This window comes from Urocampus carinirostris, chromosome 15 (assembly GCF_059441175.1).
Source record: "Urocampus carinirostris isolate Australia breed hairy pipefish chromosome 15, RoL_Ucar_1.0, whole genome shotgun sequence".
NCBI lineage: Eukaryota > Metazoa > Chordata > Actinopteri > Syngnathiformes > Syngnathidae > Urocampus > Urocampus carinirostris.
The window spans coordinates 7,649,346-7,774,755 of record NC_142363.1 but is presented as its reverse complement, the minus strand read 5'-3'; the positions used below and the strand labels follow the sequence as shown (position 1 = coordinate 7,774,755).

General features: G+C 39.6%; 4 protein-coding genes across 7 annotated transcripts in view; 2 read left to right on the top strand and 2 right to left on the bottom strand.

The window, feature by feature from the left end:
* Window positions 1-16,539: 16,539 nt before the first annotated feature.
* Window positions 16,540-50,493, top strand: LOC148351438 (calpain-9-like). The gene is given in 21 exon segments (XM_088354948.1): window positions 16,540-16,770; window positions 18,140-18,209; window positions 18,290-18,408; window positions 21,130-21,263; window positions 21,357-21,548; window positions 22,146-22,194; window positions 22,305-22,390; window positions 23,512-23,589; window positions 23,737-23,897; window positions 24,901-25,076; window positions 27,322-27,524; window positions 27,638-27,677; window positions 32,837-32,894; window positions 32,954-33,015; window positions 35,071-35,139; window positions 37,453-37,531; window positions 38,895-39,011; window positions 40,399-40,451; window positions 40,534-40,550; window positions 49,031-49,099; window positions 49,185-50,493. Coding segments are annotated over 21 exon segments (2,835 nt in total). The 3' UTR covers window positions 49,957-50,493.
* Window positions 50,494-57,781: 7,288 nt separating this feature from the next.
* LOC148351437 (calpain-1 catalytic subunit-like) lies at window positions 57,782-81,340 on the top strand. Of its 2 annotated transcripts, XM_088355148.1 has the most exons (21): window positions 57,782-58,030; window positions 58,503-58,572; window positions 58,651-58,769; window positions 59,984-60,117; window positions 60,203-60,377; window positions 61,247-61,321; window positions 61,409-61,494; window positions 63,699-63,773; window positions 63,840-63,994; window positions 65,305-65,474; window positions 66,364-66,375; window positions 66,451-66,659; window positions 71,585-71,621; window positions 71,699-71,752; window positions 76,230-76,287; window positions 76,616-76,677; window positions 76,840-76,908; window positions 79,297-79,375; window positions 79,476-79,592; window positions 80,788-80,840; window positions 80,904-81,340. In XM_088355148.1, the coding sequence occupies exons 1-21, from the start codon at window positions 57,794-57,796 to the stop codon at window positions 80,928-80,930; spliced, it is 2,073 nt and encodes a 690-aa protein (XP_088211274.1). In that variant the 5' UTR covers window positions 57,782-57,793; the 3' UTR covers window positions 80,931-81,340. The 2 variants fall into 2 exon arrangements, with proteins under 2 accessions (XP_088211274.1, XP_088211273.1); XM_088355147.1 differs by having other exon boundaries at window positions 66,364-66,659.
* Window positions 81,341-82,697: 1,357 nt separating this feature from the next.
* On the bottom strand, window positions 82,698-98,147 carry tpo (thyroid peroxidase). Its single transcript, XM_088355146.1, has 11 exons — window positions 98,004-98,147; window positions 96,142-96,226; window positions 95,885-96,045; window positions 95,674-95,803; window positions 95,468-95,597; window positions 91,874-92,062; window positions 89,500-89,985; window positions 89,163-89,421; window positions 87,445-87,615; window positions 84,406-84,643; window positions 82,698-84,323 (listed from the first exon to the last, which is right to left on the bottom strand). Exons 1-11 carry the CDS (start codon window positions 98,089-98,091, stop codon window positions 84,110-84,112), a joined length of 2,151 nt encoding a protein of 716 aa, XP_088211272.1. The 5' UTR covers window positions 98,092-98,147; the 3' UTR covers window positions 82,698-84,109.
* Window positions 98,148-103,775: 5,628 nt separating this feature from the next.
* The window catches only part of sntg2 (syntrophin, gamma 2), a 59,390-nt gene continuing 37,755 nt past the window's right edge, over window positions 103,776-125,410 (bottom strand). Inside the window, exons 11-17 of one of the 3 annotated variants that reach the window (XM_088354458.1) lie at window positions 120,603-120,641; window positions 119,149-119,265; window positions 117,012-117,083; window positions 114,206-114,415; window positions 106,700-106,792; window positions 105,503-105,613; window positions 103,776-104,154 (exon numbers count right to left, since the gene is read on the bottom strand). In XM_088354458.1, the coding sequence (XP_088210584.1) occupies window positions 104,047-104,154; window positions 105,503-105,613; window positions 106,700-106,792; window positions 114,206-114,415; window positions 117,012-117,083; window positions 119,149-119,265; window positions 120,603-120,641 (750 nt within the window). In that variant the 3' untranslated portion in view covers window positions 103,776-104,046. The remainder of the gene's footprint in view (window positions 104,155-105,502; window positions 105,614-106,699; window positions 106,793-114,205; window positions 114,416-117,011; window positions 117,084-119,148; window positions 119,266-120,602; window positions 120,642-125,410) is intronic. The other 2 variants (XM_088354459.1, XM_088354460.1) reach the window with 2 other exon arrangements.

Below are 125,410 nucleotides of genomic sequence, written 5' to 3'. Positions count from 1 at the left end.
TATTATATTTCTGCAGTCCAAATTAATTACACTGTATGATCTCGTGGAGTTTTCCACTTCACAGCTGCTATTTAAAGTGAACAAAGAGGTACTGCCAGAAAGCATACAAAAATTATGTATGCGAAAATAAGGAAGCTATAAATTGAGGGAATGTAATAAGTTCAAGATTCACCCAGTGAGAACCACCAGGAAAAGTATGTGTGTGTCTGTATGTGGATTCAAACTTTGGAACAAATTACAGGAGGAACTCAAACATTGTCCAAATATTCACCTGTTCAAATCCAGACACAAAGAATCAATATTGTTAAAGTACAGAGAAGAAGAAAATTAGGTCTGAATGATAGTTAAGGTTAGAACTATTATAGAGCAAATGGGTGGTTTTCGCCATAAATCAACCTTGTTATCATTTCTACTAATAATTGTCAAAGACCAGAAAGGGACACAGGAGCCAAAAGCGCTGGTTTTCTCAGTTTTTATTGATAAAGAGGGAGAGTTAGGCTTGCTTCCACTATCCGATAGTTGATGGACAAAAGGAGCAGGAGATGCAGAAGTGGCACTTCCGTGTTGAGCGAGGAGGGTTGAAGACAGGCAGGAATTAAGTCGTTAGCCGGGACTGGATATCAAAGGTGGTGTCGAGTTCGTAAGCGAGGTCGGTAGCAGGAGGCAGGCAGGTAACGGGGCGAAACAGGTCAGGTAACAGGCAGGCAGAACGGGGCGTAGTCAGGTCCGAAAACACGTTGGCAACAAAGATCAGGCAGAAAAAGCAGGGCAGGAACGGAGTCGGATGAAAAGGCTTACTCAGCTGAAGGCAACAGTTCGCATAACGATCTGACGGCTTCCAAGAGAGAGCTGCGCTCAATTGGCAATCATGGCAATAGTATTATAATTATTGTGATCATAACAGTTTTTAACTGTTAATAGATAGGTAAAACTATTGTGATGATTATTATTTTTATAGCTTATGTGACTATTACTGTTAATTGTATTCCTAATAGTAGTATTATTGGTATCCAAATAATGTCAGAGAGCAGCCTTATACAGTCAATAGCAGACATGGGGACTTGAGACTTAGTGACTTGGACTCGAGTCGACTCGAGTCGCTGTTTTTATGACTTGTGACTTGACTTGGACTTGGCAATCTAAGACTCGGGACTTGACTTGACTTGAGCCACGATGACTTGAATGACTTGCGTGTTCATATATATATATATATATTTCATTATTTAAATAATGTTGACAATTACAGTACGGGATGCGGGCTGAGAAACGCTCTCATGTCACGCCCACTCTGCCCATGCGCCACACACCTCCACGGCAACCACCTGAAGTCAGCATGTCTGCTCCGAGGGTAGTAACTTTTGGCTTCAAAAACTTCTGTGAAGAAGGTAAACGGCGAACAGCGCAGTGCAAATTTTGCAACGGGAAAATTTCGGACAGCCAGACCACCACCTCAAATTTCATCCGACATTTGAAGAGCCATTCTGCCCAGTAAGTGTTTGTCAGTGTTAATATCTGTTTGTCAATGTGTTAATATCTGGTGAGTTGGATGTTGGCTAATGTCTGTGAATATTGTCATTCACCCAGGTCATTTTATCCATACAGTTTAGTTGTAGGCAACTGGACTTCTAATTTGAGCTTGAGGAACTTCCATGAGGAACATCTACAGCTCAATCTCTAAAAAGTCCAGTTGCTTACTCTTTGGTTGTTAGCTAAGAGTGAGCGGCAGGGCGATTTAGCCGCTGCACAGGGGGGTTTCAGTTTATCATTGTGACATTCTTATGCAGAGACGAGAGGTTATCGTAACCTGCGTCAATGATGCTTCATTCATTTACTTTTATAAACATTGCAGTATGTTTGAGTAAAACGAATGCATTTGTGCTCATAGTGCCTCGTCTATCCTACAACGGGTAACGCAAAAGACAAGCCAGGCATATTGAGCTAGGAGCTACGGATAAACGGGCTGTCTAATTGAGAAAATAGGGTAGGCTAAGCGGTGAAGTTGAGAAGGACACGTGCACTGTACATGATCAAAAATCAGGGATGTGATTTGACCAAAGTGAAATTATCTGAAAATTAGGCGGGGGTCTGGGGGCCGCGGGCACCCAGCTAGGTCCAGGGCAGTGCCCTGGTGGGGGGAGAAGTGGGGCGAAGCCCCCCGGAGGTCATGGGTTTTCCGTGTTTTTAAGTACTTTCAATGCACTCAGATGACAAAGAAATAGACAAAACAACAGCATACATTTTCAATGTATTTTGAACTATCCCATATAAAATTACAGTTTAAGTCAACTCAAAATCAGTCACATTAAAAAACATTGGACTGCCTTTGCTATTAAAAACTATCACTGAGAATATCATCATATCTAACTCATGTGATTACTAAGTTAACACATAAATCATGTTGAAGAGTTCAAATTTCATGAACAAATAATTGTATCATGACCAAATGAAAAGTAACTCATATTAGAACATACCATAAATGTCTTTGTTATAGAAGAAGATGTTATCTATAAATGAAAGTACTGTAGTGGGTTGTACATAATTCACCCACGGAACCATTGTTTAGTTAGCGAGTTCCTAGGGGGACTCTTAATTCGGCCGGTTCTAGCCACTCTCGTGTTTGTTTTGTTATCGCCAGTTTAAATGTCATTAAAGCAGCTTTCGTTGGCACCTTTGTTTGACACTCCGCTTACGACTCCCGTCTCTGCTCGCTACATTGGATCACGTCGGGGTCACCAACATTTGTAGATAATTCCTTCTCTAACCAGTCCGATCGAAACTTGTTTTTTTACGATCTTAGCAATTTCTTTAACTCGCGGAGCATCTTTGCGTTCGATCTCGGACATCTTTCTTTAAACACTCGGCAAAAACGTGTGAGAAATGAACAATGGCATACTCCTACGCCTTTATAAGGAGCGCGTTTATTGGTCAACACGGAGACTTCAACCAATCGCAAGTACGTTTCATTTCAGTTACGGAAACACTAAAATGGAACGCTGTCGAGACGAAATCGTTTTTTTTACCATTTAAAAGAATCGGAAATTTTAAAATTTTATTTTTGGAGCGAAAGCGGAATTCCGCGAATTAGCGGAAAAATCACATCCCTGAAAAATGTGTCTTTGCCTTAATGTTATAGTCTCAATCTGCATATAATTTGGAAGTGTTGGCAAAAGGGCACCTTCCACGATTGGGGAGAGTGTGGGGTTGGCGGCAGCTGCAGGGGGATCCGCTCTTTTTCACAGGCATGCTGATCGTACATAGTCAAGTCAAAGTCAGTTTTATTTGCCAGTTCCTTCAAATGTACTTGACATAAAACGGAATCGAAATTACGTTCCACACTGTCCTATGCGTAGACATTGACAACAATAAAGTGCAATAAAAGTGCAACAATAAAGCCTGGCTATCGCGACTATTAATAAACTGTGATAAACGTGTGATAAACTCATCACACGAGTTTAGTCTGGCCAACCATCCGAGAGGCTGCGTTGATCAAATGCCTCTGTGTACTACTGGACTATGCTACAACCAATCAGACTACAACGTCATCACGCTAAAACCGCCTCAATCGTGCAGGCTAGATCAAAAGTTATGCCAGTAGTCTCCAAATCAAATAGTGACAATAATGTTAATCCAATCTTATAATTAAGACCACTAAGTCGACAATTATGGAAGTTTTTTTTGTAGTTTTTTTTTAGTAACTTTTTAGTATAAAAATAAATATTAGCTCATTATTTTCTTTAAAAATTTTGATTTCATGGTTGGAAATGTTAAATAAATTGTTTTATTTATTAACTATCACATGGTTAAGATATACCAGCTTTATGAGCATAAAAAAGTAAAAAAATGTGGTAAAAGCTTCAGTTACAGTTGATTTGATATTAAGTAATATCATCCAGAAGATAGATAAAAAAAATACAGAAAGTTTCAAACAACTGTTTTTTTAACCATATGTCATGATTTCATGTCTGCCCAACCATACAGGACATCTCATTCTTGTTTTTGCATCTGCTTCACAGATATGCAGAGTATGAAAGGACAAGAAACGCCTGCACTGATACTACACAGCCTGCAATATCACAGTTCATCCAGTCTCGTCCTCTGGAAGCATATTCAGCAAATCATCCCAAACAGAAGTCCATAACCAATGCTATTGTTACAGATCTTGTGATTGGATGTAGCATGCCCCTTTCAATGACGGAAAATAAACATTTCAGGCACTTCATGTCTGTGGTCGACTCCAAATACCAGCCTATCTGCCGCAGAACAATAACTTCAACAATAGAATCACTTGTTGCAGACATGCAAGAAAAGATCAAAGTGATTCTTGCTGGTGTAGACCATGTGTCGGTTACCATAGACATTTGGTCAGATAGGAGGATGCGCGGCTTTTTGGGAGTCACTGGCCATGTCTTAACAACCTCAGAAGGAGTCATGCTGAAGTCATACCTGCTGGCATGCAGCAGATTCAAGGGATCTCACACAGGAGAGCGCATTGCTGAAGCCTTTGATTCCCTGTGTGAGGATTATGGCATTCGGAAAAAACTCGACTTCATAATCTGTGATAATGCTGCGAATATGAAGCGAGCATTTTCAGTCTGTTTTCCGAAGGATCAAGATGACGAAGTAACCGATGATGACAATCTGGATGATGAAGAATTGTGGGAAGACCTCTCCAGAGGTGACTGGGAGACTGTGGACCGCACAATCAACAGAGGAAGCCCTAAACGTCAGCAATGCTTTGCGCATACTCTGCAGTTAGCTGTTGGTGATGGTCTCAAGGATGCACGGATCATGAACAGTTCCTTTGCAAAATGCTCCAAGCTTAGCTCTCTCTTGCATACATCCAGCACCTTTAAAGATGCGTTTGAGGAGAAGTTTGATCAGCGAGGGATACCCGCTGCTGTAAACACACGGTGGAATTCAACTTTCCGACAAGTCAAGGCAGTGCTCTCATTCAGTCACCAGGACTTGTGCAGTGTTGTTCAGAACACGGGACACAGTGAGCTGGTCTTCTCAATTAGGGAGTGGAACTTGATGAAGGAACTTTGTGATGTGCTACAGCCATTTGCAGAGGCCACTGATCTTACTCAGGGAGAGAAGATTGTGACGATTAGCTCTGTCCTCCCCTGTGTATTGTCTCTTAACCACCACTTGGAAAGACTCAAGCCGCAAGTGCGCTTCCTGGGAAGCATGATCCATAGCCTGCAATTCTCTTTGAAGAAACGGTTCCGGGGAATCTTCGTTAATGTGAAGATGTTGTCAGCTGCATCAGGGGAAGAGCTGCCATTTGCAGACCCAGTCTACATCAGGTCAGCTGTCCTGGACCCGGCTTTCTCCATGATGTGGCTTCAGCATGATGTGCTTGTCACCGATGATGTCAAGAATAACATTGTTGACATGGTAAAAGGTCAGTGGATTTTTTTTTTTTAACGTGATGTACACTTAGGCGTGTCACCATTATCAAATTATGGAAATGTAATTCAAAACAGTTATATGAGTATTATAATCCATTTTAGAGATGATTTTGCAAGCGTATCAAACTGTGGATGTTCAATTTTGAATAATGCTCATGAGATCTTACGCTTGCCCTTTTTTTTCTTTGTTTTAATTAGATCTGATTCTACGTGAGGTGCAACCTCACACAACATCCCAGAGTCCTGAATTCCTAGAGGAGGAAAGCGAAAGCCAGCAAGAAGACAGCACTGGCCTATTCTCAGGCTACAAAAAACGCCGCAAGCAGGACCCAACCACCAACCCAGAGACACAACTAAATAACTATTTTTCTCTTTGTTGTGGGCAGCCTTGTCTGTCCTTCTGGGACGCAAACAGGGCTGTCCTCCCTGCCCTTTTTCCTGTTGCAATGAAAGCTTTGTCAGTGCCAGCCTCAAGTTCCCCAGTGGAAAGAGTCTTCAGCCATGGTGGAATCATTATGAGACCCCATCGAGCTCGGCTTGCAGATAAGACCCTGTCTAATCTTCTATTTTGCAAATGCAATACCTTGTAAAAAGGGAATGACTGATGGATATACAGTGACTGAGTGAGTGAGTTAATTTGTGTCATTGTGAGTGAGTGAGTGAGTGAGTGAGTGAGTGAGTGAGTGAGTGAGTGAGTGAGTGAGTGAGTGAGTGAGTGAGAGTGTGTGAGTGTGTGTGAGTGTGTGAGTGAGAGAGAGAGGAGAAATGTAACAAAGTTTAATAATAATAAGCTATTTGTTTTAGCTGTTATTTGTTTCCTCATAAAAAGGGATTGACTTATGGATATACTGTTTGAGTGAGTGACAGAAAGCGTGTGAGAGAGAAATCTGCAAAGAAAAGAGCAAGAGAAATGTGACAGTTTAATCCTCTGTAAGTTAGTATTTGTTTTAGCTGTTATTGTTACTTTGTAAAAGTAAAAAAAAAGTAAAAGTTTGGGTTTCGATCTACAGATCACTTTTTCTGTCAATAAATACCAAATACTGACGATATCACTGTTTGTTTGAGTCTATGATGTATTTTACTGAACATGAGTATTTAGGATACAAATATTTTATTACAGGTTAGGCACATTAGCCAAGGATGATTACTTGATTTCTTATATATTGCCTTTCACTTTATTAAGATCAGATTCTGAAGCTAAAATTACAACAGTACGCCAAAGGTGACTTGACTTGGACTTGACTTGACCTATTACAGGACTTGACTTGACTTGACTTGACACAGCCTGTGACTTGACTTGACTTGACTTGCCCAAGAAAAAAATACTTGGGACTTACTTGAGACTTGCACATGTGTGACTTGGTCCCATGTCTGGTCAATAGATGGGTCAAGCTAATAATTAAGCTTGCTGTTATTATAAAGAGACTGTTGTTTTTGTTGTTGTTACTGTTATTATTGTCTTGGACTATATGGCTATTCATATTGTCATTGTTATTAGTTTGCTGTCACCATTAAATTATACAAAGTCATTACAATCTAGATATATATTTATAAACAAACTAATGAGGTGAATCTATATGTTGGTGATGATGGTGAAAACTTAACAAAAACAAAATAAATATAATCACATAGAGATAACTTTTAATAAGAACACAAAACAAACATTCCTGCACATTACTTAGTTAGGGCAGACAAGTGGGAGTGTCTGATGCTGGAGGTATCTGCCTCAAACGTCCCAACCTTGTCTTTTTAATGCAAAGATTAAGACACTCAAGAATGGTGGCCCTGTTGCCTGGGGGCAGAGCCCCTAGCAGCAGGTCCAAAGACACTTTAGACTACATGAATTACCCCTGCTCCCACCCACCACCCCTTCCACCTTTCTCTCTCTCATCCCCCCTGCTGAACTGCACCGGGTTGCGCACGATAAAGACTTATCATTGAAATATTACCTGTTTGCAAATGAGGAAACTATGTCAGAACACGTGCAATTATTTAAAGTGACTGAATTGTATTGTGTTTTTGCCACTGCGTGAGGATTGGTGTGATTCTACCTCCCACCTGTGATAGCAAAGGACATTATGTGATTGCGCACTGCCCAGAGCTTCTCTGCGCACAAGAAAATCTATCCAGCGCATAAAAACTAGGGCTCAAAATTGCAAAGTTCGCCAGGATTACAGTGCATGTGGTTAAAAAAACGCTGGTTATGTCAAGACCCAGATGCGTAACATTACTCACAAGTTTATTGAAAACTAGAGGAAAGTCAGCGCCGGTGATCCGGTGCTCGCTGGACGCGGGAAGCAAGCCGCTCACGGGATCGTAGCGTGTTCTGAATGCGGAAGTGGATCTTCCGGAGCGGGAGATCGTGTAGTGGTTAAACAGAAAAACAGGTCATACGGGACGTGGTCGGGGTCAAAAACATGTCGTAGCAGGACACAAATGGGAAATAAGGAACGGGCAAGTGGAAAACGGGTGACAAAACGGGGCCAACAGGAGTCAGAGTCAAAAAATGCTTGCCTTGTGTAAACAGAGGTTCGCTGAGGGACTGACAACAGGCGAGTGAAAGGATTGAGCTTAAGTAGGACGGGGAACCAATCAGGTAACCAGCAGCAGCTGGCGCCAAACGAGTGGGCACAGGTGAGTGTAATGAGTAATCACGACAGGTTCATTCTGCGGTGTGTTTTAAACGTGAAATTTTAAAGTCAATGTCAGCATGAAATTGAGTAAACAAAAGTTAAAAAAGTAAATTATTTGCAATTATATTATGTTGATCCTTTTGGCAACACTACCTTCTTTAAAAAATAGATTAAATACTGTATTGTACTCTATTGTGCAACCAACTGAATACATTCAAATCATTTTAGTATCATGTATATATATATATATATATATATATATATACTGGACTGTCTCAGAAAATTAGAATATTGTGATAAAGTTCTTTATTTTCTGTAACGCAATTAAAAAAACAAAAATGTCATACATTCTGGATTCATTACACATCAACTGAACTATTTCAAGGCTTTTATTATTTGAACATTGCTGATTTTGGCTTACAGCTGTAAAAACCTCAAAAATCCTATCTCAAAATATTAGAATACTTCCTCAGACCAAGTAAAAAAATAATTTTATAACAGCAAAACTAAATCAAACATTTGAAAATGTCCATTGATGCACTCAGTACTTGGTTGGGAATCCTTTTGCACGGATTACTGCATCAATCCGGCGTGGCATGGAGGCAATCAGCCTGTGGCATTGCTGAGGTGTTATTGATGCCCAGGATGCTTCGATAGCTGCCTTCAGCTCATTTGCATTTGTAGGTCTGGTGTCTTTCATCTTCTTCTTAACTATACCCCACAAATTCTCAATGGGGTTCAGGTCAGGGGAATTAGCAGGCCAATCAAGGACAGTGATGCCATGGTCAGTGCACCAGTTACTGGTGGTTTTGGCACTGTGGGCAGGTGCCAGATCATGCTGGAAAATGAAATCCTCATCTCCATAGAGCTTTTCAGCAGATGGAAGCATGTAGTGCTCTAAAATCTCTTGGTACACAGTTGCATTTACTCTGGACTTGATGAAACACAGTGGACCAACACCAGCAGCTGACATGGCTCCCCAAACCATTGCTGACTGTGGGAACTTCACACTGGATTTCAAGCAACTTGGATTTTGCTCCTCTCCAGCCTTTCTCCAGACTCTGGCGCCTTGACTTCCAAATGAAATGCAAAACTTGCTTTTGTCTGAAAAGAGCACTTTGGACCACTCTGCAACTGTCCAGTGCTTCTTCTCCATAGCCCAAGTCAGACGCTTCGTCCGTTGTCTTGAGTTCAGAAGTGGCTTGACCATGGGAATACGGCTATTGTAGCCCATTTCCCGGACACATCTGTGAACTGTGGCTTTTGATACCTGGACTCCAGCTTCAGCCCACTGTCTTTGAAGCTCCCCCAAATTCTGGAAGCGGCTCTTCTTCACAATTTTGTTAAGGCTGCGGTCATCTCTCTTGGTTGTGCAGCGTTTCCGGCCACATTCTTCCCTTCCAACAGACTTTTTGAGGATATGCTTTGAAACTGCACTTTGTGTGTGAACAGCCTGCTCTTTGAGGAATTTCTTTTTGTGTCTTACCCTCCTGATGGAGGGTATCAATGATGGTCCTCTGGACAGCAGTCAGATCAGCAGTCTTCCCCATACTTGTGATTTAGTTTACTGAACCAAGCTGAGTGTTTTTAAGGCTCAGGAAACCCTCGCAGGGTGTTTCAAGTTAATTAGATGATTCAGGTGATTAGTTGAATAGCCTACTTGTATACTTTTTCATGATATTCTAATATTTTGAGATAGGATTTTTGAGTTTTCTTAAGCTGTAGGCCAAATTCAGCAATATTAAAATAATAAAAGGCTTGAAATAGTTCAGTTGATGTGTAATGAATCCAGAATGTATGACATTTTTGTTTTTTTAATTGCATTACAGAAAATAAAGAACTTTATCACAATATTCTAATTTTCTGAGACAGTTCAGTATATATATATATATATATATATATATATATATATATATATATATATATATATATATACATACCAGAGCCATATCCCCCTAGTGGGAGGTGGCTAGAGTCATTTCTGAATCTTTCTGGGAGATTGATACAGAGGAGGGGCTTCCCAGCCCCCCTCGCTCATCCCAACTGATGTCTTGGGAGTAATTAGGTAACCAAACCCCCCAATTCCAGCCCCTAATGCCGAGCACCAAGCAGGGAGGCAATGAGTACCAATGTTGTAAGTCTTGGGTATGACTCAGTTGAGGCTCGAACCAGCAACCTCCCAGTCTCGGAGCGGGCGCCCTACCCCCGAGGCCACCGCGCTGGTAAAAAAAAAGGGGAAAAAAATAAATAAATAAAAAAGCAGCACGGCGGCACAATGGTTAGCGCGCGTGCGGCACAGTTCTAAGGTCATGATATCGAAACTACTGTGTGGAGTTTTCATGTTCTCCCCGTGCTTGCGTGGGTTTCCTCCGGGCACTTCGGTTTCCTCCCACATTCCAAAAACATGCATGTTAGGTTCATTGGCTGGTCCAAATTGTCCGTAGGTGTGAATGAGTGAGCGAATTGTCTGTCCCTTTGTGCCCTGCAACTGGCTGGCAAACAGTTCAGGGTGTCCCCTGCCCACTGCCCCAGCATCCCCGCGACCCTACTGAAAAAAAGTATGTATTTCTCCTAAAGGCTAGACAAGTTTAAAAGATTAAACTTCCCTCCTTGATTTAATAAGTCAATGATTTTTTTCAAATAATTCATTGACTACCAGAATCCGCTACACAAATAAATGAACACATCGCATTTATGTCCTATTTTTCGGTATTACATGATTTATCTAGCGGCACGGCAGCTGAGTGGTTGGCGTGTCGGCGGCACATTTATGAGGTCATGGGATTGAATCTTCCTGTGTGGAGTTTGCATGTTCTCCCCGTGCTTGCACTCCGGTTTCCTCCCACATTCCAAAAACATGATTGTCAGGTTGATTGGCCAGTCCAAATTGTCCCTAGGTGTGAATGAGCGAGTGAGTTGTATCTGTGCCCTGCGACTGGCTGGCAACCAGTTCAGGGTGTCCCCTGACCACTGCCCGAAGATAGCTGGGATGGGCTCCAGCACCCCCCGACCCTACTGAGGACAAGCGGTGCAGATAATGGATGGATTTATCCATCTGTTCATTCATTTACATGGCATATATTTGTCAGTATTTATTTACTGTTTATACATTTCTTTCTACTTATGGCAGGATTGGTCCTTAATCGTACATCGCATTGAAAACTGTGTGTAAACTGTAACGCAAATAAAAGTGGAAATGAAAAAAAAGAAATCTGATACTGTCGTTTCTTTCATGAAAAAGCTGTTAAGAACATGTTAGAACACTGTGTCTTGTAAAAGGTATGATATGGACCTTTTATCTATTTTTGAAGCCGTTTTATTACGATGCTGCCATAAATGTAATTGCTTTCTTTAGTTTATCATTGCTGACCTTATTTAGTTAAGTTGCACAGAAAATAGATGGATGCATGACAGTACAACAAAACCATAACCTCCAGATTTTACTACGACAGAATACACACGTGTGTAGTAGCAATACTTAATTATTTCAAACGCAATTTAGTTTTGAATCCATATAGATCAGAAGTGGGCAATAAACGGCCCGCGGGCCACATGCTGCTAGGCAAGCTTTTTAATCCGGCCCTCCAAGTCAAACTGGTCAAAATATCATGACATTAGTAAAATTACTAGTAATACAAACATTATCCCATTGTCCCTTTGTGCGTCTATAGCAAAACTAGTGAAATGCAGCAAATATACTCTAAAATGACTATAAAACTAAATATCAAATTGAATGCTTAAAAACGGAGCCCTCATATATTATTTTGCTTTAAGTCTGAAAAAAAAATACTACTACAGAATATCACACCAGAAATACTGCAAAAACACAACTACGGTGATATTACTAAAAATCGTAAAAATACAACCCAAAAAACTACTATGGAAATACAACAAAACTTCAACAAAAGCGGGCTGGGTGTATCCATTAAACAGTAGAAAGGTACGGGCACCATTTCCTGTGGTGTGTCTTGGGCAAGTACAGCCTGGTGGCGCCCAACCCACTCCAGGCCAACAGATGTTTCCACCCGGTCTCAAACCGGGGTCCTTTTGAGCGTCAGGGAAATGTGCTAACCAATTCACGATGGAAATACTGCATAACAAATACTTCAAAGTACTACAAAGATACCACTAGAATGATACTATAATACAAAAACACTACTACAGAAATATTATGAACAAAATTCTACAAAAAAAACTACTTCCAAAATATTTCAACAGAAATGCTGCAAGTCAAGTCAAGTCAATTCATTTTTATTTGTATAGCCCTAAATCACTAAGCGTCTCAAAGGGCTTCACAGATTATTACACTATATTACACAGACTTTTTTACAGAAAATTATTATACATTCCCCTGCTCTGGAGCCGACGAAAAATACAAATACAGTAATACTACAAAAAAAATCCACTTTAAGAACACTTCAAAAACACTACAAAACTATAACGACAGTAGTACTACAGAAATACTACAAAAATACCGCTACAGTAATACAGTACTTTAATACAAAAACACTCCTATATAAATATTACTACAAAAATACTGCTACAGAAATATTTTGGTAGAAACACAGCAAAAATACAACTAAAGTAATACTCCAAATTGTCTTCTATATGAACACTACAAAGATAGGGCAAACATGAAACTGTCAAAAATCCCCTATGGAAATACTACAAATATACTACAGACATACTACAAAAATACCACTATGGAAATACCATAAAAATACTACTGCAGAAATACTACAAAAATACTATAACTATAAAACTACTGTAATACTACAGAAATAATATAAAACTGTAACAAAAATTCTACTGCAGAAATACGACATAAATAATAAAAAAAATTCCACGACAGTAATACTGTAATACAAAAACATTACTATAGAAATATTACCACGAAATACTACTACTACCGAAGTTTTTCGGAAGAAATACTGCAAAAATACATCTACAGTATTATTCCAAAATGTCTTCTATATGATAGAACACTGCAAAAATGAAACTACAAAAAAAATACAGAAATACTACAGATATACAAAAAAAATTCTAATTTGGAAATACTACAAAAATACTGCAGACATACTACAAAAATACTCCTATGGAAATACTATAAAAGTACTACTGCAGAAATACTACAAAAATACTATAAAAATAAAACTACAGTGATACAATTAAAAAATATAAAACTACAACAAAATTCCGGCAGCAGAAATACTGCAAAAATAATTTAAAAAATACAACTACAGTAGAACTACACAACTAAATATCAAATGAAGTGCTTAAAATAGGGACCTAATATATACTTTTGCTTTAAATGTTATCATTTCAAAACAAATTTAATGAGACCAATCTATTTCAAAAGAAATGTGTATATATATATATATATATATATATATATATATATATATATATATATATATATATATATATATATATATATATATATATATATATATATATATATATATTTGGCCACATGTCCCACACATGATATATATATGACTAAATAACATATTCAGCTAATTATAACCGCTTGGGTTATGAATTTATAGACTTTACAAGGTCACCCAATAAAAAGTAAACCTGTCTAGTACCACTGTTTGAAATGGGCGGTGTTTGAAGATAGTTGCAACACAGCAATGTTCCACTTTCAGTGTTTTATATTCTTGAGACGCAAAAACGCTCTCGCCGTCTTCTGACTGTTTTCACACGTGCGGAATCATTTTCTCTGTGTAGGAATTGTTGTTTATCGAACCGAGGTAAGGAAAATCCCGAGTTCCGTAGCAGACAGGCCAGTGCACTGGTTATTGTTCTGGTACTGTGATTTTTTTTTGTATAACAAGAGCCATTTTAAATGAACACAGGGCAAACTGAATTGAAAATAACTTTCATTTAAACCAGTGTTTCTCAACTGGGCGGTCAGGACCCAAAAGTGGGTCAATCCGTTTTCAGTGGGTCACGGGCGTATGCCTTGGCAGAATAATACAAAGAAGGAAATAACCGAAAGTCAATAACACTCTTTAACAGTAGATGGCAATTATTCCCTGCTCGATATCTTTTTCCTTTTCAGTCAATCGGCATCATTCCAATTTTGTTTAATGGGGACCACATCATATTCTGTTGTTATTTTGTTTGTTTTATTTCCCTTTTTGATCATAATATTGCGTCCCAAGAAAGTAAGTGATAAAATGTGAAAAGTGGCTATTTTAAAGCAGTTTTAGGGGCTAACTTAAAAGCTGATGTAAGCTTATGTGCGAGAATATACGGTACTTGAAGTCCTTTTGTCATTCTTTTTACAAACGTGAATATATTCTTCTATCTTTGCTTTAAAATCCTTTGATTGGATACATTTGAGAAGTGAAAAAGTTTTCTTGATTTGGGTCGCAGTCTACCAATATGGGTAAACGGTCGGCTCTGATTCAAGACCAGTTGAGAACCACTGATTTAAATAATCTGCCATGTTTTTTTTGGACTTTCATTTGAAAAGTAAGACGTTATACCTATTTTTGTTTTGATCCAAAATATTTTAATAGTTTGTGAGCACATTCATACCTACCTTCTGCTTTTAAACCCTTCCTCGAGTCAAGATTCAAGCTTTTACATTTTTAAAAGTGATTTATACATGTAGTTTATTTTTGTCAAAATGTTTATTTGGTGGCAGTAGCTCAGGGGGTAGTGTGGTTGTCTTGGGACCAAAAGATCTCAGGTTCAATTCCAGGCTTCTCAGAGTTAAATGTTGAAGTGTCCTTGGGCAAAACACTGAACTTCTAATGCCCCTATAAGCAGGTAAGAGCCTTGCATGGCGGAAATCGCTGTCTGTGTGTAAGTGTGTATGTGAATGGGTAAGTGTGAAGCGCTTAAGTGACTTGAAAAGCGCCATATATATGCACACCATTTACATTTAGCTCTTACTAGAAAGACTCTGTGCCGCATTGAAACGCGAAACCGTATATTCTATTCTATTCTATTCTATTTCCCCTTTTGGCAATGGCATTCACCTGTAGAGTGACCTAAACATGTTCGGAGCTGAGAGAGTAAAATGTTTTTTCTGGGAAAACTGCCTACCCTGCAAAACAAAAAATGCTGAGTCAGCTTTTAGGGGGCAATTTTACATCTGGGTTAACCGACCTGAAGGCCATTGTGAATTTCCCTGCGGGGATGAATAAAGTATCTATCTATCTATCTATCTATCTATCTATCTATCTATCTATCTATCTATCTATCTATCTATCTATCTATCTATCTATCTATCTATCTATCTATCTATCTATCTATCTATCTATCTATCTATCTATCTATCTATCTATCTATCTATCTATCTATCTATCTATCTATCTATCTATCTATCTATCTATCTATCTATCTATCTATCTATCTGTCTGTCTGTCTGTCTGTCTGTCTGTCTGTCTGTCTGTCTGTCTGTCTGTCTGTCTGTCTGTCTGTCTGTCTGTCTGTCTGTCTGTCTATCTATCTATCTATCTATCTATCTATCTATCTATCTATTAAAAGATGATATTCATATCTAATTTCCTTCCACTTTCCTTTGGTGGACAGGCACACAAACATTCCTTAATGGTGTTGATATTCAATGTCATTCTGGTCTGGGTGAGTGGATTTTTTTTCTGGGGGAAATGCTGAGTCAGCAAAACCAAAAGTGTTGAGTCAACTTTGTAATGGCAGTTTGGTTTAGTTTAGGGTGGATTTTGTAACCTAGGAGATTTAACAAAAAGAAAAGGTTCCAGGGATGGGTAATACATCAGTCCTCTCGATGTTAAGTATTGGCAGAAGATGATGGACCCATGTGGGGTAGGCACGAACTGCAGGCAGGGGTGCTCAAAAACAAGGAGGGTTTTCACAAGTGGGCACAAAGCAACTAAATTGTACAAACAACATATTAGAAATAAAAGATTATTTTTTTGGACAAAGTAAAAACTAGAATCACAGAAAATAGAAATGGAATAACGCAGGGAACAAAGAAACTGTAAACAAACAAACTAACCTGAAATGTAGGAGAATATTAAAGTAGTACTGAAAATACAGGAGGACAATGGCAGACAAAAAGGAAAATGTCAATGACCCAACCACGTGTGGAGATCAAAATGTCCTTTTAAAAGGGTTTAGGATAGTTGAACACAGGTGTGTAGTGCCCAGTTCAAACCTCGGTTGGGGCACTCTGGGTGAAGGAATTGTGTAAGATCCTAACACTCCAGTTCTTTTTGCAAGTTCAAAATGTGCTATTGTCTCCCCTACCTATTTTGAGTTTCTAATAAACTGTAAATTTTTCACACTGAAATGTGTGTGTAGATTCAGACAATTCCAAAATATTTCTGTTTCAATCGATCGATGGTTTAACCCTTTTATTGATGTATCAATAAATCCGTCTGACAGACCAACTTACGGATCTATCCATCAATCCATGCGTGTTTGACTGCACTGTTCTGTCCAAAATGTCCCATTTGAGAACATTGCTTGTCTTTCTCCAGATTCTCATCCTGACAATGCCTGCGCCAGGTGTTTGCCTCAACATAATGGAGGCTCGTCACAAACAGGGTTGTTATGGAGGTTCAGACCACGGTTTCTTGGGACAAAACTTCCAACAGCTAAAACAGTACTGCCTTGGCCAAAATGTAAGGTACATAGACGATAAATTCCCTCCTGACAGGAGCTCCATTGGCTCAGGTTTACTTCCTCCTTCTGACTTTGACCGAGTGGTTTGGCTTAGACCTGTGGTGAGTGACTTCAATGTATATTGAATCATATAATGTACCGCAAGGTAACCTTTGAACTAAATACTTGTGTTTAAGGACCAACATTTCTATATCCTAACAGTAGTTAACATCTTAGAAGCAGTTAAAATGTTTGAACAGGCCTGTTTGATGAGGTCCTAAATGGGGGGAAATAGCTCATAAAGGAGGCATGTAAAACTCAGTTTGGCTCGGGGGCTGGATCCAGACTTTATTTTCTTAAATTGGCCGGGTCAGTAATACACAATGTCAAAGTTAATAAGCTATTTTTTACCGGCTTTATCATTCAGCAATCTTGACTCTTGCACTGCAACTCACCCCTTGTTAAGTGTCAGGTTGGGAAGAGCAAAGTGGAATAAATTTTGGTGAAGTAGTTGTGTTTTAGACTCTAACCACCTCCCATCAGGGGGATATTGCTTCGGTAAATAGATAGGTGGATCATTCAGTCTACATTTTTGTCTTACCCTACAAATTATATTCACGAATGAAAATTGATATTTTCCAAGCAAATGTTTTCACCAACAATGACTGTCAATAGCAATGACTGTCTTAACAAATTGCTTATTTTAACTGTTGAATAAATGCAGGTTTACATCTGAACCAACTCACTACACTAAACAAACTCAAGTTGGCGGTATGAATACAAATATTCTTGCCTTAATTGTCATATTTGAAGTAAACGGAAGAGTTTTCGCAGTGAATGGGCAATAACATCAGACACAACTACTAGGCTGAGAAAATACTGTCTTTAACATGGAACCAGATACATCCTATTTTTAATGATTTGCTCAGACTCTCAGTTGTGCCATCAATCGTTCTTCCCCACTATCTTATTGTACTCCTGAAATTAACTTGCTGCTGCTGGCTTGTAAAGTTTTTGCCTTTACAAGCGCATCAATATCAAGTATAATACCCTGAGTAGAACTACATTTAACAACTGTTCTGTTTTATTATTGTTCATCACAGGAAACTAAATATTGTACAAGATTGTTTTCATTACAATGTTGTACAACGTGGCACTGTAAAAAAAGTGTCATGATGAACTTCTTTTGTAGTCTAGAGGTCAGGATTAAGCACTTCCCCGCCGCAAACCGGGATTTATTTCCATTGCACCCAATACTGAGCAAAAGTGGTCGGTGATATTTGTTGACTCATCAAATCATTGATCAATTATGTTGATTTGCTACTGTAAAACCTCAGTATAACACGCATAAAAGGTTTTTTCTTTAAATTTTTATAGGTTAAAAAATAAGGAACTGCATAAGCAAAAACAAAGGCTAATTATTTGTCTTTTTTGACACGTGGTCTGGCGTTAGCTGACCACTGCGCTAACGCATCTTTATGTGTGTTTCAGAAAATTTCCCATAATCCAAATTTCATAATAAGCGGAACGTCCAGATTTGATTTTGGCCAAGGAATTCTTGGTAGGGGAGTCCTCTTGTTCACCATATTTTTGAAGCATTCATTTTTCAATGAGTAACGTCTCCTCACTATTTTTCCACAGGAAACTGTTGGTTTCTTGCATCTATTGGATCCTTAACTTTCCAGAATGAAATCCTTGAGAAAGTCGTTCCTCTCGAGCAAACTTTTAATGACAACTACACTGGGATATTCCACTTCAAGGTGAAAAATTACCAAATGTTTCGATCTTGAGGAACTTCAACACAGAACAGCTGGCATAAAAGATCAGAAATTGATCAAATCAAATGTATTTGTAGAGCACTGTGAAGTACTTTGTAACCCAGTAAAAAGTGGACGAGGCCAGTAAACAGCAGCAAACAAACAGACTACAACAACAAATAAAGACTACACTGTTCAAAACCATTGGCAATGACTAGTCAATCGAATATTATGCAGCTGTCTGATAAGGTTGCTCACCTTGTCGGAGGCCGCTTTTTAGAGAAACTGTGGATGGAAATAACAATGTTTGCTACCGAGCGATAGTCTTCTTCCTGACATGTTCACATCCATCCATCCATTGTCTTCTGCTTATCTGGGGTAGGGAAGCCTTAAAGGGGAAGCCCAGACGTCCCTATCCCCAGCCACCTCCTCCAGCTCATCCGACGGGATCCCGAGGCGTTCCCAGGCCAGCCGAGACACAAAGTCTCTCCAGCATGTCTTTGGTCGCCCCCGGGGCCTCCTGCCGGTGGGACATGACCGGAACACCTCCCGAGGGAGGCGTCCAGGAGGCATCCTTATCAGATGCCCGAGCCACGTCTACTGGCTCATCTAAATGCGGAGGAGCAGTGGCTCAACACTGAGTCCCTCCCTGATGACTGAGCTTCTCACCTTATCTCTAAGGGAAAACCCAGACACTTGCGGAGGAAACTCATTTCGGCCACTTGTATCCGGGATCGTGTTCTTTCGGTCATAACCCAAAGTTCATGACCATAGGTGAGGGTAGGAACGTAGATCGACCGGTAGATCGAGAGCTTTGCATTTTGGCTTAGCTCCCTCTTCACCACGACGGACCGGTACAGGGTCCAAATGATGGCAGACGCTGCACCGACCCGTCTGTCGATCTCCTGTGAACAAGACCCCAAGATACCTAAACTCCTCCATTTGGGGCAAGATTTCATCCCCAACCTGGAAGGAGCATGCCACCCTTTTCTGGCTGAGTACTATGGTCTCAGACTTAGAGGTGCTGACCCTCATCCCGGCTGTTTCACATTCAGCTGCGAATCGCTCCAATGAGAGCTGAAGATCACGGCCTGAGGAAGCCAACAGCACAACGTCATCTGCAAAATGCTGGGGCCCCAAAACCGGGCTCCATCCCCACCAAGGCTGCGCCTAGAAATTCTGTCCATAAAAATTATGAACAGAATCGGTGACAAAGGGCAGCCCTGGCGGAGTCCAAGCCTCACCGGGAACGAATCCGACTTACTGCTGGCAACGCGCACCAGACTCTGGCACCGGGCATACAGGGACGGCAGAGCCCGGATAAGACTACCCCAGACTTCCGAAGCATCCCCCACAGGGCCTCCCGAGGAGCACAGTTGAATGCCTTCTCCAAGTCCACAAAACAAATGTACAGTAGACCGGATAGGCATATTTCCATGCACCCTCAAGGACCCTGCATAGGGTATGGAGCTGGTCCAGTGTTGCGCGGCCGGGACGAAAACTACACTGTTCCTCCTGAATCCGAGATTCGACCTCCTGGCGGACCCTCCTCATCAGTACCCCTGAATAGACCTTACCACGGAGGCTGAGAAGTATGATTCCCCGGTAGTTGGAACACACTCTCCGGTCCCCCTTCTTAAAGAGGGTAACCACCACCCCAATCTGCCAGTCCAGAGGCACTGTCTCCGATGTCCACGCAATGTTGCAGAGGCGTGTCAACCATGGAGGATGTTCACATATGTAAACAAATCCTCCAGTCTGGCTGATTTCATTCCACCCAATCTGTACCACTTTGTTGTAAATGGAGTATCCCCATACACCGGTGCTCATCTAAAAGCTTGTAAAAATGTAGATGCTTACCAGTTCATCGTAGCTGGTATGCGTTATTGTGCTTTGTTTTGCCGACAAATGCACAGCGTGAAATATTCCCTAAAATGACTTGGCATCTAAATTTTGGGGAACTGTGATAGAACAGTAAAGCACAGGGCATTTGCATCTTGTATAGAAATCCCTTTTGAGTATGTTTTTTATATTTTTTTTGGCAAAGTGACCTTTTCTCTTCTGAACGTTTGTCTCTCATTTTATCTGTTGATAATTTGAGAGTTCTTTTCAGCATAATAAGCATTATGGTAGAGCACATAACAGTTTCAATAGATGTGATTTTCGGAAGATTACTATTCTTAATCCCTGGTCAATCACAATCAAAGCAGCTCAATTACATAGTGAGAATTGGAAACAGAGGGCCACTAACGTAGCGAGTTAGAACTAAAGAAGTTATTATATTAAGTGTCTCTGATGTGACTTGTACCTACTTGACATTAAATTGCTCAAAAATACATGCAATGTACCTTGTAAAAAATGTTCGCTGAAAATCCTAGACTAGGGCTGCCAGGCTGTCAAGTGTTGTGCCTCTGTTTGACTGGGGATAAACATTGTCATCCTCTGTCTTTATCAAAAGGAATAAAAAATCCAAATCAGGCTTAGAAGCTTTCCCACCACATAGGGATTAATCACCTTTGTTCTCATTCTGCCAGAGAAGGCATCTTGGCGTCACATGCAAAAGGTCAATATGAAGATTAAATTTTTTGCGGCTCCAAACATGTGGTTTTGTTTTGGGTATTTTGGTCCAATATGGCTCTAACAACATTTCAAGTTGCATACCCCTGATTATCATCTTAGCTGAAGAGTTTGACCAATTTATAATTTTCTGTCTTCAAAATCTAGTTCTGGAGATTTGGAATCTGGGTAGATGTTGTCATCGATGACAAACTACCAACCATCGATGGCAGGCTAATCTTCGTTCATTCCAAAAACCAGGATGAGTTCTGGCCTGCGTTGTTAGAAAAAGCATACGCTAAGTAAAAGACAAATTAATTTTCCCCCTTTTAGAACTGCACTCATTCCATTACAGCAATCCATTACCTAGGCTGATATTTGTTGAACTCTGCTAGGATATGCGGTTCCTATACGGATATGCGAGCTGGAACTCCTTCAGAAGCTATGATGGATTTCACAGGCGGTGTACATATGTGTATCAAGCTGTCAGAAGCGTCAGCCAACTTGTGGGAGTTTATGAACAGAGCCGGAAGTTCCAAAACCCTCATGGTCTGCGGCACACCCCAAGGAGTAAGTGTAACCCTTCCGTATGCTGCTAGTCAGGTGAAAGAAAAGCTTCTAGATTAGTTCTAGGTTTGATGAGTGGTAAAATTATTAGCAGAAACACCAAAGTATAAATCAATTTTAACAAAAGCCAGCAATGTAATAGCAATGTAATGAATAATGGACAAGACATTAGAAAATATTTAACATTAAATTAAATTATTGTAAAAGAAAACCTAGGATTAAGGTGTTGAATAAAAACTTTTAAGTTTGATCGCTATTTTGACATGATCTGAAAAGACGTGACAAAACTACTCGGGTGAGAGCGGAAAACAGTAACACTAAAACCGGTGTAATGGTGGAAAAAAAATGATTAGTTACATTTTCCCGTTACCAGAAAAATAACGCTGTTACGTCACGGCATTTTTTATAACGCTGTTATTCTCAACACTGGTCAAGAGTAAATATAATCCAATTCCCACCGTGAACTTGATGTGGAGTTTTAAGATGAATCTGATCCCCGTTGAATAACTGATCTGTACATTTAATGTTAGATATGGAACTTGAGTTTTATTTTATTGCACAAAAAGTAACATCCATGTGATTTTTTTTTCTTAGGCGACAGACGATTATGTTTCCAGAAATGGACTGGTCCTTGGCCATGCCTACACTGTAACAGGTGCCCTGCAGGTGACCTTTTGTCTTATATGTGTCAAGTATTCTAAGTCCCTTTATTTGCTGCCAACAAGGGTAATAGCCGTCTAAATTGATTTTTATCAATGCCACTTTCTGCTTAATAGATATCTAGTTCTGGTAAAATTGTGAAGTTGGTGCGACTGTGGAATCCTTGGGGGAAAGTAGAATGGAATGGGGATTGGAGTGATCGGTAAGAAATGTTAGCTGTGTGGTAATTCACATAGAGTAAGAAGTACATTTTCCGGACTATAAGGCGCACCTAAAAACCTTACTTTAGTCAGAAACTTGAAAGGGCGCCTTATTACCCAGTGCATTATATACGTACCACAGAATAGAGTGAACGGGATTAGAAATATACACACAATTCTTACTGACAGTGCCATTGTTATTATCATATATATTGTTTTTATATAGTATGCTGATAATGTAGGGTGAGTCTGCCGCAAAATCTGCTGAGGTCTGCAAGGGACGTAAGAATGGGGTTAGGTCTACCTTCCAAACAGGACAACTACCTTAAACATAAAGCACAATTAACAATGGAATGGTTTAAAACTAACAATATAAAAGTGCTAGAATGGCCAAGCCAAATTTGAGACCTCAAACCTATAGAGCATTTGTGGAAAGATCTAAAATTCAGTGCACAAATCTTCACCATCAAACCTTAAGGAACTTGGGCTGTTTCATAAGGAAGAATGGGAAAATATTTCTGTTTCAAGATGTGCAAAACGTGTAGAGACACACCCAAAAAGACTTACTGTGTCCGCAGTAAAAGTATTAAGTAAAATGGGGCCAATATGTTTTCAACCCTTACATTTCATTGGTGTTTATCTTAACACAATATTTCATGTTAAATAATAATGGTTTCTTTTCACAATTGTGTATCGTATGTTGATGAATCTTAAGAAATATTTTATATATTCATCTAGTTATCTTATATTATCTAGTTTGAAGCTTAAAATATGGCAATATGTCATATTTCTTGGGGCGGGGGCAATACTTTTGCAAGGCACTGTACAATATTTAACGATTTTGGTTAGCCACAATTATCGACTGATAACTTTTTGCACTAATACTGTATATGCAGTAGGTGTATAAAGAGCCCAAAGGCAGTACACGAATACACACGGCTCAATAGTCATGACCCTTGTAGTCTGTTGCCCCTTTTATGTGAAAAATATATGACAAAAGACAATTTTTGGGGTTTTGCCTTATAATCTGGTGTGCCTTATTGTGCGGAAAATACAACCCTTTTGCTGTAGCGTATGAAAGCTCTGGACATGATGATCCACCAAATTGTCTCTTTGTCCTCAGCTCTTGTTTGTGGCAGACAGTGAGCGATACCGATCGCCAAAAGATGAAACTTTCAGTGCGTGACGATGGAGAATTTTGGTAAAATATTTCTAAGAACTCCACATAGAGTGCTATGCTTGCCATGTAGATGACTTTTCGTTGCATGATTAATTTTTGCGTTTTTGCATATTTCTAAGATCTACAATATGTTTAAAAAAGCAATTTGCTGTGTCCCCAAATGAACAGGATGACCATTGAAGATTTTTGTAAATTCTTTGAGGATCTGGATATCTGCTCGCCCTTTCCCAACTTTCTTGATGGCAACAATGTTGACCAGTGGAAGATATCGTCTTTTGGGGGTAGACGGGTTGCAGGAATCACTGCAGGAGGATGCATGAATAATAGAGGTGAAGCAGCGATGGTTCAAAACTAATGCACTACAGCAGGCATGTCAAGTATATGGCCCGCTGAATGATTTATTTCGACCAATTATGTCAACAAAAGAACCAAGTCTCTGGCTCATTTATGTCAAAAGTTATGATATGAAGGGCAGTAAAGTTGTAAAAGATATCTATTCATCTACCTCTGTGAAGAGGTGTTCACTATGTTGAATGATATAATAGTAAAATAAATAATAATAGTTTCAGCAGCCAGCAGTAGCAAGTAGACTGCACTAGTGCAAAGAGAGGGAGGGGGAAAAAGGTACAACATTTGTTTGCACAGATAATTAAAGAAATGGATTTATATGGTTTCATGTGAAAGAGAATGTCATACAGTATTTTCTCAGGTTCAATAGATAGATAGATAGATAGATAGATACTTTATTCATCCCCGAAATTCACACCATTAATACCCAAATACGCCCAGTCTGATAATTGTATCTAATATTATTGCATTTTCACTACAAAAATTCTTATTTTGTATTTCTTTTTAAATTATATTTTCACATTTTCATCCCACTTGGGTTTGTTTAGTGTGGTGAGTTGGTTCATATCTAAAACTACATTTACTCAGCAGTTTAAATGAAACATTGACATTTAATGCCAAACACAAAAACCTTCTTGATCTAATTATTTGTGAATGCTCAGAAAATATCAGTACTTATTTGGGGTAGGCTGCAGGTATAGGCTGGAAGATAAAGAACAGTACTGAAAACAAAGCTAAATATTTGGCGTAGACATTTGTTTACTGATCAAGCCATCTGAGAATATAAAGTTTAGGTACAACCCCCTAGCCAAACTCAGTTTGACATGAATGTACTACAGCCTTATGTACAATTTAATTTGGACCAGTAAAGTTACATTAGACAATATTTTAAGGCAAGATTTTAGAATCAAGATCACTTACCATCATTAACAGCAAAAATATACCAATGAACTCAAAACGTTAACATTGCTTTTTTCCCTTTAGATAGTTTCTGGACTAATCCACAATACCGGATCAAGGTCACAAATGAAGAATCTATGAAAACTGGAAAACAGAATATAGTGGTAACACTCATTCAAAGGGCTGACAAAAGACACAGGCGCTTGATCCAGAATCTTCACATTGGCTTCAATATATTCGAGGTATAACAAAATTGAATTGTTTTATTTCACATATCTTCTCTGAAGTTTGAAAGTATATGTTTAAGTGAAATGGCAAGAAAATGCAGACACACATAGCATACATGTACATTTTTGGGGGGAAAGAATGTGCTTTGGCAGTTCAGACAGTGAACTCTAAATCCCCTCAAAACAATACGACACAAATAAAAATATTTTATCAGATCAAGGTTTATTGCTTTAAAACAGGGGTGTCAACCGCGTAGTAGTAAACGCATGGTAGGAAACAGATTCTCACGGGGCCCGGAATAGTTCAGTAATGGCAAAAAAAGTGTGCCTTAGCTCGTCTTTTCAAAGGCTTAAAATTAAATAATGATTTAGGTTATGTTAAGATGTTATTATAAAACTGAAAAGTTGAATGAAGTTCAATGATTTTGATCATGTTTATGCGAGACGGATCAACTTTCAGGTTTCAAAAAATAAAGGTTGGAACAGCAAAAGAATATATCGATATCTATCCAAAATGCTAAAATTCTCTTTCTGTATTTTTGCTCTCAATGTCTGGTCGCTGAACTTTCCTCTAATCCTTGAGGAACGATAACAAGCAAATGCAATTTAGTCTGATACTGTGGCAACCACTGATGACAACACAAAAACACAACTCCCGCGTCTGTGTTGCAATCTGGCACCATACTGCACGGTATATTTATCTTACGTTTTTACATGACGCAGCCCTTATTCGTGTTTCTTTCAGCGCAGTAGAATGTATGTAATCATCTTTTTGTAATCCCTATCTTAAACGGTCACATCATCAGAAAACACATAATCTAAACAACTCAGAGCAGAGCTGAAAAATGAAGCAGCTGTAATCCATGTCAGGTGTGCTCACAGTGCCGTTGGTGTTTTGCAGAAAAAGCCATCAGCACCAAATTTCGCGGTTGGCGGTTTTCAAGACAAAATTGAGTTTCGTTCTTAAATTTGAGCATGCATTTTTTAAACAAGTGCACTCTGTAGTCCAGAATCCACGGTACTGACGCTTAGTTCTTGGCTTGCTTTTGAGTTAAAGTAAATAAATCATTTTCATACATTGTTCTAATAAATCTAAATTTTTGTTTTTGCTTTCCTCATCAACGGATTCTTCTTCTCCCACACAAGTTGAATGAAAAAGTAAGGATGGAATTCTTCTTGTATACAGTGGTACCTTTTCATATGAACTTAATATGTTCCAGAATCGTGCTAGTAACTCAAATTGTTCGTGTAAATTGCAAATGTTTGGAATATGAAAAAAATAATTTGTCTGTTATATCCCTCCCAAAAGTATCCAAGTGAAGCCTTAATAGTTATAATACACATCTTTCTGAGCATGAATTTTTTTTTAACTAAACTCTCGGGGCAGAACGGCAGCTAAGTGGCTAGCACGTCCGCTGTGGTCATGAGATCAAGTCCAGCTACCAACCTTCCTGTGCAGAGTTTGCATGTTTTTACGGTGCTTGCGTAGGTTTCCTCCAACATTCCAAAAACATGCATGTCAGGTTAAATGCCCAGTCCAAATTGTCCCTAGGTGTGAATGAGATGATGGATGGAACTAAACTCTTAACTTTACTTTCAAATATGATATATGCACAACATACAGCACGGAAGGAATGACTTCCTCTTGCCCGCATTCAAACTTAAAAGAAATCAATTACGATACAAATGAATAGCAGCGTGGTCAAAAAAAAAAGACAAAAATGCATATAAAAGCATATAAGGTAATGAATAAAAAATGTACAAAGTATAACTGTCACGGTTGTCATGACACGTTAGGCAGCCGGTCTGGCGTGGAAAGACGGGAAGCCAGAGACCCACGAGATCAATAACGAATCAAGATAACAAAAATAAACAGGAGAAACTTGACGGGAACAAAAACTGGAGAAACTAACAAACAGGACAAAAAGAGACGGAAACAAAACTGTAACCCGAAATTAAACAGGACAAAAATACACGAGAACAATACCGGACTTGAAATATCAATAGCAAAAGAGGACCGAGTCGGAACCCACGTCTTGTGGGGCAGAAGTTTGTTTGAAGGGCTGACCCAAACGCAAGAGAGCGCTGAGCTTAATATAGAAAGAAAGCCAAATTCTCAACAAGCCGCAGCTTGCACCACATGGGCGGGGCCAATTGGGCACCATGGCAACAATGACAGCTTGTGTTCGAAATTTGCTCGTTTAAAGAGGAACCACTGTATTTGCATTATTGTAAACATTCACAAATGTTGATCATGTTGATCTTTCTTCAGCACAAGTCACACAAGGGCAAATTTGCAGCCACGTTCTTCAGTAGTCATCTGCCTGTTGCCCAAACTAAAATGCACTTAAACGGACGTGAGGTCATGGAGTTCCTCTGGCTGAAACCTGGCCATTATCTCATCGTGCCTTCAACCTTCAATCCCAACGAAAACTCATCTTTCCTCTTGACCATCTACTCCAAAGCGGAGATCCTGGGCTAGTAGGTTTGCTTGTTATTCCACCGCTTCCTTTTGTATTCCACAAATAGCCAAAAATCTGGGACTCTTACAAAATAAATCAATGTTTAATGTAACTTTTCGTATACCTTCACAGTGAAACTTCTCAGGAGCATGGACGTGAACTTCATCAAAAGGTACATAGTAAAATAACCAGTGTCAATTTAACACATAAAGATTACATGTTATACTACACCCTTATTCCTTTCCACAGAGAGAAAAATGTGCACTGAAAGTAGAGTTAGATTGCTTTGCAAAAGTGTTGCCCCCTCCCTCAAGAACCTTTTGACATATGGCCATATTTTAGACTTAAAATGTATAGATAAAAAACTCAAAATATTTTCTAAAAATCAACAAGTGGCACTCAATTGTGAAAAGAAACCAAATGTATTCATCATTTCATATTGTGCTAATAAATAAATATTAAAAAGTAGGTATTGCAAATATATTGGCGCCCTTTAAATTAATACTTTTGCTGTGATCACAGCAACAAGTCTTTTTGGTTTTCTCACATCTTGAAACAGAAATATTTGCCCATTCTTTCTTACAAAACAGCGCAATGTCCTTAAGGTTTTTCAGATCTTTTCACAAATGCTTTAAGACAAGTGGTGTCTGAACTATGGCTTGGCCATACTATCTTATATGTTGTTAGTTTTAAACCATTCCATTGTAAATCTTTTTTAAAAATTTAGGGTAATTTTCCTGTTGGAAGGTCAACTTGCGCAAAATTTTCAGGTCTCTTGCAGACTTCCGATTTTGTGCCAGAATTGTCCTGTATTTGGCTCATCAATTTTCTCATCAACTTTTTTTGATCTCCCTGCTGAGGAAAACAACCCCAGAGTATGATACTGCCACTACCATCTTTGACAGTAAGGATGGAGTTTTCAGAGCGATGTACAGTGGTCCTCTTACTTGAAACGTAACGTTTTGCATTCAGCCTAAAAAGTTCAATTTTGGTCTCATCTGACAAGAAAACCTTGTTCCACATGTTATTTGTGTCTTCCATGTGGCTTCTTGCCAATGCCAAACTGGCTTTTTATTGTATTCTTTCAGAAAGGGCCTTTTCTTGCCTCCCTTCCATAAAGGGTAGATTTATACAGAGTACGGTTAGTAGTTGTCTTATGCACAGATTGTACCTCTTCAGCTGTGTATGCCTGCAGGTCATCCATCCGGATCATGGGCCTCTTGGTTTGTTCTCTGATTAGTTTGCTCCTTCTTTGGGCCAAAGGTTTAGAGGCTAATGGTTGAGCAGAAAGAAAAGGGCGCCAATATTTTTAGCACACTTACTTTTCAGTTTTTCCAGTGTAAAAAAAAATATCTAATGTTTAAATAATCTGCTGACATGATTCCATTTTACGATAGTGTCTCACATGTCTTCAGTGTTGGCGGGGGTATTTTTAAAAAAGTAATTTGTTAAGGTTACTCATTAATTCCTCCAAAAACTAACTGAGTTAGTAAATGAAAAACTCTACAGTAGATGCAGGATCGGGCCTAAAACAATCATCTCGACCTGACCCTAGTCGCGGGTATATAAACCTGAACCCGCCAAGACATGACTGACTAACTTGATTTGATAACCAAGTCCGAAATAAACTCGAAGCTTTGATTTGCCGCCAAAGTAAACAGGAAGATTTACTTCGGTCGAGTGTACTTGAGCGCCAAACTGTGCGTTTTGATTTGAATACTCAGCTTGGGGTTTACTCAGGGCAGAGTCCCTCAAATCAAGTGTATACTGCAAGTGCAGTGTCAAAATGAACAGTTCTGCACCAAATTGCACATTTCGGCGCGTGCAGTGAACGAAAGTGAAAGTGAAAGTTGAGTAAAATTGCACAAAACGGCACCAAAATGAAAATGATATTCTGCAGATTGCAAGCTGCAAATAGTGAAACACTTGTAAAACTTGTAAGCTAATGGGAAGAAGAAGGATCCGTTTTCCACCCCAACACCGAGGAGGAAAATGTATTCGAACTAAGTGATTTGGAGTTAAACTGATAATTTGTTAAGCATGTTCTTGATCCAAATAATTACTTGAGTAAAAGTAAGTGCAAAAAACGGCGATAAAGATGCCCGGCCGTCCCGAATTAATGATTGACATTTTAAGTTCGGACCAGGTTTGAGTAGGTTTTGGGCTGGGCCCATGATCTTACCTCTACTAATTAAATTCTCTAGTAAAATTAAATGGTTACCACGGAAAGTAACTATTTACATGACTTTACCAAAAGATGTAGGTCAAAGAATTTAAAATTGTCTTAGCAAATACCAAACACTGCGGTGTCGACTTTGACTTTACTTTGGGTTTACTTAAAGAAGTGGGAATTCCGAATTGTTTTTAAATAACCATTTTTTTCCAGCTCTGCTCACTCAAAAAAAGGTCAGAAACGACTTTTCAGGTTGTTTTTGTTGCTTTGTCCGTACATCACCAATTATTATGCAACATTATGCATAGGATGACACAAAACGGGGGCAAACAAAAGGAAAAAGAGAGATTAAAGAATACAGAAGAAAAAAAAAGAAAAACATGGGTTTTATCATGAACACATTCACACTGAAAAATACTGGAAAATGTTGACTTTTTTTATGCTCAACAAATGTAAAGTCAACAACACGGAATCTCCCCAAAAATGCATATCAATCATTATTCCCAACACTGTCTATGATTCTTAGAAAATATATTATGTATAAATAGTTTTTTACCTTTAAGTTTGAATTTTGAAGCCTGAAATGTGGCAATATGACAAAAAGTCCTTGTTTGCTATATACTGCATTGAGTATATTCAGTGGTTTTTAATAAAATTTTATATTTTATATATAAAGGGACATTGTATTTAAGTGAGTTCCTCTTGGTGGAAAAAAAACTGTATAAAAAGTTGTTGAAAAAAGGAATAAAGATTTTCATTCATTTTTCTCATTTCTTGTTTTTTTCTTTTATTATTATTATCATAATTATTATTAGTGGTTGTAGTAGCAGTAGTAGTAGTAGTAGTAATGGTAGTAGTACAAGTAGTAGGGGTCTTTAACATGGTGCTTGCTGCTACCAGGTAGCCCCCTAAGACCACCTAAGTAGCCCTTTACTGGTTCTGAAAATACATCACGGGTCATTGTTGTATTCTAGGAAATGTGATTTCTAAATGGCATGATGTTTAATGATTGACTGAGCCTATTTTAACTTCTAATAATTACAACCTGGTAATAACAAAGTGATGACATACTAGTAACATGTTATTCCAGAAATGTGTATAAAATTGGTAGCCTTTAGCGGTGATCAGTAACTAAAAGTAGCTCTCAACTTCAAAAAGGTTGGTGACCCATGATTTTTGGTCTCAATATCTCAGAACACAGCCAGGTTTTAGAGTAATACCAATGCCAATGCATTCTTAAAAATAATGAATTATTATTATGCAGGCTCAGGAGGTAGAGCGCTCGTCTTGGGATCAAGGGATCCCAGTTCGAATCCCGGCTTGTCCGTGTTACATGTCGAAGTGTCCTTGGGTAAGACACTGAACCTCTAATGCCCCAAATAAGCAGGTTAGCGCCTTACGTGGCAGCACGGCTGCTATTGGGAAATGTGAAGCATACTGTAAAGCGCTTTGGGAAGTCTTGACTTGAAAAGCGCTATATAAATGCAGATCATTTCATTTTCATTTCATTTTACGTTTCAAAATTTTGAAGGAACAGTGCGTATTATTTAGCGCCTCCAAGTTGTTCAAAAAAAAACTGCAGTTTCGTCACTTTGAGTCTATGTAGTTTGTGTTCTTCCCTGTGTTTTATAGCACTCAATTTTGGTTGAATTTGACAATAAGGTGACATATAGTGGTCAAATATTATAAGGTGTCCCTTTAAAACTACTTTGTCAGGTACTTAAGTTTTAAAAGAAATAATAACATTTTTTTGCTATACAATCTTTTTACAGGTCCCAAATGTCCCAAATACACATCTTGATGAACAGAAAAGAACATTTTTTCGACAGTACTCCAACATGGTAAAAAATTTACGTATATTAAGACTTACAGCAAAATGTTATCAAAATGGAACGGCGGGTCAAACTGGCTTTGCCTTTCAACATTTAGTTGATTGCCAAGTGCACCGATCAACTGCAATGCCTTTACCGCCAATACGTTAAAAACTTCACTCCCTCATTTAGTTAACATGTTGTTGTGACAATATACACAACAGAAAACTGGTTGAATCAAATATACAAAATAATAAAGGACAATTTACTGGACAAAATTCACAAAAAATATTTGACGAAATACTGCGTTCATACTGTATGTCACAAATGTGAGTACAATCCTAACATTTCAGCAGAAATTTCATCATTGTGTTTGGTAGAACAACACTCAAGAAACATTGCTTGGTCTGTGTAAAGCTATTACAGCAGTGTAAATCTATTTAAAGCCTCAAAAGACTCAGAATATGGCCGTCAATAACTAAACCCTTCGCAACAAAAGTGAGTCCTGAAGTGTATGGTCTGAGTACTTGCAGGCTGAGTCCCTACCTCTTTAATCTCTGCAGCAATGCTGACTTCTGCCCCTATCTTTCTTGGATAGCATTTGGACGCTGTGTGTGTGTCCTGATTTTTTTTTTCTAATACTGGAGGATCTTGGCCACTCTATGCTGACCTCCAGGGTGTTGGGAATCATTTTGTAGCCTTGGGCAGTCTTATTAAGTGCCATATTTCCTTTTTTAAGGTCCCTTGAGAGTTCCTTGCCATGGTGTGCCATATTAGGAGTTTCAATGACCAGTATGACAGAGTGAATTTCAAATTAAACACACCTGCCCCCTATTCATACCTGAGACCTAGTGAAAGGAACAAATCACATGGTATTTTGGAGGTAAAAGGGCAAGCAGTGCTTTGTTTGGATATATAGGGCCTTTGGGGCTACTCACTCTTGTTGCCAGGGGTTTGGTTATCGATGACTACATTTTGAGTTTTCTTAAGGGGTAAAAGCAATTACTCTGCTATATAGGACTTATACAAACTTATTTTCATTGTGTCAAAGCGATGTTTCTTCAGTATTGGTCTATTAAACACTGTAACGAAATCTCTGCAGAAATGTGAGGGGTGTGCTCACAATGACATACTGTATAAGAATTCATTGCATTTATGTAATATATTTAGGTCTTACATAATTTATTTTTGTGTTCAATTATTCATATGGCCTATATTTGTTGATGTAAATGTATTATTTGTACATACAGTAGGCTTGGTCCTCCATAGTTCATTTGCCCACTGATGAGAAAACAAGGAGTAGGTTTTGGCCCGTTTTTTTACATTTCTTTCCCATTGTCTTTATAGTATGAAGAGGTGGATGCTGAGGAGCTTCAGAAACTACTAAATGAGAAAATCCTCAAAGGTCTGTTTTTTTTTAAGTGATTTATACTTTTTTTCACAATTGTGTTGTTTTGAATCTAGAGGACTTGAAAACTGGGGGTTTCAGCATTGATGTTTGTCGAAGTATGGTCGCACTGATGGACGTATCCTTTTGGGACTTGTACTATGTGGGTTTTGCTTCTCACATGGGCTATGTAACTGATGCCTAGAAATTTTCTCTAACATTGCATTGCAAAACAATCAGAAGGCACATGCACAGACAAAAACTGCAGTGGTTGGTCACGTCACCTAGAAATCATCAGGACTAGCCGAGAACATTCTCCAGGACACAGTCTAAGGGGGTAGAAGGAGTGGAAAACAGAAAATTAACTAGACCGACAACGTCAAGGAATGGACTGGTGCCAACTTTGCAATAAACCAAACTCAGGTCAGGAACCGCTGGGAGTGGAGAGATGTTGCATCCTTGGTGGTGCCCTAACGTTCCAGGCAGTTAAAGGATCCGTGAACTCTGTTTATTGTTGAGGTTTTGTGAAGTCTAAACTGTAGTAGACACTTGAAAATAAGAAGGGAATATATTGATGGATTTTGAGGACTAGGAAAGGTGCTTTCCAATAAGAGAACTCCAGCCTGTCCCAAATCACTCCCCATTTTATTAAATCTTAAATCAAGGAACAAAAATAGAACAGCCCTAAGGGGTGTGGATATCGTAGGACAGCAACATGATTAGCCGATTGTGTCAATGATGCAATAGTCAAAACAATGAACAGTAGACAAAAAAAGTTAAAACAAGGAACTGACATCCTATACAATCTCATTTGCATTTGTCCAATATTAGAAATAAATCAAATATTTTCCCCCTTTTTAGTTAACAGAAAACAGAAAAGAAAACAATTTGTGGTATGGTAAACCACTGGTTGCAAAAACGTGCAATAAGAACCATACACAGGGTAGGATATCGGGATCATACCAATATTTTATTCATGCAGTCCAATTTATTGAAATTGGATGATTTAATAAAAATTTTCACTTCACAACTGTTATTTAAGGTCAACAAAAACATAGTGCCAGAAAACATACAAAGATTATTCACTCGGAAAGAGGGAAATTATAACTTGAGGGGCTGTGGTGAATTCAAAATCCCAAAGGTGAGAACCACCAGGAGAAGTATGTGTGTGTCTGTGTGTGGAGTCAGACTTTGGAATAATTTGCAAAATGAAATCAAACAATGTCCAAATATCCATGTGTTCAAATTTAAATACAAAAAAGCATTACTGGCGAAATACAGAGATGAAGAAAATGGGATATGACGGAGACTGGAAATACTGCACTTCAAACTATGGCTAACTTGTTGTTATTGTGCTATTATCACATCAGAACTGTTATAAGTATTGTGTTTATTTTTATTGATATTATCACTGGTGCCGCAGTGACATTATGCGCATTATGACGTTGAGGGATGGGTATTGCGAAGATTAGTGTATAAAATATGTGATTATTGTAACTATTATAATTATTGATATCTGACCTATGTAATAAGTATATCCATGAGATTTTGTTGTATTGGACACAAGAGGAGCTATCTATAAAATGTATTTAATAGGGAAGATAAAGGGGTAGGAAAAATAAGCATCTGCTTCTGACTACCCCTTTTCGAACGTGTTGTGTGACATCGTTGTTGACTCATTGTTTTTGTCCTGTTTTTATTTCTATGTTCGAAATAAAGTTTTCATTCATTCATTCATTCAAGTAAGATCAAACTCAGCTAGAGCAGCATGATGCGGAAAAAGTCAGCCCATTTCTTGTACTTGGCCGCCCACCCTTGCAGGGAGAGCAACTGAACCTCACCAATGTGCCAATGTGTGACCCAATGTTCTTAGGCAATTACTGTAAGTCTCCGATTTAATACCTTAGAGACCAAAACTAACAACCCACCTGTATGACTGGCCTTAAGGATCAAACAACTAAACTTATGCTTTTCATAAAACATTTGTAATTCCCTCTGTCTAGCAGGCCCAAAAGATCAGGTCGTCCCCAACACCAATGCATGTATTTTAAAACTGCTCATCGTCATGAAAGATTGCGAGGGTGTTAGAGCCCGTTCCAGGTGACTCCAGGCAGTGGTCCGGGGACATCCCATACTTGTTGAGGTCATTGTTCAGAATTACTCCTTTCATTCCTTAATATGAAAACATTTAAAGACATCAATCACAGGGACGATGAGCAGTGAAGAATTTCTTCGCCTTTGGAAGAAAATGATCAAGTACAAGGTAAATTGATTCGCTGGATACTGGAGCTTTGACCTGAACTATAAACCATCTTAAACTTGGAAAATGTTCCTGTAAGGTAAACATTTGAGTCTTGACTAGACTTGGCCTTTGTATGTAATAGGACTACGACAATGAGCTGACGTTCATCCATTCATTTTCTGCCCCCCTCATCCTTGCTATGGTCGCGGGGATGCTGGTGCCCATCCCATTTATCTTCCGGCAGTGGGCAGTGGGTTGCCAGAAAACTCGCTCATTCACCTATAGGGATAATTTGAATTGGGCAATTACCCTGACATTCAAGTTTTTATAATGTGGGAGGAAACTGGAGGCACGGGGAGAACATGCAATCTTTACACAGGGAGGCTGCAGTAGCTGGAATTGAACCCTGGACCTCCCTGCGGTGAGTCTGCGCTCTAACGACCCAGCCGCCGTTTTAGATGAATATGATTTCTAATAAGGATCACTCATGCGCAACAGTGTTTATGTCTCAAGCGGTAATATACTGAAATGACTGCATCAACAGCATGTACGCATACCAAAACGTCTAAAGTTTGGGAGCATTTCGAACTGGATAAAACGAATAAAAAGACTTCTTGCGAAGTTAGTAAAGCCGACCTTGCTTATCATTGCAGTACCTCGGTGAATTGTCCTAAAGTTAAAAGAAACAGTTTGACTCGCCTCGGTAAGATTTAAATAACATTCAAGCTATTACAGTTTTGATGACTTGCATTGAATATTTTATACGTGTATATTTCACTGTAAAAGACAACTTGAGGGTTATGCCAGTCTATGCTGACAAACATATTTGAGATTAAATCCTTGCAGTCTGAAGAGCAAACGTCAGTTGTTAAAATGTTAAAAAGGACATACGTCAGTTGGTAAAACCTGTTTAGATTCTTTAGGTACTTTTCTTGCAGACTTTGTAGTTCACCTCTTAAAGGACTTCACTAAATGCAGTATTTAAATAGTCGTTAGTTGCATCCCTATAAAGACTGAAACTTAAATTCGTCTTGTGGGTCAAATACCTAAATTCTAAAACATGTGATAGTTCAGGTATTTTGCATAATATCTATATATAGGTCATTGGTATACTCAAAAAATGTCCAAGATAATTTATGTTGAAGACAGTTTGCCATGTCTTTGACTTTCTCAGCTGTGACGTCATGTAAAGAACACTCCATAGCAAGCCAGTCATCATATTGGTTGAGATGTTAATTAGTTGACAAGGTTTTGAGTGTTTCAAGCCAAATTCTGGTAGTTCTTGTGGAGAATGTGGAGAGCTAACAAAGGCCAACCCAACCGGGACGAGGCAGGCTAGCCGGCTGCTTAAAAGGGCTAACCGGAGCCGATTGGCGGGAAACGGGAGGCTGGCCAACCAAAAGCATGCAGTAAGCAGCCGGAATAACGGGGAGCAAACAAAAAAAAAACTCGAACCCAGCCGTAAAAATACCAATATACCATATCACGGCGGGCTAGCCTGCTGCTAAATAGGGCTAACCGGGACCAATCGGCGGAAAAACAGGAGGCTGGCAGACCGAAAACATGCAGTAAGTAGCTAGGCTAGATGGTAACCTACCACAGCAAAAAACTCGAACCCAGCCGGAATAAAATACAATAAGCCCAGCAGACTAGCCAGCTAGCTGACTGCTTATGAGGCTAACCTGGACCAAAAAAAAAACTGGAAGCTAACGGGGAGCTATCTGGACAATAGTATATTAATTGCAAGACACACAGCAAAAAACTCAAAGGAACATGGACAGTCACCCACCTCATAGGAGGCGAAGGCAAAAAAGGATCGCACACTGCACTCGGCGGGGGGTAAACTTACCTCATGCAACTTTTGATGATCAGCACACGACACTCGGACAAAACAGTCAGAAGCCCCCCGTGACGCGGTAAGAAAAAAGGGTTGGTGTCACTCAGAAGAACTTGACATTTAAATACTTTGGTTGGTGGACTTGACTATGTCTTGTAATCCAATAGAGTAAACTTGGTTTTGACTTTAATCCTAAATACTTAGTCTTGACTTACTCTGTGGGTCAGAAACCATATCCTCGATTTGACATGCGAGCGTAGATACATGGACTTTGCTTACATTTGGGGGGCAAACAATTAAACTGACTTCCAATCCACAGACCTGGATTCAATCCTTTTGTATGGGTCCAAGACTTGAGACTTGGATGGTGCCCTAGAGACATGTGCCCATCAGATTTGAAAAAGAAAAAACTGCTTTTTACTTTTGAACATTATCTGACATACTTTGTATTAACAAGATTAATGTTTCTGGTCATGAGTGTTGGGTCTTTCTCCCAGGACCTCTTCTACCACACTGATGTTTCGCAAACTGGAAAACTATCTCTGAGTGAGCTGAGGAATGCAATCGCAGCTTCAGGTAGTCTACCAAATATTTTTATCTCAAGGCACGTTTTTTGAGCAATCAGCAATTCCTTGCAACAGACAAATATTCTGCTGGCATACACACTAAGGAACCCCAAAATGTGTTACTTAGAAATCCAGATTAAAAGCATATGTCCCGCATTTGGCGCCAAAGAAACAGATTTATTGTTAGGGTCTGATTCACATATTTCTACTAGAGGACGCCAACTGGGTTTGAAACTGGGTACACTGTGTCCAATCACGACACAGCTGTCCCCAATTATATTGATGACCTTTTTTCATTTTAATTTCCGCTTTTATTGCTATATCCGCTCTGTTTTTGTGTCCTCTCTCTGGTTTGGACATTTTTTTGGTAGTCTAGTGTCCACTTGTTTGTTTTTTACTTTGTTGCTTGCTTTTCCATTTTGGTCTTTATTTCTAGTTTAAATAATGTTAGATTGGTTTTATTTTTGTTTTTAACCCGTTATTTGTTTGTTACCCTGTTCCTTGCATCTCTGATTCAGGTTTGTAGTTTGTTTCTGGTTTGGATATTGTCAAGTTGGATTTTGTTTTGACAATTTGATTTTTTGTGATCTCTTGTTTGTTATGTTTTTTGTTCCATGTGTTTGCCAACGTCACTCATACAGTACATAACAAGAGCAAAACGGAAGGTTAACAGTAGTATAGTCAATATTTACAACGTACTAACGGTATATAAAACTTTTCACCCACAATCCTCAATTTGAACATTCTATTTGAAAGGCAGTGGCTGTACTGTAGGATTGGTGTGAATGTCAGGTCACTGAAGTTTCCTCTAATTCCCGGGGAATGATAATAAGAGAATGCAATTTGTTCTAGTACTGCAGCAACCACCAATGACAACACAAAAAGATTTCTGTGTTGTAATCTGCCACTATTCTCCACAGTACAGTTCCCGTGGCCAATTGAAAACTCTGACGTGAACAACTCAGAGCAAAACTAAAATCAATGCAGCGGAAAACGCAGTGGCGGGTAATGGATTTACAACTAAGCCTTTGGCTCCATTCCATAAGTTATGTGTTGTTGGCAAACAAACTAGCTCTTATGAGCCAGCTCTTGGAAGTGAAATTTATTTGTGAAAACTCCGGTGGGGGGACGTGATTTTCCCACCTAGCCCCCCGCTGGGCCCCATGCTGTTTATGTGCTGTAGTATTTCAGTCATCAAATAATTCTTTACAAACATGGTCTTGTTACATTACTGATATATTTACTTTTTTTACACTTCAGTCTTTCATACCTTTCTGTACCTTTTTTTTATCACACAGAGGATTTTTCAGTACTTTATAAGACGTTTCACAATTTTTTTTTCTTTACTTTTTCCATACATGTTTTGTGTTCAGGGTTGAAACTGGGCGATGACATGTTGAATCTGATGGCGCTGCGTTATGGTGCTTCCTCTGGACATATGACTCTGGAGAGCTTTCTCTGTCTGATACTTCGCCTGGAATGCATGAATAGTGCGTAAAGTGGACACACACATCAAGGGTGTTGCCACAGTCTCTTGGCGAAGAAGCCTGATGCAGTTGTTTCAGATTATGGTGAAAACAATTTTAACTGAAGGCAGCGGCCCTCACCGTCAACTTTCCTTTTTTTATTCACAGTAGCCATGTCGGAAATGGAGCGGTCTAAACTTTTCATAAAAACACAAGTGAAAGGTGGCCAAAGGGCTACTGCTATCATCTGACAATATGGCGAATATATATTTCTTGCTGTACAAAAATTATTTTATACTGCGGTTAACATTACTGGCAGCCCGTATATTACTACTTTTATAACAGAGGCCGCGGGGCGGAGGAAACTGAAGTGCCCGGGTTAAACCCACACAAGCAGTGGGAAAACATGCAAACTTCACAAAGGAAGGTTTTATCTCATTACCTCAGAACTGTGCCGTGGATGCGCTAACCATACCTAAGACTTATAACATTGGTACATTGGAAAATTTGAAACCTTAAAATTATGGAAAATAGGAAACCTTGAAGGCAGCACGGCGGCGCAGTATTTAGCACGTGCGCGGCACAGTTCTGAGGTCATTTTGTTATTACTGTTAGTGCTGACTTAGACAATTTCAAAATAAGTTAAGTACTCTACTACCTGATGAGCAGAAAAAAAATATGAGGCAAGTGCAGCAGCAGGCCAGGTAAGGAAGGACGTTTTAATACTTTCAGAACTTTTTCATTCTTGTCAATACATTTTTCACTTTGTTACTTATCAGCTTTTAGTACTTTAAGTACTTTTTCATACTTTTCAGCACTTTTAATAAATTTTCTATGGATTTCAGTACTTGTTGATACTCTTCAGTACTCTCCTTTACTTTTGATACTGCAGTACTTCTTAGTACTTTTTTATGCGTTTTTTTTTTTTTGCAGCACACTCGTCAATGAATGCCTCATGGCACACAAGTGTGCCCCGACACAGTGGATGAAAAACACTGGTGTTGTTATGGTCCTCTCTTCTGTTTGGCCAGCAGGATTCAACAGCAGGCCGAGTAGGGAGAATGGCTAAAAGTGTCCTTGTTAGTCACACAGGCAGGCATAATTTAAAGAGTAGGCGAGCGCGGTGGGGTAGAGAAAAGGGCTGGGCTTTTTAGATAATGAAGTGGCGCCTTGAAGAAATTGGTAGACCAGCAAAGTATCAATCCCAGGACATTAGAATCAATCCTATCCAAATACTTGCTTAATATCAATAATATAGATATTTGGATTGATCCCCCCAACCTTAATAGGTAGGGATATATCTCCTTCGTTGATGCCAAAACTACACCCTTCACAGACTCTCATACAAATGCTTTAATGCTAATTCATCCTTTTGAAATCCAGTTGACCTTTTCTCTGTATATTTACACAGAAATCTTCGAAAGATTGTCCGATGGAAACATAATGTCGCTGCAAAAGTCTGAGGTATAGCTCTACAAATGTTGAAAAGTCTGAACTTCATTCATCAAGTGGATTATTTATGGTGAATTTTCATTCTCTCTTGCAGTGGTTGTACATTTCTATGTACACTTAAGACATCGGTGTCAAGAATACGGCCTGCAGGCCGGATCAGCCCCGTCAACGGATTTTATCCAGCTTGAGAAAGCACAGGAGAAAATATGAGCTGCATCACTCAAAACAGTGACCTGCAGTTTTAACGAAGTCCACTAGATGTTGCCCAGGGGTTGAGACTCTTTTTGACCCAAAGAGCCATAAAAGCAAAAATAAAAAAATAAAAAGTTGAGAAAGCCACACCATATATTTTAAGGATTTCGTTATATTTTCCTTCAGCTCAGACTGCACTGAGCGAGAGAGCACGAGGTTGCTTTGCACTGTGTGTAGAAATCCGCCCACCTCTACGGATCTGCCAATCAGATTGCTGGCATTTAGGGTGGGTTTTTTTTTAGTGTTCTCCGTTTTTTATCATTAAGTTTCTCAACAATGCACATACATAGTTGAATGAACTTCCATTTAAAGGATTTAATAGCAACCTACTGCCAAAGCACGGTACGCTGGTACAACAACCTGATTGTAAACTATAGTTAGAAATGTCCCTATATATACTGGACTGAACCATGATTTACCCATACGATTTTTGAACGCTACAGAGAACTGGATAATGATGAATTGTTATCTTCGAGCCTTATGTACTCATTGAGACAGCCATATACGGCTCGCAAGCCATTTGTTCCTGACCCCTGATGTAGCCAAAGCCAGGCAACTATCCCAGAGCAAACCACCCACTTTAGCTGCATTTAGTGACTACCTTTCATCAACCAGAGAACATTTGAAAAAACACACTTCCCGTTAATGCAAATAGCAATTTATCCAAATCTATCTATCTATCTACCTTGGTCATATCCCACAAGTGAGGTGACCGACAGCAAGACAAATACATACAATAACAAAGAAAATCAAAGGAAAAAAATAGCAAAAAACACACACAAAAATTTTGGGACCGTGGCCAACCCAAATGCCCAAACACCCAAACCAGTCGGTCATGCTTTCGTCCCTCCCGATAAAACGGGACACAAGAAAGCGTCCATGTCACTCGGGTCAGGGTGACACAACACACTCTTTGTTCAACAGCAGGGCCCGACAGCTTTCACTGGTTTACCCCTGCCGCATCATACAGGTGCCCTGCCCATCCCTTAGAACGCGCCCAAACATCACACTATCCTTTTACAATACCTCTCCACTCATTCCTATCACCAACAATAGCTCTAGCTTTCACTAGATTTAGAGATCTTTCCTGGAGAAAATGTAGGTTCGATAATCTTTTAAGTCTTCTTTCGTGATTGAATAAGTACATCGGGAGCCAGCCATGAGGGGGAGCCTTTTATTTCGTCATCCCAAAAGAACTCAGAGAACTCCAGACATAACACTGCTCTTATAGCTTCAGTTTGAGCCCAACCCAAAAGGCGGCCCTAGTCCTCAGTAATCAACACGGAAGATGCTGTCGTAACCTTATTAGGACATGTTGTTCGCCTCAGTTTGCTCAGAGAGTCCTTGAAGAAGGGCCTTGCAGGTCTCAACTGTCTTGCCAAGGATCTTCCCGAAATTTCAATGTCAATCATTTCTAAATGTATGTAACTCTATACTACAAATGCAAGTCTGTTTGCCACAACATAATCCCCCCTTTGGGAGTTTATACTCCCACTTTGAATGGAAATTAAAATTGAAAAGGAATACAGAGTAGTGGCAAAGTATTACCAATCATAGATATCAATACACGGACAGAGTTTACGCGAATCGAAAATAAAATAAAATTCTGGCGGTCAGCCTGCTGTGATTATTCTAACTTTCATTGTTCATGTTTCATTTACAAAAACCCCCAACACTCCAAACATCTGACCCATGCACTAACCCCCCCTTCATTTATCTTTATCCGTACATACTGGATTATACACGTAGACCGTCGACGGTTGATCGGTACATGATAAAGGTAAATGAATAATTGAACTGATAAGTGATAACAAATTTTGGTAACAGTCGTCGATACATTTCAAGATGAGTGCATGACTGGATAGTGATACAGTGTACACATAGGCCTTTGGCTTGACCCCCGTGAACAATTTGAAGACCATGCACTGTTGTATTCGTCAACGGGTGTCGTGAAGTCAGATGTTGGAGTGAGTGTTCATCCCAGCAGGCATCACGCTCAGTTTCCATGCAGCCAAAAACCCGGAAGCGACGATGCATCCTGACCATCCTAGACAGCAGCATACTCCCCGGCAGTGTGACATACCAACAAGAGAATCACAATTAGAAAACAACATATTTGTAGCTTTTATTCCTAGCGCTTTTGTGTGTTGTGTGTCAACCGAAATTACTATTAGATATTTCATTTAGTCCAGATCATTGTATGTGTCCATTCCCTCAGATGCTCCATCATCTAGTGTAGGTTTTCCCGACTGTTGATGCCACCAGATAAAAATCATGACGTTCTCCTATTGTACTAAAGGCCTTGTTAGTGTAATAAATAAAACGTCGTTGGTTGTAATAAATTAATAAATGTAATTAATCCAGTCTGCGGTCTCATCCGGAGTTATCCAGATAAATATTGAATATTGAATATTAACACTTGCTTTTTAGCCCATCAGTCCAAATGGGAAATTGACATATAACCATCCCAATTAATTTTACCTTATTCTCATTTTATTTCTTTACCAAACCAACTAAATCTACTATTTTAGCTTCGCCTACTTAATGTGAAATTGACGTGCATTGATCTACAATGATTCATCTTACTCATTTGTATTCGACTCAATGAATTTTTCCTCCATATTCAATGAAAATAAAGAATTTACTCACGCTTTTCCACTACTTTCGTATAACAATGCTTTTCATTTCCAAATTACTCCATTCCAATTCACTCAATTGGATTTTTCCTCGTCTTCACATTCCTTAATTTTCCAATTTTTAACTGATAACCGAAATAGGTTAACTTTTTTTGTTAACATTCTATCCTTTCTTGGTGCTATTCTGGCATTAATTTAATCTAAAGCACCTAAGATAACCAAACATAATTTTTTGAAACTTTTCACTTCTAAATTCATCGTTTTCCAACTGAAAAAACATTTATTTTCCGGGAACTCCATAGGCTCTCGGACGTTACGTTGCACACCCTTAGCTTCAAAACGATTTCCAAAAAAAAAAAAAACGAACGTTTTCGATTCCTAACAAGACGTGCTATTGGTTCTATCTAAAACAATACATTTTAAACCGTCTTACTCTTTAAAAAACGTTTTTCTCGTCTCAATGAGCACTGTATTGTTCCCTTTTTCCTTTTCTCTCTTTTCTCTTTCTTCCTACCCTTCACGCTTTCTTTTCTCTCCTTCTGTCTTTCTATTTCTCTTTGGATTTCTTTCTTCCTCCCCCTTTCTTTTCCCCTTTTTCATGACTTTTTATCTCTTTTGTTTCTCACGCTCTCTCCCTCTCTCCTTTTCCTTCCCTCTTTCTCTTTTATTTCTCTCTCTTTTTCTTTCTCTTGAATCTACCAGTCAGGCCCCCGACAGAATGTTTGTTCTATCGTGTGGCCCCCGAGTTCAAATGACTTTGACACCCTTGCTCTAGGGGCATTTCTCTATTACCGTATTACTGTCGTAGTATTTCTACGGTACTTTCATTCAGCGATTTTAATTTTCACTGTGTGACGTTTTGAGTGTTGAGTGACTTAAAATTCGACTCCCTCCCGCCGTCACTTATGAGTGCTGACGCTCATTTTGTCTGTCATTTTGTCTCAAAATGAAAATGTTAAAAATCCCTACAACTGAAGATACTTACGTATTTACTTTTAGCACAGGCGCTGGGCAATGGAGTAAAAGTGCGCATGTCCTGTTTATAGTTCCTAACACTTACCCAATCAAAATGTTTGAGTTGCTTTGCTACAGCTCCTGAATAAAACGTTCGTTTTGGGTTAAGGTTTTTTTTTCCTGTGAGTTTCTATTAAAAAATGTCTCGATAGTGAACCTAAATTGTTTAATCAGCTTTCTTATAAATTATTTTTAGCAATTTACATCCAAAACAGGGACTGCTGGTGTGACCACGTGACTGTAAACTGGAGTTACTGGAGTTTTCCATAACATGAGCATCACCTAGAGGCAGTGGATATGACACAATAATTAGAAGAAAATAGTGCTTCTTTGGGCACTGTGACTCTCCTTATTTATCCTGTTACGCACTTTTATTTCAGTTGCACTCCACAATGCAGAGACTTCTTGGGGTCAATTTATACACACTGTCCCTTTATAATATTTCGAGTGCATGTTTCTTATGACACCATATTTTTAAAAATTATACTTTACACATTTTCGTCATATCTCACTTTTTTTTTTTTCCTTTTCCTGTAATATTTTAATTTTGGTATTTTAATTTTGGTACTTTCGAGCTTCCATACCTCAGGGCCAGTGAGCCCTTCATGAGGTAAAATGTACTTGTACTTTCCAAATCCTCAACCGTTTTGGCATGTTGTACAGTAGTGTCACACTTAACCGGGCTGCTGTCCCTATGATGCGTCATGGTCTGCAACTGCAGCGTCGCTTTTTGGATCTCCGGCTGCACTTTCGGATCCGCAATTTCCATTCGCCGCTGCGATTTCTCGAGCTCCTGTTGATCTTGCTTGGTCTCGTTGACGGTGGCAGCGTGAGCCGTGGTACCGCGGTTCAGATGGTACCATGTTGAGCTACCCTCGACCTGGACTGCGGCCAGCGTTGCCCTCACGACGGTGTACGGTCCCTCACGCCTCGGATGGTTCCACTTTCGTTGAAACCTTGTTGTAGACGAGATCCCCTGGGACGTCTTTTCAAATGGTTGTTCGACCCTGGACTCTTGTCTCTTAACCAGCCAGTAGATGACAGCCGTCAATTGTCTCATTCAGTCTCTCAGTTCAGTTTGTAGTTGCTCAAGTGGCGGCCCCTTATAGGGACCTCCCAGATGCGGCGCTGGTCTGCCTGTTAGCATTTCATGCGGTGTTAAATGCGTGATCCAATGAGTTTGCATGCGATCACTCATCAGCGCTAACTGTAGCGCATCCCCTCAGTTGAGCCTAGTACTCACAAAGATCTTGTTTATCTTTGATTTTAATTTCCATTTACTCTTTTCCACCATCCCTTGACTTTGTTGATAAACCCCACCGAACCGTTGTTTAATGTGTAGGCTTTGTAAGATGCCCTTCACGACCTTTTGAACGAATGCCGCACCGTTATCCAAGCTTATTTCTGACGGTATGCCAAATCGCGGAATAACTTCTCTAATCAAAAACCTAATTACTGCTTCCGCACCTAGATCTTTTGATGGCACTGCTCCTATTATTCCTATTACTCCTTCCTATTCCTCCTATTATTATTATTCTCTGCACAAATTTCATATGTTGGTTGAGCACTCCGTCTACCGTGGCCTGTAAATACGGAGACCTACACCCTTATTTCTCCAGCTATTTCACACCTCCCCCTTGCATAATATTTTCAAATTGTGCAATTGTATCTGATATAAAGTCAAAGGTATTCCCCTGTTCCCTATTCTCCTTAATAATCCTCCTGATGCTCCTGCATCTGGAGACACATCACCGATTTCCTGGAAAGCAGATTCAAAATACAATTTTAGCAGTATTTCTGTGTTAAAAATAAAATAATTCACAATCCAAACGTATCAATATTCCTCAGATTTGTAAACACTACGTCAATCAACAAGATTCTAGCGTGATTCAATGCAGACTCGCGTTGTTCGTTATCACCGCCCCGTCGACGGCCTTGGCCGTCTGGCTCAGTCCATTGTGACGTTCCACTCGTAATCCGCTGCAGGAATGTGCCATGAGCTTTATCAGTGCCACACTGACCTTGGTGCCCAGTTGTCTACCTCTTTCTCCTCGAAACTGGCTGCAATCAGTTCAGATTGCCCCCTGCTCACTGTTTGAGGACAGCCTGGATGTGCTCCAGTGTCCCCACGACCCTGCTGTAGACAAGCGGCGCAGACAACGGATGAGTGAACATCTTTGTTTGCTCTTTGCTTGTTTTTCTGTCCATCTTCAGCCCTTTTCAACAGTCCGTCTGACTTCTGAATCCTGTTAAATCGGTCATGTTTACAAACTCGGATGTTTAGTCTAGGTTAAATGACCATGAAGACATCACCTTAGCAATTAAATTCTTAAATTTTTCATGGTCTTCCTCAAGATCGAGTAATCTGCTCCTCATTGTCTTTTGAAAATGCTTGCCAAATTGTTTCCTCAATTTACCCAAACTATACTTATCACGTTTATCGGAACAAGATCTCACAAATCAAAAGGCCACACGCAAACGGAGCACTGGACGAATTAAGTAATCCCTCCACTTTTATTTATTTTCCATGACTCCCTTCGTAACGTAAACGACTCAAACATAACGTTACATAAAGTAAAGGAGAGAAAGACGGGGGAAAGCCGGGGGTGGGGTGGGGGTGATCGGAGCGGGAATACACACGGTTGAGCTCAACTCACACAGGGAAAGACGGAGAGTGGTGGGGGTAAGCGGGTTAGCGGTGGGGGCGAGAATAACCCACAAAAAAGACACTCTAACGCACATACAAGACCGTAAAATGTAAAAGAATACACCTGTCAGCGCAAGCCTGACTCATGTCACACACACATTCTTCGTATCGCTTGTTCTATGCGAATATATCTTAATAATACAACATCTGATTACTGCTCATTTTTCTAACGTCGGTATAACCTATCAGATTGTAGAAAATGGCGAGCTTCCATGCACCACACTTTTTCTTAAGTGCAAGGTTACATGTCCGACTCCCAATCATCAATCGACTAGGGAAACACATAAAACATGCCCCGTATTAACCATATATAGATCGTCCACTCTCGAACTGTCACTTCAGCAAATGACGACGTCTCATCACCGTCTTTACACAGATCTCAAGACAATTATAAATCTACAAATACCGACGGCGCTGCACCTTTTATCCAGGTAAATTAGCCTTTTTTCTTTTTCAAGCAGCCATGTCCCACAAAAAACAGGATTCTCTGAGCTCAGAATCCCGTCGGACAAAATTCTCAACTCAGTCTATGTATCTCATCCGTCCGAACTTGGGCCTGACTATAGACGGAAATCCACGTGCACGAATTTTCATATTTTAGCCCTCACGTCACAGGCCCCAATGCACTTTACTTACCCCGACAAGCAAATCGAAAATAAGGAAAGAAAAACCTTGTCCTTACCTCAACCGCTCGTCGGGGCAGCGCTCACGATAAGAAGTCGATTTGAGCCCCAAAAAAAAACACGTTAGGGCGCCATTTAATGTAGGAGAAAATGTAGGTTCGATAATCTTTTAAGTCTTCTTTCGTGATTGAATAAGTACATCGGGAGCCAGCCATGAGGGGGAGCCTTTTATTTCGTCATCCCAAAAGAACTCAGAGAACTCCAGACATAACACTGCTCTTATAGCTTCAGTTTGAGCCCAACCCAAAAGGCGGCCCTAGTCCTCAGTAATCAACACGGAAGATGCTGTCGTAACCTTATTAGGACATGTTGTTCGCCTCAGTTTGCTCAGAGAGTCCTTGAAGAAGGGCCTTGCAGGTCTCAACTGTCTTGCCAAGGATCTTCCTGAAATTTCAATGTCAATCATTTCTAAATGTATGTAACTCTATACTACAAATGCAAGTCTGTTTGCCACAACACAGTGCACTCATAACACCATCCATCAACGTCAATCCTGGCCTTCCTCTTGGTCTCCTTTCATTGACTTCTGCTCTGGAGATCCAACTTCAACATTTGCCCCTCATCCAAACCAACCGAGTACTCTCTTATCCACACGCTTCCTCAGTTCCATGACTACTCCAGTTCTGTCTCTCACAATTTCATTTCTAACTTCCAACTTCAGAGGCCACAACCTGGCAGCTGTTGAGGCTGAGGCTTCACTAGCTGAGGACCTTAATCAGTTCTTCGCTCGCTTTGAAGCTGGTAGGCCACAAACAGCCACATCACACCTACCAACAACCAGCAGCAACTCTCTCACATTTCAGGAGCACGAAGTTAGGCGTGCGCTGAATACCATAAACCCCAGGAAGGCAACTGGCCCGGATGGAGTACCAGGGAGGGTACTCAGGGACTGTTCCAATCCGCTGGCTGGGGTCTTCACCACCATCTTCAACCGGTCCCTGTCACAGGCGACCGTCCCACCTTGCCTCAAAACCTCCACCATCATTCCCATCCCCAAAAAGTCAGCAGTGGAAAGCCTCAACGACTACAGGCCTGTAGCTCTTACGCCTGTGGTCATGAAGTGCTTCGAGAGGTTAGTGTCCCGGCACATCAAAAACTCCCTGCCACTCACACTGGACCCCCACCAGTTTGCCTACAGGGCAAACCGCTCCACTGACGACGCCATAAACACAGCACTTCACACCGTGCTGAAACACCTGGACCACCGGGGGAGCTACGTCAGAATGCTCTTTCTGGACTTCAGCTCAGCCTTCAACACCATTATCCCGGAGATCCTGGTGGAGAAACTTGCACACCTAGGACTCTCTCCCTCCATCTGCCACTGGATAATGGACTTCCTCTCCAACCGCCCACAGTCGGTGAAACTCGGTACCCATGTCTCTCCCACCCTAACACTGAACACTGGCTCCCCCCAAGGTTGTGCACTGAGCCCCCTGCTTTTCACCCTCTACAGCTCCGACTGCTCACCGACCCACCCCACAAATACTATAATTAAGTTCGCTGACGATACCACCTTGATCGGCCTCATCTCTGAAGGGGACGAGGCGGCATACAGGGATGAGGTGGAGTCACTTTCAACGTGGTGTTCGGAAAACCACCTCATATTGAACACCACAAAAACAAAAGAACTGATTCTGGATTTCAGAAGGAATGGCAGGAATCCAGCACCACTCACCATAAAAGGAGACTGTGTAGAGAGAGTCCACTCTTTCAAATTTCTGGGTGTGCACATATCCGACGACCTCTCCTGGTCTGCAAACACCAGAGCGGTGGTAGGGAAGGCCCAGCAGCGACTGCACTTCCTGAGATTGCTCAGGAAAAATAACCTAAAACAGCAGCTGCAGGTGTCCTTCTACAAAGCCACAGTGGAGAGCATCCTAACATACTGCATCACGGTGTGGTATGCTGGGTGCACAGCAGCAGACAGGAAAAAGCTCCAGAGGATCATCAAAACAGCCCAGAGAATCGTCGGCTGCTCTCTGCCCAGTCTGGAGGACATTGCCTGCTCTCGCTACCTCAGCAGAGCAGAAAACATCATCATGGACTTTTCTCACCCCGGCCACCACCTCTTCGACCTGCTGCCTTCCGGCAAGCGCTACAGGTCACACAAAGCAAAAACAAACAGACTCAGAGACAGCTTCTTCCCCACAGCCATTACCACCCTAAACAGACACCGCACAAAAAAACTGAAAACTGTTGCAAAAAACTACCTCACACGAATGTAAAATGGTACTCACGTACATGCTGTCTGCACTATGTTTGTTCACTGCTCAAAACAGACACAGCACAAAAAACCTGAAAACTTGTGCCAACACTACCTCATACGAATATAATGGTACTAATGTCTATGTTCTTGCACATGTCGACTGCACTACGTTTACTGCTCACCTTGCACAATGTCTGACCATTTCCTTTTTTCTGCACTATGTTGTCTATGTTTGCACCAATGCATATGCTGACTATTTTTTGCACTATGATGACTTTGCACCAAATGCAATATTGCACAACCCTTACGATACCAACGGTATCACGACAACACTGTATGTAACATCCCACATGCCGACATTTCTTGTGTAAATACCATGTCAATGATAACTATAGCCTTATCCCCCTTGTTTTATAACCTTATCTTCTCTGTTCCTTTATCTTCTTGGCTCATACCTCACTGTGAATGTGTAAAACTGGAGTGTCATGCCCAATTTCGTTGTCACAATATGTTAACCCATTTTGTAACAATGACAATAAAGGTATATTCTATTCTATTCTATTCTAAATCTATGCAATCTTGTCACTCCTAAGGGCCCGGTCACACAGCCTTTCACGGGCGTATCGAGGCTGAATCACGGCCAGAAATTTCTGCCTGTGAAGCAGACGCTGTTGGACGCTTTGAGATCGCCATACAGACGAGATACAGCCGTGCTTTACACGCGGTCGGAAATTCACACGCGGTAGGCCGCGCCAAAAAGTTTTGCGCTGCTCAAAACTTTAGACCACGTGTAACCGCGGGCGGCACACGTGGTTCACACGAGGTAATGACGCGGTACAGACACGGAACGAAATTTTAGCGGGTAATCGTGGGTGGAGCACGGTCATAGCACGTTTGTTCTGCGCCTGTATCGCAGTGTTATCACGTGAATTAGCGTGTGTAACGTGTGTGACGGTCAAACGCCTTTCTCCGCGTATATACAGCGCGATTTGCCGAGCACACGTCAGTTGAGCTCGAGACGTCAAGGGGTGAACATGGATCCCCGTCACCGTAGTGACCTCGTCTTAATCCATTTTTATTTCTTGACATTTATTTTCATTTCATAACAAGATAATAAAATAAAAATGAAAAACTATTACAATAATAACATATTGGCTTCTTCAGTGCCATAGCTGAAATCTTGATCTTCACGGGACTGTGTCTTGAGCGGTTATGATTTTTACAGCCCGGTGTTGTGCCGAGAAATGTGACGAGATTTGCATCCCCTCGCTACTATAACCACTTTTACGTCGTTTTATCTCACTTTTATATCATTTTTCGAGAATGTGATGGCGAAGATATGACCAAAACCACTTCGACTTGCATTTGTTGGGAATGTATACAATTTAAACCATTCTGTCTTTGTATTTGTTGTGAATGTAATCGAACGGTAATGCACACCGTATATAAATCACTTTTGAGAACTGTTATGCACTCTACCATAAAGCTTATTATGCTGAAATAAGCTTTATGGTAGAGTGCATAACAGTTTTAATACAAGCGATTTGAATAGAAAAGGGCAAAATAAACATGTTGCCTGCTCAAAAGTGATTTTCTTTTTATGCCTTTTTACTAGTCTGGCCCCCATAAAAGTGTTTTTCTACCATGTGGCCCTGAGCTAAATGAGTTTGATTTTACTTCTTCTATAATTTACTTCTTCCATATATTTCAGTTCTCAATAATAATTCTAAGTACTACTTTTACGTACTTCTTTACACTCTGTAGTAATTCTTTTCATTTTTACATGGTTTCACTTTTTGATTTCCAATACTCTGTATTACCTTGTCATACTTTTTACTGCTTGTCGGTACTTTTTCCCTACATTTTGTTCTTTTCACACCTTTCAGTACTTTAAATATGTTTTAATACTTTCAGAACTTTTTCTTACTTTTCAGCCCATTTTTTTTTTTGTTTATCTTTCAGTTTTTTTCCTACCTTCTCCCAACTCTTTTAATTTATCCATGCTTTTCATTACTTTTTAGTACCTTCTTTTATTTTTCTGTAATTTTTAAATTTTTGTTTATTCTTTTCTCTACTTTTTATTTTTTTATTTTCTCTTTTCTACACTTTTTAATATTTATTCATATTTTTACTGAGAGTGTGCACCATGTGGCCACTCAGCAAAAATGAGTGCTACACCCATTCTCTATACTTTCAAACGTACTTTTACGCGTGAATTCTAGGTTTAGAAAACCTGGCACTCTATGTGTGCATCTGCGTGCGGGTGTGGTCGTTTTTTGTTTGTGTGGGTGTGTTTATGTGTGCGTACAAATTTTACTTATTGTGCAGATGACAATCATGTGGAATCACACTAATGCTATCAATTATAGGGGGGCAAGTCCAAGTAGCCTAAGGCTATTTGTAGCCTACCATTCACATTGATTTATCCCACAGTTTTTACTTAAAGGGACACTGTGTATTATTTAGTTCTTCAGAGTGTAAAAAAAACGACATTAAAAAACAACATTGATTTTAATAACAAGCAAAAATACTTGAACTATCATATAACGTGCATTTTTTTAAATGCTCAATCAAGAGATTTGTATTCATTTGACCTAACAATGGACTCACTTAGAGGGAGCTGGTATTATTGTCCGACATCTTGCTGTGAAGGGTAGACCCAATAACATTGTCAAATGCTGTGCACAAAATTGAGAAGAAAAGGTGCATTTTGGTCGTTATTTTTTTATTGTAGCATAACTTGGAGGTTGAAAAAGGACCTTATAGCAAGCCGCAGAGGGGAGCAGATTTTCATCTATAAAGGAGTGTGAAGAGCTAAAAGAAAAACAGTCTTTACTTTTTTAGTCTTTATTGTCATTATATGGTTGAACAATGAGATCCCAGTATCTCTATGCAAAGCAACATATAAAAAAAAAAGATTCCTAGGAAAATGAATAATACAATGTAAAGATTAATCAGTGTGATGCCTTTGCTACCACGGTTGTGACCAACCCTGTTCTTATACCAACAAAAATGCAAAGATGGATGTGTCTCATATTCAAAAGGGTGAAGCTCAAAATACAGAAAAAAATAAATTCCAAAATGCGCATCTTGGTCTGCAGAAAAATAGAATAGCAAAGTAAATGCGTCCAAGAACCACCTTAACTACCACTGGGTTTGCGGATAGTATAGCAATAGGGCTGCAACCATTAATCATCGTTGTTGGCAAAAATCGATAATAACCCTACTAACGAACGTAAGTTGAATCTGTTCGTAAGTTGCTTCAGTGCTATATTGTGTATGCATGTAGGTTTATATAAGTATGTTTAAGTCTTGTATAAGTAACCTGTATTGTTTTGTACTAAAGATAAACATTTAATAATTCATTTAATGCTCTATAAAGATAAATAAAGGTAAGTTTAACTTACCTTTGGAAGATGAGCTTCAAGAGTTAGGCGACTTCCTCCTCCGTGGTAGAAAGTGGCCAGAAAAAAGTGATCCAACCATTTTCTCAACCAGATCAAGCTTTCTTATTCCACTTTAATTTTAAAGGAAACGTCTTGCCTCTTCTTTACACTTTACACCAACCATATAGAATGTATATATTGAACAATAAAAACGTTAAAAGTACTAAGTGTGCTAAAGATACAGTACAGTATATGTAGTATGTTTACGCACGAACTAGTTAGAAGAAGTAAATATCTTTTTCGGGGTGGATGAGTGGTGAGCTCTCACAGCGCCACACACTGGTAGTGGCGGAAAGAAGCACTCCAGTATTGTCCTGTACTTGCAAAAAGGTGTGCACAATACAAAATCTAACTCACAACAATGTCCAGATATTTTTCGACATCCTGAAAAAAATATTCGTATCTACCTTTTTTCATAACTCGAATGTTCATAAGTAGGGGAGTGTTTATATTGTTGCCAGAAATTTTTTTCAAACAGTGTAACACATCTCTACATGGATTAAATCTTTGCTGAGAGTCGCTGAGAGTAAAGAATGACAGTGTCAACATCAAACATGTGTACCAAAACGTTTTGTGTTTGGGAGCATCAGCCCAGATACTGTGGATAAAAAGTCAACTTGCAAAGTGTGTAATTGTTCAGTGCCTGCAGTCCCTCCCCTTCTCCAAGAGATAGCGGCATTGCTCGATTTTTCCAGTCACTCTTTCCATTCCCTGGTCCTGGTGCTCCCATTTGTTATTAGCCATCCTCTTCTATAAATAAACCGCTCTCCCACTCTATGTTGCGGAACTGTCTTAGTACTCTGCTCAAGATATTCCCCTTGCCAAGACGAAAGCTTCCTATTCCAAGATTGTTTTTGCCAGGTAAGATATTCTTCGAATATAATAGGACTTTTAACCCTTAAGAGCACGTCCTCAAGTTTCTCTCCCAAGATTCCCCTCCTCGGCAGTCCTGGTTCTACTCTCCTTTCTCAATAGTGAGTCTAATTTTTTTATCGATCACATCCTTTTTTGTTTGTCTCTGCCTGCAATGTACTTGGGTCTCTCTGACATCATTGGCATTATGGTTTGCAAAGCGGGCCTCACGTATCATGGCAGTAACTCCATGACACACGAACATTTAAAAAGCACGTCGGACAGTTTAATGAAACAAATCTGACTCGCCTCAGTAAAATTGAAGTAATATTTAAGCCAATATGGTTTTGAGGACATGCAATGTACATTTCATAAGCGTATATTTTGCTATAAAAGAAAGCTTCAGATTTATGTCAGAGTGTGCCTGACAAACGTAATTTCAATTTGATACATTCTATCTGAAGAACAAAATTCAGTTGTTTAAACAATTGAAACAACCAATATAATTTGTTAAAACCGTTCTATTTTATTTTTTTGCATAACATTAAGTACTTTTGTTACAGACTTTGCAGATGACCACTAAACGTACAGTACGTCACAAAATGCATATCTTTGTTTTTTTTTTTCACTCTTCCAGGAGGAGAGGCAGACCAAAAAATAACGGAGCCGACAACATTAAGGAATGTACTGGTGCCAACGTTGCCACAACCCAAAAATAGGCCAGGAACTGTCAACAGTAGAGAAAGCTTTCCAGATCTGCAACAACCCAGGCGGTTAAGGGCTCCTTGAACTACTGCTAATGAGCCTTTTCTTGGTTTACAGTAGTGGTTCTCAAATAGTGGGGTGGGTCCCCCTTAGGGGAGAGGGCGCAAGGCTCTGTCGTTTGGGGCCTTTTTTTATTTTTCACTTTCCTATATTAAAGTGCAATTGCCCCTCCGGACACTAGGGCTGTGGCTTGGAGTGTTTTGTTTACATTTGGCCTCCACGCAGTACATTTAGCACAGAGTATAAGCATTGAGTGTGAATTGTAGACACAAAGTGTAGCAAGTTCTCAAGTGACCAAATGAAAAAAATATAGTTCACTTATACTGAGACGGGAGAAGAGAGACGGGGTAAAGAGACGAACAAAAGTGTCTTCCGATACCACTTCACTCTGACCTTGGAGGGAGACGAAGCAAAAACTTGTGTGTTTGCTTTGTTAACAGCGGAGAGCTTGAAGCCAAATAAATTAAAGACATTACAACCCAATCACGCTGATAAGTCGCAGTTTTTCTTCATGGACAAATGTGAAGTGTTACCATCAATTTTTTTTTCGTCCCCACAAATTTTATGTGCCCCCACCAAATAAAAACTGTCAGAGGTTTTAGTGTAGCTTTTTGTCTTTACTGACTGAGCACTGTGTGTAATTGGTGTCCTATGAAAGATCTACTTTTCATTGTACCCATTTGTTTGGTTTTAATCATCATTTGCCTCATAAGTATATCTGCTTCATGCTAAATGTAAGAAAAAAAAAGTATCCTCCTGTTCGAATCGTTTGAGTAATCGGTTTAAAGTCGCAGCCCTCATTGCATAACGAGACAGAACAATCAGTTTAACACATAATGCTTGTCTTGACAAGACTTTCTCTGTTTGGCCTGAATTGACCTCCCAAGTAATGGAAGTGAAAGTTGACTTGTTAAGGCATGCAATTTGATTTTTACTTCACAACAATTAATGTAGTTTTAAGTCATTCAACTTTACTATTCTGATCATGTGTGTTTGTTTACAAGAAGAACAAGTTGCGACATAGCCAACAAGTCAGGGCAGTTGGAATATTTCACCAGGCAACAACACGTAAAATCAAGGCAGATTGTTTTTCTGGTTTGTTTTCTTCTCCTTCATTTATTTTTTTTATAGTGACGTAAGAAGCGCTGCAGAGATCAAATCTGCTGTGCAGCCTCAGAGAAATACCGGTTTTCTATTACCGCCTTCCTCACTCACGCTTATCCACACGAGTACAACCTGTCTGCTCCTGGTGAGTTTACAATCTGGGATTTGATTTTCTAACATTATCTTAATCTCTGAAAATCGCTTAGAGATGAACGTGGACAGTTACTTTTATGATTTTTACATGCACGGTTCTATCACTGATACTACTACACATATATGCATTTACAACCAGAAGCAATTTGATGCATGTACTGAATGTATAGTAATCTTATTTTGGATTGGTAAAGAAGGAAATTGTTAATAAAATAACCAATTTTGTGGTTGTTAGTCAACAACAACTTCACTGTTTTACATCCAAAACGTCCATAGGTATACAGTACTTGCATACTTTGTCAAAACTCAATATCAGCATGTTTGCATTAGGAATTTACATGTGTTAAGCATATTTTATATCTGCACAAAACCGTAAGTGTAGGTCAATTATTTTGTAATTGCAGAACCAGCTCCATCACTTTATTAGAAAAGTGTATCCTGTAACAATATTAACACAGAAATGTTGCCTCCTAAAGGAGAAAAGCACACACAGACACACACACACACACACTGACATTCAGTTAAGTTCAGTCAGATATTGAAAAGGTGAAAAGGTAAAACTTCCCAAAATGCATGTGACATGGATAACATAAGAATATTGATTGACATAGGGCTTTACAGTTCTTTGTTGTGAAATGCATCAATAGAATCAGTCTATTTTTAAAAATGAACCATGAAACTTAAATTGTTACTTCCTTTATCAATTTTAACGAATTGGTATTTTTCCACTTAGCTGTCAGAATAAGTAAGTACAGAGATATTTGTCAAAAAATGTTTCTTTGGCCCTGATTCGAATAAAACATATGCCGCAAATACAAAAGCCTAGACTAGACTTTCAGCATTAGCTTCGATGGCAATAGAGAATAGCTTCTTGATGGCCTGAAGAACACGGATAATCTGTACGACAGAGTACATTGAAATGTTCTTGAGGAAAAAAAGAAGGGTGGATTTTGTGCACGAATAAAAAGGATTTGATAAAATTTGGCTATTTTCCTACATGATAGTGCAATTTAGCGCGTCCGTAGCACAGTTCTGAGGTCATGGGATCAAATCCATCTCCTAGCTTTCCTGTGCAGAGTTTGCATATTCTCCCCGTGCGTGCGTGGGTTTCCTCCTACATTCCAAAAGACATGCATGTCAGCTTAATGGCTGGTCCAAATTCTCCCCAGCTATGAATGAGCGGGTGAATGGTTGTCTCTCTGTGTGCCCTGCGACTGGATGGCAACCAGTTTAGGTTGTCCCCAGTTCACTGCCAAAAGACAGCTGAGATGTGCTCCAGCGACCCTACAAAGGATAAGCAGTGCAGATAATGGATGGATTTTTGGATGCATTTTAGATATTTTACAGCTATAGCTGTTGTAAATGTTTTATAGCCATAAATTTGTCAAGTGTTGGATTTATTCAGACGTAGTACTTTTAAGGCCTAGGTGTGAAATGCATGACCCGCAATTGCCATCAAGTGATAACGGCAAAGAAGAACAAATTGTACTAATCATGACATCTTTTCCTTCACACAGAAACTAAGTGACTCCAGAAATGCCGTCTCCTGGTGTGCACACGAGCATCTTGAATGCGCGTCATAACAGAGATGGTCACGGCACTGTTGAAAATCCAGACCTCATTTTCAACCAAAATTACCAAAATTTGAAAGAGTATTGCCTCAACCGGAATGTCCGCTATATCGATGAAATGTTCCCGCCAGACCGGAGGTCCATCGGAAGTGGCCTGATGACGCCGGCTGATTTGAAACATGTGCAATGGCTCAGACCTGTGGTAAGCTAATGACATTCTGCACAAACATTAATGGAGTAACTATTTCTCTTTTTTAACAAAGGTACAAAACCATATCATTGAACCAGTGCACATGCTTCCTTTACTTGGTAGTAGTGCTCGTGTAACTTTTTTTTCGGATACATTCTCCCAGATCTTCCAAAAAATCCATAAGAACCTGTTGCTCAGCGGCCGTAAAGGAAAATTGGCAGATCCTGAGTCTGGGATCGGTTATTGGGGGTCTATTTAAAAATGTTGTGAATACGCATTTAACCCAACTACCTGTTTCTGGCTTGATATATTCACCCATCTTCATCCTGGCTCTGCAAAAATGCAACTAAAACGCACAGGCCAGGATTTTTCAAGCTGCGCTTATTTAGTTAGTCGGAATTTCTTTATTGCTATTTCGTGTAATACACCCATGTGCCTGCCACTGATGCAACATGGTGTCGTTGACACCCCATTTTTGTTTCAGAAATTGGTTCCTAAGCCATCTTTTGTTGTTGACGGCATTTCAAGATTTGACTTTGGTCAAGGCAAAGTTGGTAAGTAAATCACTTCATTCTTTGCAGTACAAAAAACTATTATTACATATTTGTTTTGTAATCGCTTTTTTCTCTTAGGAAACTGCTGGTTTCTTGCTTCTCTTGGGGCTCTGACATTCCAGAAATCTATCTTTAAATTTGTCGTCCCTCTTGATCAAGACTTTGATCAGGACTACTGTGGACTGTTTCACTTTCGGGTAAGATGACTTTTCAGTTTGAGTACGCGCTTATTTGGTCATTTCAATAGTTTTAATTTATACTAATATACATTACTGTTAAAAAGTTTGGAATAACTTAGAAATGCTCCTATTTTTTAGGTAAAAGCACTGTTTTTTTTAATGAAAATAACATTAAACTAATCAGAAAAACTCTGTATTGAAATAGTAAATTGTGTTTGCTAATTACATGAAAAGGCTAACGGATTATTAGAAAACTCTTTTTTAATTATATTAGCTCAGTTGAAAAGAGTTTACCTGGTTATAAAGACTATAAAGCTGACCTTCCTTTGAGATTGTTGGGTATATGGAGCATCACATTTGCATGTCTGTCAACCTCGGGCAAATGCTGCCTTTATCAATGGCTGCAATTCCTGTTTTTAGCCGATAATAAACACAACGCTGGACCTATTTACTCAAGAGACCAAGAGAGCCTATGTAAAATACCACGACAATATAAGCATTGTACAATGACGTTGTCATCTACTACCAGTGACCGAGTAAAAGAAATAGACAAAATTTTGAAAAAATAAAATAAAATAAAATAAAAATCCTGTACAAAAGTTGTTGTACGACGTACATAATTTCAAATTTAAAAAAAGGTAAAAAACGGGGTAAGGTATAAGTTGACTTGCATGCATTTGTGACTGTGATTGAACTTTCAGAATGGCCAAGAAAAGAGAAGGTTCTTCTGAAACCCAATAGTCGATTCTTGTTCTACAAAATGAAGGTCATTCCATGCATAAAATTGCCAAGGAACTGAAGATTTCCTACAATCGTGTGTACTACTCCCTTCAAAAAACAACAGAAACAGGCTCTAACCAGAATACAAAGAAAGGTGGGACATCCCATTTCGGAACCAAGCAAGAGGAGAAGTGCAATTGAGTCAATGGTTAGAGATAGTTTGCCTAACAGGTCCTTAAACGGTATATTCATTAAATGTTACCAAGTGTCAACATCTAAAGGGAAGAGGTGACTCCCAAATGTTGGCCTTCAATAACATAATAACACCTTTATCACAATTATATTATCTTAGATAGAAAAATCAAATCCATATCAATCACTTGCAGTTTCTGAGCAGGACTTGGAAAAACATTACTGGAAATATGCCAAACTTAAATTAGAAAAGTCAATATATGCCACCTTAAACACAAAGTCACTAAATTTGTGACCAACTCTCTCCCAACAATTTTCAGTTCTGGAGATTTGGAAGATGGGTTGACGTTGTCATCGACGACAAGCTCCCTACTCTCTATGGCAGACTCCTTTTTGTGAGGTCCAAAGACCCAGCAGAATTCTGGCCCGCATTATTGGAGAAAGCCTATGCTAAGTATTAGCAGATTATTATTATACATCCTATTACCTATTGTTTAATTTTGTCGACTTAGCAAACAATTCTAACTCGCTTGTGTCAGAGTGTGCGGCTCTTACGCAGACATGAATTCCGGAACCCCCAACGAGGCGTTGGTGGACTTCACGGGTGGAGTTCATATCTGTATCGACCTGACAGAGCCGCCCAAATACCTGTGGGATCTTATGTGCAGGGCCGGACTATCCATGTCTCTAATGGGATGTGGAACTCCTCAAGGGGTGAGTCCAAAGCCATCGCACCCAACAATTCGTTGCACCGATATTTAGCAATATTCTTCTCTCCTTGTTTGTGTGGTACACAATTTAATAGCATCTTAATTCACGGCACAGGGTGAGAGACAGGAAGTCACTCTTTGCATAGCTCCACCTATCCGTACCGCTCACCCAATTAAATATCTTCAGGTCTTTGCTAGAGCTTCTGGGTATTTAAAAATAGTTATAAGGCTTTTCATCATAAACTGTCTCAATAATGAACATTTATTTTTTTTAATGAGCTTCCATTTAAAAAAAAATCTTAGCGATCGACTGCCAAAATGTGTTTTTTGGGGTTGTTGTTTTTTTTTTTTTTTGGGTGTGACCCTTTGGCTGTAAACTGTAGTCAGATATGTGCCGCAATATACTGGACAGTACCACTCCATACCTCAGCATAGATTTGGCTTTGCCTACATTACAAGAGATTTCATTCACACAAGAATCAAAAGTCATGGATTAAATTTGCATTGAATCAATTTTGTCTGATATAGCTTGCGAGCCATAGTTTTTTGACCCCTGCTATAGTCTATATGTGTGTCTTGAGCCTATATGACAGGAATATAATCCTTTCAGGCTTCTTCTTTGTATCCAAACGTTGCAAGATCCCACAAGTCAGTTCCATTCATGTTTTGACAAGCTTTTTCACTTAAAAGCAAAGATTAAGGTGAGATAAATTTGTAGTTACAAGGCCGCATAAAGACAAAGTATGTCACCCAAAAACCTGTCAAAGAAAAAAAGGGAGCCGAACAACATGCTGCTTTAGTGTTAGGTGTGCGTGAGTGTTATCTGATAAAAGCTTAATATAATTATAACAACACGCTTGCTGGGACTTGCAGGAGACGCCGGCCAACACAGTGTTGCCCAATGGTTTGGTCCAAGGCCACGCCTACACAGTCACTGGGGTCAAACAGGTAAGCTTTTGAGACCTGTGCTCACTTCTATTTGTTTAGAGTTTGGCAACTGAGGTACAATTGATCCCTTTTAATTTCACGGGAAAGCTGATGAGTCTCGGCCAAGCAGTGAAACTGGTGCGTTTGTTGAACCCCTGGGGCACCGGGGAGTGGAACGGAGACTGGAGTGATCGGTAGGTACTGACGCAGCAATCAATCGAGCTCATCAGATTAAAGGTGGGGGGAATTATTTGAGGTTTCCTTAAAAAGATGGAAAGTTAAATATTGTCTCCATTAAGAATGTGTTAACAACGTGCAGCTGCATTTCACAACTAGGAATCAATACAACACTCAACCTCATAGAATTGCAATATTATTCAGGAAAATAGCCACATTTTACTCAGCAACAATAATTTTTTGTTCACAAACTCCATCCTCTTTTCTTTTCTCAAAAAGACTTAAATTACTCTTTTTTTATAGATTATCCAGAAGTTATTTTTCTATGGAAGGACAAGAGTTTCATAATTCAATTAATCAAAGGAACATTCAATAAAAACAGTCATAAAATGTATGTACATTAAATTAAAGTGGCCTTTTAAAAAAAGGTTTTGCAAAAATATTCTATTTTAAATTCATATTATAGTTCAATACTACATAGTTTTTAAATTCTAGAACAGCAACTGTTTCATTATGTGATTTAAAAGGGAAGTTTTCAGAGTTAAATGCAAGTAAAAAAAACATGATTTTATTTAGTAGAACCATGGCAATTAAATAAAACTACAACATTATAAAAAGTTTGCTGTTCTAAAATTATATAAAATTCAATTATGATATGTTCTTATTAAAATATTTTGCCAAATGCATATTATTTCCAAAGCTGGTTCTTAACAATTTAATGTTGATCTTAAGGCCTTTTTAATTATTTGAACGGTTCTTTTAAGGCCATTTTTATAAATAAAATGTGCATTTTAAAGCTGTTTTTTCCGTTAAATATCTTTGTTTTATCAATTGAATTATGGCACTGTTAAGCTTCCATACTTTTTTATTGCCAACGGAGCTAATGCTGGAAGTTGAGCCTCTCCTGTCTTATTTCCGGCATAATTTTCAGTCGATTTAGGGCTAAAAATATCTGTTTGGATATTTTTTTGTGAAGCTTCATTACTGCCACCTATTCAATCATAGTTTGCGAAAAAGCTGACCTTTCCTTACGCCTGCTAGAAGGCCATGGTGCCGCCAACTTAAAATCTAATTGTTTAAAGTAACAGCCTTATCAACACTTATTTTATGTGATAAGGCCTGCAAAATTGATTGAGAAGGCGTCCAGGTTGATTTTTGATATAGCATTGAATAGAGAAGAGGCTTCTACAAGTACTGTCCAAACTCCAAACTGAACCCCAAAAATAAGAAATGGACTTACTTGCACGAGTATCTTGAACAACCTTTCCAGCCCTACTTTACATCAAGGAAGCAGCATGGAAAGGGTCCACTCCATCAGGAGTCTGGGCTTGCAGATCTCCGAGGACCTCTCCTGGTCAGCCAACCCCGCAGCATTGCTAAAGAAGGCCAATCAGTGGCTACACTTACTCTGCAGTGGACAGGAAAGCCCTGCATAGGATTACAAACACAGCCCAAAAGATCACCGGCCGCCCCCTGTCCAGCCTGGAGGACATTGCCAGCTCTCGCTGCATCAGCAGAACTAAACTTCCTAAAAAAAAACTGCAACTATCTTTTCAAATTTCTACCATTGGGCCGACAATTCAGATCTCACAAGGCCCCAACAAACAAACTGAGGGATAGCTTCTTCATCAAAGCTATCATCACACTAAACCTGCAATCACGAAACAACGTTTTAAGGTTTAATGTCCCTGTTCTAAATGCAATACCCGAGTTTCAGTGCAATACCCCAGATTTAAATAAAGGTCTCTAAAGGGAGTAGTACACACTGTTGTGGGATATCTTCAGGTTCTTTTTGCAATTTTGCGCATTGAATAGCCTTCATTTTTTTAGATCAAGAAGAGTCTGGCGAATTTAATGCGAAAATTGTTTTCTTCTGGCCATTCTGAGTGTTTAATCAAACCCAAAAATGTGTTGCGACAGCAACTCGATTAGCTCAAAGGAAGTTCAGTTTTATTGCTTGTCTAACCAGTTGTTTTCAGCTGTGCAAACACCATTGCTTATGGGTTTTGCTTATGGCCCCTCATACTCCTATCTAGATGTTGCATTAAATACCAGACATTTGCAGCTAAAATAGTCATTTACCACGTTAACAATGTTTGGGTTTTATTTTTGATGAGTTTAATGTTGTTTTCATTGTGCTTTTTCATCACAAATAAGAACATTTCTAAGCGACCCAAACTGTTGACAGTAGTGTGTGTTTTCTTACTCTCCAAACTCCAAGGTCACCATTGTGGGAAACAGTGAACCCAGAAGAGCGAACTCTGTGTCTTTCTGTGGTCGACAACGGCGAGTTTTGGTAGGTGCCTACAAGAGAATGTGACGACACCCATGTTCTAACCTAATTGAGGATGGTTTTCCTCAGGATGAGCCTGGAAGAATTTTGCCGATATTTTAGCGATCTCGACATCTGCTGCGTGTGTCCTGACTTCCTGGATGGAGACACATCCTGCCACTGGAAGACGTCCTTTTATGAGGGCAGGTGGCTTGCTGGGAAAACAGCTGGCGGTTGCCTGAATGGTAAGCTGCCAGCCCCAATTGGAACTCTGACATCTATCTAGCAGCCAATCAGATAGCAGGATATTGAATTTGTCTTGAACTAGCTTGGGATGATGGGAAAGTACAATACAGATACACAGATTAGTATAATTAAGCGGTAGTCTTTTATTAGGGCGGGGTTCGGTACACCAAAAGGCAGGCAGTGAGGCAACAGTATCCAGAACATCAGAGACAAACAAGGGTTTTAGTGGATATTCCAATAGACAGGCAAAAAGTTTAATGATTTGGAAAGTCCAAGTCCAAATCAAAAAATTCCCTTCTGTTTTTGTTTTTGTTCTTCTTTCTTTTTTCTGCATTTTTAGTTTTTTTTCCTTATTTTCTTCTTTTTTAAATATTTTTTATTTAATTATTCTTCTTTTGTCTTTGCTTTCACATTCTTTTTTATTTTACATTATTTCCTTTTTTGTTCACCATTTTTTCTTTCCCCTCTCTTTTTTTCCTATATTGTTTTCTATATTATTTTCCTTTTTTACTCTTATTTTTCTTGATTTTTTTTCCCCTTTTTATTATTTTTCCAGTTTTGTTTTTTTCTTTTCCTTTTCCTTTTTATTCATCTTTCTTGTTTCTTCTTTATTAATTTTCCCCTTTTCCTTTTTCACCTTTTTTTCTTGCTTTCCTTTTTTATTCTTTTTATCGCTTCTTTCCCCTTACCTCTTTCGTTTTACTCCTTTGTTTTGTTTTTTCCCCTTTTTTCTTTCAATTTCTTTCCTTTTTCCTTTTCCATAATTTTCTTCCTTTTCCCTCTTTATTCTTTTTTTTTCTCTATTTTCTTTCTTTAAAAAAACGTTTTCAATCCTTTTGTCTCTTCTAGTTTTCCCACTTTCGTTCAAAAAAAAAAAGAATCGAAGAATTTTGCGGTTTGGTCTCCTTGAATCTCCGAAGTTTGTAGTCTGGAAGGTCAGGAAGGGGTTCGGTACACTGAATAACCTGGAGCACTGTGACAGGGGTTTTGGAATGTGACAAAAAATATGAAATAGCAAGGAACCAAGGGAACAGAATAATGAAAAAGGAGAGAGTAAGAGTCATGATCGTAGGAAAAAAGTGGGGAAATCAAGAAAAGTGACAAAAGCTGTAAAGAGGAAAACAAAACCTGGAAGTAAGTGACCAAACAAGATAACGGCAGCGAGAGATAGCGAGGGGGAATATACAGAGAAACAGAACCCAAAGTGCAGGACCGGGACAGAATCATACTGGCATTAGACACATTATAAGATATCAGTCAATACATGGGGACACTTTTCACAAATGATTTTAGTTTTTTTCATAACCAGAACCGGGTTTTTGGACCAATCCGCAGTATCGAGTCAGCGTCGAAGCAATTTGCAGTGAATTTGAGCTCAAGCAAAAAGAAAAAAACATGCTGGTTTCCCTGATGCAGAAGCCAGACAAAAGAAACAGAGCCCTGGTCAAGAATCTCCATATTGGATTCAGCATATTTCAGGTCAACAGTTGTTTTGATGTTATTACGGGATAACATGTTATTTTACACTTTACAATGCCCCTTCATAAAACTGAATATGACATTCTAATAATAATTGTTTCAAATTGTATTAATAAGAAAGAATTCACAACATGAAATATATGGGAAAAATCCTCGTTTTAAAAATATTATGCATTTTTAAAATTTGTATTCTTATGTATTTGCATTTCATTTTTTGATCATTTATTTTTATTTATCAATTAGGATTCTTTTTAATAATGTTGTCAAAAAATAATCAAATAACTATAGTAAAAATTACACATTTATTACAAAAAATATATAAAGTAATAAGTACATATATATTTTTCAATATTTATGCATTATATGCTTTTTTGTCATTTTCCATCTTGTAAATTCATGTTTTGTTTTTTAAATCATCGATTTTAATTGATCAATTTCGATTCTATGTATTTTATAAAGCAGTAATGAAAATAATTAAAATAGCATAGTAAATAATAATAATAAACATACATTACACATATATTACCGGTACATACGAAAATAGAGGAATAAGTACTTACTTTCAGAATGTTATATTCATGCATTATATTTATTTTCTTTATTTTCCATCTTATGTATTTCTCTCTCATTTTTTAATCATCTATTTTCATTTTACAATTTAGATTTTATTCATTTTATAATGTACCTGTAATAAAATAATTCAATGATCATAATAACAATGATCATTTTTCTACCTGTCTATCTATTTACTTACTGTACCTACCATGTATACTTTATTTCTCTCCATATCTCTAATTCTTTCTCTTTCTCTTTCTCTGCCATATGAATATACTGTATAGTTTTCTTTATTTTCTGCTCCCATCATGTACCATCGTTACACAAACCCCAGGTGCCAGAAAACGTGAGTACTGTTCCCCTTCCTCCAGTCTCACACACCCAATGTGGAAATCATGAAGAACGTGTAACTGACTTTCAGCTAAAGACCCATAGGGGAGCATTCCCGGCTTTGTTCTTCAGCACAAACAAACCCATCGCGCAGACTAAAAGCTACCTCAACGCTCGCGAAGTGATGGAACTTCTCATGTTGCCCCCCGGCGAGTACTTGATCGTGCCTTCCACTTTCAAGCCCGACGAGACCGCCTCCTTCATCTTGACCATCTTGTCCAAGGCAGATGCCCACATGCAGTACGTGTCCTGCCACTTCCTTCGAATACCTATGTCAAAGTCAAGGCCCATGATTTCTACGGTCCCTGAGATGATTCTGATTATCCAGGGTTGGGAAAGTTACTTTAAACATTTAATCCGATAAAGTTATTAGTTACCTGTTGAAAAGTGTTATCAATAACGTAATCCGGATACTACAATATTGAAGTACTTTAACATGATTACCACAATTACTTTTGGATTACTCCTACACCAAATATTAAAAGACAAAAACAATAAAGATAAAATGACTTCATTGTTTTTAATATGAAGGGAACAATGTAGGTTGTTTGTAGTCCTACAAAAAAGTACTCACATTTTAAGCACGTAGTATAGTTTATTAAGAAAAAAATGACATTTTCTCTTTCTTATGGAAGACAAAATTTGCTCTGTTGACATTAAGAGGATGCCAAACTTCCTGAAAGTATTTAGATTTTTTAAGCTAAGTTTATTATTCTCACAACATAACAATACAGTGATCAAATAGTGGATATTGAACAACAATTAACTGCAAATTACAAAAAGAAAATAATCTATCAAATTTACAAAACTTCCCTGAGCGCATCATTAGCGTGCAACTCTGCTGCCTGGCTGACCCGCACATGTTGTGTGTAAAGTTAATCTCTCTCTGTCATTCTCGGGCCAGTGATTGAAATTATGACAATACATTTTTTGGCGCATAATGTTGATAGAAATATAGTTTTAAATAGAATTGTAATCCTGCAAAATAATCCTTATTTTATTTAAATGTACCGTATTTTCCGCTCTATAAGGTGCAACGTGTTATAAGGCGCATTTTCAATGAATTATATATTTTTAAACTTTTTCCACACATAAGGAGCACCCCATTATAAGGCCCTATAAGTGCATGCTGGTTTAAGATCAGGTAATTGTGCAATTTTGTAATTGTAATCCTGTGCAGTCCTTCGAGACATTTTTGTGATTAATGGCTATCTAAATAAATGTGACTTAACTTGACTTGGCTACAGTAGAAGATGTAGTTACGTTATGCAACCATTAGATGGTGCCGCGCTAAAGAGAATGTCAACAAAACAGTCAGATAGGTCAGTCAAACTTTATTAATAGATAACAAACAAGCTTTCCACAATCTTCATTCACTCCCAAAATGAATAAACAGCTGTTTTATTATTTTCTCTGAGGTAAAGCATTTTCGTGACACATCTTTAACATCTTTGAACAACAGCAAGGCATAACATTTTACTTTTCCTCCATTTAGTCAACACGCAAAAAAACGTCTGATACTTTTATGGTAAATTAAATGTTGCGATCGCAATATAGTGACACTCGTAATGTGCAAAAACAACAAACAATAACAATAAAGCAATAACATAATAACTGTAAAATGTAAAACGTAAACACACACCAAGTAGGACCACCTCTGAATTCTTTAATGTTGCCTTCATTCGAATAGTTATTGTACTGACACTTCTACTTGCTGCTCTTTGTTCAGCAACCCACTGTTCAAGTGTGTCCTCTAACTGTGGCCATCTCGCTTTTATTGCCACGGAAACTTTGTTTAGTCTTCCTTACTTGGCGCAGCTTATCCTCATGCTTCCTCCACCTGTTGCTGCTCTATTTCAGTGTTCTACTGCGTGACTGATCGCCTTGAGTTTAAACTCTGCGTTATAAGCGTGTCTCTAAATAGGAGCTATTTCAGGGTCTTTATACAAACGCACAAATAAAAGAGAATCGTTGTTTAATATTTCCCAGTATGCACAGCGCACTTCTTCTTCTACACGAAAAATGGAATCGGTGGCTGCTTACCGTAAGTTGCGAGACCTTGTAATTCAATATTGATCCATATATAAGGCGCACCGGATTATAAGGCGCATAGTAAGCTTTTTATAAAAAATCAGATTTTATGTGCGCCTTATAATGCGGAAAATAGGGTACCTGTAATTTAATTACGTTTTTTTTTCCGATACTGTAAAGAAATACAATTACATATTTTTTGGGGTACCCTGATTACAAGAAACCGTACATGTATTGTTACTCCCCAACCCTGATTGTATCATATACCGTTTCTGAGATAAATCATACTTGCTTTCACGTATTACGTCATACTCTCGCACATGCAGAACTTTACTCTCATACAGACACGTCACGGCTCAGTCACTACTATACCTTCTCATTCACAATACTATACTCTCATATTTACGACTATACTCTCTCACTCTTACTTCCATACTACCATACACACACTACTATACTCTCTCACACATACCCCTTTACTCTCATCCACCCACTGATCAAGTCAAGTTATGGGCCCGGTCACACAGCCGTTTGCGTCTGTATTGCGGGTAAAATTTTGCGGGTTTTTTTTGCCCGTGGTTGCCCACGATGGAAAATGCGCAAAATTGGCCAACCCGCTGTTCATCGGTGGTATGCCCGCAAAACAGACGCCGGCGACTGTTCCGCTTCCTCATCGCGTCATTTCCGCGTCATTTTTTCGTGTGGACCACGGGTATAAAAGCTGCCGAGCCGGTGTTATGCCGAGAAATGCATCCTTGCCGAGATTTGCATCCCCTCGCTACTACAACCACTTTTACCTCGTTTTATTTCACTTTCATATCACTTTTAGGGAATTTAATGGCGAACATATAACCAAAACCACTTCGTCTTGCATTTGTTGGGAATGTAATACAACTTAAACCATTCCGTCTTTGTATTTGTTGTGAATGTAATCGAACGGTAATGCACGCCGTATACAAATCACTTTTGAGCAGGTAACATGTTTATTTTGCCTTTTTCTATTCAAATCGCTAGGGTCTCGGCGAGGTTGGGCCAAATCGGGTTTTCCACAAAAAAGTTATGTTTGTTCTCAAATACAGTGGAACCTCGGTTCTCGACCATAATCCGTTCCAGAACCCTGTTCGAAAACCGATTTGGTCGATCACGGAAAATCGTTTTTCCCATTAAAAGTAATGTAAAATCGTTTTAATCCGTTCCAACACCCTAAATGTTTAACATGAACGTAAACATGAAGCTAACCCAGGCTAATCGGCTAATCGTACGTTTGCGTTAGCGTAATCTTCCGTACAAAAGATTACGCTAACATGAACGTGTAAAAATAAAAAAAGGATTATGAAAAGGATTTCTTACCTTTGTGGTGGACGGTGGGGAGAGAAAAATCCTCAAAAGTGTTTCAACCTCTTCCAAAACTTGCGGCAGCTGCTTGCTTACAGCACTAACTTCCTTAGCCTCATCACTCGATTTCACAGCCTCCTTATTCTTTACTATCGTACTGATAGTAGATTTTGCCATGCTGTAGTCACTAGCAAGATCGGAAATTCTTACACCTCTTTCATATTTAGCTATTATGTCTTTCTTAAAGGCAATAGTTGGATGAACAACTTGTCTTTTTTCACCTGTCCTGCTTGCACCGACCTTCTTCGGAGGCATAATTAGGGGCTAAAACACCCGTACGCTGCTCAGCATCGCACCCTAGCGTACCGCCGTTCGAACTCCGATTTTTTGAACGAACGGCGAAGCAAGAATTTCTCGAAATTTTTGGTCGAACACCGATTTGTCCGAACTGAGAGGCGTTCGAAAACCGAGGTTCCACTGTATCGTGATTTAAAATTCGCTACTCGGAATAACATCTAAAAAAAAAAACATTATAAATACATATGGAAATAAATCAATCAATCAGTAATAAATGAATCCATATTTCGATAGATCTACACTCAAAGTGAGAGTGTGTATTATTCAGTACCTCCAAGTGGCAAAAAAAAGGTAATTAATCAAAGAAAAAAGAATATCTATTAAACTGATTAGCGAAAATATGAACTATCATTTATAAGGTGCTTTTTTTTTTAAATACTCATCAGGGGGAGAAAGTTCTATAAACTTTACATAGCAGGAGCCTTACCTAAAGAGAGATTGCATAGTTGTTCGCCATCTTGCTGCCACGGGTACTCGAAAAAACAAAAACCTGGCAAAAGGTGATGAAAATAGTGCTTTTTGGTCACCTTTAGCCGCCTTAATTTGTATTTTTCCTTGTGTTTTGTAGCTTTTGTTTTCCACAATATAATGAGACCTAGTGGTCAGCTAATACACACTGTCCCTTTAATTACTTCATTATACTAATACATTTAATTAAAAATTACTTTTTAAGGTCAATTTGGGTCTTTGTACTTCGTATTCTTACTTGTGATATTAAGCACTTGTTTTCGGTTGCACGACAAAATACAGCAACATCTAGTGGTCAAAAAATACACACTGTCTTAACTTTCATATTAATCTAGGAACCTCAAATTATAATCCTGAGGGCCGCAATTGGCCTCCATGACGTGAGTTCGTATTAAGGAATAATGATGGAGCCATTTGAAAATATCAATTTTTTATTTGATCATATTTCAATCTATGTCTAATCTGTGTCCCCTGCCCACAGCCCGATGATTGCTGGGATGGGCTCCAGCACCCCCGCGACCCTACTGATGATAAGCGGTGTAGCTAGTGAGATGAGATGAGATATTTCAATCTATTGGTCTAACAAGCCCTAGCACCCCACAAAATTTATTTTTTGTAGTATTTCTTTTTTCATATTCATGTAGCAGTGTTTTTGTATTTTAGTATTACTGTTGAGTTTTTTTATGTAGTATTTCTGGAGAATTATTTTAGAAGTATTTCCATACTTGTATTTGTATCTTTGTAGTATTTTTTAGTATTCTTTAATATTATTTTAGTTATATTTTTGTGTAGTATTTCTGTCGCAATGTTTCTGTAATGGTATTTTTGTATCATAGTATTACATTAGTAGTATTTTGTAGCATTTCTACATACAATACAACACAATGCATACAATAGTAATCCGTGTTTGTCCTTGTAATCCCTATTTTAAAAATGTCACATGTAATCTTATCCAATCTTATCTCTTTATACAGCGAGACTTCTGGAATTGGACGACAAGACAGTGTGGAGGTTGGCGTCACAGACTTCTTTGGGAGCAATTGAAAAAGAACCAAAGGTTTTGGTTTGGATTGAATACAGTTTTCTAGTCCACAGATTCTGAGGATGATAGGATAATCTCGTTCCGGGAAGTATTCGGCAAGGTAAGTTAGACTGAATTGACACTTTTGTCCTTGAGTTGGCAAGCGTGAATGTGATTACCGGTATAAGAAAACTGCCAGTAATTTAATGTAAATTCCAAACTACAACCTGCTACTTTTTGCTACATTTTACACTGCAGCTTTAAATATGGTGTGGCTTATTCTTTTTTTCTTTTCGTGGCAGCTCTGAGGAAAAGGGCTAGCTGCTCTTTTCCGCTTCACATGCGCTCCTAATACAAAAACCCGCATTGACATCTGGAAATATTCATGACGCCCTACTGGAGAAATCAGTCCATGTTTTTGCCAACGTTATTCATATAATACATAACCGGGGCAAAACGGGAGGTTTGACAGTACTTTATTCAATATCTACAACATACTCAAAATATTTCAACCTTTTCAGTGATAAATGAAGTCCCCAACATATACATCCAAATTCAACAGCAGTGTAAATTTTCTCTCAAAAACACTACACTTATCTTTCCACGTCATTGTCAGGTTTCTGGACTTTACTTTAATACTCAAGAATCGATATAAACCAAATGCAATTTGGTACATCCATCCATTCATCCATTATCTGCACTGCTTATCCTCAGTAGGGTCGCAGGGGTGCTTGAGCCATCTCATCCATCTTCGGGCAGGGGGCACCCTGCACTGGTTCCCAGGCAGTCGCAAGGCCAATTTATTACATTACCACAGAAACCACTAATGACATCAACACAAAGATACACATCTGTGTTGCAATCTGGCACTTCTCCCCACAGTATGGTTGCCCTGGCACTGTCGTCTAAAAGTATACAGCTCAGATTTTACGCGATGCAACCCTCTTTCACACTTTTTCTAGCGCAGTAGTAAATATGTGCTCATCTTTGTAATCTTTGCAACTGAAAACGGCGTCAGGTGAATGTGAGCACGGCACCGTGGCATTCTGCAACCAAAGGCTGGAATTTACGATAATCTTCAAGAAGCAGTCTGCCCTCTTTTGGAATGTGCCCGGCCACAGTCCCATAATAATTTGTTGGCATTGTCAGAAGCCAGAACAAGCACTCGGATCCAATAGCGTCAGTTTTATAGTTTATTTGGACAAGGGTCGGTGGAGCAGGCTTGAGACGTCGGCTCTTGGTGGCAGAAAGCCTCTTTGGACGGAATGGCAGCTCCGTGGTGAAACGCGTGACGAGCAACGTAGCAGGTAAGTCGGTGGCCGGGGCGGGAGAGTAGATCGTAAACTTGTAACAGAAAAGGGTCAGGCAACGAGAAGCAGGCTTGCAATAGACAAAGGGATCGTGGGTACCTTGAATGTTGGAGGCTCACTCTTGGAAATGAGGAGTACACTCGAACGTCCATCTCTGGACGCTGACAGCTTAAGTAGAAAGTTTTCACCAATCAGGAAGCGCAATCCAGCACGCCAGCTGATTACCTCAGGTGGCTCCAGTTAGGTAATCACGACAGGCATTGCTCATCTGAGGGATTCACAATGATTTAAGCCAGGGGACGGGAAATTTTTTGACCCAAAGAGCCTTATATGCAAAGTATTTTGATTTAAAAAATATATATATTTGAAGGCATGTTTCAGCAAAACCACCAAAATTGCTCTCCAAAAAAATGTAATTTTTTAGTGCATCTTACTGTGTGACGTCAGATGATTTGATAACATTTATGAAATAATAATAAACAAATATTCCACTTTAAATATGTCTCATTTAGATGTTAATTTTTTCCATAAATAATGGTCTCATAACAACGGGCAAGCAGAGTTCTTTTGTAGAAATATCACAAAATACTGCAAAGGAGGATACTGACGTATTTACCTTTGGTGCAGACAGCGCTAGGAAGAGAGAACTGTGCTGGGCGCATAACTCCGCCCAACCCTAACATAAATACTAAATAAAGTACTGTCAAAACTCCCGTTTTGCTCCTGTTATGAGCAATGTTGGCAAAAACCTGGACTAATTTCATGATAAAATTTCCAGATGTCACTGTAGTGTTTTGTGTTTTGAGAGCATGCATTGTGTATAAAAGCAACTTGCCGTTTTCCTCGTGCGGCCAGTGAGAATAAAAGAATAAGCCACACAATGTTTAAAGCCAGCAGCACGGCAGCTGAGTGGTTAGTGCGTCAGTGGAACAGTTCTGAGACCATAAGTTCAAATCCAGCTTACAGCCTTCCTGTGCTGAGTTTGCAGTTCTCCCTGTGCTTGCGTGGGTTTCCTTTGGGCACTCCAGTTTTCTCCCACATTCCCAAATTATGCATTTCAGGTCAATTGGCCATTCCAAATTGTACCTAGGTGTGAATTAGTATTGGTGCAGCAGTAGCTCAGGAGGTAGAGCGCTCGTCTTGGGATCAAGGGATCCCAGTTCGAATCCCGGCTCGTCCGTGTTACATGTCGAAGTGTCCTTGGGTAAGACACTGAATCCCTAATACCCCCAATAAGCAGGTTAGCGCCTTACATGGCTGCAAGGCCGCTATTGGGAAATGTGGAGCACATTGTAAAGCGCTTTGGGAAGTCATTGACTTGAAAAGCGCTATATAAATGCAGATCATTTCACATTTCAAGTAAGTTGTCGGTCCCTGTGTGCCCTGGAACTGGCCAGCAACCAGGATGTTTAAAGCCTGCAGTTTTTAAATGTCGCAAATAGGTAGTGGCTCATAGTCCGTAATTTACGGTAATATGTTCCCCGATCGAATATCATTTAATGAGAAATTTGAGAGAGCCACACCATAAATTTTAAGACAAAATTCAACAGTACCGCCAAACCCACTTCTGCAGCCAAACGCTAATTCTTTAGCAAGTTTTATTTCACTTTGTGATGTTTGATGATTTGATTAAAATCTCTGAAATAATAATAATGCCTGTGTCCCATATCAATATAAATGTACCACTTAAAATATGTCTCCCTCATGCATTTACTCAAGAGTGTTAAAGCTTGTTTTGACCGACATTTTTGTCATAAAAAAATCCAAACAAGTTGCAAGCAGTTATTTTGTAAAAATGTCGCCAAATACTGCAATTGAAGATACCAACGTAGTTACTTTCAGTGCATACGGCACCAAGTGTGAAGGAGTGCGCACGTCCTGTCCTGTGTATAGCTCCGAACATTACCACCACTCACCCAATCAAATTACTTTAGATGCCATACTTGAGCTTCTGGAAATTTAAAGTTTGTTGTGTGGCTTTTCATTTAAAAGTATCTAAACAATGAACATGGAATGCTCAGTGAGGTTCCATTAACAGAATCATTTAGTGATTTACAGCCAAAACTAGGTCTGTTGGTGAAACTGTAGTGAAATTTGTGTCCTATATATACAGGACCTAAAATCTTGACTAATCGTTTATGCTAAACAATGTCTGACCCTCAACTCTTTATGCAACATAGCACAGTTATTGCACAAGTTGTATTTTATCTCCAAGCCATATGTGTCACAAACCAGAACGGACACAGGACTCAATTGCATGCGTTTCTCAGATTTTATTGAAAGAGAGTGTTACTTGCTTGATTGCTTGATCCGAAGACTGGCGTAGAGCGGGAACGAGCAAGGCGGGAGATTCGGAAGAAGACAGGCGGGAATGGCAAGTCGTTTGACCAGGGCTGGATATCAGAGGCGATGTAAAGTTCGTAATAGTGGTCGTAGGCAGGCAGCAGGCGTAGTCAGGTTCAGAAACGGGTCGAAAAACGGGAATCAGGCAGGAAACAGGTTTTTACAGGAACGGAGTCGGACGGGAACGCTCACTGAGTGAAACACAACAGCTCGCAATGATCTGACAAAGTTTGAACTGGAGTCAGGGGCTTCAGTGTTCTTGGTGTTCTGCCGGTTCGAGAGCGTTCTCCATCCGGGCATCGGTGCTGTGGAATGCTCTTCCCCCTGAGATCCGATCAGCAACCTCAGTGGAAATGTTTAAATCTAAACTTAAAACTCACTTCTACTCCATAGCATATGAATAACCTACTCTTCTCGTCGGCTGAAAAATAGTCTGTGTAATATAGTGTAATAATCTGTGAAGCCCTTTGAGACTTTTTGTGATTTAGGGCTATACAAATAAAAATGACTTGACTTGACTTGACTTGACTTTAGAAGGGTGTGGCCACCAACCAGCTTGTTGGCGCCAATCAGGTGTTCCAAATAGGGCAATCATGACAATATGTACTCATAAAAAGACACATATACGGCTCGCAAGCCAAAGGTTCCCGACCCCTGCTCTTATATGCATATTTGATGTTTTGAAAAAACATTGTCCAATGTTTTTTTTTGCATGTTGGGCAAGAACTCCTATCTTAAATTTATAGCTTGTATGTGGAGGGCTGTTCTCCTCCCCCATGTTACGTGTAAACAAGAAGTAACTTTAACCAAATCCCATCAATAAAATATCAATCAATATTTAGTTCCCATATGAGACACGTGGTAATCAGATTTTCTACATATTTTTTCACATTTTAGATAAAGTTGATTAGTAAGACGCATTAAACAATCACGTTTTCGTTTCAGTATAACGAAGTGGATGCTGAACTGCTTCAGAAGCTTCTCAATGACAACATCTTAAAAGGTAACTGATAAGTTTATTCTGTTTTTAAAATTGGACACCTGCATAGAATATTGCATAGGATGCCAGTTTGTTTTTTTGACTAGTACTGTTCACCTTTGTTTATTTAGTTTTTGTAACCTATAAATGACAAAAAGGCTCAGTGGGATGCCTTTAGAACAGGTTTGAATTTCATATCAGAAGTTTGGGCTCTCCTGTTCTTCTGGCAAGTTCAAAATCCATTGATGTCTTCATTTCTTATTTTGAGGTTCTACAAAAGTCCAAACTTTTCAGTAATGGTGAAAAGTTTACCTCCTTTTTTTAATTTGTAATGTTTTCTTTTGTTTTGCAGGGGATTTGAAAACTGGAGGCTTCAGTATTGATTCATGTCGCAGCATGGTGGTTTTGATGAGTGTATCCTTTCTTGTTTTCTTTTAATTCTAAACTGGAATGGGCGTAAAGAAACGTTTTCTGATCTTAGATTAAATTGTTTGATGAGAGCAGTATTGTGAGAGTTCAAAAACTCCAATTGATACTCCATTTGACAGCGAAACTCCTTCATGTTTTATTGCCAAGACCACTACCAGCGGCAAACTGAATCCTGAGGAACTTTACAGTTTGTGGAAGAAGATTGTCAGATACGAGGTAAATGTGTCCAGATAAGCTAAATGTAATTTCTAAAAGTAATTAATTTGAAAAGAAGGTACATTTTATTTAGCATTAAATATAGGCAGCATCATTTGCCACCAACTTCGATACAAATCACATAAACCAAGGGTAGGGAACTTATTTGACCCAAAGGGCCGTAATAGTAAAAATATTTGATTATTAGAGCAGCCATACTGTACTATATTTTAGGACAACTCGCTCACCAGACAAAAGCTAATTTTTCAGCCTATTTAATTTCACTGTGTGACATTTGAGAATTTCATTAAATCTATTAAATAATAATAATGCTAGGGCCTGTGTCCCATATCAACCAACATACCACTTTAGACTTGTTTCCCTTGCACAGTTACTTAAGGTCAATATTGTTTTTTTAATCATCACAATTATTTACTACTTGGAGGGGCTTAATAATACACAATGTCTCTTTAAATCAGGGGTATCAAAGGCAAGTTAATCGGGCGCTGCTGGAGCTCGGATCTAGGTGAGATAGGACAAAATCGGGTTTTACACAACAAAAGCTCAGAAAAAAACAATTCCCTGTTCTCAAATATCTATTTTAAAATTGTCTTCACCAAAAAAAAAAGAATCAAAATATAAAAATAACTTTTTTTGTAATAATTACTATGAAAATAAATCAATTGGTAGTACATGAATCCATCACTTGTGTGGGATGCATTTACATTCAAGTGACAGTGAGTATTGTTGAGCTTCTTCTAGCAGTAAAACAAATAATAATTCCCGAGAAAATAATCGTGGTTTGAATAATAAGCAAAATATGAATTAATGAAATGAATGAATACAACTTTATTTCGAACATGAGAGAAACAAAAACAAGTCAAAAAAGCAAAAACAATGTTAACATAACATTTCCGAAAAGGGATAGGAATAAGGATATGCTTATTTCATTCTACCCGTTTGACTTCCTTAATAATTATGTCTTACAGCTAGCTCTCGTGTCTATTTACATATAACCTAAAACTCACAATTATACATATTTACATAGGTTCATATTAAAAGACAATTCAAAAAAGTAATGATTTTATCAATAATAAACAAAAATAATCAACCATATTTTTTGTTCTTTTATATTTTGAGCTATACATAAAGTCGAACAATAGATTCACATAAAAGAGGGTAACAAAAGATAGCACTTATTGGGGAGTGGGTAGAAGACATGCTTATTTGGTCCCACCCCAAATTCAGTCTTTTCATCACCATCATTATCTTCACCATTACTATTTTCAGCGTCTTTCATCATTATCATGGCTGTCTCCATACATTTTTGCTTAATATAGAATAAGAGTATCTATTATAATAACAGTAATTCTCATGGGTGCTCATGGTGACAACTGACTGTTTTTTGGTGTATGTTGTCCATCATACAAAGGCTCTTTGTACCTGCTGCTAGAGGAAGGCAGCCCCCTGGCTGCTGAACCACCCATTGCTAAGTGTTCTGATCTGTGCATTAAAAAACAAAACATGGGAGCTTGAGCCAGAGGGGATAAGCCTCCAGCATCAAAGCTCCCACTTGTCCGCCCTAACTATGAGTTGTGCAGGATATGCCTGCTTTGCTTTCTTATCAAAATGTGATCGTATCTCTATTTGTTTAGATTTTTTTTATCACCTCACATCTCTGATTACAACACACAATACAATACAAAAGACAATAGTTCAGCCCATGATGAGATGTAAATCAATTCAGGGCCTGATTGTCATCCGACTAGAACCTTTAGAAGCTCCTCTATTTCATTACGAACAGAGTTGTTAGGGGAGGGTAGTTCAACATATTTTGGGGACACAATCATAAAACAAGGAACATCAAACAGATCAAAATAACACAAAAATGGCAATGAAACCATTCTCCTCAGGCAAATAGTTTATATGGTTGAGTGGTTCACAAGGTAAAAAGACTCATTGAAGTAAGAAAATACTATTTAAGTGTAAGGGCCTCTGTAATGTTCAATATTTGTAGTTAATGCATTATACATTTACAATCTTTGAATCATGTTTATTTGTATCACAAGAAGTCTCAGTGGACTATAAGACAATACACAGACATTATTGACATGAAGTATACCTCACAAATATCTTTCAAACTGAATTGCGAAGTGGCAGGCACCCTTATTCCCGGCTCCGGTCTGGACAGATTTTTGATATGCCTATGCAGAATAATGCCCCAGCATACCACATACAACATAACAAATATCACCCTGCGTTGTTATCAGATAACATGGTCATTGTGAATAATTGAATCAAAGCATGGTATTTAGTTCACATGTTCTGACATTGTCTCATCATTTTCTCTGACATCGCAAAACGGTAATCCGAATAAACATTGAATGTGCTACATCTGGATTTCTTCAGGATATTTTTATACGTGCTGATGGATCAACCAATGGAAGACTTTCACTCAACGAGCTGAGGAATGCTGTCCTTTCTTTAGGTATAGAAGCAACATATTAGTTGTGTCTGGACATTTTGCACACTTTCAAAGAGTGCCTAATACATTTGTTTCATCCCCAACCGGAAAATATATTTTTTAGGTGTAAAGGTCAGCAGCAACATGCTGAACATGTTGGCTGTGCGCTACGGGACATCCTCTGAATATGTGACCTTGGAGAATTTCATCATGCTAACGCTTCGTGTCGTCAGTATGAAAAGTGGGTGTGATTTATTTACACCACAGGTGGGCAAACTACAGCCCGGGGCCACGTGCGGCCCGAAAATCTTTTCAAACCGTCTCTCCAAACGAAGGTGGTCAAAATATCATGACAATAGTAAAAAAATAATTACTACCTAAAACAAAATAGTGGGTTCTTTGGTCCTGACTTTGTCCCTGTTTTCCCTTTGTGTGTCTACAACGAAAATACTACTTCACAAATAAAAGACAATGACTACAAAATGACTACCAAACTAAATATCAAATTTAGTGCTTGAAAACAGGGACTTCATGTATTAATTACTACCATAGAAATACTTCAATACTTTCAGAACCTAGTACCCCTGAGCTAAACTGTTTTCAGCTGTGCAAAAATAAATGCACAAGGTTTTTCTTATCATCAATTAGCATTTTAATGAGCAAACAAAATGTGATTTCACGTGCGTGTTGGTGGTTTTCCTTTATTCTACAATGAAAATGATGAAAGTAAGAAAATGACTGTTTTAAATACAGGTCAAATGCCAACCAAAACTCCCAAAAAGAGTTTCTCTGAGCGTGTTAAAGAATTTCACGTTCTTGCGCATGCAACAAAAGAAACTGCGATGACTATTTCAGCCAGAAAATGGTTTTATCTAGAAGTGACAGACACCACCTTTATATATGATGAAAAATGCTAGATAACAAATAAAAAAAATTCAAAGTAATCAAAACTGTGAACAACTCAGCGTCGGAAATACGGTTCTCCACAATGCCTTGAAATGGTTCAGTCCATTTGATTCCTAACACTGCTCCCGCTACTCTTTCACCTGGCTAGTGTCACTTGCACCATAGCGGAGGAGTCTGTGGAGGCTCTGATGTATTAGTGAGAGTACAGTGAGAGTACGTTATACAGTAGAACTGTATAATGTACTCCATGCTTCTTCTTCTGTATGCGTATGAGAACACTATTTGAAAAACATGAGTAACAACTGGGTATAACGTAGAAATAGTGTTTTTGCTGAACACAAAGTGAAGTGACAACTGTGAACAATGTTGAATGATCCTAAATCACTTGAAGTGAAATGAAAAAAATACCAGCCAAACACCCAGAGTGTGCTCAGCACCCCTAAAGCTCTAAACCTAAAATTACCTGATTCTATGCATCAGTGTCTCCTGCGTCATATACACACCTTTTACACTTTTTTCCCGTCCATTAGAAATCTTTAAACGCTTTTCCGATGGAATGACACTGACACTTCGTGAATCTGAGGTAAGAAATGATCGTTCTAGGAGATGTTCCAAAAATGTTTGATGACCTAATTCTATTTTTCAGTGGATGCAAGTTTCAATGTGTTCCTGAAGATGACCGAGACGACACAGCTGGCAAAGTATTTTGTTTGTGTAAGAAAAGAATAGCTACAGAGACAATACTGCCAGTTGACTTTAAAGTTGTATCTTTATGTTTTACTTAGTGTCTTTGCATTGGCGATTTCTCTGTTTTATACAAAAACACTGTTTCTTATGCATTGCTTAATTGTTTGCTTTGAATGAGATGATTTGGTGATGGATTTATGAATTTGTTTGAATAGAACAACAAACAACATGAATAGAATGAAATATTCTTACCTGATTTGAGATAAAAATCAAGGTATAATGAATAAGTCCAACATGAGTAGTTTGCGGGCCGGTTCTAAATATAGCGCAAGAGTGATGTCGGACTGTGATTTTTGTTACATTATTGGGTGGTTAATAAACCCATTAAACTGAAAAGAGAGTTTATTGGTTTCAAAACCCGTCTCGCCTTCTCCGAGCACTACATGTTTTTTAGATAATTATACTAGGGGAAACAGAATGAAAAACCTTTTCTGTCTCAGAATTTGAAGGATTGGCTATATGGCAATTTTGAGTGAAATCTCTTTACAGTTCAATATACTTTAACCAAGACACACACACTCTCAGATTTATGGAGTTTTCTTTTACTAACAATCTTCTGTAGAAACTTCAACACCACATTAACAGAGAGAACAAAATGAAACAGAACAATAGGATTTGGGATGTTGGCTGGTACCATTAATATGTAGGGAAATTACTCCAAAACATTTTGAATTATCGATTTTGCAGTCCATTAAAATTGTCGATTGATCAGTCCAAAGGAAAAATGTATAGACACACTGTCATGAACCGGAACGGGATCAGGACCCAAATGCGTAACATTTCTCACAAAAGCCTTTTATTTTAGGGGAAATGGGGAGTCATGGACGTTAGGCAGCAGTCTGGCGTGGAATCACAGAAAGACCGAGGCCGGCGAGATCGATACCATTTGCCTGAGCAGATATCGGACAAATAGGGTCAATACCGGACAGGACGGGACAGACAGGATTGATATCAAAACAGGATATCAAAATTAAACAGGACAAACTAGACGGGAACGAAAACTGGAGATAGTAATAAACAGGACAAAAATAGACGGGAACGATAACAGGAGATGATAATAAACAGGACAAACATAGACGGGAACGATACTGGACAGGAAACCTAGGCAGGAAACCGGACAGGGTCAAAACCCACGTCTTGCGGGGCTGAGGTATGTTGACAGACTGACAAAGGGAGACTGAGAGCACTGAGTTTAAATAGAAGGGAAGCCAATCTGTTAACGAGCCACAGCTGGCGCCACACGGGCGGGGCCAATTGGGCTCCATGGCAGCTGTGACACACACAAACGAAAAAAGAACTAGCGGTGTTGAATAATCAAATTACTTGGAGGATTAGGAATTCTAACTAATACAAAGGAAGACTGCCATGGTAGGAGACAAAAACAGTCTTAAGCGGGCTGTTCAATTATAATTCTTCAGTCAGTTAAAGAAAAAAGATAATAATCAGTTCTAAAATTCACAGTTGCTGAACAGATATAAGGTCCTATAACAAACAGACCTCCATGATGTTTACCTATCAAAAGTAAACTAAAGCCTGGCGCCAACCGCGTGGGAAATTTGGCCTCAACACCTTTGGCTGCAGAACGCAAATAGCCCCTGAACCCGTATTCAGCTGCACCATATTCAGCTCTACTTCAAGTTGTCACGTTTTTGGATCACGTGACAATTTAAAATAGTGATTACCACAGAGTCTGATAGCGATTACAAAGATGAGCACATCGTGTAAAATGTGAACCCTGTATTTCTGGACGTCAGCGCCAGGGCAACCATACTGTGGAGAATAATTCCAGATTGCATCTCACACGTGAAAAGTCCTCTTCTTGTGTTGTCATTGGTGGTTACGGACCTAATTGCATACACTTGTCATCGTTTCTCGAGGATTAAAGGAAACTTTAGCAACCTGACAATGACTCCAATGATAAAGTGTAGTGTGTAAAATAACTTCCGCTGCTGTTCAATTCTGATGTAAAAATTGATGGCTTAAAGTAGAAATATCCTTGTAAATAATTAATAAAGTAAACTTCCAACTTCCTTTGTTGTTGTTTTATATGAATAATGTTAGTGAAAAAAATAATAATTCCTCTTCTAGAAGAGTGGCATAAATATTTTCAGACATAGTCACATTGTTTTGTATTAAAGGCACATGCGTTGTGGAAAAGGGCAGCTTGCTGTGTTCCTCTGTCCCACGCACACTTTTGCAACAGACCGTCATAATTATCAAACATGTTTGATACTTGACGCCATTGGCACCACGCCGTTTCCTTCCAAACAGTGCACCTACATTGCTCAAAATAAATGTTGATCATGTCATAATACGTGCACGGAATGAAAGACAAGGACAAAATTAATTGTTTTGAAGCTTTACACAGATAAGAAAACCAACATTCCATCGTTTTTTTTAACACCTCAATGTTCCTCTAAAATGTGCCTAAAATCCCAAATTTAAGATTTAAAGTAAAAGCAAATTGAAAGCTGTTTTTGAACCCTTTGGAGAATATCAACGGTTTTGGTCTCTTTTGAAAGGTAAAGTTTTGTCCTATAGTGAAATTATCACAGCAAGGGTTTTGTTCTTGCCCGTTCTTTTTTTGGTTTGTTTCTTTTCAATCAAATGTCAGCAGATGAGTGTGGTATGAGCATCTTAGCTAGTAAACAGGTGAGACAATAGCTTGAAGCCTTACCTGGTACTTTGTCAATTATGATCAAAAAAAACTAGAAATGTAGGTCGAGGCGTTTCCAAAAGTGGCCATTTGAAGATTAGAGCACTAAAAACTTTGCAACTGTGTATTTCACTTCGGCCAATTTTTAGGACTATTTGAAAGAGTTGTAAATGTTTGACTTCTCTTTCCAAAAATCAATCAACAATTGTGCAATGCATGAAATAATGGTGAGTAAAAATGAATAACGAGTGGCGTTATTCAGCAAACAAAAAAAAGTTCAGCAAACAAAATGATGACCTAATGTAAATAACCTGCTTAATTTAACCTCCCCTTTACCCAACCTTCCCTATGTCACAAAAACGTGTTTTGAAAATGTTCTACAAAATAGAGGTTTTAACTAGAGCATTTAAATTATTTTCTGAACTAAAGGAGAGTTTCTTGTGTGACGGTCAACCTCGGCTCTCTTCCTCTTCCCATGCTTCCAGATTTATTGCAGGTAATTTGTGACATGGAACGTAGCTTGAAGGGTAATTCCCAAATATGAAGGCATCTGGGGGCACCTCGGCGATATCAGAATTGTCACAGATAATCTTAGACAGGGAAACTTTGATAAGTTCCTCCCTCTGCCGTTGGCTGAAGATACCATCTGCCTCCCACCAAAACCTTGAAATGAAAGGGTCATAGTGAAAGATTTTCTCAACAAAAGCAAAATCTTGTTCTTGTAAAATCCCAGTATAAATCTAACCTGTCGCCGTCACGCAGCGCTTTCATTTGCTTTGCAATCAGGCATGCAAACAAAGGTCCAGTTCTCGAGCCTGGAAGAAAGGTCTCAACAAGACCTCCGAGCCATACATCAATGTTATCGAAGTGTTTGTAAAGCTGCAGAATCCTCTCTGCAACAACGGCATCGCTTACAACCTGTTTGAAGTCTTCCAGTGTCCTTATCCGTTTCAGTCTACAAAAAGCTCTCCAGTCGTTGTAACCTGTAGAAGGAAATAGTACATTAGCACGCATTTAGATATTTCTTAATGCGGTATTTGATTGAATTGCTAGTCAACGTAAAATTATATTACTCGATCCAGCCGAAAGTTGCGTGTGTGTGTTCAGACAAACATAAACAATCATAATGAAATTTAGATTATTAGAAGATTTCTTAACCTCGTAGCTCGCCTTTGAAGCATTTACATTTGACTTACAGGGTCTAGTAAAAAAAGCGCTGCTGTACTGTTAAAACAGCATCCACTTGCTTCACCTGTTTATAGCCTCTGTTTCCAGTCATATTGTTATAGTCAGCATGTTCTGTCTGGCAGTGCCTCTTGATATTATATTCTTTGAAAATCGCCACAGTCTCTTGGAAAGGCAAATGGCAAATGCAGTTGTTTCGGATTTTGGTGAAAAAAAACTACAATTTCTACTTGTCCTGGAACGTGGGCCCAAACAGTGAACTTTCCTTTTTTATTTACAGTTGACATGTCAGAAATGGTGTGGGCTGAAATTCTCACAGCAAGCTAAGGGCAAGGTGGCCAAAAGGCTACTGCCATCATCTGGTGAAATTGTGATTTATTTATTTTTTTGGTACATATGTAGTTTATACTGCGGTCAACGTTATTAGTGGGCCACATATTATTACATCTGTGACAGAGGCCGTGGGCCAACCAAAATTTGTTCAAAGGCCTTAGCTGTCGCTCAGGCTTGACTTTGGATATGCCTGCTGTAAGTAATAATAATAATAATTTCCTTGTATTGTCATTCTGTGTAACAATGTACACAGAACGAAATGTCGATTGCACCTGACCCGTTGTAGCGAGCCGATGCAGCCGCAGCCAACAGAGGGCGCCGCCGACCACTTTTTAAGTCTTAGGAATGACTCGGCCGGGGCGCGAACCACCGACCTCCCAGTCTCAAAGCGGGCGCCTTACCAAGTAGTAGTTAGAACTATGTCTTCTATAATGTGAACCAACCTTTTGATCTCCAGCGTCACTTTGGCTTTGCATATACTGCACTTACATTGTATCGACTGATTAGCATAACTCTCATTTTATCTCTGAGCCAGATGTACTCGTAAAAAGAGTCATACCTGGCTCGCCAGCCACACGTTTACGACCCCTGGTATAAACCAATAAATTGATTTGGGATCTCCTGTCTGGTGATCCCTGCTAAGGCTGTTGGCCCACAACAATATAAGCAGTGTTGGGAATAATGACGTTATGTATCAACGTTATTTTTTTTCACTACCCCCATATTAAAACGAATTATTTCTTCCGGGGGTCCAGCGCCATTACCGCCACTGACGGTCAAAAGCTGAGTGTTACTTTGGCCGCAGAGCGCCAAGGGCAGCGAGCCCTTGCAAACCTGATGCGGTTTTCAGCGGTATTTTGCTCTCCTCCGAGTTTTTTTAAGTCACGTCCTCTTGGATCACATCATTCAAAATAGAGACTACCATATAGGTCGATAGCGGTAAGAGTATATTATTTACTAATGCACTGAAAGAAAAGGCGAACGAAGGTTGTCATTTGTGCAGCAACCGACTCTCGAACGAAACGTCTCTATTACCTGGCTCTTGGAAGTAAACGAAGGGACTTGGCTCCCCACCAATCAACAGCCAAGACACCTTTTTTCCTCTAGTGATTGGTCAATTGCATTTTTAGGGGAATTCTGTGTTGTTGACTTTACATTTCTTGAGCATGAAAAAGGTTAAAATTGTTTTGTATTTTATAATTTTTTTGTACATTTATTGTGAATACACAGTGTATGTTGTGTACAATTCATTCATGACAGGATGAGCTCTTCCCCCTAGTGGAGGATTTCAAGTATCTTGGTGTTTTGTTCACGAGTGAGGGTAGGATGGAACGGGAGATTGACAGACGGGTCAGTGCAGCGTCTGCCGTCATTCGGACCCTGTACCAGTCCGTCGTGGTGAAGAGGGAGCTGAGCTGAAAGGCAAAGCTCTCGAAGTACCGGTCGATCTACGTTCCTACCCTCACCTATGGTCATGAACTTTGGGTTATGACCGAAAGAACACGATCCCGAATGCAAGTGGCCGAAATGAGTTTTCTCCGCAGGGTGTCTGGGTTTTCCCTCAGAGATAAGGTGAGAAGCTCAGTCATCCGGGAGGGACTCTGTAGAGTCACTTCTCCTCCGCATTGAGAGGAGCCAGTTGAGGTGGCTCGGGCTTCTGATAAAGATGCCTCCTGGACGCCTCCCTCGGGAGGTGTTCCGGGCACGTCCTACCGGCAGGAGACCCCGGGGGTGGCCCAGGACACGCTGGAGAGACTATGTCTCTCGGCTGGCTTGGGAACGCCTCAGGATCCTGTCGGATGAGCTGGAGGAGGTGGCTGGAGATAGGGGCGTCTGGGCTTCAGCTGTTAAGGCTGCTGCCCCCGCGACCCGACCCCGGATAAGCGGAAGATAATGGATGGATGGATTGATTGTATTGATTGTATTTTGTCATTTCAGCTTTTTTTTTTTACCATTTTCTCTATTTAATCTATCAAACTCACTTTACAGGGTTCTATAACACAATTAACTGTTAGTTCTCTATATAACTGACTCAAAAAAACACTCAGAAAATGTCAAATTATTTGACATACAACTTATTTTTATTGTAACGGAAATAGTTACTTTACCTGGTGACTAGTCACTTTTACTATAGAGTAATTCAGTTTCTTTTTGGAAGAAGTATTGTATAACTATAGCTAATCACTTTTTTAAAAGTAACGTGTCTAACACTGAAGATAGGCAGATACAAATGGATGGATGGATTATGAAATACTGATTGACAAACCTGGGAGGCCATGATCTCGCCCTCTTTGTAGGTTCAACGAAGCCAAGTCCATGTCTTGTGGGATACCTAAAACCATGAGCCTGCCTGTGAGGTCACCCGTCAATAGTTTATTAGTGCGTAGAGCTGCTGCTTCTGTTCCAATTGCGCCTCTCAGGATAGGGTCAATCCCACCTGGTGAATGAGAATGGTTGCTTATTGACTGTCAAACGAAAATGGACATTGCGTTTGGCTAGTCAAGTCATGTTTCTTTGTGATGCCCTTAATCACAAGAAGTCTCAAATGGATGTACAAGCTACAGACTTTCACTACACCATCCCCCGATCTAAAACCAACATGAGGGTAAGGAAAAACTCAAAAGGAAACACAGAAACCTTAAGAAGGGACTGCATATGAGGTAATTCTCTTCCAGAGTGACCAGGTTGGAATGTATATTGCACGGGCACCAACTAATAATACACAGGCATAATCAATACAGAATATACGTCATTTATAAGTTTGCATATTGGGTCACCAATGGAGAACGCTATATCTTCCGTTTAACTGGGTATTTTACTTTTTCCTTGTTTTTTGATGATTTTTTTTGTTTGTCTAAACAACAAAACGTTTGCTACTAGCTCACCGTGAGCAATCCACTCCTCCTTGCTTGTCCAGTTAGATTTTGATGAAGGATGTAATCCACACACATATGCAACATATTTGCGTAAATTAACATTTACCTTTCTTGAAAAGTGAACCTGATTGAAAAGCCACACGCTCAAATAATATGTAAGAACGAAACTCAATTTTGTCTTGTTGCGAGTTGTACCATGATTTAAACAGCCATAAAAATGAACTAATTGTGTCCATTTCATACATTTTATGGCCAACTCACATCTGGCACCAACCGCGTGGGGAATTTGGCACAAACGCCTTTGCCTGAAGAATGCCAACTGCGGCATGCCGCCGCACACCTGAAACCTGACTTCAGTGTTTTCTATTCTGCTCTGAGTTGGTTACATTACATCTTTTTAGATTATGTGACCTATCAAGTTGGATATTACAAAGAAGAGCACATATTTGCTATTTTGGCGAAAGAAAATGTGAAAGGGGGCTGCATCGCAGAAAATGTAAGCCCTATATCTCTAGATGACAGCGCCAGGGAAATTTTAATGTGGAGAATAGTGCCAGATTGCAACACAGAAGTATCTTTTTTTGTTGATGTAGTTGTCGCTTGTCACAGCATTTGCCTGTTATCGTTCCTCGAAGATTAAAGGGGGTTTATGAAATTTTGAACTTTTTTACTTGCTGCTGCCATCTGGTGGCTTTGCTGATTGGGTTGACTGGAACACCCACCGTTTGCCTGCATCTTGGACCAAGATTGTCGCCTGAGCACCTGACTACCCGTGTACCAAACCCAGTCCAAATAAAAGACCTCAGTTACTACGATTATCTGTGTTTATACACTGTACTTTCGTACCACCCTGAGTGGGTCCTTGACAGGGCAGCTGACAGGCTTTCAGTTTGTGAAACGACTGAGGCCTGCATTTATAGTTGTTGCAGGTACCTACAACTTGTATTAATATCTGCCAATTTGTGTGACTTAATCAATATCTTAATGGTCACTGACTGTTTTTTTATTGTTTCATGAGGGGACATATGCTTTGATGGCAGTTTTAAGCAGAGAGAAGAAATAAGAAGCAGCATGATTATAAGCATTTATAGTAATAAGCAACCCTTACCTTGTTTTATGATTCTCCACGGACTGAAGAAAGTGTCACGGAGTTTTAAACTGGGAAAACGTTCATCTTCCTGGTAGCTCTCATTGAGTCTCCTGACAATTGGTGAGATAGTTGCATGACCAAACCGGAATGCCGCCGTTGCAAAAATATTGGAGGCAGAAGGATCCACCGTTGGGTCATATCCTCCATACAATCCAATTGAATTGTCAAAAACCTCTTTGCTGATTATTTTTGGAAGATAATCTCTCATAGTTATTATCTGTAAAAACAGGATAAGCAATGCCAATTTATTTTTCAAAGACACACAAAATCCAATCAAAGCAGTTTTGCAGCCTACCTGGTGCATAGCTGCGATAATCTTGCGCGTTTCTTCATATATTGTCTCAGCGTTCCAGTGCCTGTTGAGGCGTTGGAGCATCTCGGCTATTTGGTTGTGTTGCCTGAGCCACAACGTATGCAAACTGATTAGAGGCAGACCCTCGTTGACTCGATTGTCTCCAGCACGGAAACACGGTGCGTTCTCCTCCATGTGGAGACAGATCGAGAGCAGTGATTTATCAAAAGGAAGATAGGGCCTTCCATTGCGGTCCTTGAAGTGCTCATTGACTGCTAGTTTTCCATTCAAACCATCACGGTCTCGCAGTAAGTTGTTGACTTTTATACTCGAGCCGTACAAAACTGAGGCATCAATGAAAGATGTGATGGCGTTGGTCTGTTGTTGATGCAAGACTTGAGAGGTATTAAAGCCAAAGTCAATAAAGCAGGCCGGTAAAGAGCGGTTGAAAGGCAGGCAGCTAGATGTGCTGTTGGGCCCGTCATCTGCCTAAAAAGAAAGGACAAGATTTTCTAGCTTAACCATCCTGGGCATCGGAGTCACCGTATCAGAGCAGTAAAACTCAATAAACATGCAGGACTTTCAGCTCTGGAGGACTGGGTTGGCCACCCCTGTTGTATCCATCAGCTATTAGTTATTTGGTCTTATTCTCTGTTGCCTGTTTCTTCCCTTCTTCCCGTGTAAGGAGCGCTTTTTATTATTTCCCTGTGTCCCCAATAACGTTGTCATTCCACGTGTCCGGTAATGGACCTTCTTCAGCCAACACTGAAAAACATAACGTTCATTCTAATCCCATAGTTGAATTGTGTTTTTAATGTTAAAAATATAAGCGCTCCAAAAAAATACTCGGGATGGAGTTTAACCTTTTTGAAGCTTGGTTTACTTTTTTGTATTTGATTCGTGCAAAAGGTTAAAAATTTGCCATGCGATACAGTACCATAAAATCCAGACTACCAGCCGCTGCTTTATGCCCTGCAATTTAAACTCTGTGGCCTCCGATACGGTGCGGCTTGTTCTTTTTTTTTTGCCAGGCAAATAAACGCAAAGGTGTTGTCAGCGGGCCCTGCCTGCTGATCTTCACAGCTGCCGTGCCCACGTCGAGGCAACGGCGCTCCCAGGCCCACCTGGGGAATTTGGCGCAAACGCCCAGGGGTCGCCTTGGCTGGTGCCTACCCGCTGGTTTAGAAAATGTGCAGACCAGGGAATCTGACTGTTTAATCAAAACAAAGCCTTGCCATTTTTGCCAAGTGCTCTGAATGTCAAACTAAAGAAATTCACTGAAGTAAGGTCAAAGGGCACAAATAATATCATCTACTTAGTAACGCGCGTGACTGGATGAATGAGAATCCCAATGTCTCTATGGAGTAAATTTGCAGTATAGACAGAATCAGCGCGGAAATGTCTAGGAAAGTAACACATTGTGTCACGATTAAGACACTCCTTTGTGAACTCTGTCTGCATCTGTCAACCTCAACTAGCGTAGAAGTCAATATGAATTAAATTAGCATTAACATATATGTACGGTAGTCACTGGTGGTCTAGTGGCTAGGATTTGGCATTCTCATTGCTGTGGCCCGGGGTTAGATTCTCGGTCAGGAAAGCTGTTGCAGACAGAGCATAGAGGGCAGCACGGCGGAGCAGTGGTTAGCGCGTGTGCAGCACAGTTCTGAGGTTGTTTGCATGTTCTCCTCGTGCTTGCGTGGGTTTCCTCCGGGCACTCCGGTTTCCTCCCACATTCCAAAAACATGCCTGAGTGAGTGAGTTGTCTGTCTCTGTGTGCCCAGCGACTGGCTGGCAACCAGTTCAGGGTGTCCCCTGCCCACTGCCCGAAGATAGCTAGGATGGGCTCCAGCACCCCCGCGACCCTACTGAGGATAAGCGGTGCAGATAATGGATGGATATACGTACAGGTGCGACAAAAACCATTACACGTAAATGGAAACTTTTTAACAAGTAGTGTGGCAGCAGGTGACTAGTTATCAGGTATATCTTTCCTGTAATATGAGAATAAGTTTATTTTTATAGCAGGTTAAGCCTGTGGCTTAAAATCAGGTTTTGGTTTGTGCAGAAATTTGAGTTCTTCTTTAAATCTGTGCATGCGGCTTTTAATCAAGTGAGCTCTGTAGTCCAGAATGTATAGTAATTGTTTGTTTTTAGTGGTTTATCCATTCCATAACTGTCCATATTATGCGCATTTAAGCAAAGTAAAAGAGACACCCTACAATCCAATTGAACATAAAAATTCTGAATTTGTTGAGCATTACTGACAATCTCTACTAAACCTCAACTCAGAACAAATTACCTTACAGAATGATATCAATTCTTAAACAATGATTGCAAAATGCACATGCAAAGAGAATAAACTGCAAAATGTTACCTGAATTGGAAAGCAAGGATACACATTCTCGCAGGATCTAAGGCAGTTATCTCCGGGTTTTCCTGGGCTTTGAGGGGTTAAAGTGATGTCATGGTCAATGTACTGGCCCCACTCCACAAGCATATGAGAGTAGACGTCATCGTCACACTTGATTGAGCTCTCCATGAGCCTTCGGCTGACTTCCTTTGGCTGCTCAAAATCAAAATCTTGTTAAGTGACTACCGTGTTTATTTGTATTTACGCGCATTCGTAAATAACGCGCACCCCCTACTTTTTGACGAAAAATCGGTATGAAATTTAGTTTCACTCTTTTACAGCTCAAATTAAGCATCGTAGGTCCCAAACCGTGGGTAAAACAACTGTAAGGACTAGAACGGAAACAGGACCCAATTGCGTAAAGTTTTATTGAAGGAAAGAGGAAGGGCTGCGGCTACGATCCGGTGTTCGCTGGACACGGGAAGCAAGTCGCTCTCGTTCTTAGATTGTGATCCGAACACAGAATTGAATCTTCCGTAGTGGGTGATGGCGGTATCAGGGACGGAAAAAACTGGTCGGTAGCCGTGACTGGGAGAGCAAAGTGTGGTCGGGGTCAGAAACGAGTCGTAAGCCAGGACGGGAGAGCAGACGCGGTCAGGATCAAAACAGGTCGTAGCCAGAGACAAACGGGAGCAAAAACGTGACAGGCGGCAGTCAGGGTTGAAAAAAGGCTTGCCTAGTATAAACTGAGGTTCGCAGACGGACTGACAATAGGGGATTGACAGGACTGGGTCAAAGTTGGGACAGGGGGCCAATCAGAACCCGCGGCAGTTGGCGCCAAATGATCGGGCACAGGTGATTCATATCGGTAATCATGACAAAAATGGATGCAACAAGGTCGAACCGACTCGCCGCAGTGAGTGTGCCAAATCCTAATCGTAAACCCACTAGGGTTGTAGGTGACACCTGAAAAGGACTTACCTTTTATCTCATCATCACACTATTTTTACTCATGGTACTACATTGTTGAATACGTGGGCCATGATTAAATGATTTATTGACACTGAATTGGACAAATAAATAGATTTTAATATTCATGTTGGTATTGTGTTCATACTATTCCTTGTCAATAAATGATTTTAATCATGGCCCCGCGTATTCAACAACATGATACCGTGTAAAAATAGTGTGATGATGCGATCAAATCAAAAGCCTTTCCCCTACATCCCTAATTGTCAAGTGCATGGGTGTCAAACTAATTTTAGCTTTGTGACCAAATGGTAGAAAAAAAACTCTCAGAAAAATGACCAAAAGACGAGTAATACAACTCAAAAAACCCACTTTAAAAAAATAAATCAAGACAGGGGCAGCAAACTATTATCCTAAAGGCCGCAGTTGGCCTGCAGGCCGCATATTTGATACCACTGATCTAGGTGAAGCTCCTGTTTTGTAAAATTAACGGAAATTTCTCGAACTGCTAGTATTTAAAAATGCACATTTATATGATCATTCATGTTTTTTTGCTCATTGTTTAAATCACTATTATTTTTTGGAATGAATGACATTATTTGACCACTAGGAGGCACTGAAAAAAACACACTGTCCATTTAAGTGCAGCTCTAATGGATTATGGATGATTTTTTTTTTACTGATTTATTGGTTTCATTTTTGCGGATGAGTGGTTAGAGCAGTGGGGCAGGGAACCTGTGGCTCACGAATCATATTTGACTCTCTTCATGAGTACATAATACTCAGAGATAAAATACAATTTGCGCAATTATTTACTGTATTTGTACCTGTGGAGCTGACTGTCGCAGATAAATGTCAATCTATGTTCATTGTTGAGGCATTTTATAGAGAAAAGCCATCCCCAAAAAAATGTAAACACCCAAAAGCGCTAGCAAAGCACCTTAGGCAATTTGATGAGCGGTAGGATTGGGAGTATCTATACACAGGGAGGCGCACACTCCTCCTCGCCCAACGCCGTCTGCAATGAAGGTAAATACGTTTGTATACTCGTTTGCAGTATTTTGTGACATTTTTACCAAAGCCCCTTCTTTTAAAACCATTATTTAAGAAACATATTAGTCAAAATGAGCCTCCACTCTCTTTGGTAACTGTGAGAGGAAGACAAACTCTATGCTGAGATTTAAATTGATATTGGACACAGGCTCTAGCATTATTTTTTCATAGATGTTATCAAATCATCAAACATCACACAGTGAAATAAAATGTGCTTAAGGATTAACTTTTGCCTGGAGAGCATGTTTGTCAGTTTTCCTTAAATTTGTTCTAAAAATATATGATGCGGCTCTCTTAAAACAAATAATCAAAACATATTTGCTTTTATGGCTCTCTGGGTCAAAGAGTTTTCAGCCCCACGGTGCAGAGGTCTAGGGATTAAGTCCTGGCACTGGCCTCCTCCGTGCGTGGTTTGCATGCTCTCCCCTTGCCCGTGTGGGGTTCTTCTGGGCACTCTGGTTTTCTCCCACATTAAAAAACGTGCATAGCAGGCTAATTTGTCACTCCAAAATTGTCCCAAGGTGGGAGTGAGTGTGTGAATTGTTGTCTGTCTTTGTTTGCCCTACAACTGGGTGACAACTAGTTCAGGGTGTCCCCTGCCTGAAGTCAGCCTGAATAGGCTCTAGCGCTCTTGCGACCTTGGTGAGGATAGGCGGTGTAGAAAATGAATGGATGAATGAACACACATCACCAACCATTCATTCCACTTCGTTCTTCCCAACCTGACACCAAACGTAACGCACACATCACAACAAGGAGTGAGTTGCTGTCCCATGCATTCCTTCATCAGCAGAAAGACCTGACAGCATACAGAAGGATTTTATACATTTCACTAAAGAGGATTTTATATGATTGACTACAAATTACATTTAATGCAATAGATATTTACTGACTGTGCCTTTATTCAATGAGCAGTGAAAGGTCAGGGCAGACTGGTAGAGGATGTTTTTTTACAGAACGGGACGTACTGCTGATAAGATAATCAGCACATCCAGACGTTGTTGACGCAGGCGTTGTTTTGAGTACCCCAGACATCGGGACGCTCGTCTACGAGATGGTGAAGCTCAGGGGGCTTCCTTGGCGCGCCCATAGGAGTAGTCGGCACGCCATTATGCGGGGTGAAGAGACTCACTAATTCGGCAGTTTTCGATGGAGTACATTTAGTTAAATTGTTAGGGAAATTAAATCTGCCCCCGTGTGAAAATGTTGGCTTTCCTGTTCATTTTTCCCTCAAGAAGCGAGCGTGCATAAATTTTTGGGTGAATGTAGGTTGTATTTGGTTAATGAAATCAGATAACTAATTAGAACAATTTGGTCAACGGTACATTTTGATAATGTAATTCCAACAATACACTGGTTTACCCCTTCCGCATCGTTCGGTTCGATCCTAAGTTGGCCCTTCTCCTGGCCCAAGCAGGTCAACCGGGTGTCCAGTTTAGCCAATTTGAGCTGCTTCGATATCGGTAATTCTCAACTATCTTTGGCCATTCACATCTATACCTTGCACACACTTTTGCATCCGGTAAATTCAAAGACCTTACATCCAGAGCACGTTTCTCCCGATACCAAAAATAAAAATTGTGATCTCGCTATGACCTTGGGAAGCTCGAATCCATTATAAAGCCTTTGTGCATTCCAGCCTTTCGGCTGTCGAACACCATCTTCGTATTGAGGCGGAAGCCACCTGACCAAAGGGATGTTGGCCGCTCCCCACAATAGATTGAGCCTGGCAACAAACAAACAGGTCTATTCATATTTGATAATTATCTATATCATAGCTATGTGGTCTTTTAGTTTAGTACCTGTTGTTGCACATGCCATTTATAGACCGATACTTGTTGAGACAACCATCCTGGCAGACAGAAGGTTGTGGCGGAGACGGACATCCTGACAGTGTCGCAATCAGCTCCAAATGCTCCCATGTAACCAAACCTTGGCAGATAAAAACATTTGCTCCATTTACCCGAGCATCGAAAGGAAAAAACAGCAGTAGTATCTGAATAGTTAGCCTACCCGAGGCCGTAACATCCCTTTTGAATCTGTGCTTCAGTTTTTCATGCAGAGCTTCTACAGTTGATTGAAAAAGCTCAGCGGCACTTCCCATCTCAAGGGTCTCGGCCTCTATTTGTCGATGAAAGGTAGACCGACCAACGAAAGACACAGGTGAACTACGTCTATGAATGCAAAAGAAAAGAGAATTCAACGCTCTCGCAGGGCAGATTTTCTCCATTAAAACAGTAACTAAAGATCAGATTTATTTTGCTTGCTACCTTTGCCTGGTCGGAAAGTTTTTTTCAGCAAACATTTGAAGACTTTCTTGATATGATGAGATGATCATTTTTTCAATGGAGGTTGCTGGAAGGAACACGACAGCACGTTTTTATTTTATTACATTTATTTTAAGTTTTTGTGTTACATGTCACTCAAGTTCCCAGTTCTCTGTAGGTTCACCCTCTATCCCTTTCTTCTAGCTCTGCTTTCCTTATTTTCCTCCTCACAGCTGCAATCAGTTGTCTTTATATCCCACTTATCACGACTCTAACTCATCACTGTTTAAAAACTCTGTCTCCTTGGTTCCATGCTAATTGGTTGCTTTCCATGTGACGTCAAAAGCACTCTTGTCTCAGTTTCTTTTCAGAGTACCAAACCCATTCCTGCCCTTCCAGATCATGAAAAACTCTTGGACTGATGTCTAGACCACGATTGTTGCCTCGGTGCCTGGCTTCCCATGTACCAAACCCCGTCTGAATAAAGACATCCATCTCTTCACTAAACCTCAACTCAGAACGGATGACCTTTCAGAATGATCTCCACACTAATCTTTGTTTCTGAACTGCACTCCCCAAGTGGGCCCTTGATAGTGTCACATCTGATCTTGTTCACAATACTGTTATCAATGACAATAAAGACATTTCTAATTTGGTTTGGTGCTGTGAATCACATGCAAATGTGGAGTAGACAAAAATCAAGAAAGGGACACTATAAAATGGTGGATGACTGATTAGCAGGTCTGCCGGATTCGATTCCAGCTCCGTGTGGAGTTTGCATGTTCTTCCCGTTCCTGCGTGGGCTACTCAAGTTTCCTCCCAGATTCAGAAAACATGGCAAGTGACTCCAAATTGATACTAAATATGGTTGTTGTGTAAATGGTTGTATGCCCATGTGTCCTGTGATTGGCTGGCATTCTGATGTCAGCTAGGATGGGCTCCAGAACCTCAATGACTCTCGTAAGGATAATCAATGCAATGGTACCTTTTTAGCTGACTGATGCCGGAAACTAGACGACATGAAATTCACGTTTTAGCTAAAAAATGGAGAGAGAAATAGCTAGTCTTTATAGACACACAGAGATAAGGAGAGAGAAAAGAGACTCTACATGTGGCTGTAAAGTGTAGTGCAACTGAAATGTCTGCTACAAGGCACATCAAGACAACGGACTACGGAGACTCAAAGTGATCAAAACACACAATTTTTCTTAATTTTTGCCTTTTTATTTTTTTGGGGGGGTACAATAATGTCAGATCCCTCTAGGTGAGCTTTATGTAATGTGGAATAAATACAATTCTATTTTACCTATGATTTGCAAGTTTATACGATAGGTCATATATTTTTGCTTATTTTTCAAATCGGTATTGTTTTTTTAATGAAATATGTTTTTTACCACTTGCAGGCCCTAAATAATACTCAATGTTTCTTTAAGATTCTTTTTACCTATTTTACTATATTTTGAAAATAAGTGTAATGTCTCTAAAATACTTACTTTTACTCTATTTATCTCCTGTATGCCTGCAGCTCCACATAGCAAAGCATTGAGCGAAATAAGTAAAACAAGAAAAGAATGTTTAAAAGAAAACCCCAACATTATCAAGATTACTTACCAATAGAAAAAAAAATCTGCGGTCTTCATTGTCTAACTAACTTGTGTCCATTTATAATCACGCTCAAATTGCGTTTGAATGCATCACAAGCATGGCAAACACTGAGTGTGTGAATGTGAAAAAAATGGTTATTTACAGCCTCTAGTCTTAAACAACATTCCAACAGAAATGTATCTAATTTTCTTCAAACAAGAAAGAATAGAAGTAAAACAAACTGACAAACAAACAAATAAACTTTAAGAATGAACACTTACCGTTGAAGAAGTCATCTGTTGACGTTATTGTTGAAATAATGCAGAAGATGATAAGCATTCCAAAATAAAACTTTGCATAACAAGCCATTGTGTGTGGGGTTAAATTCTTAAATATTTAGCTGGTTTTGTGCTTCCACCTCAGCTTAAAGTTCCGTGTGTTTTTTTCATGATTTTTCCTCCGTGCGGTGAGATCCGGAGCCGGAGCTTAAATAAACCACGCCACACCGGAGTGACTCAATCATGTCTTTGGAATTGGGGGTCAGGTGGTTGGAGGGCAGATGGATGGGGCAGCAGCACATTTGAACCATTGGGTAGGGGTGGGCAATACTGGGAATTTTGGGATCGATCTGACATGGTAAATACATGGTAGTATTGATAATGAACTGATACAGATACTTTGCTTGTAAATGTCATGACTACGTTTGTTTCAGAGTAAGAGCCAAATTCGTGGCCAAATTCAAGCATGTTTTCAGCACTTTAAAGGCCAATTTTTACATTTTTCCAGAGCCTTCAAAAGAAAACCATTCAGGGATGGTCAAAATAACGTTTTTGTTGTTGTTGACTTTGATGACTAAAATAAAGTTGCCATCTGCTACTATCACAAATTTTGTGCTATTTTGAGCTGTTCTTATCTATGATCTACAATCTTTTTGGGTCAATGGGCTTCTATAAACTGACATGAATTTTGCCATTCTGCTTTAACAATGCACACGGAGCTTGGCTACGTCACATTTGTTTACAAACACAGAAAGGGTCCTATAGGTCTTAAGTAATAATTGAGTTTAATATGGAAGACAAAAAAAGAAAGTACTGTAAACACAAAAAAATGAGCCAAATATGGACTCATTTTAATTATATGGATGGCCCCAAAGCAGAGTGCAATCACTCTTTCAATTTCAAAGACTGCTAATTTATTTCTTTTTGTTGTGTTTATCTTAATTTATATTTTTTTGCCTGTTTTTCAGAGGATCTGTGTCTAAATTGGTTAAAATAGAATTGTAAATAGTAACTTTTTTTACATTTTACAATGTATTTATAGCACCGTAGAATTATCATTTTTAATCCAATTTTTTTTGTTTTGCATTTTATGGGATTTTGCGTCGATTATAAATCGGTTCAGTGTGTAAAAAGCTAAAATCGTTTTGTATTTCACAATTTTGTGAACATCTTAATTACTTTTAATGTCTTTTTCAGGGATGCCGTGCTAAACTAAACTAAATGACTAATCACTAAAACATTTGGTGCATAATGTTTTATTATCATTTGAAAAAAATAATCTGAGGAGCCGTTTGCAAACAGAAAAGCTGGCTCGTTTCATTGCCGAAAGAGCTGGTTTTCTTAATAGAGCTGTCCTCTTGGATGCGACCAGTAATACCATAATAACCATAATAACTGACAGCAGGTGAATCAGCGTTATTTTCACGCACTTAAAAAAAGCTTCATTTATTCCATGGTCTATAAAGACACACTGACAAACAACATGGCAATGGCAATAATTTCAAGCATTTTACTCACCTTACCCAAAAATTCAAGTATTTGAACATGCAATATAACAATTCAAACATTTTGAAGGCTTTTAAGCTCCCATATGAAACATGTGTATAACAATGTCAAGATACATTCCATTGCACAATATTTTTAAAATAAAGTCAGTAATCAAAATTTAATATCACTTGTCCATCGTTGGCTCAGTTGCTCATGTGACAACAGATTTGAAGATTTTTGTTTAGAAACAGCAACATGGTTAAATTCTTGGTCGCAGCTTGTTGCTCTCGGCATGGTGAGTTTTTTTATGTGTTTATGTAAGTTTGTGCTGTCCACAGTAGCAGATCAGACCACACAAGTTACACTTGGCATCATCCTTTTCTGTAGTTGAAAAAAAATCCTCACCGCCCTGCGGTCACTTTTGCCTCCGTCATTTTAAGCTTTAGGTAGGAGCGGGCACACATATTTGGCTCTCTCTTCTGCCTGGCAAGCAAGACGCAGAGCAGGCCCCACTAGGGAGGGTTGCTAAAAGTGTGCCTGTCCATCACACTTCAAGCATAAACTTAGGGTTGCAGAGGGCACTAGGTGAGACAGAGTGAAGGGCTTTTTCACTCTCTCTCTTTCCCTTTTTTAATTTCTCTCTCTCAATCTCTTTGTTGAAGGCACCCATAAGTGGTCAATATGAGGAGCAACATCTTTGTGGTGTTTGCTCTGTATAAAACTTATTTTTTAAAGTTTAAACTAGGTAAAAGATCATTGTATATTGAAACATTTGAGGTTACTGTGCTACAGTAGCACAATACATTTTCAAATCTTTTAATATTGTGCATACAAAAAACATTTGTAGAACTGTTTCAGAGATCTGGGCTAAAAAGCTGGTTCTCTAAAAACAGACGGAATTCCAATCACTCGAGTGAGGACACCTTTCTTTGTATAAATGTTGACGTTGCAGACATCAATGCCCTGACAAGCAGTGAGACGTGATTGTGGCCTTATGTGTACGTAAGAAGAGCCCTTCAAGTGGACTTAGACGCACCCTATCTCAAATGCAGCAGTTTTTGTTCAGGCTCCAGTGGAGTCAACCGTTGGCGTCATGGCCTGCTGGGGGCTGGGGATTGCACTTGAAGTTGATGGTGACGTCCTGTCTGCAGTTGTTTTCATTGGTTGCATTACTTGACCTTTTCTCCCACGAATAAATGGTCTTCTAATAAATAGAAATCATATCTGACTTTAGGAGGGCAAGCACAGTCCCAGCTCTACTCCTCATAAATGGTAACTGTGGATAAAGTCAGAAGTAAGTTCTTAGGCCCAACCCCAAGACACGAATTTCAGCTTGGTCTGGCCTAAAATGTCATTCATTTAGGTTGAAATTGTTTCTCGCTGATTTTAATTTTTTTATACACCCATCATTGCCGGGTTGTGATACTGCAGCAGAGCAATCAACATTGTAAAGGACTCTTTTCACAAATATTATTAGTTTTAATTTATTTATTTAAATCAGAAGTTGCACTGCAGTTTTTTCAATTTCACAAGTTTTTAAAGTCTTTAAGTTATATGACAGCTACCCGTCGATGCCTCATATTATTTAAATAAATGCACATTTTTGGACCTACGGCTATTTTTTAAAATGCACTTTTACACTTGTATAAGTAACCTGTATTGCAGGGGTGTATATTTGCTTGATATTCACATCAATTTAGGTTTTTTTTCAATTAATCAAGTGTTTTTTACTACTAAGATGTTTTTTTACTTCTAATATAATACACAATGTCCCTTTAAAGCAGGGGTTTCAAACTTGATTTTTTTTGGATGGCGCCAGAGATAGGATCTGGGTTAGGTTGGGCCCAATAGTGTTTACCACGATAAAAACATTTGGTTGATCTCAAATGTTGTTGCTTTTTTAATTCCCCTACACAAAATAACATCTACATATAAAATGACAGTAAGAATTAAGATGAAAATAATCAGTGATTAATTAATTGACAACCTGTTAGGGTTACCCGAAAACCCCCAAATCTGGCAAAAGGCTAGGCAAAGAAAATAGAAGAATAATTGTACTACAGACGCTCCCCTACTTACGAACGAGATACATTTTGGACGATCGTTCGTAAGTTTATTTTTTGTGAGTTGCTTCAGTGCTATATTTTGTATGGAATGTCTGTTTAAGGTTTATATAAGTATGTTTAAGGCTTGTATAAGTAACCTGTATTGCAGGGGTGGGCAAACCTTTTGAGTCGCGGGCCGCATTGGCTTAAACATTTTTTGAAAGGGCCAGGAGGAGAAAAAAATGTTGATTACCGGTACATTTTTTGTATATAGCGATACAGTCTTGAATACAAACCTCAGCAATACCTGAGTTTAGCTCCTATGCTGTTAGACAGAGGAAAGAAAAGCTACTGGACTTGTTCTAGGTTTGAGGAGGGGTAATATTTATTTTGTTAAATACGTTTAATTTCGGGCAGGATGGCGGGGCAGTGGTTAGCGCTTGTGGGGCACAGTTCTGATGTAATGAACCTTCCTGTGTGGAGTTTGCATGTTCTCTGCGTGGGTTGCGTGGGTTTCGTACGGGCCTTTCGGCTTCCTCCCACATTCCAAAAACATGCATGTCAGGTCAATTGGCCAAATTGTCCCTAGGTGTGAATGAGCGAGTGACCTGTCTGTCCCTGTGTGCCCTGCGACTGGTTGGCAACCAGTTGAGGGTGTCCCCTGCCCACTGCCCGAAGATAGCTGGGATGGGCTCCAGCACCCCCGCGACCTTACTGAAGATAAGCGGTGCAGATAATGGATTGATGGATGGATGGATGGATGTTTACAGTTTGATAGCCGGTCATCTACTCTAATTTCGTTGTTAACCTATTTTTAGTGGCAACTTTTACGTTTATCTGAACTGATAGGGTTTAGAGGTAACAATCAATCTATTTTGTGTCAGAATAAGTTACACAGTAATACACTTTGAATTTCAATGACAGTTCAAATGAATGACAAGAAGGTTCATTAAATAAGCAAAGAAACCACAATTCCAATGTTTTCCAGTTCAGGGGATCCCAAATGCATGGGTGGAGAAGCACCTTTTCTGTTACTGGCTTCATTTAGTGTTGAAACTCAGAAGTGCAACAGAGTTGAGCTCAAGCGCCATGTGCGGGCCATATTCAATTATATTTTCAGAATTTGCTGCGGGCCGATAAAAAACTGACCCGCGGGCCGTAGTTTGGACACCCATACTGTATTGTATTTGTACTGAAAAAAATAACATTTCATAATATAATATTCTCTATTAAGATGAATAAAGTTAAGTTTAACTTACTTTATGAAGATGAGCTTCATGACTTAGGCGACTTCCTCCTCTGTGGTAGAAAGTGGCCGAAAAAAGCGATCCAACCATTGTCTCAACAGCATCAAGCTTCCTCACTCCACTTTCTTTTCAAATGAAGCGGTGCGCCTCTTCTTTACACTTTACACCAACCATCTTGAATGGATGCATGAGATATTAAACAATAAGAATGTCAAAGTTCTAAGCGCGCTGGAGATACAGTATAGAACGTTTATACACGAACTAGGAAGAGGAAGATTTCTTCTCCGAGGTGGATGCTGGGTGAGTTCTCACAGCGCCACGCGCCGGTAGCGGCGGAAAGAAGCACTACAGTAATGTCCTCTATTGGAAAAAGGTGCACACAATTCAAAATTCAACTTACAGTAATCTCCAGATATTTTTCGACATCCCGAAAAAAATGTTCATATCTAACGTCTTTCGTAACTTGAATGTCCGTGAGAAGGGAGCGTCTGTATATGGTCTCTTCAAGTCTCCGTAGTTTGTATTTTTAGGGTAAAATGATACACAATATCCTTTAAAACTGTGCGATACTTTCAGGTGCATCTAGCAAATATCACTACATGGTTTTCCTTTTATTAATGGGCAAAATAGCTAAAACATAAACAGAAAGGATCGATGGAATTAAGTAGAAGAATGACTTGCACGATGTAATGCAGCGGCATTTAATGGTCAAATAATTCAACTGGGCCTCAAATTACCATCCAGAGGGCAGCGAATGTCGCGAGCTTGAGACCCCTGCTTTAAAGTATTATTACGAATCGAAACGTATTTATTCCAATTCGTTAATGGCGCTAGGGCTATTTCAACGTTATACACCGCTCAATCTGCTCAATGTATTAGCTGCATGGTTCAAAACTTTTAATATGGTACTTGGAAAATATCAGGGCAATTAGTTCTGTCGACAAGTGTAGCAATACTTCAGTCTGAAATGGAATCTTTTGAAAATGAATCACTCAGCCAGTTTATTCATTTATTTTCTAAGAAATGTAGTGTTTAAAAAAAATACACACTTTCATCATGAAAATTGTGACAGAAGAGAAACTTTTCTTGCAGCCTTGAACCCATTTTACATTTCATCCCCCTGCCAACATATTTAACTGTAAAATTTTTATTTGACAGCAAAGAAATCAAAACCAAAATCAGGTTTATGCAACAAACAAAAATGAATTTGCGTCAGGGTGTAATAAATCATAAAAATGGCACAAGATCGTGGGCACGGCTCCAGTTTCACATCTTTTGATTGCATGTAAAAAGAGGGTCCACAGAGGCCACTTTGGCAGCAATAAAGGAGTGTATGCAGTGCAGTACCGCCGTTAGATTAGCAAACTCCAGTTCCTGGGGAAAGGTTGAACAGGGACACAAATCCATTTTTAATTAAATAAAAATAAATATCCACATGGTTGCAATGCTTTATTTAGAGATGACTAATTCCAAGTTATGAATACAGTAATCCCACGTTTTTAGGATTTACTTTTCGCAGTTCAAAGTCAAAAGTCAAAGATAAATTAAAAGCGCACGTGAGCTTTAAGGCCATTACTTAGATGATGCAACTGACATATAGGACATAAGATAAAACATAAGGTCAAGTATCCATTATCCATATCCTCAGTAGGATCGCAAGGGTGCTGGACCCCATCCCATCTATCTCAGGTAGTGGGCAGGGGACAAAGAGACGGACAACTCACTCGCACATTCACACCTAGGGACAATTTGGACCTGCCAATTCACCTGACATGCATGATTTTTGGGAATGTGGAAAGAAAATGGAGTGCCCAGAGGAAACCTACGCAAGCACAGGAGGCTGGTAGCTGGTTTTGAACCCATGACCTCAGAACTGTGCCGAAGACGCGCTAACCACTTAGCTGTTGTGCCGCCCCAAAAGTAAAATGTAAAATAATAATACAAGCAGCAGGAGTGTGCAAGTTGATATGCAGTGGTAGTTATTCTTCTTAGTGTTTATTTCTTCCCACCCGGTGTGGAGAGTTCAGTCGCCTCACTGCCTGGTGGATGAAGCTGTTGGTGAGCCCGGCTTCGTAACAACTCTTACGAGCTACTACTGCCGAGCCTGTTTCTCACCAACGCCAGATCCATTATCCATGAAACGCATGACCTGGAGCTAAAACTCGTAGGATCCCTAATGCTAGCATGTAGCTAGCCAGCAACTCTTTACAACGCTTTATTAAACTGAAATGAAGGCCTCCAATTTCGTTGTACTATTGTATAATCAAGTCAAGTCAAGTCATTTTTATTTGTATAGCCCTTAATCACACATCGTCTCAAAGGGCTTCACAGGTTATTACACATGAGAAGTTTTGGTTATCCATATGCTATAGAGTAGAAGTGAGTTTTAAGCATAGATTTAAACATTTCCACTGAGGTTGCAGATCGGATCTCAGGGGGAAGGGCATTCAGCAACACCGGTGCCCGGATGGAGAACGCTCTCAAACCAGCGGAACACTTCTTGGCTCTTGGGATCACCAGAAGACCGGCGCTCTCAGAACGAAAATAAAGACTATTTATTCAACTGCAATTCTGTGTTCTGTATTTTATTTGTAGATCAATAGTTGATGTTTTGTTCCAGTCGTATATATTGTATGCTACTGATATCTAACAAATAAAGAAATGTTTGTAAAAAACAGGGAATTGCTGTATTCAACACGGCCACTCTTTTGCATGCAAATACCTTCTTGTCTATTTGCTTGCTTTCAGCGTTCATGAAAAGAAGTTTTACCCTGTTTTTTCCATCATCCGACGAGCCTTTCAGTTGAGAGAATTTATAACTCCATAGTAGCCTCTGCAAGAGAAGGAGAGGATTAACGGAACCTGGCGCATGCGTTGCATTAATGAGCAACCGCTTTAAAATAGTTGTGAGGAGAAAAGCGTGTGATCAAGGGCGAACAATTGTTGATGCAGTTGAAAATGGATTCCACTTTGGAAATGAATTTGTCGGATTATATCAATATGAAAAAAAGGGGGGTTTTTTGGACATTTTGTTAGGGTCTCGCACACCCCATCCTCAAGAGGACATACCTACCAATGCCTCTCATACCCACACCTGACCCTCATTCAGAAACCTGAATATAATATCTGTGCAGAAAGCAAAAGCTGTTGGATCACTGCTTCCCATGTTAATATTCCTGCCTGCACTTGTTTCCTGACACCTTGATGTCTTGACAGACATCCTGTGAGTTGAAATGAAAAACCTTACTACAGTTACTTTCACCAAGTAATTTTTTTACTCAAGTAATTATTTGGATGTGTCATGAACCGGAACAGGAGGAGGACCCAGATGCGTAACGTTTCTCACACTTGCTTTATTTTACGGGAATGGGGCAGTCATGCACATTAACACAAACGCCAGTGATTCGGCGATTGCTGGGCGGAAGAAGAAAGACAGAAGTCTGTGTGGAACAACAGGAAGCCAGAGACCACCGAGATCGATACCAGTTACACGAGCCGATACCGGACAGAACAGGACTGACAGGATTGATAACAGATATAGGAGATCAGACAGAACGAGATAGAAGGGAACAATACCAGACACGGGAGACCGGAGACCGATATCAAAACAGGACGAAATAGACAGGATCAATACCGGACAGGATACACAAACAGGATACTGCTCAGAGTCAAAACACACGCCTTGCGGGTGCAGAGGTTCTTTGACAAACTGACAACGGGTGAGTGAGAGCATTGAGCTTAAATAGGAGGGAAGCCTATCAGTCAACGAGCCGCAGCCGGCGCCAAATGGGCGCGGCCAATTGGGCGTCATGGGCAACCGTGACATGGGCAACCGTGACAGGATAACTACTTTTTACGTCTACTATGTAAATATGACTTGCAAATTCAGTATGGCATTGAGATCAAATAAGCAACTTACGTATGAGACTGTGTCCAAGCATGCGAAGCCTGAATCGAAGTCTATGGTGAAACACAAGGAAATCCCACAATTGCTGCACATGTAGCTTTTTGTCTGATGGGAAAGATGACAAAATGTTAATTACCACAGTGATCGTCAGGAATCATACACTACAGATAATTTTAAAAAAATATTTATATATTACCAATATGATCATAATTTCTTAACTGCTAATACAAAAATGTTTTTTGTTATGTTACAGAAAGATTTAGAACTTCATCCTAAATTGTCTTTGCACTTCTACCGCTTTTTCATACTTCCGGGAGCATTTTACTATACGTTTCCTTTTTTCAAAATCAAGTCTAGCTGCCAGCACACGGTTCAATGGGTGTAATCTATAAAGAAAAAATACAGAATTGAGTTATCAGATGCTAAAATGTGCATACATTTTTTGTGACAACCTGTATGTATCTCTAGTAGAGTTGTCAAGACCAGAACAGTAGGAGGACCCAGATGCGGAACGTTTACTCACAAGTTTATTGAGATATAGAGGAACAAATGCCAGCGATCCGGTGCTCGCTGGACGAGGAAAGCAAGCCGCTCACGGGATCGGAGCGTGTTCAAAATGCGGAAGTGGATCTTCCGGAGCGGGAGATCGTAGCGTGGTCAAACTGGAAAAACGTGTCGATAGCCGGAGCGGGGGATCGGAGCGTGGTCGGTAGTCAAAAACGGGTCGTTAGCCGGGACAAGAGATCAGAACGTGGTCGGTGGTCAAAAAACGGGTCGTTAGCCGGGACAGGAGATCAGACGTAGTCGGGGGTCGAAAACGGGTCGTAGCCGGAGACAAACGGGGAATCAGGAACAGACGAGTAGAATAAGGGTGAATAAACGGGACCGACGGGAGTCAGAGTCAGAGTGGTTGCCTTGTGTAAACAGAGGTTCGCTGACGGACTGACAAAGGGCGAATGAGAGCACTGAGCTTAAATAGGAGGGGGAACTAATCAGGTAACCAGCAGCAGCTCGCGCCAGACGAGTGGACACAGGTGAGTGCAATGATTAATCATAACAAGAGGTAAGTTCGGGCCTAATAAATTAAAGCCCGACCCAACCCGGGTCCGCGGGTATTAAAGCCCGAAACAGCCTGACCAGTTAATTTGATTTGAGGGACCAAGCCCGAGGAAAATATTTATGGTTTTCTTATTTGTAAAATATTTTTTGCAATATCCCATGCCTGCAGAAAATAAGAAAACTTCTTGGACAATACCCAGAAATAGAGAAGTACATCTTTGAGTGGTTTGTAGAAAAAAGACAAAATGGATATGAATCGTCTCGGCTGTGTTAGTTTGCAAGCTCTCGAGATCGCACAAGCCAATAAGTATAAATGATTCACCATTTCCACAGGTTGGTGTACGCAGTTTCTTCTATTTATTTCATGATGTGGCTATTTGTAAGCAGTTTTAAGGGGTCGTCTTCTACTGTATAAGAGTATTTACAATAATTTGTTGTCACGAACCAGGACAGGAAACAGGAATGGAGAACCCAATCGCGTAACGTACTCACAGTTTATTAGGGAGAGGAGGAATGCGCGCACACTCGATCCGGGGATCGATGGTCGCGGAAGTGGATTGAAATCCAAACAAAACAGTTGTCCAAATCAAACAGATCAGGCCAAAAATAAAACAGGATCAAACATAGACAAATTAAAAAAAACTAGGCATTTCACACAGAGTTTAACAGGAGTCTTGCAGATGCTCTGACAACTAACGGCTCAAAGGACCGCGTTTAAGTACTCCCAGTGAGCAATCTGTCAACGTGTTTCAGCCGGTGTCCATGGGCAGGGCCAATTGGGCTGTGTGGCAACTGTGACAGAACCTGGCGCCACACTGCTGGGACCAATTGGGCGCCAGGGCAACCGGGACATTTGTGACAAGATGGTTACTTTCAGAGTAACACGGTAATTTTGGGTGTCAGTCATCTTGGTAACGAAAATACTGTTGAAAAGGAAGTAACTAGTAACTCTTACTAATTACTCTTTTCAGTAATGCGCCAAACACTGCAAGTGATTACTTTGGTCTATTAACATGCATGACATGAACATGTCACATTTCCCATTAATAAAGGAGCTTACAGCTATGAAGGGCATTGTAGTCTTTAGGTCTGTGCTGTCACCTCAAGGGTGTTTCAAATTGAGCCTGAGCACATCAATAATTGGAAAGGATCCTGCTGGGAATTAAACACACAAAATATTTTAAACAGAAAATCCCCTCAGCAGAATCTGACGTGTTTGCCCGAGATGGACATTCTATGTGAGTTGCAAGCAATTTGGGATGAATTCTAAGTGATGAAATACTTCCTGCCATCGGCTTTTCAGCTCAATAGGCTGAATATGATGATTGCGCTGACCTCTGTTGCCAGAAAACTCTAAGACCAAATTGTAAGGCGCTCAAATGCAATTTAAAACGTTTGAAATCTACTTTTCAGTTAAATGGGTCCAGTTGGGTTCCTGAATAGATGCCAGTTATTAAAAACCTTCAGTGAGAGCCAGGTTTAGAAATCTCTTTCCAATAGAAAACCTAAAAGAGTATGTAAATCCCGACTACAGAATGCACGCGATTAAAAGCCCCATGCTCAGGTTTAAGCACAAAACTCAATTTTGTCTTTTACCACGAGATTAAAAGACGCAGGTATAAACCGCCATAAAATGACTGATTACAAAGACGAGCACATATTTACTACTGCAATAAAAGAAAACACGAATTATGGCTGCAACGTGTTAAATGTAAGCTATATTTCTACCGTGAATAGTGAAAGATTGCAACAAAGTCACAGAAGTTGTTTTTGTTGTGTCGTCATAGGCAGCTGCCGCAGCACAGAACCAAATTACATTTGCTTGTTCTCGTTCCTTGAGGATTACAGGAAACTGCGACATGACAATTACGCCGATAATACTAAAAAGTGTAGTGGTTTTCATAGACAACTTTTACAGCTGTTCAATCCAGATATATAGATTGAAGACTTGAGTGGTGGGTGAAAAAGTTCAAATACTGTGAGTATGTTGTAAATATTCGATAAAATATTGTTACACCTCCCGGTTTACGCCTGTTATTGCAGGAATTGAGTATAAAATAATCCCTCGTTAAATCGTGATTTATTTTTTGCGGTTTTGCTACCTCGCAGATTTTTATTGTTCATTGTGTTCTACATTCTGATTATCTATTCAGTCGTCTTTTCAGCCTGTGTCTGCCTGTGCGTCAGTCACGTTGCTGTCTAAGTTGTCCACATTTGTAAACAGCTTGACATACCTACACTACGTTTGAGCAAATTTGTTTTAATTTTGAGTTTCTCTAAAAGCCATTATGTCAACAAAACTCTGGACTGACAAAAGCACCAAAAGGCAGAGGGAGATGCTTTTTGTTTACCCAGGAGTGCCAACTTTTTGTCGCAGACAAAGGTGGACTTCGCGACATGCTGAAGGAAGTTGTTTTCCAATAACGTCTACATGATGATTAAAAATATCATCTGAAGTAAAAAGTGCATCGTGTCCTAAATTAATAGTGCATTATAGCAGAAAAACGGTCATTTAAGAGTATAATAGTTATTTGTTACAAAAACGTTCATATAGTACAGTACCTTCATTTGTTTGGACTGTTCTTTTCACCTTAACGTTTTACACAACATTTTTGAATACCACTAACGTCCACATAAAGGCGACAAAATATCGGAAATAAAAAACTGGCTCCGTCTCACGACTGAGTTGCGGTCTTTTTTATCCATCTCTCAACTCTTTGCCATGCTGGGCAAGTCTTTGGTGCAGCGGGAGAACGTCACTGAAACCTGGCTGCATGTATATGTTTTTCTCAATTTCTAACTTATATTGGTTTGTTCATGTTTGACATTTATTGTATTAACGCAGAACTTTTGCACTTTACTTGAACATGCTAGTGTTTTTCTCGATTTTTTTTTTTGTTTTGTTTGAGTCACTTGTAATGCTTTGTAGGTTATCTTTACGCATGTTTATCTTTTGTTTGGTTGATTATTTTAACACATGATTCTGTCCATATTTATTTAAATTGCAACGTTGTATTCAACCTAGCTTGCTTATGTATGTCTTTTGTTCAATTTCTCTTTACAGCAGGCCTGTTCTTGGTGCAATTTTTTAATTCTAATGAGTTCTGTAGATTGTTCCTATTTATTTGGGTTCAATGCTTCTTAAATCAGGTTGCTTTTGTGTGTGTTTTGATAAAAATAATTAAAATGTTGTCCTTTATTTGTCAGGTTACCACATCCTCCCCGTGTGGTGTTTGCATGTTCTCCCCGTCCCTGTGTGGGTTTCCTCCGTGCACTCCGGTTTCCTTCCACATTTCAAAAACTTGCATGTCAGGTTAATTGGCCGGTCCAAATTGTCCCTGGGTGTGAATGAGCAAGTGAGTTGTCTGTCTCTGTGCTCCAACACCCCCCGCGTCCCTACTGAGGATAAGGGGTCCAGATAATGGATGGATGGATATCTTTTATTTCTTATTTAGTTTGTGGTTTTGCCCCTCGATCATTTCCTTAGATTTTTCATTTTTAGACTATAACAATCAAACAATTAATAACAATTTTATATATCTTTTTTCTAGTTGACTTCCATGAATGTATTTAAGATTTAGTGGGCTGCAGTATATTTCTGCGTAATTAAGTGCGCACACTAGATCTCGTTGTCTGGCCTTTTAATCTGTGTCCCAGCGTTATTTTGTTTTTGAAATGCATTTATCATATTCATAAAAATATGCATATTATTTTAACCCCAAAATACAACAGGATAAAGTGATACCAAAACGTTGTATGCCATGCAATTTTCATATAGAAAAGTGTTGAAACTTTTACATCCCGAGTCCTCACAATTAAAATATTTTACTTAAAAAAAAAATACAATCGTGCTCGGTCCTGCAAATGTCACGACAAGCAGGTGACCCAAATGCGTAACGTTTGACTCAATGCTTTATTGAGGGATCGGGGAAGTCAGGGCGAGAGGCCGCGATCCGGGACTGGCTGGGCAGGAGTAGCGGGAAGCCCTCGCAAACGAGGCGTGGTCGGAGATCGGAACAAGTCGGGCAGCCAGGACGGGAGACAGAGCGTAGATCGGACATCAGAACAAGTCAGGTGACCGGAGAGGATCGAGAAGCCAGGGTCAGGGTATCGATACAGGAAATGGGGACGAAATCAGCAGGATACAAGGACAGGTCGGGAACAGAACGGGAGCCACAGTCAAAAAATGCTTGCCTTGCATGTGCAGAGGTTCGCTGACGGACTGACCAGGAAATTACGTGCTTAAATAGGAGGAGGACTAATTGGGGAACGAGCGGCAACTGAGGTTGAACGAGTAAGCGCAAATGAGGGCAATTGGCAAATCATGACAGCAAAGTCAAGTAAATTGGTCGGGGACGGCCCAACAAAAGTATGAAATTATGCGTCTGCTTCGGGCGCGGTTCTGCCAATCAAGTTAATTAATCGAGTTCGGTCGGGTCGAGTTTTCATACTTTGCGGTCAGGTCGGGTCGGGTCTGATTTTTTCGGTTCATTCTTCACCCTACTTCAGATGATATTTTGACGTACTCATGAGAAAATGAGTAGGGAAATGGAAATGTGGCGAAAAAATTGCTTTACCCTCCTTTAGCATGTGTAAAAGTCCTACTTTGTGGGTCAAAAGCGTTTTGTTGACATGATGGCTAATAGAAGAACTTGAAATTAAGAACAATTTGCGACTATGTAATGTAGGTTTGTCAAGTTGTCTGAGTACAACTTAGACCGCTACATCATTGAGGCGAAGGCAGACACAGGCAGAAAAGGGGCAGGGCGACTGCAGAGCAATGCACGAAGCAGCAAAACCGCAATATAGAGAAGGATTACTGTACAGTACTTTAGCTTGAGCTTGTCGATATGGTTTGTTCTTTTAATGTACAAAAATGTATAGTTGGTATATACAGGGAGTGCAGAATTATTAGGCATATCAGGTGATGTGCATCTCTGTAATGAGAAGGGGTGTGGTCTAATGACATCAACACCCTATATCAGGTGTGCATAATTATTAGGCAACTTCCTTTCCTTTGGCAAAATGGGTCAGAAGAGGGACTTGACAGGCTCTGAAAAGTCAAAAATAGTGAGATATCTTGCAGAGGGATGCAGCACTCTTAAAATTGCCAAGCTTCTGAAGCGTGATCATCGAACAATCAAGCGTTACATTCAAAATAGTCAACAGGGTCGCAAGAAGCGTGTAGAAAAACCAAGGCGCAAAATAACTGCCCGTGAACAGTCAAGCGTACAACTGCCAAGATGCCACTTGCCACCAGTTTTGCCATATTTCAGAGCTGCAACATCACTGGAGTGCCCAAAAGCACAAGGTGTGCAATACTCAGAGACATGGCCAAGGTAAGAAAGGCTGAAAAACGACCACCACTGAACAAGACACACAAGCTGAAACGTCAAGACTGGGCCAAGAAAAATCTCAAGACGGATTTTTCTAAGGTTTTATGGACTGATGAAATGAGAGTGAGTCTTGATGGGCCAGATGGATGGGCCCGTGGCTGGATCGGTAAAGGGCAGAGAGCTCCAGTCCGCCTCAGACGCCAGCAAGGTGGAGGTGGGGTACTGGTATGGGCTGGTATCATCAAAGATGAGCTTGTGGGGCCTTTTCGGGTTGAGGATGGACTCAAGCTCAACTCCCAGTCCTACTGCCAGTTTCTGGAAGACACCTTCTTCAAGCAGTGGTACAGGAAGAAGTCCGCATCCTTCAAGAAAAACATGATTTTCATGCAGGACAACGCTCCATCACACGCATCCAAGTACTCCACAGCGTGGCTGGCAAGAAAGGGTCTAAAAGAAGGAAAACTAATGACATGGCCTCCTTGTTCACCTGATCTGAACCCCATAGAGAACCTGTGGTCCCTCATCAAATGTGAGATTTACAAGGAGGGAAAACAGTACACCTCTCTGAACAGTGTCTGGGAGGCTGTGGTTGCTGCTGCACGCAATGTTGATCGTGAACAGATCAAAGCACTGACAGAATCCATGGATGGCAGGTTTTTGAGTGTCCTTGCAAAGAAAGGCGGCTATATTGGTCACTGATTTGCTTTTGTTTTGTTTTTGAATGTCAGAAATGTATATTTGTGAATGTTGAGCTGTTATATTGGTTTCCCTGATGAAAATAAATAATTGAAATGGGTATACATTTGTTTTTTGTTAAGTTGCCTAATAATTATGCACAGTAATAGTCACCTGCACACACAGATATCCTCCTAAAATAGCTAAAACTAAAAAAGCCCCACTCCAACTTCCAAAATATTCAGCTTTGATATTAATGAGACTTTTGGGTTCATTAAGAACATGGTTGTTGTTCAATAATAAAATTAATCCTCAAAAATACAACTTGCCTAATAATTCTGCACTCCCTGTATTGCCAATCGCAAAAAATGAAAGATAGCTGTATTACTGAAAAAAAGATGCGAACGGTCCTCCTACACCCTTTACTGACAGAATCTGACATACTCACTCGTACTCGTTCCACCTCCAAAAAAACAGCTCTTTGGAAAGATTTCTCCCAGAAAGCCAGGTCAGTGGCCAGCTCCACTCTGAAGGTGTGGCTCTGTCCATGGCCAATGAGAATGCTGAAGCACAGGGACTCGCTGTCCTGCTGCTCAAGGGACGGTTCGAGACCCAAGTGGAGCCGCGCCTGAAACCAGCAATCTTCTGCCTTCCAGAGCTGAACAAGCAACAATTAAGGGCACAATGAATTCTCTTCCGATTATTAAAAAAATACTGTATACACTACTCTTGAGAATATCCTGTTTGTTTCTGTTTTTAATATTTGAGACCTGCAAGAGAGATTGCATTGGATGACAGTTCGTCATTTCGAATATAATGCATTGTTTCATCGGGGGTTTCCAACGTGGTCCCAGGGGGCAACAGGGTGCCCCCTTAGGACAGCTGAGGTACCTGTTCTGAAAATAGTTCACCTATACTGGGTCCATGTGATTTTCTAGTAAAGTTTCCATTAAGCAACAGTGACATGAAAAGTCCCTGGTTCGAGACCAGTTGGAAACATGTTGGCCTGGAGAGGGATGGGTGCCACCAGGCTGTACTTGCCCAAAATCCCCCACAGGAAATGGGGGTTAAGGAATCCAACCAACCACATTGGTTGACCGAGTCTATTTAACCTTGCTTCCCATAATCAACCTGGAAATAACATTGTGATGACATAGTAATAACATAGTGCAGGGGTCCTCTAACGTGGTGCTTGTGGGCACCAGGGTGCCCCTTAAGAACAGCTGAGGTGCCCGCGTACTGGTTTTGAATATGCCTCACCAGTGCTGGATCATTGTGATTATTTAGTAAAACTATGTTTTAGTGGTTGACTCAGTCTATTTAACCCTGCTTCCAACAATTAACCTGGTAATAACAAGGTAATAACATAGGCCTTAAATAGTAATAACTTGATAAGTTAGCATATCTAATTAGCAGGTGCCCTTTGCACAATTTTGTAACAAAAAGTAGCTTTTGGCTTGAAAGAGGTTGGAGACCCCTGGTTTGGATCGTTTGATCGGCCAATGATTGTGCTGTTCTCTGATTTTCACACCTTTTAGAGCGAATCTGCTTTTAGTAAACAAGGAGATAGCATAAAGAGAAAAGGCTTAGAGATAGGTCAGGGGCTCTTATTTTAGAACAGTTTTGGACTTTAGCATTCTTAAGGCTTTTTTGTAGAGTCGTCATCTGGTTTCCATGCAAATTCAAAATGAATTAATGTTTTCTGTCCTTATTTTCAGTATCTACCATTGTCATATTGTGGTATGCTGGGAACACGGCCGCGGAAAAACAGAGAGTCATCATCACATGCCAGAAGATCATTGGCTACTCTCTGCTCAGTCTGGAAGACATTGCCAACTTGTGATACCGCAGAGGAGCCATCAACATTTTCAAGGACTCTTCTCACTCTGGCCGCCACCTTTCTGACCTGTGGCCATTTGGAAGCCCTACAGGTCCCTTAAAAAAGGACAAACCGACTCGGAGACAGTTTTACCTCTAGGGCCATCACCAACCTAAATGAAACTTTGAAAATATATATTTTGCGACTTATTTGGGATTTCCTTTTGCTGCTCAGTGTTATTGGACTACAGTACTTTATTGCACTGTTGTTCCGATGCATTATTCATTATAACTTAGGCAAGTCTCTAAACTCTTAGGCCAGTCTCTAAGCTTAATGTTGTATTTTTTCCAGTTTATCCCAACAGTCTTTTATCTTAAAAGTCTTTATTACTGTGGCAATATTTTGCCTGAAAAGTGCTTTACAAATAGAATTGATTTTATTTTATTTGGCATGTTTACCCAGGAGTGCCAACTCATTTCGTTACATAGAATGTTTCACCACTTTGATATCAATGCCAATAAATCAATTGAATTCAATTGAATTCATTATTTTTTATCAGGGGTTTCAAACTCGCTCAGGATGATTGTTTGAGGCACCCGCCTTGATATGAAAGTTAAAGGGACCGTGTGTATTATTTCACCCAGTAGATGTCACTGTATTCTGTCGTGTCACCGAAAATGAGTGCTTAAAACACCATGAAAGAAGAGAAAATATGGAGACTCAACATGACCTAAATGCACGTTACTACTTTTGGAAAGAAGAGAAAGAAGAAATGACAAAAAAGGAAAGATAAAAGGAAAAGAGAAAAAATAGGACAAAAGGTAAAATTAAAAGTAGAAAATGAAAAGAAAAAAAGACAAAAGAGAAAATTCAAAAAGAGAGAAAATTGCATTTTTTCCCGACATTCTCTTTTTTCTCTTAACTTTCTTTTTTTCTCTCCTTTCTTTGCTTTATTTTCCGCTACTTTTCTTTATACTACTGTTTTCACTTTTTGAGTTTTATTTTTTCTTCCCAATTATTCATTCCCTTTTCAAAGAAATATTTTTCCCTTATTTGTCTTTCTGTGACAAAGGCTTGGTAAAAATTCAAAGAAAAAAGGGGGTGCTTTTTGCTTACTTTCAGTCTCCGTAGTTTGTAGTCTTCCTTCAACTCATGTTTGGTTGCACTACACATTATACCTAATGGATAAAATATAAAACACTGCCCCTCTCAGGACCGTGCTGTTTTTGTAGAAAACCCCAATTGGTCCAACCTCAACCAGTTCCTAGCTTCAGCGGCCCCCAACTCATTTGAGTTTGAGACCCCTGTTTTAAATCTTAAAAAGTTACGAAATGTCAAATTCAAACAAAGTGACTTGTGTAGAACGCATCAAAATAACTTATTTAACTGGTTTGACATCACTAGGCTTCAATTGCACCCAATGCAGCAGACGTACCTTGTGGGCCTTGAAAAGCACCTCATAGAGGTTGTATGTCTTTTCCGCTTGACTCCAATCAGCAGTACTGAGCTGAGAAAAATTTAAAAAAGAGAATTGCAAACTTTTTCCATGGACATGAGAAGTTCTTGATGATTTTAGGAACTTTTCTTTGTATAATAAAGGAGCAATACCAGTTAAAAAGAAAGCTTCCTTTTTCAATGTCCACAAGACTTCACATTGACAAGTAAAATAAATTGAATAATTCAAGGTTACAGTACATTGAAACGTAAGGTATATCGCCATCAATGGCTGAAATGAGTCTATACCAGGGGCGGGCAAAGCATAAATTGGCCCATCAGGCTTTTTCATCTGGCCCGCCAAACGGAAATGTTTTGTATATATATATATATATATATATATATATATATATATATATATATATATATATATATATATATATATATATATGTAAGAATTTAATATACCAGAGCCATATCCCCCTCGTGGAAGGTGGCTAGAGTCAAGAACACATTCTCATTTTTGACTCTTTCTGGGAGATTGATACAAAGGAGGGGATTCCCAGCCCCCTTGCTCAACCTAACTGAGGTTTTGCACTTTATTGGGAGTCATTAGGTGACCAAATGATAATATGTATTATATCGTATTTTTTTTTAAAAAAGGACGCCTCGTGAATATGTGTTGATTTGGTGCCCCCTTTTTCCCTGCCATCCCCAAAATTAAACTACCTGGCTACATATTTCTTCCCTTGCAATTTTTTTCCCACGTATTTATTTCATTTATGATTTAGTGAAAAATAAACAACAACAACAACATCTGAACTAAAGTAATCCATTACGGTTTACTGATTGCAGTTTTGCCTCTTAACAGATTTTCATTGTGCATATACGCGACCTTCTGATTGGCTAAACAGAGGAAGATGCTTTCTTTCGCCAACAAACTTGGACTTCTTGACCCACTGAACTTGCTCTGGAGCCAAATGGTGGTCGATCGTTCTCCCTAGTGGTTCCCTTGCACTTTAAAAAAAACTTGATGGAAAAATATGTAGTTTCTGTAGGACATAACAAGAGGGTAAATGCAGTTTTCCATAATGTCCACATGATGGCAGCGAGTATCATGAAAAGTAAAGTGGATCGTGTTCTCAAACCACAGAGTTATAACGACAAGATTACGTTAAAATTATTAATTACTTCTTATGAATATTTGTAAAAAAGCATAGTTTTAGTTGTTAAACAGAAACTTGAGCCTGTAAATTGGGTTTGTTAATCAGTGACAGATAAAGAAAGAAAGAAAGAAAGACACAGACAGACAGACAGGTTTCTACTTTACAGGCGAAAAATGAGGGATAACTCTAAGTGATATAAAAAAATACACATAATGAAAATGTGTTCATTTGGTGCCACTCTTGTCTCCAGTGTCCCCAACATTCAAATAGCTGGCTACATTTTTCTTCACTTGCCATTTTTTTATGTAGTTATTGCATTCATTGATCAAGATATTTATCAAATTGAATGAAAAGAAAAACCCTACTTCTAAGCTAATCGAATTTCATTTGGAATTTTTCAATGCATTTTTCCTAAAGTAATGCTTTAAAATTCTAAATTATTTATTGATTTGCCTTCATTCTGAGCGTGTCTCAACCAATTGGATTAAATGGTTTATCTATAGAAAAGAAAAAGAAGAAATACAACATGTACTTGTTAATGTCTGTATATTCATAAAAGTATATCTTTGCTGCTATTATAAAAAAATACTTCTCTCCTTTTTTGTCATTTTTTTATAGAATGTAGAGAAAAAATACCAAAAATATAGAGATTTTTGAAATGCAAGCAATGGTGTGAGAATAAATGGATAGGACCACATTAAATTTTTGTCTCAGATTTGAGACTATATCGGTTGATAGAATAGATGAAATCTCAATTTTCCTCCCGACCTTTCAGCAACCATTTTTAAGCAATTTCGGCCTGCGGCTCAAAAATTTTGCCCACTCCTGGTCTACATAGTATATTTCTCTGTGTTGGTTAGTGTTATGTGCTCATTAATCTATATAAAACCCATTTTAAAAAATGCAATTCACTTACATGATGTGTTAATAAGAAGTATATCACAAATGCAATATTGATTGAATAAGGAATACCGGTGGATTTCTGAAGATATGAAAATATTGGCCTCTCATTGCGAGGAACTTTAAAGTTGTTTTTGGAGTAGGAGCCTTGCCTTCAGATTTTGTGCAAGCCCAGCCCATGTGAATAATCTGTAGATGGGAAAGAGAACAAACCACGTATTCACTCAAACTCCAAGTATCAGACAATTATCATTTGGATTATTCACATATTTGCTCCTGATGATGGAAAGCAGAACTTGCATTCTGTTCTTTCTCTCTTTCATCTCCCTGGCTTGCCCTCACCTTATTATTGACCCCCCTATTTCTACTAGTCATTAGGTGACCAAACTCACCCAATTATCACCCCTAATTCTGAGTGCCAAGCACGGAGGTAATGGGTACTAATGGTGTAAGCAGGGCCGTAGCCCAGAAAGCGCTCATGACGCTCACTGCGTAGGGCATCAAGTGCCCAGGAGGGCACCAAAAGAAATCAGGGTTGCGAAGAAAAAAAAAGTGTTAGAAGTGTTGATAATATCCGCTAATATGGTTAAACAATACAAACACAGCATAAACCAAATTTCCTGAGAAAAGGAGTAAATCTGCTTTGTGCCCCAGCCTATCTCCGGTCTCATGGTGCCCCCCACCTTTCCCAGAGGTATGTTCGATTATACTTCATTCGCAATTTGGTGAACACCAGTGGGAACATGGCCTCGAAACGGCAACAAGAAAAATAAACGAGATGGTGCTCATGTGTCGCTTTCCGGTAGTCAATGTTAAAATAAACAAGCTCATTATTGTACTGTATTTCCACACCCATTTGCCGCACTGTTTTAAATGGCGCACTCTCCTTGGTTGGAATTGCTTTTTGTCGGCTCATATGGCGCACTGGCCTACTGGATGCGACCGCTCCGGCGCACTGGCCTATTAGATGTGAGTCTCACGCGACTGCTTTTAATACCAAAACAAATGTGCGTATTTGGAAAAAAAAAGGCATCCAATCGGCCAGCAACGGCCCTGGGTGTAAGTCTCAGGTATGACTCTACCGCGGCGCGAGCCTGTGACCTTCCAGCCTTGGTACCACGCCCAGCCCTAAAGCCACCTTTTTTGGTCACTCAGTCTCGGGATCGGTTTTCCACGTCATGGTTACGCCATGGTAAATGCTCACAATAACTTGAATTCTATTTCTTTAATATCATCTTATTTTCTTATTGGTGTAATTTTTATGTTTTTTAAATTTTATTACATTTTGTGACAAGAAAGAAGTATTTTAGAGCTATTTAAGGTATAGACGATTTTAGGAGGCCTGGAACAAATTCCTTGATTTCAATTATTTTTCAATAGAGAAAATTATTTAGAGATACTGTACATTCTAGATACCAACAAGTGAATCCCGTATGTAGAGGGGCCACTGTATTTTTAAATATTGGTTAATTCAAAATAGGAAATATGGAATTATTGTGAATCTATGAACAAGTCGAGTTTCATACCTGATTGTCTTTAGGGCTGTATTTATTTGCCAGCTCCATCTGGGGGAAAAAACAAAAGATTTGTCTGTAACAAAGACAATCTTTAGAAATATGTTATATACCTTATCTTCCGCACGGTAAGGCGCACCCCTGTAAAATATTATTTTTTCATACGTAAGACGCTACCGTGTGTATAACCAATGATAATAATGCAATAATTGATCAGGTGATACAGTAAGTGTCACTGACCATAATGGCAAAGCCTTGTAAACAACGGGAATCAAACCCGAGTAGTGGCAGTGAGAGCGCCGACACTTTGCTGCTAGACCAACAGTTGAATAGATTACATAGAAAAAGGTATTAGAGCTCATCATATTATCTCCGTTTATTTACGGTGCCAGAAACACTGATTTGCATAGTGCATTCTGAGAGGTCAAACAGTCTCTCCATTCTCCACTTGTGCGTAAATAATGTTGCGGTTTATTATGTATATGCACGTAAAGGAGCTTATATAGTAATTTGTTGAAAGACTTTTTGTTTTCTCCATTTTGTAACAGTCGTTGGTGAAGGAGTGATGAGACTGTTTGACCAATCAGAATGCCAATGCAAATTAGTGTGTCGAGCACCGTGAGTAAAACAAAAGCGTCATAAAGTTCTAATGCCTTTTCTTGTGTCATATGTACCACTGGAAATATTTATTGATGAATCAATATTTCCACGAATACTTAACATAACTCATATCTAAAATTACTGTATGCATTTCCAATTGTACCCGCTGCCGAATCAGGCCCTCAGCCCTGGTCCAATCTTGGTGTTTTTATTTTTATTTTTTATTCAATTGTCTGTCCACATCCCATTTTAAAATATACAAAAAAATATACATTGTTTTAGGAATCACTCTCTCTCGTCTTGTGGGCTCATTGAAATCGTGCGCAAGCTTTTACTTTGCCACGCAAACTCAAGTTTGCTCCAGTGCTTATTCAAACGTTGTTTTATCCGCGTGCATTACTTTGTAATCAATACTTGAATAGACCACAACGAAACTCAATTTTGCTTCCGTTTTTAAATATGCGCACATGTGTGCTAGTTTCTGTTATTGTAGGTGACTGCAGCAGAGGGCACCCGCACTGTACTGTGCAGTGCGCCCTCTGAACGTGTTAAAAACAGAAATACGATCAATTCAAAGATGGCACCTTTTAACACGATGTGACCTCTGGTTGTCCCCCCGCTTAAAAAGTGTTCTCTCAGCTCTACACGATTCTCGCAGGCCACCCATTTTGACTTCAAAATGGCAAAATTCACCGTAAGGTGAGAGATATCCATGTCCGATCACAACTTTCTTTTAAGCTTTTCCAGAGGAACAATAGAAAACAGCAGGCACATTGTATTCAACTATATGCCTTCCAAAGAAGGAACACACAAGATAGCAGGGGGCGGTGAGTAGCTGTATTAACAAAGGTCAATCAAGAAAAAGACCAGCTCCTCCAATTGCTCCACACAATTACAACTTGATTGGCAGTCTAGATATTGCATTCCACAGTCACTATTAGGTGAAGCGAATGCAAATTAATTGCATGTTTAATAAGAAAAGCAGCTGCAGGATCAGCATACGAGTACATATGACTGCATTCCTACATCAGCGGGTTAATCTAAGTCAAATAAGAGGAAATCAGTCAGGAGTGCAAATGCTGAATGACGCTTTAGGACCCATTAATTAGCCACAAGATTATGTCAGTATAAGGGGCAAACTTCCATCGTAACTGAACAGATTCATATTAGTGTCACACTGTGCAAAAACGCCTCAGCATGTAGAATGCAATGGTATGGAAAAGACACACAGTGAATTAGAGCATATATATTTTTTGTTAGTAAATTTGAACAGTTGAATACAGAGAATAAAGTTTTGCCACAAAAACTAAACATGTTCATTATCATAGATGACAACACGATCCTGCACTCAGGATCCAGTTTCTTTGTAGGTTAACTCTCTTTGGATCACTCTCTCTTCTCTCCTATATCTCACTGGACCTTACCTTATTTGGTCACTTACTTGCGGGTTTAACTTTCTTTTCTTGATTTCCCTCCTATCACAACTTTCAATTGTCACTATTCAAGCACTCTGTCTCACTGACTATGTGTTAGTTATTTGCCTTTCTTTTATTTCGTCCATCCATCCATTATCTGCACCGCTTATCCTCAGCAGGGTCACGGGGGAGCTGGAGCCTATCTCAGCTATCTTCAGGCAGTGGGCAGGGGACACCTTGAACTGGTTGCCAGCCAGTTACAGAACACACAGGGACAGACATCTCACTTGCTCATTCACACCTAGGGACAATTTTAGACTGCCCAATTAACCTGTTATGCATGTTTTTGGAATGTGGCAGGAAGCCGGAGTGCCCAGAGGAAACCCACGCAAGCACGGGAAGAACATACAAACTCCGCCAGTTTGTTGTGTTCCATACCACGTTCCAAGCACTCTTGTCTCAGCCTTTTTTTTGTGTGTACTGAACCCTTGGGTTTACTGGAACAACAACCACTCGCCTGCATCTTGGACCACGATTGTTGCCATGTCCAGATTCAGATTCAGATTTACTTTATTGTCATTCGTGTACACGTGTATACAGAACGAAATGTCGATACATCTGACCCGCACAGTTTCCTTGAGCGTCAGCCGGGATAGATAAGATTACCTGACTTTCCGTGTACTGAACCCTTGCATGGCTTTCCGAATAACGAGCACCGCTTGACAAACTCTTGGACTGTCTCTTTCACTGTTTGGGCTTACTGGAACACCAACCCTCGCCTGTACCTTGGACAACAATAGTTGCCTCACCACCTGATTTTCCGTTTACTGAACTCTGCCAGTTAGAGCACTGTGTTTCTGAACTTTGCTTCCTGACCACCCCAAGTGGGTTCTTGACACATTTTCAAACATAAGAATGGGTATTGAATAGAAAAAGATAGAAAATGTTTGCTGGGGGTTTAAAAATGGACAAAAATGTTTTTGGAGCCTTTAAAAGGAGGCATAGAATAGTATTCTCATTGGAAATTACATACAGAAAAATTGTATAATTTGGTTTTAGCTGTATTGATCCATCCGTCCATTATCTGTACCACTTATCCTCAGTAGGGTCGCAGGTGTGCTGGAGCCCGTCACAGCCATTTTCGGGCAGTTCGCAAGGGACACCCTGAACCGGTTGCCAGCCAGTGGCAGGTCACACAGAGACAGACAACTCAATTGTACATACACACCCAGGGACAATTTGGACAGGCCAATTAACATGACATGCATGTCTTTTGAATGCTAAAGGAAAACGGAGTGCGCGGAGGAAACCCATGCAAGCAGGAGGGTGAACATGCAAATTAGGGTTAGCCATGACCTCAGATCTGTGCTCATGCTGCTTTAATCATACATCCTAGCTTATTGGCATCTCACAACATACTGTCTCTCTGGAAATGAGGGTCACCTTTAGTGTCCCTAGTCAACTCCTAACACAAGCCCATTGGTTCCTACCAATATTCCCACATTTCCCTCTTTAATTGAGTTACCCACATTTATTTTAACAACATAAATAATAACATCAATAACTGTTTTTTAAATATGACAAGTTATTACAAGTCCATTCTCACTGGTCTTCTGATCATGCGTCCTGATCGAGTCAAAGTAGGAGTTTTCTGGATGGCCACTGATATGGAATCGGTTTCTCCTAATACTTCCTGAGGACATCTAAATTTTGTTGGACCATGGTGTCTGGGCTGGCCTTGTGATGACCCAAAGTTGCACTGTGTTCTTTACCCAGACTCTCTGTCCTAGTTGAAGCTCCTGTCTCTGCTGTGCATGGTGTCTTTGGTTGAAACAGGATTCCTGCTTCACCATCATTTGTTGTTCTTTCTCACTGAAAGCTTAGAGTTTGGACCAGCTCGGTTCCAAGTTCTCTTGACTGACGGGCATAACACGCTACAGTGGGCATTTGCACGTCACACTGGGTATTTGTATATTGTATTCTTTTGGCTTTATTATTGTACTGTTCTCAGCTCAGGGATGCTGCTGGAAATGTGAATTTCCCTTCGGGGATGAATAAAGTATCTATCTATCTATCTATCTATCTATCTATTGGCTGTGTCCATCCACCACCGTGTTGCAGTGCAATTTGTAGAGGAGCACAACAACCTTTTGCGTTTTTCTCATACAGCTGATTGAGGTCATGCTGCCACTCAACCAAAATTCAGTACTGTAGACGTCCTTGGAAGATTTCATGACTGTAGGGATTTCTGGCTTGTTCTGTCGCAAAGTTCCTACAATAGTAAGACCCTTCTCCAGGATATGCTTTGGAAGAGGCACACCGGTGAAGAAGTCAACCGACAATAAATAATATATTTTATTTTATCAAATACAATAATGTTTAGCTACCTGACTATACTAGCTAATCCAAAATAAGCCAACTTTGGAGTTAGCTAAGTAGGTCTTTCTTTGTTCCTGATATAACCAGCTCGGTAGCTTAGATGTTAGGGCGCCCGCTCCGAGACTGGGAGGTCGCTGGTTCAAGCCTCGGCCGAGTCATACCTAAGACTTACAACATTGGTACTCATTGCCTACCGGCTTGGCGCTCGGCATAAAGGGTTGGATTGGGGGGTTTGGTCACCTAATGACTAAAATGGCTGCGCCCTGTTTGGCTGCGGCTGCATCGACCCGTACAGTTAAACTGTATCGACATTTCTTTCTGTGTGCACAGTTACAAAGAATGACAATAAAAGTAAATTCTCTTCTATCGGTGTGTGTTTGTCTTAGCTAACGATACCGTTAGCTAACTGGAAAGTAGGCTAATTTG

What these genes read in the sequence shown, in the direction of transcription:
- tpo (XM_088355146.1), bottom strand. Translation starts at nt 98,091, where the DNA reads ATGGCTTGTTATGCAAAGTTTTATTTTGGAATGCTTATCATCTTCTGC. An exon ending in ATGGATTCGAGCTTCCCAAG is followed by an intron (nt 92,063 to 95,467) that starts GTCATAGCGAGA and finishes GATTTTGAGCAG; the next exon opens with CCAAAGGAAGTCAGCCGAAG. An exon ending in TTATCGCAGCTATGCACCAG is followed by an intron (nt 89,422 to 89,499) that starts GTAGGCTGCAAA and finishes CTGTTTTTACAG; the next exon opens with ATAATAACTATGAGAGATTA.
- LOC148351437 (XM_088355147.1), top strand. Translation starts at nt 57,794, where the DNA reads ATGCCGTCTCCTGGTGTGCACACGAGCATCTTGAATGCGCGTCATAAC. An exon ending in CTTTGGTCAAGGCAAAGTTG is followed by an intron (nt 58,573 to 58,650) that starts GTAAGTAAATCA and finishes TTTTTCTCTTAG; the next exon opens with GAAACTGCTGGTTTCTTGCT. An exon ending in GTGGACTGTTTCACTTTCGG is followed by an intron (nt 58,770 to 59,983) that starts GTAAGATGACTT and finishes AACAATTTTCAG; the next exon opens with TTCTGGAGATTTGGAAGATG.